General features: G+C 35.7%; 2 protein-coding genes across 3 annotated transcripts; both read left to right on the top strand.

Moving 5' to 3' along the window:
• Window positions 1–7,303: 7,303 nt before the first annotated feature.
• LOC149817048 (Thioredoxin family protein) lies at window positions 7,304–68,896 on the top strand. The gene is made up of 12 exons (XM_089987815.1): window positions 7,304–7,718; window positions 18,720–18,787; window positions 27,868–27,940; window positions 28,113–28,131; window positions 42,574–42,693; window positions 44,021–44,090; window positions 44,814–44,857; window positions 44,990–45,031; window positions 67,505–67,564; window positions 67,842–67,909; window positions 68,385–68,442; window positions 68,695–68,896. Exons 1-12 carry the CDS (start codon window positions 7,420–7,422, stop codon window positions 68,791–68,793), a joined length of 1,020 nt encoding a protein of 339 aa, XP_089843941.1. The 5' UTR covers window positions 7,304–7,419; the 3' UTR covers window positions 68,794–68,896.
• A 16,558-nt stretch (window positions 68,897–85,454) lies between these two features.
• On the top strand, window positions 85,455–95,259 carry LOC149817049 (small ribosomal subunit protein eS10z-like). Of its 2 annotated transcripts, XM_089987088.1 has the most exons (6): window positions 85,455–85,565; window positions 85,644–85,692; window positions 85,831–86,113; window positions 86,358–86,484; window positions 94,923–95,012; window positions 95,107–95,259. In XM_089987088.1, exons 1-5 carry the CDS (start codon window positions 85,563–85,565, stop codon window positions 94,998–95,000), a joined length of 540 nt encoding a protein of 179 aa, XP_089843214.1. In that variant the 5' UTR covers window positions 85,455–85,562; the 3' UTR covers window positions 95,001–95,012; window positions 95,107–95,259. The 2 variants fall into 2 exon arrangements, with proteins under 2 accessions (XP_089843214.1, XP_089843213.1); XM_089987087.1 differs by having other exon boundaries at window positions 94,923–95,111.
• The last annotated feature ends 23,167 nt before the right edge of the window (window positions 95,260–118,426 follow it).

The raw sequence follows: 118,426 nt of genomic DNA on the forward strand, positions 1-118,426 counted from the left end.
ACCACCTTCACCATCTAAGGCACGGTTGAAAGACTCAGCAAATGACTGTCTTTATATCATCCAATCCAGTGTCTATAGTGGGCATTTATTGGAGGCACCATAATGAACATCGAGCATAGGTGTTTTTGTGGCCATGCCTAGCGACGTTGCGACGCTTCCCCATTGATTTCCACTTTCCTCATGGATCTCGTGGGCATAAGTACGTTTGTTATTTTGTTACTTTAAGTGTTGCATGAGCTCCCAAACTATTGTTTCAACAAACCAATACGTTGATTTGTGTGCATCTTTCATTTCTTGAGCCATTTACACGAGCATTTTTTTGCTATCAAATTGACTTCTTGAGCTATGTCATGCACACCTTTGTTTATTTCATGCAAGGAAGCCCTGATGAATTTCATGTTTGCTATTTGAACTCCCTTCAAGTTGCTTTGTGAACTTCACAACATCGTGGGCAAGATCTTTGTCTTGCTCTGATACCACTTTGATGCAAACCCATCATTGGATTTACGAAGAAGCTATCAAACTACGATTATCTCTACTAATTATATATGATAAGCAGACAATTGAAGAAAATTATAAAAACTAAAAATTTAAAGAAAATAAAATAATTGATTCTTCTCATTCAACTATCAATCTACAGAGATCTCCTATCTATAAATAGATGAGATTTTTTATAACTTTAATTAAAATAAATTACCTAATAAGATAAACTTCTAAAAAGATAGTACTTATCTTAAAGATATGAACCAAACATAATAATATAATATCCAAATACAAAAATATCCAAAAATCTAAAATGGATCCAAATGAATATTTATGAACCCAGGTCTTTCACTCCACTCTTGCATTACAATTTTTTGCCCAAACATTTCAACATGTGCTTGCCGCAAAATGTATCTATTTTACAAATGGTACTTTCATTTTTTTTACTTTTTTTTATTATTATGTTATATATAACTATTTGTTTTCCTATTGTTAATGTAGTAACTAAAATTTATTTTTTCCTTTACCTTTCTTTCATTTGTTGGGCAGTTGGTTAAATAATATATATATATATATATATATATATATATATATTATAATGGCATTTATTTCTTTTAGTTTTTTCCTGCATGTTTTAAATTAAATATATATTAAGTTGTATAAAAAAACTATATAATTGTCTTGATTCTTTTGCATTATATGTTTTAAATTAAAATATAATACAATATGTTATAAACACATACATATTTTTATTTTTATTCATCCTAAAAATATTAATAAAACCATAATTATTTAGGCCTCACCACAATTTTTGATAGGTAAACCTATATTAGCATTCAACAAAACTGCATAGCGGCATGTGCGCACACATAATTGCCCACCCTGATCCGAAATGTGCATTAAAAGAAAAGTATGCCTATTAATGGGATTCTACTTTATTTTTTGTTCAAATGTTGCTAGAATTGCTTTCATTACAATTAAATTGATCTAAATAAGCCACAACAAGAATTAGTGATACACTCCAAAGGAGGTGCCAACGAAATAACTACACTCAAAGAGGATTAGGGTTCACACTCAAATGACAATAATTATGATGAAAATTCATTTTGTTGTTTTTTCTCATGTTTTCACCAAACAATTCTTTAAATAATATGCGTTAAAATTATAGAAATAAATCAAACACACAATATATGTCAGTATGATTTATACACTATACACTAAAATAAATCTCCACCTTTTTGTTTGGCTATAGTAAAATTTATATTTTGAAAGTGACAAATATATGTCCTTAAGCCTGAGCTCTAGGAAAAAATAAAATGGTATGAGAAGGATAAAATGAAAGGCTTGTCCAAAATTCACCTAGAAAGCCACACATGGCTAATTATTGCCAAAACCCATCAATTGGAGATCAGGATTGTCGTTATTGGGTTCATATTTTATCATTTATTCCAATATCATTGAGCATTGTGATTGAAGTTGAAGAGATGTTGTCCTTCAAATCAATCGAAGTATGGAAGTGTCAAGGAATCAATGGATCAGGTTCAACCATATCCACCATATGCAGATCCAAACTCAAGGGCACCACTTAGGTTATCCAGGACTCGTGTAGATAAGAGCCCTATAAGGACAACTAGCAAGAAGGAGAGCTCAACTCCATATGGTAAACACGTCAACCTCCTAGAGAGTCCTATTTGGACTACACTTGAAGAAGATAAGTATCATGCAAATCAGTTAAGCTCAAGAAAGTAGAAGAGGGTTCAAAATCCTATAATTAATCGAGATGTATTTATAATTGAGGGAGACTCCGTTAATGTAATTCAAGAGACCCAAGGGGCATGTAGGACTCCTCTTGAGGGAGTGTGTAACCCTATTATAAATAGTGGTGCAATGGAATCTGATCTCATTTCAATTGTTGCGAAGAAAGAGACAGAGAGAGAATTTGTTTTAGCGTGGATGTAGATCCTTCTTAGACTGAACCACGTTAAAATATTATCTTGTGTGATTGTTGAGTGTTCTCTTTCATGGTATAAGAGCAGATCATTCCTACACGAGGCGTGTGAGCATTTGTCTTCATCTATGTGGTTCTCAACAAATTCCTTCCTCTCTTTTGTTGTATTGTTCATGATGGCTGAAAACAATAACTCTACATCAAGTTCGAGTAATCTTTTTCCTTTTATTCTTGTTCCAATAAGCCCACAACACTTTTTTTCAATGAAATTGTGTACAAATAATTTTTTATTGTAGGAGTCTCAATTATCCAACTATTGAAAAGTTATAATATTTTTTTATTATGGGAGTCTCAATTTATCTCACTATTGAAAAGTTATAATTTAATGGGTTTGAGGATGGGTTAAAACCTCGTCCAGACATGTTTATAATGGAGCCTAATAAAAATGTTAGGAAAAATCTGGTATTAAAATATTATCTTGTGTGATTGTTGAGTGTTCTCTTTCATGGTATCAGAGCAGATCATTCCTACACGAGGCGTGTGAACATTTGTCTTCATCTATGTGGTTCTCAACAAATTCCTTCCTCTCTTTTGTTATATTGTTCATGATGGCTGAAAACAACAACTCTACATCAAGTTCAAGTGATCTTTTCTCTTTTATTCTTGTTCCGATAAGCCCACAACACTTATTTTCAATGAAATTGTGTACAAATAATTTTTTATTATAGGAGTCTCAATTATCCAACTATTGAAAAGTTATAATAATTTTTTTATTATGAGAGTCTCAATTTATCTCACTATTGAAAAATTATAATTTAATGGGTTTGAGGATGGGTTAAAACGTCGTCCAAACATGTTTATAATGGAGCCTAATAAAAATGTTTGGAAAAATCTGGTATTCAAGGAATGAAAAATGATGGATCAACTTTTGTTAAGTTGGATCATAGACACAATATACATCAAGTGGTGGGCTTGACCACATCATTAAGTGTGTGGAACACACTAAGAAAAACATATGCATATTCTAGGGTTCATGTTCAACAACTTATTCTAGCTATAAAATCTAAAAAAGGGGATAGATAGTATTATAAATTATTTTTATAAGGCTAAATGTATAGCCCATCAACTTTCTATGGCAAGAAAGCCAATCTCTAATAAAGATCTCAATATGCATATTCTTTCTGGCCTTCTAATGAGTATGGCTCTTTAAGAACAATTTCAAATACTCGTGAGGATCTGTTTTTCAATAATGATTTATTTGGGATGCTTCTGGCGCATGAGGCATTGATACATGAACAGAAGGATCCAGAACCTCTTATGGCCAATCTTACTTTTCGTCAAAGTAATCTTGCTCATAGTCCTGAAAATCGTGGGCATCAATTTAACTCTTCTAGAGGAAGAGGTGGAGGGCGGCAATCTGGTAGATCCAATCAGAATAGAAGAAATTTCAATAATCACATAATATGTCACTTGGGTGGTAATCATGGCCACATAACTACAAATTATTGTACTACGTGTCAAGCATGCAGAAAGTATGGACATTAAGAGTCCTGCAACTGGAGAGGGTTCAAAGTCATGTAATTAATCAAGATGTATTTGTAATTTAGTGGGACTCTTTTAATGTAAATCAAGAGACCCAAAGGGGTGTGTGGGACTCCTACTGAGAGGTGTGTAACCCTGTTATAAATAGTGGTGCAATGAAACCTCTCATGTCATCTGTATTCGCACTTAGAGCAAAAGGAGATGATGCAAGATGAACTTCATATATGCTTCACTATTGACTTTGATAAAAAAACATATCATTCTTCCCATACATGAATTGGATCTGCTTAATCTGACTCCACATACGGTACAAATTCTCAAAGATGAAGGTAAACTTCATGTGTTTCTTTTGCTTTTCCTCCCCACAAAAGCGTGCAATCAATGTCCACTGCCATGGTTTCATAATCTCAACATACTTAGTTTTATGGATAACTAACATTTTGTTGTATCCCTCCAATTTCATAGGCAATGACGATTTCTGAAAATTGTCATATATGCTAGATCCCACTACTTCTAACCAGGTTCTCTGCTTAGCCTGAACACCTCCACTTTTACTGATCCCAGCGCTGGTGCTACCACCTGAAGGTTTGCTAATACTTTTTTTTTGAGTTTTACTCGAAGAAGCTGCTGCAGGCATAGAGACCAAGTCACACTGGCTCAGCCTGTTATACTACGGTCTCTGTCCATGTCAGTGTAAAACTCTGAGGGCTTACCCCTCAACCCCGGGGAGTTGCCAAGCTTCAGCTTACGCAGGGGTTGGCACCCAAGGGATTTGAACTTAGACTGTCCATCTAACAGTCTAGGTTCCATCCCACTGCGCCAGTACTTAACAAGCTTGAACTGACTCATTTATATTTCAAAGCTATAAGTAATGGGCTTTGAATTTTAAGCTATAAGTCAAACGCTACAATGTTTACACTCTATGATATAAAATATGTGTAGAATATATATATATATATATATATATATATATATATATATTCTACACATATTTTATATCATAGAGTGTATATATTAATAATTAATGATCTGAGCCAAGATGAACACTTGTTGCTCTATTTCAACAAGCCCTTTATGAGACAAACATGACCCCAGCCACAAGCACTTTGTCGCACTTCTTGGCCCTACGCATGTATCATCATATAAAAATGTGATTGAATAGTATGATGTGTGCATATGTTGACTAGTAGTATCTAAAGGGTTAATATTTGGTGCTATTGAAGACACCAAATTATATGAAATTATTGAGCTGAAAATCATAGGTTCAAACTTTATCAACTCAATTTGACCACATAGATGTGTGTATGAAGGTTTGTTTGCTAAAGATCAAATCTTGTATCGTGTTATTTCAATCTAAAAATATGAGTTTTTGCATTATGAAATTTTAGTGCATTGTGGACAGTTAATTTTTGAAGCCCTTAAAAAACCTGCTTATGTGTCACAAATCATATGATTCAAAACTCATTTCCCACTAAACAAACATTATATATCACATCAGTATATTCTAATTTAAAAAAATAAAACCCCCATGATTTTTAGCTCAATAGTTCCATATAATTTGGCACCTACAATATCACCAAATATCCTAATCTAAAACCACAACTATATCCATATCGAGCCTGATACAAAATGAGAGATCCATATATAGACTCACTTTGCACTTTACATGGACTTTCATACCATGGTCTGTATCCTTTAAAAGGAAAAGGGTTCATGTGGATAACCAATCCTTGTCCTATCCATTTTCATGCCCAATCATCTTGATGGATCATGGATACAAAAGTGGAATAAACCCAAGTACACCCACATTCGACCCATTTTAATCCATCAAAGTTATGACTATGAGTAGGGATGTAAAACAAGCTGAATCTGGTTCAGGTGTAGGCATTACTGAATCCAGTCCAATCGATGTAAATTCATTCATATTCGGATGAGAAAATACAAAATCTAGATATGATTAACTAATCATACATAATCCTTCATGTTCAAATTCAATTTGGATTCAGATCACATTCATATGTAAAATTGCAATCAGAGTCTGAATCTAAATATTAGGTGGATGCTATTTGTGCTTGGGAAATCAATGAAACAGATTTGGTTTCGGTTAGATATCCGATCCATTGACATCTGTACCTATGTGTCTGCTTAAGGTGGAAACCAAACACACCTTGATCGGATCAAGATTTGACACAATTTATATGTCCTAAAAACTATGTCACAAAAAGAGTAAGGTAAGCTGCCTATTCCAATGTGCCTACCATGCTTATTAAGGGTTTTTTCATGTTTTTCTTACGCATGATTTTATAGGACGACTATTAGACCCGCTTTACTATATGGTACGGAATGTTGGGCTACCAAGAGACATCATATTCAAAAAATGAGTGTAGCTGAGATGCGGATGCTTAGATGGATGTGTGGAAATACAATAAAAGATAAGATTCGGAACGAAGAGATACGTAAGAAGGTAGGTGTTGCACCCATTGAAAATAAGATGCGAGAGAATCGTTTACGGTGGTTAGGACATATTCGGCGAAGGCCTAATGATGCTCCAGTTAGAAGGTTGGAGAAATGGGAAAATATATTAGTTAAAAGAGGTCGGGGTAGGCCTAGGAAGACTTGGATGGAGATGATAGGAAAGGATATGAATGCTTTGAACCTCACCGAGGACATGGCGTTGGATAGAAATGATTGGAGGAAAAGGATTCATGTGGAAGACCCAAAATGAATTTCTTTTTTGGTTCATATCGCTGACCCCAATTGTTTTGGGATGAAGGCGTAGTTGTTGTTGTTGTGAATTCTTGGGTCATTTGATTCAGACATGCAGGTAGGTTTTTATATGTTTTGAAAATTGCCGTTCTGCAATTTTTGTAAATATTTAAGCTAAAAATTTATTATTTTTTAATTAAAAAATACAATTCAAGCATAATTTTCTAGCAAATTGACCATACCAAACACAAATGCAAAAAAACACCTAGAAAACCTCCATTCGCTTGCAGTACTCTTAACTTTGGTGGACGCGCACATAAACACAAACACTAGAACACAAAATGAGGGCTGGACTTGCAAGTACAAAATGAATTTCTAAAATGAGACAGGAGGATGTAGAAATTTTTAAAATTAAATTAATAAAAAAACTTTTCCATATTTTAATGCAATACCTTTTATTGAGATATTATTAAAATAACAAAAGTTTCTTAAAATATTAATAATAGCCGTAAGATCTATGCACAACCACGCGTGTCTATTCGTGTTATTAAGGACACACGGACCAAAGGCCGTGTCCGTGTGATCTATTCTAAGAGAGGGCACGTTATCCCTTCCGTCGGAGGACAATAAAATTCCCGCATTCGAAAATTCTCGACCGACTCCACTGTGAGGGACCTCCTGTTCTCTTATCTCAACCCCTTCGGTTGGTCGTCCTCCAGCCGCCCACTCGCCGGAAATCCATGGCGTCCGCTGCCTTCTTCCAGCCTCCGGCCGTCAGGTGGCCGCTGCGCCTCCGGGCGGATCCCTCCCGTCGAAGTCGCTCGAGGATCGCTGCCGAGCTCAGAGAAACCCCTCCTGCATCGGTGAAAACCGAAGCGGAAGAAAGGAGGCCCGATTCCGCTCCCGCCGTCTCCCTTCCGCCCGGATTCAAGCCCCCTCAGCCGAAACGCTTCTCCGTCCGTCCGGACAAATTCCTCGACGTGCTCTCGGCGTCGCTCGCGCTGCCCTTCCGGCTCGGCAACGGAGCTTTCGTCTTGGGGTATGGAGAAATTTTCCCTAATTTCTTTGACCTTGTGATCAGATGCACGTCCCTGATTCTGGCCCTCGACAATTTGCTTGGTGGGAAAATCCTCACTTGAGTTTTTTGTTTGATCTTTATGTCGGTGTTTCGTTTTCTCATTTCGAAGGATGGTTTTTATGTATATTATTCTATTGTGGACTGTTACATGGTAATTGCATTGAAATTATATGCTATATTTCCACAAAGAGCTTGAATTTTTTGTTTCTTTCCAGATGGCTCCTCTGGAGCTGGACTTCTTCTAGTTTAGTAATTATAAGGTGATTGATGAATGCCACTCAATCGTGGTGTATACATTTCTGTAGTAAGTATACCACTGAATTATGGTACAATTGGTACTTAGTTAAGTGAAATCATTCGCTTGATTTGGACAAAGGGTAGGAATTGTTTGCTTTGGATTTTCTTAGTGTTATCATTGATTGATGTACGGGTCTTGTAGTTACTCTTTGGTGCTTGACGTTTGGTGACAATCATCGATAGACGGTGTCCACTGATTGGTTCTTAGGGGATCATGAAACTTTGGATGGAAGCTCAATTGTTGCTCACGCACGTGCATTCACGCATGCTTGTGTAGTATATAGAACTTCATGAGGTGGCCACTGAGTGCGTTGCTAGTAATAATAAGAGTTGAAGCTTGTTCAATCAATTCACCGCAACCTGCCTCTTTAAGGAGGAAAGAAGATGATAGAAGAGATAAATAGTAACTTAGTAACTCATTATTGCGAAAAAGAAAATGTAATAAGATAAAAAAATATGACAGAATTAATGCCATGGTGGTTTAAAGGATGTACGAGTCATCTTATGCAGGAAAAGGGTTAGTAATTGTAGCTATGGCAACTAAAATGCTGTCAAATCAATCAGTTGGACTGGTTCATGTATAAATAAGGTCATTTTCCTTGAAAAGAGATACAAGTTCAGAATTAATTTTCAATCCACTTGAGTTAGATCATTGGTTTGATCTGTATGGTACAGACAGTTTAGCATTAGCTAGTTTCTATCAGCTTGGCTTGACTTTGTTTGTTTAGCCATTTTGAATGGGCAATCATTGTGCTAAGTGCAAGCAGTATCTGATCTAGGTCAAGGTCATAGGTAGAAGGCATTAACACCACTACTTCAGTTACTGTTTCCTTCAGTTGAATTTTATATTCCAGAATTCATTCTCAATAAAGTGAAAGCAACAGTTGGAACTTGAACTTGAAATGTTCTAAAAAAGGCTAGCTTCGACAAGTCGGAGTATCTAAAAGGCAAGATGTTGGAGATAAAAAGGAACATGCATGAACGATGAGGAAGGGACTTTTATTGTACAATAGTCATAGTCATGCTTTAACTTTATTTAATAAGGAGGATTATATAATGTGTTTGGATGTTGTCATTAAGCTATGGGACACACTTGACCCAAAACCCTGCATAAGAAAAACACCTTTGAACGAAAACTACTTAAACTAACATAGCAAATTCCTATTCAATTAAGAAATCATTCAGCTAAGAAACTGCCAAAAATCTCTCATTTGACTTCAAATAAATGGTCCCAATTTGATTAAATCATTAAACTTATAAAAATAGAAATTTATCCATGATTTGAAAATCTAGTGAATCATGGCTTGGCTAGCTTAGTCTCCCTCAAGGCTCAACTACATTTTGTTAACTTCTATTTTATATGGGAAATAGTACGAATATATTTCATAAACAGAAAATTTATATGTAATTGCAACATCAAAAATCAACATTTTGAATAGCAATTCAGAGAGTAAAACTCTGTGATTTAATTGATATCTTTCAAAATACAAATCACTGGATGCAGTTTCATCATATTTATGAGTGAAAAAAACTAGTATGTCTTTTTTTTTCTAACGACGAAGAAACCCTCACCGAGAACCGGGTGTCTTAATGGGCTTGCCCCCTGTGTGAGGTAAAATCCTGGATGCGGACACGACCACCTTGCCTTATGTGCGCCATCCGCGATAAAGCTGCGGACACACCGTGTGCCAGCAGGATTTGATCCAGCGTCTTCAGCAATAAGCTAAAACCTGCTATTCATAATCTATCAAATTCCACTGTGAACTATCATAAAGTGAGGACTTGTTGCCAACTTGTGATATTAAAACAATATCAAGGTTTTCACTTTTCAGTGCCATGAATCTATAATAATAAACAATAGTGATTACATATAAAAATGTGTTTGTGTTCAAATAAACAATAGAACTTCATCTCTATCTTATAATTCTTATACCCTGTTATGAGATTTCGTATGTGTGGTTCAGCCTGCACAGGAAAGTAGAGAGAGAGAGAGAGAGAGAGAGAGAGAGAGAGAGAGAGAGAGAGAGAGAGAGAGAGAGAGAGAGAGAGAGATGCACAATCGGCTGGGGCGGCACACTTAGGCTCGACCTCCAAACCCTAACCTTTATAAAATAAAACAGGTATACAACGAGCCTTGTAATATCAGAGATATTACAAGGATGCCATTAATGAAGTTGTATTGAGCATGTGTTTCATTTAACATGCCATGCGTATGGATCTGGATCTAGATCCATACACAAACTATATTTTAACACCCTCCCTCAAGTTGTACGTGATTTTGGAGCATGTATAACTTGCTCTTCAATAGCCAAAATTGACGTCCTGTTAACCCCTTGGTAAACAGGTCTGCCACTTGATCTTCTGTTCGAACATGACGTAGTTCTATCTCCTTCATCTCGACTTTCTGCCGTATGAAATGCTGATCAATCTCAATGTGCTTCGTTCTGCTATGCTGGATAGGATTACATGCAATGTTTATTGCGCTTTGATTGTCACATATAGTTTGCGTATGGATCTGGATCCAGATCCATACGCATGGCATGTTAAATGAAACACATGCTCAATACAACTTCATTAATGGCATCCTTGTAATATCTCTGATATTACAAGGCTCGTTGTATACCTGTTTTATTTTATAAAAGTTAGGGTTTGGAGGTCGAGCCTAAGTGTGCCGCCCCAGCCGATTGTGCATCTTCTCTCTCTCTCTCTCTACTTTCCTGTGTTAAAACCCCCTGAAATATTAGGTGTAGGCAAGATACCACGTCCTCCCTGCCCAAAACGTCCGCGGCCTCTGCCTCCTTGATGCCCTCCATTCCCTCGTCCAAAACCTACAGAAGTGTCCATGATCAAAACTGAATGAGGACGAGCTGATTCATTTCCTTCTGCCCTTTGTTTCATAATCATCTCATGCTGGAGAAGTTTCGCTTGAAGGTCGTCAAAAGTGGGCAACTGCGGAAGGCATGATAAAGCTGTGGTAAGCATGTCAAAATCAGGACCCAATCCATTGAGAAGTTGTTGAACTTTATCTTTATCTGCAATAGCACTTCCAATAACCGCCAATTGATCAGTAATACTCTTCAAGCGGCCTATGTATTCCATGACTGTCATGGAGCCTTTCTTCAAACTTTGAAATTCATTTTTTAAGTACATAACTCGGGCTTCTGATATCTGAGAATATGTCTGAGACAGCTTACTGCACAGATCCGCCGCAGTGCAATCATCTGAAAGAGTAACCAACACTTCTTGAGAGAGTGTTGACGTAATATACGCAACCAAAGACTCATCCCGCTTCCTCCAAGCTGTATACTCTGGATTCTTAATAAAAATGGTAATTGTGTCACCCTTCTCATCCTTGGTTTCCTGCAAAATAAGTCGTGGTGGTATAGGAACTAAACCATCCAGATGTTCATCGAGATCCTGACTCCGTATAAAAGGAAGGATTTGCCTCTTCCAAGTCAAAAAATTAGAATGAGTAAGTTTTTCTGTAACGAGCTGACTCAAGAAATTTGCAGAGGGACCGGATGACGATGAGTAATCCATATCAATGGGATAATGAATAAGCAAACAAAACGAATGGAAATAAACAAACATGTTTGAGATCACTTAATCAATCAGGAGAACTTCAACAAGACATGTACCTGTGCTACCGATATCTGGAAATAGCCTTTTTTTTTTAGTTCAGAATCAAGATTGTAAACAGTTACAATCTGCCTGTAGACGTTGCACAGGGGACATTAAAATAGCAATACAGGAAAAATTTCTGGAATCAAAGAATTTCTGGAATCAAAGAATGAATAAAAACTGACAGACGTTAAAAGTGGAAATCAAAGAGATTGTGGAAAAAATTTCTGGAATCAAAGAATGAATAAAAACTGACAGACGTTAAGAGTGGAAATCAAAGAGATTGTTTGGAATCAGTCGTTGATGAACGAGAATAAAAAATGAGTAGCAGACGAAGGGATTGATATCACGTTAAGAATCGAGAACTAGCAGAATAAAAAAATTGTGACTACAACAAAAAAAAGGCTGCAATCAGTCGTTTATGGCTGCAGTCAGATAGGAGAATAAAAATGGGAAAATATGAGTTGCATAGAACGATTGGGAGAGGAGAATAAAAAGGGAAGACGAGCCAAAACCTGTTTCTTCAGATCTCGCTGAACACACCTCTAATAGGATTCCGCAACCCCAAGCTTTGATACCATATGAGATTTCGTATGTGTGGTTCAGCCTGCACAGGAAAGTAGAGAGAGAGAGAGAGAGAGAGAGAGAGAGAGAGAGAGATGCACAATCGGGCTGGGGCGACACACTTAGGCTCGACCTCCAAACCCTAACCTTTATAAAATAAAACAGGTATACAACGAGCCTTGTAATATCAGAGATATTACAAGGATGCCATTAATGAAGTTGTATTGAGCATGCGTTTCATTTAACATGCCATGCGTATGGATCTGGATCTAGATACATACGCAAACTATATTTTAACACCTGTGTCAATTGTGTGTAATTCATATGCTCAATAAGTGGCTGGCAGGTGACTCAGATTAATGATCATGTAAATCTTCTGTATTTTTAAACTAGAAGCAGTGTCATCAAAAACGTGCCTTGAGACGCAAAAGGCGCACCTCAAGGTGCCAGCCTGAGGCATGAGGCGCAAAAGAAATAAAAAACAGAAGAATGTTAATATCATATTTTTTACTTATTTGAGATTTTCTATTGCTTATTGGTTGTTGCTTTATAGGACATTATATTTTTCAATTATATAATTAGTTTTCCAGTTATGTAATCAGTTTTTTAGTTACTTTTATATGTTAATCTTATATTTTTTAGTACTGATTTGAGATTTTCTATTTCTTATTGGTTGTTACTTCATCAATAAAGCATTTCTTTATTTATTTGTATTTTTAGATATTTTTTATAATTATTTTAAGTTTTCAAATTTTTTTTTTGAGGCTTACGCTTTACGCCTCGAGGCTTATGCCTCACCTCAGTTTTTGGTGGAGCGCCTCGCTACGCATCAACGCTTTTCACAACACTGACTAGAAGGTATAAGAATTTGATGAATTTGGGTGGTAAGCGAGTCTCGTTGAATTCTTCTTTGAGTAATGGAATGCTACCAGTTCCAGTCCTTGTAGTCAAATATTTTCCTTTCATTCACAAATTGCTCAAGGGAATAGAATCTGGAAATTAGACTAAGGATTGTATCATATTCTTAATAAGCTTGGGCTATTTCAGTTGGCTTTTGACTCATTGAATGATGATGCTGAACGAGTGTCAACTAAAAAAAGCATAAAGGGCAGAGATATCCATGAACAAGTGGGAGTGGTCTCTCAACTTGTTGAAATAAGAAAAACATTACCTGTTGTTTCATAACCTCTTCTTCATTGAATTGATTGTTATGCTTCACCAGAAAAGGCATTGCCAAAATGTTGCAATAAATCTCACCAGTTTGTTCCTCTTCTAAAAAAAAAAGGAAAATCTTACCCAGTTTGTTACTGTGAGAAGTTTTGCCGCTATGTGCTGGTGTTTCATCTTGAATTTCAACTTTCAACACTTATCATCTGTCTGACGAACACACAACATTCATTGTGGGAGCAAATCACTATTTTTAGGTGGGTTGAACTGTTAAGAAATATGCATTGTATTATATACCTAAGTATACTAAGGTATACTTATAGGTATTTTTCTTTGTATTTCTTTTGTATTTTCTTTCTCATTGTAATTTCAAGTATACTAAATTTTACTTATTGTGATTTAGATTTTAGTAAAAGGATAGTTTAGGATAAGTATACATAATGTATACTTTTAGGGTATAATAGGGATTTTATTTTTATTATTATTGGTCATTATTTAAGATGACTAAATTTTGTAATTTTATTTATTTATTTACTTTTCTATTTGGTCAAATGAGATTGACCAACTAGCCACCGTTAGGATTTGATTTAATGGCTAGTTTGAAATTTGAATAGTCAAACGAGTTGTTGGGATTTTCTCTAACAACTAGTTTGACTAGTCAAACTAGCCATTAGGACTAGCTCTAATGGCTAGTTTGACCAATCAAACTAGCCGTTATGTCTTCCTCTATATATTGCTCATCCTTTTTGTTGTATAGGTGAGAGAGGATGGATGTATATAGTGTGTGTGTGTGCATGAGTGTTGTAGTGAGGTTGACTTGTATATTTGTGTGAATATTTTTCATTAATAAAATATTTAATTTTTTATGTCTTGTTTTTTCTTCATTGCTATGTATGGTTTATTGTATCTAGCCAAATGCATTGAGAATGCATTTGGATTTCATTTATATTTGATAAAATTGTTTTTATTCTTTTGTTTTCCTTGTGTCTCGGATTTTGTACCATTTTGTAACATGGTATCTGAGCCAAGAAACATTTTCTTGGTATGTTGTTTCTTTGGATCGTGGGATTCTTTGGTTCAAGTTCGTGCTTCATGAAGAAGTCGTGATTGATGTATGCCTTGAATTCATAGGAAATCTTGATCCAGTATGTATCTTAAATCTTTATATACATGGTTATTTTTGTTTGTGTTGTCTATCTCATGCCTTATGCATGGGAAAACACTTATTTATCATATATTTGAAACATTATTAAAATTGTTTGTTATTTTTTAAATAATTTTTTGGAACTTTATTGTTTTATGCTTGTTAATAAGCAAATGTTTAAACTCTTTGAAATCGTTTTGGTATATGTTTTCTTGGGTGTTAATTTTAAAAGGTTTAAATGTTTCTTTTTCAAACTTATTTGAGTATTGTTCTTTTCTTGGATTTAATTGCATTCATATTGGTGTTGATTTAAAATCTTATTAAATATTTTGATATGATTTTCAATATTTATTTGTTTTTGTGAAATGATTTTATGAGATATATATGTGTGTTTCTAGTTTTGAACTCTCTTTATTTAAGATGTACTTGAGTGATTTAGTATCTTTGAGCATGTATTTCTTATTGCTTTTGTGGCACTTAGATATCTTATTTGAGTACCTCATCATTATATGTGCCAAATCGTGTCTTCTTTGTGTATGACTTCAATTTCATGGATTTTTAGTTGAGAAGCTTAAAGCTAATTCTTTGTGAGCATGAGTATTTCTTAGAAACTTGCGGAATTTATATGTATGCATTCTTTTAAATTATCTCTTGTGTGTGAGGTCTTTAGTGGCCTTATTTGATAATGTATGATGTTATGAGATTTTGTTTAAGTTTTGTATTTGCATATGAATATTTTCATACGTGATTACTTTAAAGTACTTAGTGATATCATGAGATTTTAATATTAAAACATGCTTTATTCATGCATGTCATGTTTTCTTATAAAAATTGTCTTATCATGGTTGGATTTGTATTGATTATAAGGATTTAGGCACTTTTGTTTGTATCTTAACATGCATTAAATCTACAAGATCATATTGTGGTGCATGTATTCTTCATGCAAATTTTGTGCATTTGTGAGATTTATTAATATATTAAGTGTGTGCTCTCTTGCCCTTAATGGGTTGTGATCTTTTGCCCTAGTGGCCTTGTGTGCTTCCTTTACCCTTTCGTGGCTTGTGTTGTTTCCCTAGTGGCCCTAGTGGCATTATGATTATTTCCCTCTTGCATTGTCTTTCATTGCATAAGGTTTTTTGAGACTTATAAATGTCTTATTTGTGGCCTCTCATGAGGATCTTAGTGATATGCTTGTATCTTGTTTTGCATATGATTACACCTTAATTCATTTGTGGTTCCAAACTTCATTTGTTAGATTTGATTTGAATCGACTCTTGTTTATAACCTCATTTTGGAAAGTTTTTTCTGAGGTTTTCTTGTTGACGTCTTTTGGCTTTGGTTTAGTCGATCACAATGTTTTTTTTATGCATCATCTCTTTCTTTTGGCTTTTTGAGTTAAGTTGTGTGCACCTCGTTGTTGTGTAGCCAGAGATGTTTGATTGTTGAGGGTGAGTTATGTGCACCTCGTTGTTTTGTCGACTTAGATTGTAGTATGGTGTTGGCACTCGGTATGAGTGTAGTGTGGCATTCGGTTTGGCTCTAAATGATGGTGGTTTGATCTCCGGTTTTGTGAGTGTGTTATATAACTCATTTGCTTTTTTGACCTTTGTTGTTATTATGGTGGATGCTTGTATTGATCTTCATCTATGATGGTAAACTATTATTTGCTTGTAACCATGGTGGCTCCTATGAATAATATTGCAAAATTTATTGTTTTTGCTTTGCTTTGAATCTTATTTTCAAATCATTCTTCTTATCTTCTTGTTGACTTTAGTTTGCTTTCATTATAAGTTCTCTTTAACCTCTCTTTGTTTTCCCTCTCTCCTCTTATTTGAGTGACTTTTTTGTGGACAAGGGATCTTGTTTTATTTACAACCATGTGTATAGTGAGTTATGTGCATCCGTTGTAGTTGATGGTGTTGTTTACAACTTTACAACCATGTGTGTGGTGAGGTGTGTGCATCTCTTGTGGGTGTAGTTGGTGTTTATTGTTAGTTTAAATAGTTGGTATTGTTGGTGCATGAACACTGGTATGGTTATGGCTTACATTTTTTTTATCTCGTCCTATGTGCTAATACACTCGGATTTTGAGAATGTTGAGTTGGAGGTCAGTGAGGTGATTGCTTATGGTGATCAAACTATTGTTTTTATAAAACCTTGCTGGGATTTGTAAATATCTTATTATTTCTCATGATGTTAAAATTTGTTGATATGAGATTTCTAAAATCTTTTCATCTATTTTCTAATCTTTTCCGCTACCGTTTTGCCCTTTTATGAGAAATGGTTATTTTTGGAGTCTCCATTAGCATACATTATGCATTATAATATGCCTTGTTTGCATAAATTGATATATATTGAATGTATTTATTTCATATTGATATTGTTATTGTTATTGATCCTTTGAGCTTTTGCATTTCTTTGAGACTTTAAAGTCTTGCTCTTATATGATTCTTATTGACAATTTGATATAGTTGTTTAGAATTGTTGATGACTTAAATATTTGAAATGTCTATCTAAGCTATTGAAATATTGTTTGAGCATGCTTGCCTCTTGATAGCCTATATTGATATGTGATTATTTTTTGTCTCTAGTGTTTTAATATCTTGTATCTATCTTTGGAAATGTGTTGTTTTTGTGATTGGATGTTTTAGAATTACTGGAGATATGAAATTATGTTTCGTAACTCTTGTTTGAAAGGTCTATTGTATCTCTTACATGTATTTAGCTGTTGGTTCTTGTAATTGTTTTTAATTTTTTTTCTAAAATAGCTTTTCTCTTGATTGTTTAAATGATTGTAATTTATATTGTAATTTCTCATGCCTTTGGTGTGTTTGGCCATCCTCTCTTCATATATATTTAACTAATATTATATATATATTTCTTGTGTTTTTTTACTATATTTTGTGTTATAATCCTTTTGTTGTAGTTGCTGTCTTGTGTCGTTATCTCAATACAGGATCTAATCAAAGTCATGGATTGAGATAAAGCTCCTTAGAGATTTGAAAGATTGGCTTCCTAATAATGATCATGGAGTTTTTTTGGAAGATCTATTGTTGTTGGACTCACCATAAAGGTTATTGTTTGAAGCCATTGAAGATCTATTATTGTCCTTTGTATTTTGTTTGCAAATTTCGGTTGTCCACCGTAAGTTTGAGGGGGGGGGGGTCAAGAAATATGCATTGTATTATATACCTAAGTAAATATTTTTCTTTGTATTTTCTTTCTCATTGTAATTCCAAGTATACTAAAATATACTTATTGTGATTTAGATTTTAGTAAAAGGATAGTTGAGGATAAGTATACATATTGTATACTTTTAGGGTAGAATAGGGATTTTATTTTTATTATTATTAGTCTAAATTTTGTAATTTTATTTTTGGTCAAATTAGATTGACCAACTAGCCGTTGGGGTTTGTAATGACTAGTTTGACTAGTCAAACTAGCCATTAGGATTTGCTTTAATGGCTAGTTTGAATAGTCAAACTAGCTGTTGGGTTTTTCTCTAACAGCTAGTTTGACTAGTCAAATTTGCCGTTAGGACTAGCTCTCACTTCTTCCTCTATATATTTTTCATCCTTTTTGTTGTATAGGTGAGAGAGGATGTATGTATATATATATATATATATATATATATATATAGTGTGTGTGTGTGTGTGTGTGTGTGTGTGTGTGTGTGCATGAGTGTTGTAGTGAGGTTGACTTGTATATTTGTGTGAATATTTTTCATTAATAAAATATTTAATTTTTTATGTCTGGTTTTTCCTCATGTCTATGTATGTGGTGGATTTCATTTATGTTTGATAAAATTGTTGTTATTTTTTTGTTTTTCTTGTGTCTTGGACTCCCTGCCATTTTGTAACATGAGCGTGATAACTATACAAGTAGATGTGCACCATATTGATCCAAGGAGCCTCAGGTCCAAACAATGGCCGAGAAAGGCAGAATAATTTTTTCCTCCGTTAACAGGACTCTTAGTGGAACATCTTTTCATATTGACTGAATGTTGGCATGTGAAAAGTCTCGTTCTCTTTCATCTGGCTCCATCTTTGTCATGATCATAATTTATTCTGACAGGAAATTCACCCTATATCTTTTTCGAATGGACAACTCATCTCATGGCACACAGTATTGTTCCTTCTTTATTTTTATTCTATGCGCTGTGATGGCAGGTATACAGCTTCTTTTGTACCTGAAGAAGAGATCCCTCCAAATGTGTATTCGACTTTCAAAGTTGCAGGTATTTCCTGTTGATCTTTAGCATAATATGGCTGGAGTCATACAGATTTATTGAAATGTAATAGCATTCTTTATCATTTCTATTGAATTTTCCTAAACTTTGCAGTATTATCTTCTTGATGATCTAAGATGAATGATGCTGACTTTCTCAATTTAATCTAATTTCTTTCCATGCAGAATTGCTAGTTTGGATTGTATCGAGAACACCCTAATTACTGTATGTTCTATCAGTTGAATAGTAAATAAAATGAAGAGCATGCAGGGATCATATTCATATACATAATCATTATAGGTTTGCATGATATGCTGTCCTTTTAGCTTTTAGAATACTCTGCTAAGATGAAAATGATGCAGATAAACTGAATAAAAATACAACATAGTAACCTGAAGTGGTCATTTTCATCTCATCCAATCCCTATGGTTAATGATTGGTTTTTGCGGATGGCACTTTGAACTTTATATATATATATATATATAGTGGGGGAATACCCCTTATTTTGGATTCAGGTGAAAAGTATATAAATTAGGCAAGGATAGGCCTTGAGAGTGGCGTGCAGTTGATTAAATATCCAAAGAATGATAAACCAGAAAGGAAATCTGCAATGCATGAAAGAATTGGTTTATTCAAAAAAGAAACACTAGAGGAGTTTGGCGTATTTAAACAACTTAACTATAAGAGTGCTTGTACCTTTGGCAGCAGCATGCATGGGCTCCTTGTTAAGATTAGCCCTCTAATATATATATATAAACTGGAATACCCATCAAGGGCATTCCGGTCATTTTACAGTGTAATAGGCGTCAGCCCATTAAGGCCTGACTGTGTATTTTTATTTATTTTATTTTTTGTTTTTTGTAATGATGTGACCCAACGGTCACAAGCAGCCCAACAGCTAGTTGGGCTGCTCCCTTTGCCTCCTTTGTATTATAAATAGGGCTTCAAGCCCATGTACATTTTAATGCCTTTAGAGCATTTCATTCAACACAAGAATATTTGTTTTGACCCTTGTGTGGGTAGTGTGGCTTGATCAAGTGTTCTTTTTGGTTGTTTGTGTTCTTGTAAGTCCATAAGGGACATTTATTTACTTTTGTGTTATTCCATTACATGGTATCAGAGCTTTGGTGCTCTTGAGTTATTAATTCGGAAAAGCTAAGAGGATCGTGAGATTGGTGGAGCATCGGTTCGTGGGATCGTTGCATCGTTGCATAAAAAAGCGCACTATCAAAGAGCTCCTCAACAAATCTTTGGTTATCTTCCTTTTTCTCTCTCTCATTATTATTAAACTTGGTGAATGAAAGAGAAGTGGTCGTCTCCATTCCCGTGCGACTCAATGATACTAACTATGTGATGTGGGCATTCATAGTGAAACACAAAATATGAGAAAAGGGTTTATGGGGTGTGGTTGATGGTACCGAAAGAGCGCCTAAACTTATACTCTGTTAAACTATGTACATATAAATATATATCTATACATATACTTATATATATATACATATGTAAATATGTATTTTCTTTTTTCTCTTTTCTGTACACCCAAAAACCCGATAGGGGTATTTTGGTAAAATCCATGTACTTTTTACTTTTTAGGTTTTTCACTTTTCTTTCTTTTTCACTTTTCTTTCTTTTTACCTTTTCTTTTTTATTTTTCATAATGTAGGACCACAAAGGGCCCCACTCTTCTAGTCGTTGGGGCCCCAACAGTCATATTTATGACCGTTGGGGCTCCCAACGATTAGAAGGGAGCCCCTTTGTGGTCCCTCTCTCTTGCTTTTGATCCTCTATAAATAGAGGGCTTTCCCTCTTGTAATGTTATGGGTTTTTCAACCCACTTATTTTCTTCTTCAATAATATTTGTTTTTGTCGTTTAGGCACTTTACCCCTTAGTGGGTTACGTATGCACTTTAAGTGCTTGTGTTCTTGGCTCCTCGTCTAAAGAGTACTTTGCATTGTTGGGCTTCCGCTAGTTTCATTACAATACTTACCAAGATTGAAAATGAAAAGGAAGTGGCTCTTCAAGGAGAAGAGATGTCTAAGATCGTCACTGAATATGAGAAAAAATGGAAAGAGTGGAGGATGAGTCATTCCAAGATAATTTGATGGCTTATCAATAGTGTTGACATTAACAAGTGTTCTAACTTAGCAAAATTCGGCTTCGCTAGTGATGCATGAAAGTATCTTAAAGATATGCATAGTCAAGGATATTTCTTACATATGCAATGTGCAAAATAAATTGAGAACTATGACCCAAGGAGAGATGAAAAGTAGGGAATATTACAATGTTCTCTCTCTTCTTTGGGATGAATTGACTCTTCTAGAGCAAAAATGACATTGCCCCCAAGATGTAGAACTCTGTGAAAAACAAATTAGAACGAATCATTTCTATTAATTTGTTAATGGGCTTAGACCCGAATTTGAAGAGACCAAGTTGGTCATTCTTCATAGAGGAGGTCTACCTACCATAGTTGAAACTGTTGAAGAGTTAACTATAGAGGAAAATAGTTTGAAAAAACCATCCGCTTCAAAGGATGAAGAATCCGTGCTTACTATGTCAAAGCCCAAAAATCACACTAGGAGTTATAAACTTCCTGACTTTGTAAAAAATTAATGAGAATGGAAGAAATTTCAATGACTATAGAAGAAGTCAAAGTGATAAAAGAAGTGATCATGAATACAAGAAGGGTGACAAAATAATATGTTACCATTGCTTCATCAAGCCTTTTTGCCCCGAAAGAAAGAAGATCAAAGACATGATAAAAAGGTGGCTTCGGTGGGACCATCGTTTGAAAAAAATGGTGTAGACGACTCAAAATGCATCGGCTCATTATTTTTGGCTCAACTCATGGAGTCACTACAACCAATGTGGTGATCCTGGTAAGACTTCTTGGATCATTGACTCCGATGCTTTTTTTTTCTATGACTCCAAATGAGTCCATATTATCCGAATGTCATACTAACCCAAATAATTTTTATGCTTCAACCATCAATAGAACTTCTTTAAAAATTAAAAGTTTTGGGGTTTTTAAAAAACAACAAACTTTCTTTATATCAAATATTAGAGTAGTACCAAAATTAATTTAAACCTTTTATCCGTTTCTCAAATTGCGGATCATGGATGTAAAATTTTGTTTTCATCTAATGATTGTTTAATACAAGATCTCCAATCCGAGAAGCCAATTAGGCGAGGTCATAGAAGAGGAGATCTCTATGTTATGGACAATCTTGAGTTATCAAAACATACCTTTTGTAATTTTTTGAAAAAAAAAGATATAGAAAATTAGTACAAAAGACTAGGACATCCTAGTATGTCCAAATTACATTTGTTTCCATTTCTTACAAGCTATAAAAAAAGAGATTTTTTTTTTAAGAAGATTGCATCCTTGGTAAAATGAAATCTTTATCCTTTGGGCCAAGACATTTTATATCTAAAAATCCATTTGAGTTGGTACATTCGGATGTACGGGGATCGGCTCTGGTTATATCCAAGGGAGGAGTATCTTATTATGTTGTGTTTGTGGATGATTATAGTAGACATTCTTGGATATATTTTCTCAAACACAAATTCAAAGTATTTGAGTGTTTTAAAGAATTTCATTGTTATACAAAGACTCAATTTAGAACTAATATTAAAATCTTTAGAACCGATTCTGAAGGAGAATTTGTGTCAAAAGAGTTCAAAAATTATCTTAACTTACATGAGATTATTCATCAAAAATAATTTTTTTGTACTCCTCAACAAAATAGACTAGCTGAAAGGAAGCATAGACATATTGTTGAGACCACTATAACACTTCTTATATTAAGAAATGTTCTAAAAATGTTTGGGCCGAAGCCGCTCTTACGACTGTTTATTTGATAAATAGAATGCCTTCAAAAAACATTGAAAACATTTCTCCTATTGAAAAATTATTCAAAATATCTCCTGATTATAAAAGGTTGAGAGTCTTTGGTTGTAAATACTTTGTTCTTACCAACAAAAATGATAAACTTTCTCCAAAAGCAATTCCTTGTGTTTTTTCTAGGCTATGCCGAAAATCAAAAGTGATATAAATGTTATGACACTAAAAGGAACAAACCATGGTTGCCAGTCGAGGAAGCGGGAGCGGGAAGCAACGCGGGAAGCAAGGCACTTTCAAAATTTTAGGAAACAGGAAGTGTGGGACGACTTAGAAGCGAATCACGAACCGTCTCAGAAGCGAACCAGAAGTGAAAAAAGAAGAAAAAAAGAAAAGAAAGAGGAAAGCGAGGGAGAAGCGTGCTTCCCATAAAAGGAAAACGTGCTTCCCATTTATGAGAAACGTGCTTCCCAAAAAAAAGGGACACTTTTCCGTGCGTTTCGGAAGCACGACGTTTTATGCTTTCGAAACGTGTATCTGGGAAGCGCGCTTCCCCTACTGTATAGGCGCTTCTGGTAACTCTGGAACAAACTATATGTTTCAAGAAATGTTACTTTTCTTGAAAACGAAAATAGGTTTGGTAAAGAGAAAATCCAAGAGCATTATGACTATTCATTTATTTTCGACCTTGTCAATAAACATGAAATATGTGATAACATTCATGATGTGCATGAGAGTGACAACGAGGACACTCATGATGCACATGTTAATGTAAATGGAGGTCTTGATGGTATAGACTTATCTCATAATGGGATTCAAACCTATACTCGACATATCGAAATATAGATTCTCCTAGTGTTAGAAAATCTATGAGAATTTCAAAGGCTCCTAGTAGATTCGTATCCTATGATTTTTTTGAACTTAGGTATAGATTTTGTCTAATGACTATACACTCATATGTAGAACCAACATCTTACCATGATGCTAAAAATCATCAAGAATGGATTAAGGTGATGAATGATGAATTAGAAGCTTTAGAAAATACAAAAACTTGAGAAATTCAAACTTTATCTAAAGAAAAAAAAGCTATAGGATGTAGATAGGTCTATAAGATAAAAACTAAAAGTGATGGGACATTAGAAAAATATAAAGCTAGGTTAGAAGCCAAATGATATAGTCAAGAATATAAATGAGACATTTGCTCTAGTCGCTCGAATAACCACTGTTAGAACCTTTATTTCTATAGCATCAATTAAAAAATGGCTAATCTTTCAAATGGATGTAAAAAATACTTTTTTGAATGGTAATCTCAACGAGGAACTTTACATGGATCCTCCACCAGGTTTAAGTTTAGCACCTGAAAAAATTCTTTGGTTATGAAAAGCATTGTATGGTTTAAAGTAGAGTTACCAGTCGAGGAAGCGGGAACTGAAAGTGATATGGGAAGCGGAAGCAAGAATCGTGGGATGACTTAAAAGCGAATGAATAGTCTCGAAACTGGCATAGGAAGCTAACCAGACACGACCTAGGAAGCGAAAAAAGAGAAAAAAAGTAAAAATACAAAAAAAAATAAAATAAAGGGGGAAGCAAGCTTCCTCAAAATGGGAAGCATGCTTCCCCTAAATTGGGAAGTGTGCTTCCCCCAAATATTTTTTGCACTTCCCAGCGTGTTTTGGATGTGCAACGATTTGTGCTTCCGAAACGCGCTTCTCCACTACATGTGACGCTTTCTGTAACTCTGGTTTAAAGCAAACCCCCAAGTCTTTATATGATCGGTTCAGTAGTGTGATGATATAACTTTACTTCAAATCCTGTTATACTGACACTGCATTGTTTGTTAAGTCTTTTAATGCAAGAATGATAATATTATTTCTTTACGTTGATGATATGATTATTACAGGAGCTGACAAATAGGGAGTTAATCATATCAAAGATGTGCTCAAAGATAACTTTGATATGACAAATCTTGTTTTTTTACGATATTTTCTTGGAATAGAAGTGACTTACTAAGTATGCAACAACGATCATAGAATAGTCAGGACTCTCAGATGAAAAACGAGTTGATACTCAAGAGGTCATAAATGCAAAAATGAAGAAAGATGATGGAGAACCTCTAAAGGATCCAACTCTATATAGACAAATGATTGGAGCTTTGTCTTATCTTTCTATTACTCGCCTTGATATTGCTCATGTTATTCATTTTGTTAGTCAATTTCAGTATGCTCTTACTACAGTTCATATGAGTGTTGTAATGAGAATTATTAGATATATTAAAAATTATATTAATTATGGGTTATTTCTTTCATCCTTTTTTCAAGTAGAAGTTATTACATATTCTTATTCTGACTGGGGGGACCTGTGTTTTTTAGGTGATTTTCTAATTTCATGGCGATGCAAGAAGCAACAGAAGGTGTCTCTTTGTTCTACTAAAGTAGAGTACCATGCCATGGCAACAATTACGTCTGAGTTAGTATGGTTGAGATAATTGTTAGAAGATGTGGGAGTTCACACTGCAGAACCCTCAAGATTATGTTGTGACAACAAGAGCGTAGTATACATTGCATGAAGGGACCAAATACATTGAAATGGATTGTCACTACGTTCTTGAAGAATTTATGAAGAAGATCATCACGTTGCCTTATGATCCATTTGAGTATCAATTGACATATTTCTTCACTAAAGCACTCCCGTCACTTAGGTTTCACTTCCTACTTGTCAAATTATCGGCTGTTACTCCGTGAGTTTGAGGGGGGGTGTTAATATTAACCCTCTAATATATATATATATATATATATATATATATATATATATATATATATATAAACCGGAATACCCATCAAGGGTATTCCGGTCATTTTACAGTGTAGTAGGCTCATTAGGGGCTAACTGTATTTTTATTTCTTTTATTTTTTGTTTTTTATAATGATGTGATATGATTGGGCAGCTCCAACTAGCAGTTGGGCTGCTCCCTTTGCCTCCTTTGTATCATAAATAGGGCTTCAAGCCTATGTACATTTTAATGCCTTTACAGCATTTCATCCAATACAAGAATATTTGTTTTGACCCTTGTGTGGGTAGTGTGGCTTGATCAAGTGTTCTTTTTGGTTGTTTGTGTTCTTGTAAGTCCATAAGAGACATTTATTTACTTTTGTGTTATTCCATTACAGTTGAGAACAGTTGCTTGGAGGGCCTTAAGGTTTGAACACATTCCAATGGTTTCTTTGTCAATTTGGGTTTTTGGACTAACTTATTAGCCCCATTTAGCGTGATAATTAGTATTATAGGTTGTTGGGTGGCCACAATCAGGGTATATCTGATATGTCAACCATCTATCAATATCCTTGTACGAGTCCAGAATCACTAAATGAGATAAACCTTGTAATATGAATCTGATTAATCAGGTAAATCTAGTGCAAGCACTGCATGTCCTTATAATGTTGGGAACTGGATATGGTAAGTAGTTTTGTATTTTTCACGATGCTTTTGACTCACCATGTGTGCTTGTGCGTGCTTGTGTGCCTGCGTGTGCATGTTTGAAATCTATAAACACATAAACATTGAGAAGAATCTCAAATTTATAAAAGATTGTGGTGATATAATTCAGATTTTTCATGAAAATATAAATAGAAAACCCTTGGATAATCATAACATTGTATTATAACTGAAGAACCTAATGTAAACAAAGAATTCAAAATAGATTTAAGATTTAACTTTATAATAAAAGTTCTATAGAGTGAAGCAAATTCTGTGAAGTGATATATCAGAAAGAAGGAAAAAAAATAGCATGCAGATGTGGCAAAGGTGTTGATGATAAAAGGAAAATGGTGAGTCTGAATCAAAAGCACTAGCCATGAGGGTTATTTAAAGTTACAAATGCATGTGATGCAAAGTAATGAGAGCCTGTGTGAAAAGCTGCTAGCAAACAAATAGTTCATTGTAAGCAGGACCACGATGCATATACAACAACAACAACAACTACGCCTTAATCCCAAAACAATTGGGGTCGGCGATATGAACCAAAAAAGAAAATCATTCTGGGTCTTCCACATGAATCCTTCTCCTCCAATCATTTATATCCAATGCCATGTCCTCGGTGAGGTTCAAAGCATTCATATCCTTTCCTATCACCTCCATCCATGTCTTCCTAGGCCTACCCCGACCTCTTTTAACTAATATATTTTCCCATTTCTCCATCCTTCTAACTGGAGCATCATTAGTCCTTCGCCGAATATGTCCAAACCACCGTAAACGATTCTCTCTCATCTTATTTTCAATGGGTGCAACGCCTACCACGATGCATATAGTAGGAGAAAATTTCTAAGGGTCATGATGTAGTAGAGTGACATATTCTATGCCTTATTGTTTTGTTTCCCCAAGTATAGGTTCCTGTAACATGCAAAATTTGTTCATAGAGTTTGGCTGGTAGAAGTGTCCTGAGCAAGGAGTAAGAATGTTGCAATTTGCGGCAGTAAGAGGTTCATGCTGATAAGGGACACTTTTGACTTGCATCATAAATTAATTGTGCAATGTGTGAAGCATGCATTCTCTTTGAATCTCTGCTTTTGTAGAATTGAGGTTGATTAGTGCCTGTGTTGGAAGAGCTGAAACTTGTCTTATCTGCATGTGTAATTGCATGTATGTTTTCTTTCACATTAGTGAAACTTGAGACTTTTAGAATACCTGTAAATATTAAAGAAAATTTTGCCTTGTTAATAGTGAAAGCTTTAACATTGGCTATTACTTTTATTCTATTTTGTTTTAGGAAATTACTGGTGATAGAAATCACACCCTTTACGCATCTTAAGTTTTAATTCCATCATATTGTTGTTAATTTGTGATGTAACAGAATGAAAACCTCTTTGATTATGTTTTTATTTGATAATTTTGTGGTGGCTATTTGCTCTGAACTTTACATTAACTGTTTCGCATAATTCTAAAATATTATGGTACCGTATTAGTGCATCATAATGCATACGATACAGTGGTGTGCTGTGGAAACAGCTAACAGTGCATGTCTGCCATCTGTTTAATTTTGCTGTTTATTGTTGATTAACACCATAGTCTTCAGGCATCTTAATAATGGTTTAGCAAATATTGTTGCTTATTTTTGTATTTAATATGCACTAATGCTGCTTTTTTCATTTATTTATGCAAAAATTTTCTTTTCCACATATCCATGATAGATGTTATCAAAGCTGTTCGAACATATTGCTAGTAAGATATTATGCTGATGAAAAGTACATCACACAGGCTTGAAGTTCAAGGAGGATTCAAGATTAGGTCCTCGGCCTGAGAAACCTATTGAGATTTATGAGTTTGAAAGGTATGTTTTTCTGTTTTATATCACTTAATTTTGGACTTCAAGTTGACCCTAGCTTTCATTGGATGTTCAAGGGATTTCTCTACCATTAGAATTTCTAACTGATTGAAACTAAGATGCTGCTATTGCTCCTTTCTGACTGCATCATGAATGGATCTATTTGGGGACATCTCAGTTGCCCATTTTGTCGGAAGGTAATGCTACATTTTTATAGGTTCTTGATGGTGATTATTGGTTTTTACCTTGGTAATTTATTCTCTCATTGTGTGTATGTTTTCAGTCTGACAGTGGATAACTAAACAACACTCATTTGTTACTTGCCATCATATGTAAATAAATTTTTTAAATAAATTTTTTGATGTGCATAACCATGCTAGAAAACAATGTCATGAAATCACTTGCCAATTGCAGTTTAAACCATTTATTTAAGCTTGTTTGATTCCTAAATTTCTTGGGTTACCTTTGTTAAAAATATGGGTTTTATATGTGTGTGTGTGTGTGTTCTATGTAAACTGAAATACCCATCAGGGGTGGTATTTCAGTCATTTCACTCATGTAATAGGTGTCATCCTAGTAGAGGCTGTTTTTCCTTTCATTTTAATTTCTTTCTTTTTTGTTTTTTATATTTAATATGTAATATGGCAGATGGGGCAGCCCAACTAGTCATTGGGCTGCTCCCTGGAAATCAGATCACGTCACCTGAAACACTAGAGAGAAGATGAGACAAAGGGGATGCAGTGAAAATTCCTCCCCCCCCGCCCCCCCCCCCCCCCCCCCCCCCCCACACACACACACACACACAACACACACACACAATAGGGTTGTGGGTTTCCTTTTAATCAACATAATCATATTTCTATGTTACAAATATGCCCTTAATTCACATACATAAGCAACAACAATTAATAGGGGTAAAATAAACAAAATAATATAACATGCTGAAATGAAACATGCTGAGAGGTGATGTAGAGCTGTGACCTGGATCCAGTATTGGATCTGGATCCAAACTTGTCACATTGTGCATGGTAAGAATTGTAAACTTGCTCTTCAAGTACCAAAACCTTTCTTTACTTAATCCCTTTGTGAACAAATCTGCAACTTTATCTTGGGTCCCAACAAATTGCATAGAGATCTCTCCACTTTCAGTTTTGCTTCTAATGAAGTGCTGATCTATCTCTATATGCTTTGGCATTAAAAGAAAGCGTCACCCCAAGCTAACTAGCAGTTAGGTTGCTTGGTTTAGTTGCTTGCTCGATCGGAGATTGAGAGTTTGGATAAAACATCAGTCGTCTGTCAGTGAAAAGTGAGACTTTGTTCTTCCATGCTGAATAGGATTGAGGGATATTTTGATCGCACTTTGATTATCGCAAAACAAAATGAAACTTGACATTTGTTGATGTAGATCAGACAATAAATATCTAATCCAAGTAATTTCAGATGATGTTGCTATCAGATTTGATATGTGGTACAACTTCTACAGGAAACAGAGAGAGAGAGAGAGAGAGAGAGAGAGAGAGAGAGAGAGAATGGCTGGGGCGGCACTCTAATGCTCGACCTCCAAGCCCTAACCTTTATATATATATAAAACAGATATACAACTATCCTTCTAATATCAGAGATATTACAAGGATGCCATTAATGAGTAATATACAACATGTGTTACATTTAACATACCATGCGTATGGATCTGGATCTAGATCCATATGCAAGCTATATTTTAACACCCTCCCTCAAGTTATACGTGATTTTGGAGCATGTACAACTTGCTCTTCAATAGCCAAAATTGACGTCCTGTTAACCCCTTGGTAAACAAGTCTGCCACTTGTTCTTCTGTTCGAACATGACGTAGTTCTATCTCCTTCATCTCGACTTTCTGCCGTATGAAATGTTGATCAATATCAATGTGCTTCGTTCTGCTATGCTGAATAGGATTACATGCAATGTTTATTGCGCTTTGATTGTCACATAGAAGAAAAGATCGAATAATTGTCTCCCCAAGATCACTCAATAAGTGTCTAATCCATGTGGCTTCTGCCGTGCCTGCAGCCATCGATCTGTATTCAGCCTCTGTACTCGATTGTGCCACTGCCTTTTGTTTTCTGCTGCTCCAGGACACTAAATTGTGTCCAATATATACACAATATCCAGAGACAGATCATCTCTCATCTGGATCCCCTGCCCAATCTGCGTCTGTATAAGTGATGAGTTCATGTCCTCTATGCAAATTATCGTTCTTGCGATAAACAAGTTCGTCTCCTATAGTTCCTTTTAAATAGCGTAGAATGCGCTTCACAACTTCCATATGACCCTCCGTTAGAGCATGCATAAACTGGGATACCTGATTGACAGCATAAACTATATCAGGTCTGGTAAAGGTCAAGTACTGTAACATCCCCACGAGACTTCTATACATTGTAGGGTTGACACAAAGATGACCATCTTCAGAGCTCAGCCTTTGATGTAATACACTAGGAGTACTGACTGGTTTGCAATTCGTCATCCCGGCTCTTTCCAGAAGGTCAAGAGTGTATTTTTGTTGCATAAATGTCAATGTGTCTTGTTGTCTGTCAACTTCCACACCAAGAAAGTACCTCAATTCCCCTAAATCTTTCATCTTGAAAGTTTTCATTAAAAACTGCTTCACGTCTTGCAATTGATTATCTGAACTCCCAGTGATCACAATGTTATCAACATATATAAGAAGTATAACAATGTTTGCCTTTTGGTAAATAAGAGTGAGTGATCCAGAGAGCATCTTCTAAAACTATAACTCTGAATTTGCATAGAGAAACTTTCAAACCAGGAACGGGACGCCTGTTTCAACCCATACAGAGATTTTCTTAGTTTGCACACCCAGGCATTAGGATTCTTCTCGGCATAACCAGGAGGTTGCTCCATATACACATCTTCCTTTAAAGTTCCATGCAAAAATGCATTTTTAACATCCATCTGGCTAAGGCTCCAACCTCGATCGACTGCTAGGGATATGATGACACGAATAGTACCCATTTTGACTACCGGACTAAAAGTTTCATCGTAGTCTTCACCATATTGTTGTATGAATCCTCGAGCAACAAGTCGTGCCTTATATCTGTCAATGCTTCCTTCAGGCTTATACTTTGTTTTATAAACCCATTTTGAGCCAACTGCATTCTTTCCTTCTGGCCGAGGGACTATTTCCCAAGTCTGGCATTCATGAAGAGCTTTCATTTCTTCATTCATAGCTTCAGTCTAATGACGGGATTAAAGAGCTTGATTAAAACAAGTGGGTTCATCCTGTTTTGTGAGCTGAGACATAAACAACTGGAAATCAAGGGAGAAGGTCTCATAACTCACCCATCGTTGAATAGGATGCTTAATGCGTGACGGCCTTTGAGCCAGATCATTGGTGATGCTTTTCACATTCCTCGGCTCTGTATTTTTGTCTCGTCTAGTGTATATCTGCCCAGAGAAGCGTTCTACTGGGGGTGGCTCAACTGGAGATAATTCAACATGCATCTGTGAGTCATTCAACTCCTTACTCAAGCCGAGGGAAGGACAATTTGTCTGACATGTTTCTCCTGTATTAGCAAAAAGATCTGCGCTCATCCATGGACCATATACTTCTAATTCTCGAGATGGCAACGCTGCAGAGTCATTGACCTGAAAATTTCGTTCGTCAAAAACAACATTTCTGGAGGTCCTAATACGTTTTGTAGTAGGATCATAGCATCAATAACCTTTGTATTCATCTGCATACGCAACAAATCTGCACTTGACAGCCTTGTCCTGAAACTTGTTTCGCAGAGATGAATCAACATGTACATAACATACACAACCAAAACACGCAGCTCATCGTAAGAGGGATGTTGCCCGAATAAAGTATAATAGGGAGATTTTCGATCCAAAAGTGCCATAGGAAGACGATTTATGATATGAACAGATGTGTGAAAAACTTCTGTCCAGAGACTAACGGGCACATTGCTATCATGTAACATGCTCATCACGCTCTCGACAATATGCCTGTGTTTCCTCTCCGCAACCCCATTTTGTTGAGGAGTATGAGGGCAAGAAACCTGTCGACTTATTCCTTTATCCCGAAGAAAGACAATAAACTCGTTCGATGAATACTCTCCTCCACCATCACATTGTAAATGCACAATATCACAAGCAAATTTTGTTTTGACCATCGAATGGAATTCCCGAAATATTTGAAAAACTTCATGCTTGTGTTTTAAGAAATATATCCAAGTATAACGGGAATAGGAATCAATAAAGATAACATAGTAACGACTGCCAGAAAGAGAATGAATAGGTGCGGGTCCCCAAACATCAGAACAAATAATCTCAAATGGCTTTGAAGCTCTTTTATTTATAATATGAAGAGGAAGAACATGACTTTTGCAGAGTTCGCATGAAGAACATTTATTATTATTATCAGAAAATGAACATAAACTAGACTCTGGAAGGAGACCATCAGATACAAGATTTTCAACGAAACCTTGACTACAATGTCCCAAACGACTATGCCAAATATCTGGCTTATTACAATGAGATGAATTAAAAACTTTCAATGAAGGAAAAAAACAAAGTCTCTGAAGGCGAAGACACTGAAGAATGCTTGGACGACTTCAACTGGAGGACTGAGACTGAAGACGAAGACACTGAAGGAATCTCCTTGAAGACGTACATGTTTCCTTGTCGCTCCCCCTTAGCGAACGTCTCCTTCGTTCGTAGATCCTTAACATAAACAGAAGAGGGAGTAAATTCGACGGAAGAATTCATATCGTCAACAAGTTTAGCTACAAAAACAATGTTCTTTTTAATATTAGGAGCAAGAAGGACATTGAACAAGTGAAGTAAGGACTTTGACATAGGGATATGTGCATTGCCAGTATGGCTAATGGAGTGATAAGTTCCATCTCCCGTAACTATACTACCTTTTTCAAAATAAGGCAATAAGTGAGATAACTTACCCGCATTACCCGTAACATGTGTGACGGCACTTGAATCAACATACCATTCGCCTTGTTCATTTTGCTTGATCGTCATCTGTGACAATGCTGATAACAAAAGTTGTTGCACATCTGTGGACGGCACTTTTGTGTCCACAGCAGTAGCTGATTTATTCTTAATTTTGTTTATTTTTCTATTCTGTAGATTGAACCAACAATCAGCTTTCACATGTCCTCTTTTGTTACATAAGAAACAAGTGGGCACTCTCCTCTGATTCCCTGTATTAAAAACCCCTGAAATATTAGGTGTAGGCAAGATACCACGTTCTCCCTGCCCAAAACGTCTGCGGCCTCTGCCTCATTGATGCCCTCCATTCCATCGTCCAAAACCTACATAAGTGTCCATGGCCAAAACTGAATGAGGACGAGCTGATTCATTTCCTTCTGCCCTTTGCTTCATAATCATCTCATGCTGGAGAAGTTTCTCTTGGAGGTCGTCAAAAGTGGGCAAGTGAGGAAGGCATGATAAAGCTGTGGTAAACATGTCAAAATCAGGACCCAATCCATTGAGAAGTTGTTGAACTTTATCTTTATCAGCAATAACACTTCCAACAACAGCCAATTGATCAGTAATACTCTTCAAGCGGCCTATGTATTCCATGACTGTCATGGAGCCTTTCTTCAAACTTTGAAATTCATTTTTTAAGAACATAACTCGGGCTTCTGATATCTGAGAATATGTCTGAGACAACTTACTCCACAGATCCGCCGCAGTGCAATCATCTGAAAGAGTAACCAACACTTCTTGAGAGAGTGTTGACGTAATATAAGCAACCAAAGACTGATCCCACTTCCTCCAAGCTGTATACTCTGGATTCTTAATGGAAATGGTAATTGTGTCACCCTTGGTTTCCTGCAAAATGAGCCGTGGTGGTATAGGAACTAAACCATCCAAATGTTCATCGAGATCCTGACTCCGTATAAAAGGAAGGATTTGCCTCTTTCAGGTCAAAAAATTAGAATGAGTAAGTTTTTCTGTAACGAGCTGACTCAAGAAATTGGTAGAGGGACCGGAGGACGAAGACGAAGAGTAATCCATATCAGTGGAATAATGAATAAGCAAACTAGATGAATAAAAAGAAATAAACAGATTTGAGATCACTTAATCAATCAGTAAAACTGTAATAAGGCATATACCTGTACTACCAAAAGTGCTGCACAAAGAACACTAAAGCAGCAATGAAGGAAAGGAAAGGAGAACAACAGTCAGTGATGTTTAGAAAAAACAAAAACTGGTATGAAATAAAAAAGGGAACAACAGTCGGTGATGTTTAGAAAAAAAATTGGAACCAACACAGACGATAGAATGAACGAGAATAACAAAAATGAACGAGAATAAAAAGATTGAGTAACAGAAAAGAAAGAATCGATGAGTACGCTGTTCACGCTGAAAGAAAAAGAAAGGTACCAACTTTCAAAAGATGAGATTTCAGAGGATGAGGTTTTAAAAGCTATTGTTCACGATCTGTTGTTCACGTTGTTCTCGATGAACACTTTGTTCACGCTGAAACCATGGAGGAGGATCGAGCACGTTGTTCACGCTCTGCTGTTTCAGAACTTCTTCACGCACAGGATGGCTAAGGCTCTGATACCATATCAGATTTGATATGTGGTACAACTTCTACAGGAAACAGGGAGAGAGAGAGAGAGAGAGAGAGAGAGAGAGAGAGAGAGAGAGAGAGAATGGCAGGGGCGACACTCTAATGCTCGACCTCCAAGCCCTAACCTTTATATATATATAAAACAGATATACAACTATCCTTGTAATATCAGAGATATTACAAGGATGCCATTAATGAGTAATATACAGCATGTGTTACATTTAACATACCATGCGTATGGATCTGGATCCAGATCCATACGCAAGCTATATTTTAACAGTTGCTGCCATGGATTTGTATTTAGCTTTAGTACTTGACCGAACTACTGCTTTCTGCTATTTACTGCTCCATGAAACTAAGTTATTACCAATAAAAACACAATACCCAAAGATAAACCTTTTTTCATCCAGATCCCCTGCCTAATCAACATTTGAAAAGGCTATGATTGTTAAATCACGTTCTCCACAATCACTCTTCTGATAACATAACCCATCTTCAAGGGTACCTTTTAGATATCTAAGAATTCTTTTGACAGCTTCAACATGAGTCACACGGGGGCAGTGCATGAATTGATAAACTTGATTGACAACATAAGCAATGTCAAGCCGAGTAAAGATGAGGTATTGAAGCATACTTGTAGGATCGCTAAAAACATCCCCTTTGTCACGTCCAAGTAACACCAATGAGTCTTGTTTTCGATCAACCTCATCACCCAAGAAATATTTGAGTTCTCCCAAGTCTTTCATCTTGAATCTGCTATTCAACATCCCTTTGACATCATTAATATGATTTTCAGAGTTCCTTGCAATGATGATATCATCAAACATAAATAAGCAATACTCAATTTTGCAAATGAACAAAGAATGGTCTAAAGAAGACCGACGAAATCCATGTTGCTGAATTTTAACAGAACTTTCAAACCATGACCGAGAAGCCTGTTTCAGTCCATTTATAGCTTTGTTCAGTTTGCATACATAACTGGCTAGTTTTTTCTCACCATATCCCTGCGGCTGTTCCATATACATCTCCTCCTTAAGATCTCCGTGCAAGAACACATTCTTAACATCTAGTTGACTTAAATGCCATCCATAATCCATTGCTAGAGAAAGAACTAATCTGATGGTTCTCGTCTTCACCATTGGGCTGAACGTTTTATCATAATCCAGTCCATGTTCTTGAGTAAACCCCTTTGCAACCGGTCTTGCCTTGTATTGCTCTATGCTGCCATCAGGCTTGTATTAAAGACCCATTTTGATCTGACAACATTCTTTCTAACAGGTCTTTACAATATCCCATGTTTTACATTCATAGAAAGCCTGCATTTCTTTATTCATGGCCTCAATCCATCTGTTGGATTTCGAGGCTTGGTTATATGACTGTTGTTCTTATGTTAGACACAACAACTAAGAAAATTTGATGATCTATGCTGAAATTTTTATAACTTACCCATCTATCAATGGGATGTTGCACCCTTCCAGATCTTCTATTTATTTGAGTTTCTCCGGTTCGATCATTTCTAGACTCAATGTTTTTTTGTTCTGGGCTCCTTTTATATGCCTTTTCAGATTCAACATATTTGGCATCATCTTGCATCCTACGGCTATATGTAATCCCTTTAAACCTTCCTCCTATGCCATCTGATTGACCAGTTTGCTGTCCAACATTTTGCTGATCCAATTCCGTATGATCACCTTCTAATCTGACCCAATTTGAATCATTTGCTGCTGCTGCCTCAATAGGAAACATACAATCATCTAACCATGGCTGATACAACAGTTTTTTCTGCAATTGAACACTTTCTATCTTGCTGCCTTTTAAATCAAAATCAAATTAATCAAAAACAACATTTCTGGAAATACGAATGCATTTATGTTCAACATCATAACACCTATACCCTTTATAATCATCCACATATCCCACAAACTTGCAGAAATAGGCTCTTTTGTCAAATTTATTTTGCAAAGGCGACAACATGAACATGTTATGTGCACCATATGCTTTTAGAAAGCCACAATCAAGATGTTTTCCAAACAATTCATAATATGGGAATTTATATTTTAGCAGTTTCATAGGCAACATATTTATAACATGTATTGTTGTATGAAAAACTTCTGTCCAAAAGAACAAAGGATCTGATTCCGCATTCATCATGGCCAACACACTCTTATATCATGTTCACTCTGTCACAGGAGGTTTTAGTGAGCATTCTCGATGACTTTACCACTATGGAGCTATGGGCTAAGCTCGTGCAAACCTATGTACAGGTTTCAGAGGCAAAGATTATGTTTTTAAAGAAGGAATTCTTGAATCTTAAAAAGGGCTTTATGTCAATCAAGGAGTACCTTAATAAGGAAAAAAAATTACAGATCAGTTAGCCATGGTTGAATAAGAGATTCCTGATAAGGACAAGGTGCAACAGGTGATTATAATGTTTTCTACAATACCCTATCGTGTTTTGATGAGTTGCCTACCTTTGAGGCTTTGCGCCCAAAATTGCTTCAGTTTGAGATGATTTGGGAGGGATCGACTAAGCACTCATCAGCCATAGAGGATAGTCATAATGTGCTTATGTTAAATACTCAGTGGGGAAAGAGGTAGAGTAGGCATACGAGGAGGACGGAGAAGAGGTCGAGGAGGTAACCAAGGAGCTTGTGGGTTGCTTCCACTCTCTAATACTCCTCTCATTCCTTATCAAGGCAAGAAAATACCCGCGTGCTATATTTGCAAGAAACCAAGGCATGTTAAGGCAAATTGCTGGTACAAGGACGATCCCATATATATTGGAGAACATAGTTCCCAAAAATAAAAGTGCACCAAATGCAGCTGAAAAATTAAGGACAAAACCGGTGGATAAACAATTTCTATTAGCAGTGTTAGCAGGATTGAATCTAAAACAGAATGATCAAGGAGTTTAGTATATTGATTCCGGGGCGGCAAATCAGATCACCAGGAATGAAGGTAAGCTTAAAAACTTATCTCCTTATTTTGGTAGAGATAGAGTCATTACTACATCACGCCCACTAGAAAAGCTTCAATTCCCTTGTCCAATTTGATTATTCAATTGTCAAATGTCTTTCTTGTTCCAAACATTAAGAAAAATCTTGTGTCAGATTTTGAGCTTGTTGATAACACTAATTCTTGTGTTGTTTTTACTCTTTATGTTTATGTGAAGGATCTCCACTTGAAGAGGACCTTCACTGAAGCAAAAAGGTAATGCAGCATGTATCTCTTCAAGGAGAATCCATTGGGGCATATTCTTGTCCAAGATGCTGAAAAGTCACGTTGTTTGGTCAATCAATTAGAGTCAAATAAGTCAAATGTCTGGCATAATCGTTTAGCCCATTGTAATAAAGCTTTTATTGACAGGCTCGTTTCTAGTGAGTTGATTCCAACGTCCAATTTGAGTCATAAAATAGATAAAATTTGTCCTAGATGTCAAGTGTCAAAGAGTCATGTACTTCATTTCGTTTTGAATAGTGAAAGAGTTTCTAGATTGTTTGAAATCATTCATTCTGATGTATGGGGACCAGCCCCAATCAATTCTCCTTGTAGGAGCCACTATTATGTAACCTTTATTGACAATTATTCTCAATACACTTGGATATTCTTTATGAAACATAAGCATAAAGTCTTTTCAAATTTTAAAAATTTTCATGCTATAGTTCAAAATTAGTTTTCTTTATCCATTCTCAATTTCCAGTGTAATGGTGAGGGTAAGAAATCTTCAAATGATTTTATTCAATACCTTAAAGAGAATGGAATTAATAGAAGAGTATTTTTTCTCCGGCCACCTCAGCAAAATGGACTTGCTCAAAGGAAACACAGACACATTGTTGAGAGCAGAGTTACCAGTCGAGGAAGCGGGAGCGGGAAGCGAGGCACTTTCAAAAATTTAGGAAGCGGGGATGCGTGGGACTACTTAGAAGAAAATTCCGAACCGTCTCGGAAGCGACCTAGGAAGCGAACCGGAAGCGACCTAGGAAGCGAGGGGGAAGCGGAAAAAATGGGGAAGCGCGGGGGAAGCGCGCTTCTCATAAATGGGAAGCGCGTTTCCCATAAAAGGGAAGTGTGCTTCCCAAAAAAGGGGGACGCTTCCCCTCACGCTTCGGGGAAGCGCGCTTCCCCTCACGCTTCGGGGAAGCGCGCTTCCCCTTTTGCCTAGGCGCTTCCGGTAACTCTGGGTAGTATACATGGATTCTCCTTTCAGTCTTGAGATCGAGAGAGAAAAAGTTCTTCTGTTAAGGAAAGCTTTATATAGGCTTAAGCAAACCCCCAAAGCTTGGTATGATAGGTTTAACGATGTTCTGTTAAGCTTAGGTTATAAGTCATGTTATTGTTATACTTCTGTTATATGTTGATGATATTATCATCATAAGAAATGACAAAAAAGAAATTGATGAAATTAAAATTATTTTAAAAAATTATTTTGATATATCTGACCTTGGTTTTCTAAGATATTTTTTAGGTATTGAAATGTCTTATTCACCTAGAACTAGAAGATACATATTGTCTCAAGTGAAGCTGGTTGTGAATATTATTGTCAAATCTGAAATTTTTGATGATAAGAAGGTTGGCACATAGAAGTTGTAAATGCAAAACTAAGATTGGACGATGGACTCTATACCGGAAATTGATTGGATTCTTGACCTATTTCATCACCAGACCAAACAGTTTCACCATGCACCATCTACGGTGCATATGAGTATTGTTATACGAATTGTCAGATATATCAAGAATTTTATAACCAAAGGGCTATTTTTATCTTCATCTTTTTTAGATTTAATTACTTATACTAATGCAGATTAAGGTGATAATCTTAATGATAGAGTCTCAACTACTGGTCTTTATGTGTTTTTAGGATACCCTCTTATATTTTGAAGGTTTAAGAAGTAACAAAATGTCTCTCTATCATCCACCGAAGTTGAATATCAAGTCACGACAACAACTATTATGGAGATTATCTAGTTGAGGAGTCTTCTCAAAGATATGGGCTTAGTCATCTCTAGTCCTTCAAAAATGTGTTGTGACAACAAGGGTGCTATTTATATTGCAAGCAACCACCTTCCACCAATGTATCAAGCATATAGAGATGGACTACCACTATGTCCGAGAGGAATTTTTGCGAGGGATTATAAAATTGCCTTATGTGACTTCGGAATGTCACATGGCGGATTTTTTCACGAAGACCTTGCCTTCACCTCGTTTTGTATCTCTTTTTGGCAAACTTTCGGTGATCACACCGTAAGTTTGAGGGGAAGTGCTAAATAATATATATATATATATATATATATATTGTTTTATGTAAAGTGAAATACCCATCAGGGGTATTTCAGTCATTTCACTCATGTAATAGGTGTCAGCCTAGTAGAGGCTGTTTTCCTTTCATTTTAATTTCTTTCTTTTTTCTTTTTTTATATTTAATATGTAATATGGCTGTTGGTGCAGCCCAATGACTAGTTGGGCTGCCCCCACTCTCCCTTCTTTGTATTATAAATAAGGGTTTTCCCCTTTGTATTCTTCAGTGCTTTCTTAAGCGTTTTATAATCAGATTTTATATTTTTATCTTTTGTGTTGGCCCTTTGTGGCTATTGTGTGTATGTGTTGTGCTATTGAGTTTATTCCCACTTTGTGATTGTATTATCTCTTGGTGGATTAGTGCTTATGCACTTCTTTTGTATTCTTGTTAACCCTTATTGGATTTTTTATTGTATTTCTGCTTGGTTCCTTGCAACCTTCATCCTTCAACATTAGGCAATTGATCCTGAGTCCCTGAACGAGTCTCTTGAAACCGGTTGCTTCTACTTTGCAGAAAATAACAAATTAAAAATTATGTAGAAATGAAAATATTTATAGAAATGAAAAAGAAATAAAAAACATGTAAAATTTTAAATAAATCATTGACTATCAAATAGTTACTTCAAGAGTATATAAATGTTAATAAGTATTAAACTATCTAGAAAAAGTATTACGTTAAAAAGGAAAGATTTTTTTCTTAATGTCTTTTATTGATTACTTTCACTAATTACAATAAACATAAAAAGGAATTAATAGGTCCTTTTTCCATGATGTTTCTTGTTTCTTTTTCCCTCTTTTATGTCTAGTCCTACATATTCTGAATAGAAAACTAAGAAGAAAATTCATTTTTTCCCTTAGTTACGAATTGGATAGGACCTTAGTAGGCCTTATTTGTTCAACATCTCATTAAAATAAAAAAATTCAATTAAAAATTACCAAAGGTAATTATAACTTATGATATGTTACAATGCATCTCTTTTTCTATTTGAGGTGTGTATCATATGGACATGCAATACTAATATTACAGCATTGATCTAATCTAGAGCTTAAATGCGAAAATATGTTGCAATTTTGGCACTTCAAGGCTTTCTAGTCAAAAGTGCTTAGGGTGAGCTCAGTGCCAGACCCCTAAAATAGGTGATGCCTAGAGATCTTATGTTAAAAATAATAAAACATAATAAAAGTTAAAGAGAATAAAGAAGAAGAAGAGAGGGAGTGGGGTAGAGGAAGTAGAACAAGAAAGAAGAAAAACAAAAAGGAAGTGGAATAAGAAGAAGAAAAGGAGGTGGAGGGGCAAGGGAACGAGAAGAAGAGGAAGGAATAGAAGAAGAGCAAGACTGGGAAAAGAAGCAGATAGAAGTATGACACGTTAGACAAATATAATCTAAGAGAAATAAAATAAATGAAAATGATGCACACCACGAGCTTAGGTTGATCTCCTAGATGATTTGGCGAGTGCGACACAATTTCGACAGAGCTTTCGTAGGGCTGAGGCTCTGTGGGTCTTAGTCTAGTAGGGTGGACCTAGTGGGCTCAGAAGGTTGACCCAGAACTAGTTTGACTGAGCTGTATAGTTTAGGAGAGTAGGGTTGATGTAGGCTAAGGTGGGCTCTTAGTGCAGCAGGTCTTTCTTACTGCGGTCCTAGATGGCTAGAATGAGAGGGGAGTGCCTTATTTATAGAGTTCAAGATAGATCTTGAACCTTGGATCTTGTATCCAAGATCTGGGTTCATAGGATATTAGGCTTAATTATCCAGGTCTAACTACTGCACTGTAGTTGAGTTTTGATTGGCTAATGAAGTGTGATGGCAGGCCATGGTTGGTTGTGACACATGGCTTATCCTTAGAAGTTTTCTTAGGGAAGAAGGAAAATGGTTTTGGTAGGATTATTAGGCTTATCTTAAGGTTTTAGAAGACCTAAACTCGAAAATCCATTATTTAGGTAAGTTGGTTTGGGTCAAGACACATTTTTCCAGGCAAAATTGGTAAAAAATGGTAGGTTTTGGTCAACTCTTCTTGTTTTTATCATAACTCCCAAAATATAACTCATTTTAATGTGATTTTTTTGTTTGAAAAATAACAAATTTATCTCCAACTTTTATTTTAATATCAACATCCAAAAACGTAATTTGACGGGCCAAAAATGCATTTCAAGTGGGGCCCAACTGAAAATCAGGGTTTGTCTTGGACATACTTTACTGTTGTGGCCATAAATCCCTCCCAAAGCATCCAATTTGACTCAAATTTGCTTTATTTGGAAGGTAAGACATTCTAGAATATTTGACCCTTTTGATAGAAATGTCAAAAACACAATCTTAAGGGCCAAAATCATCTTGGAAGTCAATTTTTCTCTCTTTTGGACCCGAAACAACCTGTTTGAGAAATCCAATCCAAATTCCAATTTATCCATGATCCAAATAGGTCAAAATTGGGGTGTATACATCATCTTAATAAATTATTTATTCTATTATAATATTTTGTATTGTTATGGTTTTTAATTTCTCCATGTATATCAATTAAGCTGCAAAGTTTTGTTACAAAGCTATTCATCAGCTCATGTTTTTTTTTCTACTCGATATTAATATGATGCAGAAAGTTGGAGTATTCATTAGCAATTTGTGAAGCTTCTTATGCATTTCTTCACTTTATATTTTATCTGAGTATTTTATTGTTAGCTTCATGGAATGTTATTCAATTTTCTGATACTGCATTGTTGGTTCAAGCTGATGCTTTTGATTTTGAACAGGTAAGGGAAATTGTGAGTGTATTGGATCTTGATGTTTTGTATTATCCATGCCCAAGGAATGGTCCAAGCTATCGTCCTAAGGTCAAACAGATGGGTGGAAAACAGCAATTTCCTTACATGGTTAGACCTCTTCTACTGTGTTTTTAATCTAATTTCAACTTTGCAAGAAATTTGGTTTAGAACTTCATGGATTGACTGCCTTTCCATTTGTTCATCAATGGGTATTAAATCCAACATGTTTTCCAACATACCTAATGCTTGGGATGGCCATTTGGATAAAATTCCAGCTAATTGTTTATATTGGTTGTAAAGACACAGATTTGAGGAAGAAAAAGTCCGAAGGCAGAAAGTGAGATTGTATATTCGCAATCATTCTTGATACATATATATGTGTCTCTTACGATACAGATAACATAAATAAAGAAACTAATGAAAGACATGTATGCCCCTTTTATAATCCTAGACAGGGAAAGGACAAACAAATGCAAAAACAACTGTTTTCCCCTTGGATGATAAAGTGACAATTATGCTCTTAGATAAGGACACTACCATGATAACATCTCCAGCAGAAATGTTCTTAGGTATCTTGCCAATGAGCTTGAGTACTTGAGCGATCTTCTCTATTTCCCCATTTAGTGAACACCATTTTGCTCAGGTGTACAAGGGGAAATTTTTTGGTGTTGAATTCCTCTTTTTAAGAGAAACCCTTGAATTTTAAGACTTGAGAGAAAAAGAAAGTTAATTATAGAAGGATCTTAGATAATATGTGAATCATGACATTTACAACAAAGATAATCACAGTTCGTAAATACAACAATGCAGTGGTAGATAGACATGAATCCATAAAGTCATAGTTAAAAATGAACTCAAACAATGTGATGAAAATGCACAAACAGGGCCTTCAAGTGGAACCCTCTTAATAAAACATGAAAGTGAGGTGGGGGAACAAACAAAAGTGTTTGGCTTCAATGAGATAAAACAAGGGGTATGTCTTATAGTATCATGCAATACATTCACATATGATCCTCATTACTGATTCAGGGGTTGGATCTTATTGTTTGTCTTCATTGTACACCAATGAATCCCGTATTGTATCAAATGGTATGACTTTTGTCACATTGCCTCAGAATTGCTGAAAGTTCCATACTTTTCACTCCCATTTTCACTTCGTTCTGTTTTACTTAAATTTCTGCTATCCATTATCAAAACAAAGCTTGAAAAGTTTGAACTTTAATCTCTTGTTTTCTTAGTTTCTTAGCGAAGGTTTCAGTTTGTTCAAACTGATGAATTAGCTTGTAGAAATTTGAAGCTCTATTGTTAGTTTATGTATGTCTTGTATAAACTTACTGAATTTTTAAATGTTTTAATTTTTTGGATGCTTTTTCTTCCAAAACATATTTCTTGACCATTGAGTTAAGCTATTATTTCTAAATTGATTCTAGTGCAGGTGGATCCAAACACTGGTGTTGCGATGTATGAATCAGATGACATAATCAACTACTTGGTTGGAAAATATGGTTCGTTATGTGCCACCACTTCAATTTCTTTCTTAATAACATGTTTACTTTTGTGGTTGGCTGATTATTATCAGTTATTTGGCTTGAAAGTTATCTGATTCCTTCTGCAGGCGGCTGGTTATTATCAGTTGCTGGTTTTGAAGTACAATTTCCTGTTTGGTTCTTAACATTGGTTCCTCTGTATCTAGCATTTCAGAAACTCGTACCACTTGAATTTTAGAGATAGGGGTCTATCAAATGGAAGGGACAGAACTTGATACTGAAAGTGTAACTCTTGGGTGGCCCTTGAGTGATATATTCATGTATGATCCAAAAATATCTATGCGGCTATCCAATGCTTACCTTTTGAAGGAAACTTTGGCTATGGTGCAAAGTAGAATGACTGTCACATGCTTCTAAGTGTACAACATTAAGATTTTTGCAAAGAACTCAAGGAGGGACCCAAGAGGGGATGAAACATTTTCTTTCCTTTCCCTTATGCCCTTCTACACATTTATTGTGAAATCTGGCTAAGCAGACCAAAAGAACCCTGCTCTAACAAGTAAGGTGAAAACTCACTACTAATCAATTCAACTAAAAAAACTCATGTCACTCTTTAATAGAAAGAAAGAGTCCTGTTTCTCCTCTTTTCTTTATGGGACTCCTTTAGCATGAATTTAGTCCCTTAAATTTGAATGTGGTTTTTCTTTAGCATTAAGTTGTTTTTCTTGACCTTGTTCCTAGGTGATGGAACTCGCCCTTTTATGCTGTCACTTGGGCTATTAACGGTAAAATTTTGTAATCAAGTTCTACATTATGTCTCTATGCTTAAGATTGTTTTCTTTACCTTCCCACCTTTTATGCAAAGAGATGGATTTGTACCTTTTCATGAGAATTCTGACAGAGATGTTGCATTGCAGACTTTAACTGCGGGGTTTGCGATGATTGGTCGTATGGGAAAGGCAAGAACTTCAACAATTATCATTTCTTTCCATATTTTTTTTTTCAATGTTTCTTGAACTGATCATGCTATTTGGTTATTTAGTCCTTTATTCTCAGTTTCTAGAGAATTCTTAGTGCTTCCTGAGCTATAATCAATGTGAAAGCTAAGAACAATAATAACAGCATTAGCCTCAGTTTTTATGTTCCTGATGAACATCTTTATGTGTGATGTGGTTTAGGTCACCTTGTTTTCCACCTTGTGTGTTATTCAAACTGAAATCATGCATTAGGATTAGGGTTTCTCAAATGGAGCACAAAGGAGAGGTGAAGAACAACTTCATATTCAATAAAGAGGAGAGTCCCTTATATGGGTTGACTCTCACTAAGTGTGCTGCAAGACAAAATAAAAAATAAACCTGTATAGGACAAAACTACCCATGATACTGCTATAATGTACAAAAGAATACTTAAGGTGAGGAAAGACTCTTAGTAAATACATCTACAATCTGATTCTTTGAGCCCACATATTCCAAAGCAATAACTCCATCTTCATAAGCCTTCCTTGTATAGTGACAATCTATTTCAATGTGTTTGGTTCGCTCATTAATCTCTGGATTATTTGCAATATGAATAGCACTCATATTGTCACAATATAAATGAGTCTTGTCCACAATGGAGACTCTCAACTCATCCGGTAACCATCGTATCCAAATAATCTTAGCAGTGACTTGAGCTATAGCTCTATATCTATGTCACATGGGTGCGGGCACGGGTGCGGGGATTCGGCACTTCCAAAAAACCCGGGTGCGGGGGCAAAAATGTAAAAATAATATATATATATATATATATATATATATATATATAACGTAGGTTCCCCTGGCGCGGGTCGGGGTCCAGTTATCGACCCAACATGCTGCGTTCTGCTGACTGTCATGATTCAATCATGTCTGAAATTCTCTGGTTTTCACGAAAAAAAATATTAGCAAAGGTTTGATGTGGTTTGTTGGAGAGAGTCTTCACGAGGCCTACGGCTCCACTGCCACGCCACTGCTTAGGGTTCTTCAAATTTCATTTTATATACAGTTGCACACAGATGACAGCTAAAAGAAATTTATTGGATTTGACATATGGAAAAGAGAGGTCTACACAAGGCTACGACTAGAGCACCCATCTCGTCAGGAGAAAAGTGAATACTAATAGCCACCAAGGCTACCACCATCATTATCATTTATTATGGAGAGAGAAAATCCTTGACGAAGAAGGATCTGGATCGTTGAAGCCTTGAAGGATAAAGACTTCAAAAGGCTCTTGAATTTTGGTTTTAATTTTTGAGGAAGATGGATCATCATTTCCAAGTTAACAGTGTGTTTTCCAACGCTGCGAATTAATTGTTTGGAGGCAGGAATAGCATGGGAATCTGGGATGCCAACAAAGCTCGTGAGATGTTGTGGACACAAGTGCCCCTTTATAAAACAAGAGCAGCATCAAGCAGCTGTCAAAAATTTTTTTTTTTTAAATTCCGCAACCCATTTCGTAGGGCAAATTTTTTTTTTAAATAAAAAAAATGGACCGAAATGACCCTGGGTGTGGTCAACGCACCCAGGATCGGGTTGACCGCACCCGGTGACGCACCCGCATCCGCACCCGCGTCGAGTCGAGTCGACGCGGGTGCGGCACCCTGCTAGCCGAATCCCTGTGACATAGCTCTATATTAAGCTTCCTCTGTGGACAAGGCAACTCTATGTTGTTTCTTGCTTTTTCATGATATAAGGGAGCTTCCAAGAAAAATACAGAAGCCTATAGTGGAGAGACAATCCCAAATAGAGCCTCCGAAATCAGCATCACAAAAGGCTCTCAGCACTGTGACAGATGATGATGAAAATAACATACCATAATGTATAGTGTCTCTCACATATTCGATAATCTTGAGTACTGTGGTTAAATGAATTGTCCTTGGAGCACTCATAAATTGACTGAGTACATGAACTAAATAGGTAATATCTGGCCTGGATATGGTCAAGTATATGAGACTCCCAACTGGTTGTTAATATACTACAAGATTCTCTAACTCTACGTTTGTGACTCTCATCTTCAAATTTGTTTTCATTAAGAGAATTGACTCTTCTTGAATCATCTGCCAACCTTGCCTTTACCACTAAATATGTCGCATACTATCTGGGACAAATACAATTCTCTTGGAGAGTATGCTATCTCCAAACCAAGAAAATATTTCAAACGCCCTAGGTCTTTTATCTCAAAAATGCTAGACAACTTCCTCTTGCTCTCCTCAACTCTCTCCAAGTCATCTCCTGTGAGTATCATATCATCTACTTAAAGTCATGATGACTCTACTCAAATCCAGGAGATTTTACTGCTGAACTAAACTTCTCAAACTAGGCTCGTCATGCCTGTTTGAGTCTATATAGCGCTCTACGAAATTTGTAAACCCTACCCTTTGGATCTGAATATCCTTGTGGTAGTTCCATATACACCTCATCTTCCAGGTCTTCATTCAAGAAGGCATTCTTGACACCAAACTGTCATAGAATCCATTATTGTACTGCAGCGACAACAAGCAATGTACAAATAGTTGCCATATGAACTATTGAAGCAAATATTTCAGCAAAATCAATTTCAAACCGTTGACTATAACCCTTTGCTATTAATCTTTCCTTATATCTTTCAAATGACCCATCTGCCTTGGTCTTTATCTTATAAACTCACTTGCTTCCAATAATATTCTTTCCTGATGGAGGTTTTATCAATCTCCATACCTGCATCCTCTCAAGTTCACTTATTTCTTCAATCATAGCTATTTGCCACTTTCCTTTTCTTGATGCCTCTACATAAGTCTCAAGCTTAACATAAGAATGAATCAATGCTAAAAATGCACGATGTTGAGGAAAAAAAGACTCTGGATACAAAACGATGAGGAATTGAAGTTCTAGAGCTTCTACGTACCCGAGGAGGATTAAGGAAAGAATATGACAACTCAGATAAAGACTCTAAATTTTGATAGCCGGATTCAGATGACGAAGGAATATGATCGGAATCGACCTCTTCTCTTCTCTCTGGCTTTGCCTCCACTTGATCTAAGAAGGGAATTTCGATAACATTTTCATGAGTAGGTTTGTCCAAATCGACTATCTTTAGGTTGAACTTACTCCCCTTGAATCTCCACCATTTCATTCACACCCTCATTTTCATCAAAAGGAACAAAAAATGACAAGTCAGACTCATCTCATCTTTTCTCCATGTTGGCTAAAATATAACATATCCTTATGAAAGACAACATGTTGGGATACCCACACCCTTTTTTCACTAGGATCATAACATTTGTATCCCTTTTAGCTATTAGCAAAACCTCGAGGAGACAACTTATCTTTATATCTACCAGGTAGAAGAACAAAGCATATACATCAAAAAACTCTGATCATATCATAATTTGGAGTTCTTCTATACAATTTTTGAAATGGAGATATACCTTTAAGCACACTTGAGGGCATACGGTTTATCTAATAGATACTCAACTAAACTGCATTTTCCTTGTACACCTTGGGCACTTTCACCTCCAAAGCGAAAAACTCTTGCTGTTTCTAAGATATGTCTATTCTTTCTTTCAATCACTCCATTTTGCTTAGGAGTGTAGGGCTAGGATCTTTGATGAACAATATCTTTCTCCTGTGGGAACTTGTCAAATACACAACTAACATATTTACCACTAGAGTCAGTTTAAAGTGTTTTATTTTTATCTGCAAACTGATTCTCAATTATAACACAAAAGTTCTTAAAGATATCAAAAAGTTCACTTCTACTTTTTATAAAATATAACGAAATAAATCTTGTACAATCATTTATACAACAACAACAACAACTACGCCTTCATCCCAAAACAATCGGGGTCAGCGATATGAACCAACAAAGAAAATCATTATGGGTCTTCCACATGAATCCTTCTCCTCCATTCATTTCTATTCAATGCCATGTCCTCGGTGAGGTTCAAAGCATTCATATCCTTTCTTATCACCTCCATCCATGTCTTCCTAGGCCTACCCTGACCTCTTTTAACTAATATATTTTCCCATTTCACCATCCTTCTAACTGGAGCATCATTAGGCCTTCGTCGAATATGTCCAAACCACCGTAAACGATTCTCTCTCATCTTATTTTCAATGGGTGCAACGCCTACCTTCTTACGTATCTCCTCGTTCCGAATCTTATCTTTTATTGTATTTCCACACATCCATCTCAACATACGCATCTCAGCTACACTCATTTTTTGAATATGATGTCTCTTGGCAGCCCAACATTCCGTACAATCATTTATAAAAGTAATAAAATATGATGATCCTCCTTTTGACAAGACCAGCGAAGGACCCTATACATTATAATGCACAAGATCAAAATGACTTTTAGAATGGCAAGGCATAACCCTTTACCAACCTACAACTCTCAGAGTCTCTAACATGATTGGACACAATCAACTGAGGCCCACCAATACTTCCTAAAAGCACCAACTTTTGCAACCTAGAACTGAAAATATGACCCAGTCATTGGTGCCATAAACCAGACTCATCTATTACTAAAGCTCCTCATTTGATCCCGGACCTCTTCTGTTCACTCGTATCAAGCCAATCCAAGTAGTACAAGTCTCCTCTTCTATGACCAATCACAATCTTCTTTCTTAACAACCAATCCTGGTAATTTGATCAACAAAGATAAGATTCATAGCAAGGGATGAAACATGATAAACTTGAGAAAGATTAATTTTACTACTACCAGGATAAGAGTCAAAAGTAATGGAACTGATTTTTGAGATAGACATGGAAGAACCATCTGCAGTACGAAAAATGTCATTACAGGGTTGACAGTTGGTTAAGATAGGCTCATGAGTTGTCATATAGAAAGAAGCCCTTGAGTCTATTAACCAACCAGATGAGCAACTTAAGATACCTGAGAAAGCAGTAGAGAAAGCAATACCAGTTGATTGGGCAAGAAGTTGCAATTGTTGGATCTTCTCTAATAACTGAAGCTGACCACCACCTAACGATTCTGAGGCTCTCACAACTGATAGGCTGAGCATCAATATCAGTGTGATCATCCTTGGGCTTTGTGCCCTCATCATCAAAAGATGCTACATAAACTCCACCTTTCTTTTTCTTGAGCATTGCACAAAAGTTCTTTATGTGACCAAAGTTATTACAATAGTGACATTGAATAGAGCTCAAGTCACCTCTTCCTCCAACTCTTTCACTACCTCTATCACCAAATTTTTCACTTAGTTGTGGAGGTGCTGCCAGTTCATATTTTAGTCTCTGCTGCAATCAATTCAGCTAGAACATTGGTGACTAAAGGTAAGAGTGTACGATGCAGAATGACACTCCTCACTACATCAAACTCTGGTATAAGCTATATAATCAAAAGCGCTAGGTAATGCTCAGTATGTAAACCCCTAAAAAAACTAGTCGAGGACAGGGCGGGACTAGTTGGTACCCTAATTAAAATTTAAAAGAGTACAAAAAATATACATAAAAATATGTTTAATTCTTCTACTAATAAGATGTTTTCATTACAGAAATACAAAATTACACATGTTTTTACAAAATATATTAATATACATATATATAATTATATACAAATATATATATATATATATATATATATATATATATATATTTCAATTATTCATAACATATTCAGTATAATCAACAAAATATGCTTTCAACGGTTCAACCTTTCAGAGAAGCACAATAACACATACACATAAATAACGTATTACATAATTCATAGTACTAAACATGCTTTCAGGATTTTATAGAAAAAAATCATAAAAAACAAACACACATATATAAAAAAATAATCAATTAAAATTAATTGTGCATGCTTTCACTGTTTCACAGAAAAAATCCCAAAAGTAAAATAGCACACACACATATATATAATAACTAAGCATGTTTTCATGATTTCACATAACAAATCACTCAAACACACACATATATATAATTATATATATAAAAAATAACAATACATATAAGAATAATAAATGGCTAAACTGCCCTCGTGCCTAGGCGGAGGCAGCTTAGTCGCCGACTAGGCTCCTTAGTCGGAGTTGGCAAAATTGGTACCTTTTAAGGTACCCACCTAGGAATTGCAAAGCCTAGGCATTTTACTTACATCTGACTGACTAGGCGAACTAGTTGGTGCCTAGTCAGGGCTTTTGACTATATAGGGTCTAAGTGCCATAAGAAACTCAATAACCCTAGTTGTTTCTTTATATTGATCAAGAAGCCCTAAACATGTTTAACATGTGTAGATTGGTACAGTAGAGGACCGAGAGAGAGAAAAGAGAGAGAGAGGAAGAGTCGTTCACCTTAGCAAATTAGGTCTAATCTCCTGTTTAAGTAGAGATTAGCCAAAAGAATAAAATTACAGTTAGGTCCCTTATTATTTATAAAATATAAGAAACAACCTTAAGCATGGATAAAACTCTAATTAGTAGACTTATCGTAACACTCCCCCTCAAGCTGGAGCATGGATATCAATCATGCTCAGCTTGCCGCAACATTTTGAGAAACTGGGCCTGGCAAGAGGCTTTGTAAAAATATCTGCAACTTGATCCTCAGAGATTACATGCTTGGTAGAGATATGTCCAGCTTGAATCATATCTCGTATGTAGTGACAGTCAACTTCAATATGTTTTTGTCAGATTTGCTGCATAAATCAAAGACGAGAGAGAGAGAGAGAGAGAGAGAGAGAGAGAGAGAGAGAGAGAGAGAGAGAGAGAGAGAGAGAGAGAGAGATTTGTTGTTGTTGGGAATCGGCAGCTCTGTTTTCTCACACAGGCTGCGTTAATACTCTATTAACATTAATAGGGTTACAATAATGTGTACATGGATAAAAGTGCCCCTGTATTAGTAACTTATATTACATTAAAATACAAAACCTGGAACGGATATGGGTCCTTTATTGAATGGATCCATATCCAGCCCACATTCTAATATATTCTAATACCCTCCCTCAAGTTGAGCATGGGAATGAACCATGTGCAACTTGTTCTTCAGATACCAGAAACGTTGACTTGTAAGACCTTTTGTAAATAGATCAACAACTTGGTCTTCTGAAGGCACATAAACTGGTTCAATCTCTTTGTCTGCTATCTTTTGTCTGATGAAATATTGATCAATCTCGATATGCTTAGTGCGACTGTGATGAATGTAATTTGTATAACACTTTTATTATCACACATAAGTGTCCTGATTTTCCACAATAGGTACATTGGAGTTTACCTCTTCCACGACCTCTGCCTCTAACATTCATAGTATTTCCTCGTCCATAACTAGATGGAACAGCTAAAGCAGATGACTGAGATGCAAGTTGAGATTGTGGAAGAGAGATGACAAGTCTACTCAATCGATTGTATGCATCAGCAAAAGTAGGAACATCAGACCCGGTCAACATTTGGATTTTAGCAATTGTGAACTCTGATGATAGGCCTGTAAGGAATCGAGCAACCATAGTTTGTCCTTGATGATCCTTTTGTTTTGAGCAACACAGAGGTCTGTGAGCATTAAGTCTCTCAAAGGCAGCCTTAACAGAAGCATAGTACTGGGCCAAGGTCTGATCATCCTGCTGTAAATTGTATATCTCCTGTTCAACTTGAGAATACGACTCACATTCGTCTCTTGAGAATATGTATCTCGAAGATTATCCCACATCTGTTTAGCTGGATTATAATAAATTAGGCCATCTGCAATATGAGGTTCAATGCTATTCATGATTCATGACATAACAATGTCATTATCTTCTTCCCAAGTATTATATTTTTTGGTTTTATCATTTGGCTCAGATTCCAATAAAATATGCTTTCTACGATGTCCAAACACCGACATCATAAACATCCTGGACCACCTTGCATAGTTTGTTTCATTCAATTTAACGGAAGAACCATATGAGAAAGGATTAGCAAAGGCTTTGTATTTCCCAATAGCCTCAAATCAGATTTGGGAGCTTCACCCATAATGATTAAAAAAAAATAACTCAAAATCTCAACAAATGTTGTTGCTGCACAATACGCAAATCGACGACGGTGATTTGTCTTCACCACGAAACCCAGATCTGTATCAGATTGGAATCAAAAGAAAAAACTAATACGTGCTCCACAATATGCAGGTCCACACTGTAGATCTGTATCAGTTATAACAAAAAACTTTGATAACAGCGTCTGCACAACAACATAACATAGTAATGATCTGCTCCACAATACGCAGATCCACACTGCAGATCTGTATCAGATCCAAAAAAAACTTTGATAACAGCGTCTGCTCCACGCTGCTGAAAAAAACTTTGATAACAGCGTCTGCTCCACGCTGTCATTCCATCATCACTGAAACATAAACACAGATAATGCCTATCGCCCGCTTCACGACGTCTGCACAACACCCATACCTACACTCACCAGATCAGGTCGACCGAAAACCTGTAGGGTGGATGGCACTGCATTGGCGTTGTGAATCCACGTTCGCCCCAATAGAAGATTATACATTGGCGGCACATTGACAACGTGGAAAAGCACTGTGTGAACAGAGTAGTTGATAAATATTTTCAGGAAAATCTTGCTCTTTGTTGTCTGTCCATGATTATCAAATCCGTAAATGGTGATCGGATCTGGTGCATATTCTTCTTCTTTTATACCCAAAGCCTTGGCCATTATTTCAGGACAAATGTTGAGGCTACTGCCTCCATCTACAGCACATGGGGTACAATCTGTTAAAATGTAAACTGTAATATATATATATATATATTATTTAATATTATTATATTTTCTTTTATTATTTTCTTTTTCTATTTTTCTTTATTTTCTTTTTTAGCATCTAGTTCAATAGAAACTAGATATTTGATCCAGTCAAGTTCTTGTTGGAACTTGACTGTGCAAATAGTTGTTGGACTGTAGTCCAACAGCTATAATAAATGTTGTTGGACTATGGTCCAACAACTATAATAATAAATGTTGTTGGACTGTAGTCCAACAGCTATATTAAGAGACGTTGGACTTCCAACGTCTCTTTTGGAGAGCTCAAAATGAGCTCTCCTCTCTCTTCCACTTTTTTGTATATATAGGGGTGAACCCCTTCAATGTAAACCACTATGCTTCTTAAGCATTTTGTTCATGAATAAAGTATTATTTATTTTTCAAGTGTTCTTCCTTTTATACCCTTTCAAGGGTCATGCTTGTAGTGTCTCCAATAGACACTTGTTTGTGAGTTATTCGTGCATTTGTTGAAGACCATCATTTCATTACATGGTATCAGAGCTACGAAATCCTTAGATCTTGAAGTGCTTCCGGCTCGATTTCCGTGCCACATTTACAAAAGGTGTTTCATCACCTTGTTCTTGGCTCAAGAAGATTTGTTTGAAGAAAGGCGAACTTGTGCTACAAAATTTTTTGGTTTTGTATCCTCTCTTATTCCTTTGTCTACTCTTTTTCTTTTTATTTTTCTCTCTCTCTCTTATTTATTCCTCTCTTACCCTTGTAAAAGATGGATGACAATGATAAGATCACCATCATTCCTATGAAGCTAAATGATACTAACTATGTAATGTGGGCTTCGATTATGAAGCACTACATTTGGGGAAAAGGTTTATGGGGTATAGTGGATGGTTCCGATTTGGAACCTAAACTATCTCTTACCAAGAAAAATGGTGATAAAGAGGTTCCTCTAACGGAAGAAGAGAAGAGTAAGGCGTTAGCCACTTATGAAAAGAAATGAAAAGAATGAAGGATAGGGCATGCAAAAATTATGTCATGGCTCATCAATAGCATAGACATTAAAAAATGCTCTAGTCTAGCTAAGTTTGAGCATGCCGATAAGGCTTGGGAATACCTCAAAAACATGTATTCCCTTAAAGATATTGCACATGTATGCAATTTACAAGATAAAGTTCGGACAATGACTCAAAAAGATAAAACTATTCGAGAATATTATAATGAGTTGTCCGAACTTTGGGAAGAGTTGGCTCTTCTTGAGCCCAAATGGCATTGTGCCGAAGATATCGAGCTTCGCCAAAAGCAACTCGATATGGAACATTTCTATCAATTTGTGAATGGTCTAAGGCCAGAGTTTGAATCCACCAAATCGGCCATTTTACATCGTGGAAAAATTTCTTCTATTGTTGGTACTATAGAAGAGCTCACTATGGAGGAAAATAGACTTAGAAAAAGTACTCCAAAAGTTGATGATGACTCCGTTTTAGCTGTATCTAGACCGGGGAATCATACTCGTACTTACAAGCCGCCTCATTTTGGAAGGCAAAACGGCGACTTTGATAAAAGAAAAGTTATTTGTCATCATTGTCATGAACCGGGGCACTATAGGCCTCAATGTCCAAAGTTAAAAAGAAGAGAAGAAAAAAGAGTTGCATCTGTTGAATCCGAGTAAAAAGATCAAGATGCACCTGCATCTTTCTCCGGTCCAGGTAACTTTCCTTGGCTTTTAGATTCTGGTGCTTCTTTTCATATGACCCCAAATGTTAATAGTCTATCTGAATGTCTTAAAAATTACTCAAGTGTGTCAAAGGTTTTTACAGCCGATGGCACATCTCTTGAAGTAAAAGGAATAGGATGTTTTGAAAATCTTCAAAAATCCAAAAGATTTTTTATCCCAAAAGTTAGATATATCCCTAAACCTATGTCACAGGGACTCGGCAAAACAGGTGCCGCATCCGCGTCGACGCGACGCGACGCGGGATCGCGTGCGGGTGCGGCACCGGGTGCGGTCAACACGACCCTGGGTGGGGTCAACGCACCCAGGGTCATTTTTGTCCAAATTTTTGGGCGAAAAAAAAAATTCCCCCCCCCCCCCCCCCCGATGAAAAGGAGGAGGATTAGGGCAAAAAATTTTTTTTGCCCTAATCTCTCCTCTCTCTCCCCTTGAGCTCGAGCTCTCCCATCGCCGCCCCCAGCTCCGCCGCCTCCCAGACTCCTCCTCTCGGCTCCTCCTCTCGGCTCGCAGGTATGTCTCTCACTGTCTTCTTGGGTCGGCTGGGGAGGGGTCGAGCACCCCCCCCCCCCCCCTCTCTCGGTCTCTTGTTGGGTCGGCAGGGGAGGGGCTGAGCCTCCCCTGCTCCCTCATTTTTTGGCACAGGAGTTGCCGAGCCCCTCCCCCATCTACCTCTTTTTTTTGGGTCGACAGGGGAGGGGCCGAGCCCCTCAAATATATGTTTTTTCTTTTTTGGGTCGACAGGTGAGGGGCCGAGCCCCTCCCCCATCTTTTTTTTTTTTGGGTCGACAGGGGAGGGGCCGAGCCCCTCCCCCATCAGTTTTTTTTTTTTGGGTCGACAGGGGAGGGGCCGAGCCCCTCCCCCATCTTTTTTTTTTTTGGGTCGACAGGGGAGGGGCCGAGCCCCTCCCCCATCAGTTTTTTTTTTTTTCATCTGTTTTTTTTTTTTGGGTCGACAGGGGAGGGGCCGAGCCCCTCCCCCATCTTTTTTTTTTGGGGGTCGACAGGGAAGGGGCCGAGCCCCTCCCCCATCAGTTTTTTTTTTTTTTTTGGGTCGACAGGAGCCCCTCCCCCATCTGTTTTTTTTTTTTTTTGGGTCGACAGGGGAGGGGCCGAGCCCCTCCCCCATCTTTTTTTTTTTGGGGTAGACAGGGGAGGGGCCTAGCCCCTCCCCCATCAGTTTTTTTTTTTTTTTGGGTCGACAGGGGAGGGGCCGAGCCCCTCCCCCATCTATTTTTTTCTTTGGGTCGACAGGGGAGGGGCCGAGGCCCTCCCCCATCTTTTTTTTTCTTTGGGTCGACTGGGGAGGGGCCGAGCCCCTCCCCCATCTTTTTTTTTCTTTGGGTCGACAGGGGAGGGGCCGAGCCCCCCTCGCTCTCGCTCTCTTGTTGGGTTGGCAGGGGAGGGGCTGAGCCCCCCCTTCTCCCTGTATTTTCGAATTGATTTGAAAATTGTAATGTATTTTTTTTTGTGTTTTCAGGATAAAAATGACGGATAAAGGGAAAGGACTTGCTTCATCCTCATCCCAACATGTGAGTTCTGCTGCTAGTTTTGCTGATAGTTGCAGTAAGATTGATGATGTGGGGCCACTATGGGTACATGTAGATAAACTTGCAAAAACTGGAGAAGGAGGTGGTGGAAACAAAAGATTTCGATGCAAGCTCTGCGAAAAAGATTTTGTTGGGTCTTACACAAGAGTGAAGGCTCATTTGTTGAAGATACCAGGGCATGGCATTTCAGCTTGCAGAAAAGTTGATGAGGCAATGCGAAGGCAATACAAGAAAATACAAGAAGAATATGAGAAGAGAAAGGCAATGGCCGATTCTTCTGCACTCAGTGTGCCATTTGCAAGCCACCAAGAAGATGCTGAAAAAAAAAGAAAAGTCAATCTAGGAGGTAGAGGAACGATACAAGCAGCATTCAATACATATGGAAGAGAAGAATTGGATAGAAAAGTTGGGAGGTACTTTTATTCTGGTTCACTCCCATTTAATGCGGCTAGAAATCCTTATTGGAAGGATTTAGTAACATCCTTGGCAAATTGTAATTTGAGTGGTTATGTGCCTCCAAGTTCAGAAAAAATACGAACCACACTTCTTGCAGAAGAGAGGGCAAACGTGGAGAGGTTGCTAGAAATTAAAAAATATTCATGGGAGCAAAATGGAGTTTCCATTGTGTCTGATGGATGGACAGATATTCAAAGGCGTCCATTAATCAATTTCATTGCTTGTTCGCTTAGTGGCCCAATATTCTTGAAAGCAGTTGATGCATCTGGGGAATATAAAAATGCAGAGTATTTGAAGGGATTGTTTATAGAAGTGATAAAAGAAGTGGGTGATCAGAAAGTGGTACAAATCATTACAGACAACGCTCCGGTTTGTAAAAGTGCAGCGTTGAGTTTGGAGAGTGAGTACCCTCATATTTTTTGGACTTCCTGTGTAGCACACAGCTTAAATCTAGCCCTAAAGAGCATATGCAACCCCAAAGAAGAAGAAAATTCACAAGTATATGCTTTATGTTCATGGATTGAAGATTTAGAAAGAAATGTCAAAAGCATTAGGAATTTTGTTGTTAACCACCATCGTGCTAATGCTATATTTAATAGGCATTCTGATTTGAAATTGTTGAAGGTCGCTGAAACACGTTTTGCGTCCATCATTGTGATGATGAAGAGGATTAAAAGAGTGAAGAATGCTTTGATTAACATGGTGACTGATGAAAATTGGGCATTCTATCGTGTTGATGATGATATGAAGGCTCAAGAAATTAAGAAATTCATTCTTGATGATGAGTTTTGGGACATAGTGGTATACTTCCTTCAATTTACGCAACCTATTTGGGAAATGCTAAGAGAAGTTGATAAGGATGAGCCCATGCTTCACAGAGTTTATGAAATGTGGGATAATATGATTGAAAAAATACAAGTTATAGTTTTCATGCATGAAGAAAAAAATCCTGCATTGGATGATTCAGATTTTTTTAATCATATTCATTCAATTTTAGTCAGAAGATGGGATAAGAGCAACACTCCTTTGCATTGCATGGCACATTCTCTTAATCCAAAATATTATGCAAATAAGTGGCGGGCTGGTGGTATTGGTCGTGTCCCTCCAAATTTAGACCCAGAGCTATCAAGACATAGAAATATGTGTATGACAAGACTTTTTCCAGAAGCACATCTTCTACATCAAGTCACACAAGAGTTTGAAAAATTCTCATCTTCGAGATTATATGCACCGGCATTATTCGCGAGAGAAGAAGATAATATAGATCCTATCACATGGTGGTCAACATTTGGATCGGAAACACCTCTTCTGTAACGTCTTGCATTAAGATTGCTATCGCAGCCTGCTAGTTCATCTTGTTGTGAAAGAAATTGGAGCATATATTCTCAAATCCACAACATGAAGAGAAATAAACTCACCAGCAAGCGTGCAGAGGATTTAGTATATGTTCATTCAAATCTTCGATTACTTTCGCGAAGCAATGATGAATACAGGTACTAATTTGCTCTCTTAGTTATTTGATTATTTCTTAGTTTTCATTTAAATATACTTGTATTGTATTTATCATTTTCAAATTGGGTTTATAATGCAGACAAGGAACATCCAAATTTTGGGATGTAAACCCAGAAGAGTGTGACTTCGAGGGAGAACATGAATTCAACGTAACAAACATGGATTTAGCTGAGCCCAGTATTCCTTCTAATGATGCATTTGATGATGAAGAAGAAAATTATTAGCATCCATTACTTCATCAGGATATACTTTGGTATGTAATTTAGTTCTTTTATGCATACTTATTTGATTGATATTTAGGTCGATTTATGTAATTGCTTTACTTATTTGATTGATAATTTGATATTTAGGTTGATATACTGCATGCATGATGAATCATATTATGAGTTTATGACAATGTTTACTGTTAAATGTTAAACTGTTAAAACTTCAAAATTTTATATATATATATATATATATATATATATATATATATAATTTTTTTTTTTACATTTTTGCCCCTGCCGCACCCCCGCACCCGGGTTTTTTGGAAGTGCCGAATCCCCGCACCCGCACCCGCTCCCGCACCCGCACCCATGTGACAGCCCTAAACTTAATTTGAATCTCTTATCTGTCTCGCAAATATCTGATTATGGATGTAATATCTCCTTCTCTTCTCATGGTTGTTGGGTACATGATCGCCAGTCAGGGAAGCTGATTGGGGAAGGCCATAGAGAAGGAGGACTTTATTACATGGACCTTTTGGAATTACCCAAGAATGCATTTTGTTATAATATTCAGAAATTAGAATTGGATTTATGGCACAAAAGGCTTGGCCTTCCTCATATGTCTAAAATTCAATATTTTCCAAGTTTGGAAAAATTTTGTAATTCTGAACTTTTTTTTTGTAAAGACTGCATTCTTGGCAAAATGAAAAGGTTACCATTTCTTAGTAGAACTTTTGTTTCCTCACGACCACTTGAGTTAATACATTCGGATGTTTGGGGCCCCGCACCAGTTATTTCCAAAGGTGGTTATACATATTATGTCATTTTTGTTGATGACTTTTCTAGACATACTTGGATTTATTTTCTTAAACATAAATCTGATGTCTTTGCTAACTTCCAAATATTTCATAAAATGGTTAAAAATAAGTTTCAAAATGATATTTCTGTTTTTCGCACTGATTCAGGGGGAGAATTTATGTTCAATGAATTCAAAGACTATCTCAATTTACATGGTATTACATATCAAAGATCATGTCCACACACTCCACAACAGAATGGCCTAGCCGAACGCAAACATCGGCACATTATGGAAACTACTAGGACATTGCTAATTGCAAATCAAGTTCCAAAAAGTTTTTGGGCTGAAGCGGTCCTAACTGCCACCTACCTCATTAATAGGATGCCATCTTCCTCATTAAAGAATACAACTCCAATAGAAAAGCTTGTTAATTTAACTCCAGATTATTCTAGATTAAGAGTTTTTGGATGCAAATGTTTTGTTTTCACCAACAGAAATGACAAACTCTCTCCTCGTGCAATCCCATGTGCCTTTTTAGGATATGCTGATAATAAAAAAGGCTACAGGTGTTTCGATTTTCAAAATGACAAATTATATGTGTCAAGAAATGTATCTTTTTTGGAAAAAGAAAGCTTCTTTGAATTTGAAAAATCCAAGGATGTCACTGAATACTCGTTTTTAATTGATCCAACTTCAAAATCCAATGAATGTGATGTTGGATGTGACCTTGACAATGATCAAAGTCCTATTGTTGTTGAAAATAATGATAATGAAGAGCAAATCCATAGGGATGTTAGTCTACAATATTCAAGACGTAGAGAGCAAAATTTTCCATGTGCATTACAAAAATACTCTGAAGTCTCACCTAGAAGAACGTCTAGAATCTCTAAACCTCCAGAAAAATTTGTGTCTTATGAATCTTTTTCACTTACGTATAGGGCCGCCATTACATTAATACAATCATATGTTGAACCATCATCCTATTCTCAAGCCAAAAATCATATAGAATGGATAGAAGCCATGAAAATAGAATTGGATGCACTAGAAAAGGCCAATACTTGGACGATACAAGATATCCCTCCGGGTAAAAAACCTATAGGTTGTAGGTGGGTATACAAAGTCAAAACCAAAAGTGATGGGACCCTGGAAAGATATAAGGCCCGTTTAGTAGCAAAAGGATATGCCCAAGAGTATGACATCGATTATGAAGAAACATTTGCTCATGTGGCCCGTATGACCACTGTTAGAACTTTAATAGCCTTGACCTCCATTAGAACATGGCTTATCTTTCAATTAGATGTCAAAAATGCTTTCCTGAATGAGAATCTCGTTGAACAAGTATACATGGAAGCCCCACCTGGTATTAGTATCCCTAAGGGTAAAGCTCTTCGTCTAGAAAAAGCTCTTTATGGTCTTAAACAGGCTCCAAAAGCCTGGTATGACCGATTTAGTCATATTATGCTTGATATTGGTTTTCAACCTTGTTTAACTGACACTGCTTTGTTTGTTAAGAAATCTGATGCAGGCATCATTCTTCTTCTTCTCTATGTGGACCAGTGTTTTAAAACTCGCCGAGTCAACTCGTTGACTCGGCTGACTCGGCTCGGCTCGGCCCTCCAGCGAGTCAACTCGGCAAGGCAAACTCGGTTTGCCAAAACTCGGGCTTGACTCGGCCTGACTCGGCTTGACTCGGCCTAACTCGGGCGAGTTCGGGGATGTTTGAAATTTGTTTTTGAGTTTCAAATGGTAATGATATATTTACATGTATGCAGTCTACTGTTTACTGTCTGTACAATCTAGTTGAAAAATCATAGATGCAAGTTGTATCTAAGCAATCTGACCTCATATATGTGTTCAACATGGTTTATTTGCTAGGAATCACACCTTTATCATATTTTTTATGTAAAAATATGTTTTTTTGAGTCATGAAATTTTGGCATATTGTAGGCCATTGATTTATGAAGCCCTAGAGAAACTTGCTTACATGTTGACAAACTATTTGAAAAAAAAAATTGTGTTCTAATAGATTGTATGTACAATTGACTGTGTAAAAACATACATTGAAAAACTTACTCTATTGGCAAAACCAGGAGATTTTTGTATGCATTTGCTTTTGTCAAATAAAAAATGGCCTATTTTGCACTTTCAGACCTTGTTTACCTCAAAATTGGGATTGATATGAAAAATCAGATAAACTGTTGAAATGGAGAACCAGGTCTTGAGTAAGGCTAAAAGAGTCTAGTACTTTCTGCAAGCTGATGAAATGGTTTGGCAGTCGGGACTTAAACTAGCAAAATTAATGAATTTTTGCTTGTCGTGACCAACTGTTCTACATCTAATAAACTTTTAATCTTTAAACTCCCAGATTTCTGTGGCACATGACAAATTGACTGTCAAAGTGCTTGTATAGATATCAAATTCAATTATTCAAGCAAACCTCTATAGCTCTTTGCAGTTGTTTTTATATTCTTACAGACATTTGGAGACTATGTTTACTCAAAAACATGGTTTCAGACAAATTATATATTGTTTTTCTTTTAAAATCAAAAGTTAACAAAACCCGGTCCGAGTCACCGAGTTGACCCGCCGAGTCACGAGTCAATAAAGAACGAGTCGAGTTCCGAGTCACGGGTTTTAAAACCTTGATGTGGACGATATGATCATCACCGGAGGCGACAAACAGGGAGTTGTAAATATCAAATCTCTTCTTAAAACTCACTTTGAAATGACTGACTTAGGTTTATTAAGATATTTTTTAGACATTGAAGTTGCTTATTCCCCTCGGGGGTATTTGATATCTCAATCTAAATTTGCTCTTGATATCGTTTCCAGGTCTGGAATTACAGATGATAAGAAAGTAGACACTCCAGAAATTGTCAATGTTAAAATGAAAATTGATGATGGAGAACTTCTTGATGATCCTACTCCTTATAGACAGCTTGTTGGAGCTCTTTCTTATCTTTCCATTACTAGGCCAGATATAACTCATGCGGTTCATACAGCCAGTCAGTTTCAGCATGCTCCCACCTCCGTGCACATGGGAGCAATTTTGCGTATTATTAGATACTTAAAATCCTCTCTTTCACGAGGACTCTTCTTGTTTGCTTCATCTTCATTAAATTTAATTGTATATACTGATGCTGACTGGGGAGGTGATCCCAATAATAGACACTCAACTACTGGTTTTTGTGTGTTCCTAGGTGAAACCTTAATTTCGTGGAGGTGCAAGAAGCAGCAGAAAGTCTCTCTTTTCTCCACTGAAGCTGAATACAGAGCCATGGCAACCACCACTATGGAGGTTGTTTGGCTCAGACGATTGCTAACGGATATGAGAGTTAAAGCAACGCAAGCTTCAAAGATGTGCTGTGACAACAAAAGTGCGATCTACATTGCAAGCAACCGGACATTCCATGAGCGCACTAAACACATTGAGATGGACTGTCACTATGTCAGAGAGGAATACTTACATGGAACCATTGATCTGCCATATGTTACATCAGAATATCAATTAGCAGACTTCTTCACCAAGCCTCTCGCTGCTCCCAGATTTCACTTCCTCTTAGACAAACTTTCGCTCATTGTACCGTAAGTTTGAGGGGGAGTGTTAAAATGTAAACTGTAATATATATATATATATATATATATATATATATATATATATATATATATAATTTAATATTATTAGATTTTCTTTTATTATTTTCTTTTTCTATTTTTCTTTATTTTCTTTTTTAGCATCTAGTTCAATTGGAACTTGACTGTGCAAATAGCTGTTGGACTGTTGTCCAACAGCTATAATAAATGTTGTTGGACTATAGTCCAACAGCTATAATAATAAATGTTGTTGGACTGTAGTCCAACAGCTATATTAAGAGACATTGGACTTCCAACGTCTCTTTTGGAGAGGTCAAAATGAGCTCTCCTCTCTCTTCCACTTTTTTGTATATATAGGGGTGAACCCCTTCAATGTAAACCACTATGCTTCTTAAGCATTTTGTTCATGAATAAAGTATTATTTATTTTTCAAGTGTTCTTCCTTTTATACCCTTTCAAGGGTCATGCTTGTAGTGTCTCCAATAGACACTTGTTTGTGAGTTATTCGTGCATTTGTTGAAGACCACCATTTCATTACACAATCATCTCCCTGGTTCGAACCACAATGTACAAAGCATTGTTATGAAATGCATGAGGCTTGGGTAGATCTTCATCGGAGAATGTTATGTGAGCATTAGTCATGGTCTGATTAACGATCTGGGCCATGTTTTCAGGGGTGATGCCTGACTTAACCTTGATTTTTCGCAGTAAATCATCCAGGACTTGCTGATGCTTGGGAGAAGCACGCGCCAATTCAAAGATCGAGATATTTGAGAGGGCAATAATTGGTCTTTGCACTGTATCGACCTTCTCCTCTGATGTTTTGCCCTTTTCAGACACTGATTTAATAAAGCTTTTGGGGAACCATGGCATTCTTTTGGACACCTCAGGAGATATCCCAGCAGGCTCTTTTGAGACTTTCAGCTTGTTGAAAGCTGAAATGAGGTTCATCTTCTGAGTATTGGACTGCGCCTTATGTAATACTAATACCTGATGTTGAATATCAATATCACTACTAGGGCATGGCTGGATGTGATCTTATGGCTAAAATGGATGATCAGATATCATTACGGTTGAATTCTGAAGGAAGGGCTAATTCAGTATGGTCATCTTTTCATCTTCGGCACCTTCCACCAGAAGATTCTTGTTAATATAATCCTGATTAATATTCTTTAGAACGAAATAATTTTTAGTGTCGTGTCCCACTGTTGGGTGAAACTTACAAAATATGTCCTTCATTTTACCCATAACCACGACTTGTAGATCTGATTACAGATCTGAGTCATGACTTTTGTCAAACTACAGATCTATTATCAGATCTGTACCACCAAAAAAAAAAATGAACACACCTTACCCGATCTTCCACACGCGATCTACCTTCACGCAATCCACCTTCACACGATCTCGAAGTCACGAGATCCGATGACCTTCACGCAAGATTTGGCGCAGAACCAGAGGTCATGTTCCCAAGAACGTCGACTCTGATACAATGTGGATTGGTACAGTAGAGGACCGAGAGAGAGAAAAGAGAGAGAGAGGAAGAGTCGTTCACCTTATCAAATTAGGTATAATCTCCTGTATAAGTAGAGATTAGCCAAAAGAATAAAATTACAGTTAGGTCCCTTATTATCTATAAAATATAAGAAACAACCTTAAACATGGATAAAACTCTAATTAGTCGACTTATCTTAACAACATGAAATACACATTTCAGACTTTGCACATTTCTCACATTTTGTTTGGCCTTCCATGAGTGCAAGTGCATCCCAAATTTTTTGCATATCCGAATAAAATTCTTCAATTGACTTGTTTTCTTGACGCATACCCTGCAATTCTTGATTGAGTTGATATTGCCTATCGCAATGTTCTTGCTTGTAGATTTGTTTGAGATATGCCCAAGCTTCTTTGGCCTCCTGAATCTTGGAGAGGTTCATAGCTATCATATGTTCTACTTAACCTAGTATTCAAGCCTCGACCCTTGCATTATTCACAACTCATTCATCTATCGCTTTGTCAAAATGAGCATCAGTGGGCTTGGGTTTCACCTTTGAGCCATTCAAGTATCCCCCAAGCTCTTTTTCTACTATTACGGCTGTCATAAAATCTGCCCAATAAGCATAGTTCGTTTCATCTAGCTTCGCTGGGACAATATGAATTGCTTTTTTCTCCATACCTCACACAAACCCCCAACTACAGAGTATAGTGCTGCACAAGAAAACAATAGCAGCAAACCAATATCCAAAATAGTGTGTACTGCACTAACACAAACTTCAACACACTATCTTTAGTATGCCAGCATTAATACCAAAAACATATCAAGAACACGTCAAAAGAATACTTAAGGTGAGGGGGCAGCACATGATTATCATTACACTGTTTTACATAATTCTCAACATGTGTTATAAATGAACAGTCAGAATCCATGCTTCCACTTGTGCACTTTTCTAATTTCGATGTGTATTTGTAGATATTATCACGGTAGGACTCAGTGGAACCATTATTGACTATCTCCAAGGAGTTTGATGCTCAGGATGTTTATTCATTTTGCCCTAATGCCTTCCTGGACACATAAACATTCTTGCTGATTTGTTCACTGGTAGAAACCAGCATAACAAAGCTTATGTTTTCATCTGAATGACCATGGTACTTGAGGGGGCTACATGCCTCAATATCTCTCTCTCTTCCCTTGTTCCCCGTTCTTTTCTTGTCACTTAGTTGTGGTGCGTCCTGTTTTTTGGAGAAAGAGTTGGGAGGTGCTCTTATTTGTGATTTGTGTGAAACTTTTGGTTGTCTCTCTCACCATATAGTTGATATACTTGTCAGATCTTGTGGACACGTTTTTTATACTATCAAACAAAAAGTTTTCTATATTGGGAATAGGTTTTGCTTTGCTTTAAAGATCAGGGAACCAGTTTGTTTGCTGTGTGACGTCACTGCTTATGTGCAGTGTGGCACCCAGTACAGTTAAAGGGGGTCGGGTGCAGTTGATCATTTTTGGTTCATATTTTTAGGCTTGGTCAATGTTGACCAGATCCATACTTGTTGTTTTTAAATTTGTGCCACAGATATCAAAGGGGGGGCAATGATCAACACACGACCCCCTTTCTCATTCGACCATCCTCTTCAGCTGTGGCCTTGGTGACCTCCAAGGTTTTTTTATTTCATAGTTTCTCTTCTAGTTCTCTGAGGTTGTCTCTCTTCTGGTAACCAGCGCCTCCCCCCTCCCCCCCTTCTCTCTCTCTCTCTCCTGTTCAGGCCCTTTGACGTATCTGAGTTATTTAATGTGTATATGATTTTTTAAACTATAGTTATTTTAAAAGCAAACTTTAGTTATTTGCAAATTCATTTAGTGTAGCTATGATTTTTAAAGATTTGATTTGCCCAGTAATTGTTAGATTGTTTAGTTAGCCATATATCATCAAAATTGTGTTTGGTTCATAATATTAGTTTCATTTGTAGAACTATAATTGTATTTTTATGGTGTGTGTGTACACCCATGCACCCATGCTTTTTAAAATCATACCCTCTGTACCTGCACCTGTTTCCATGAAACATAGTTTCTTGGGTCAAATGTGATAGAATGATCAGTAATTTTGTGCTATCATTACTGACAGATCTTGGATTTTATCCCATAGGATGCTGCCTTCCCAGCTTGCCTCTCAAAGAGAAAATAAAATGAACAGTCAATCCAACTTGAACCACTGTTATAAACATTAATATTAGGCTAGAAAGACATATCTTTTACTTGATTCTGAATTTCAAGGGGCATGAGATCCAACACCATCTTTTCAGTATTCACTGCTATTGCTTGCTGAAATTCCTTGAATTCTATTGCTAAATGTAGGGTTGATTTCAACATTACTTCCAATTCTTTCTGCAGGGCTCTTCATATAGCCTGTCAAAAGCCCCTGCTAGACCACTTGAGTTATGGGCATATGAGGTAAGATCATAATCATATCAGCTTTTTTCATGCAAGGTTTCTCTTTTCTTATGTTGGTGTACACAACTTTCTGATACCCTTGGTGTTATTAGAATACATGAGTATAAAAGAATGTGGAGGAGCTCTAAGTACTATCCTGATTAAGCTACTAAGTAGTACTATTTTGTAGCCGTGATTAGTGATATAAAATACACAGGCAAGCATTTTGGAGGAGATAAAGGTGCTATCCTGATTAAACCACTATCTTATTTGTAGTTAAAAAAACACTTGTTTGCAGGCTTCCCCTTTTTGTAAGATCGTCCGTGAAGTTCTGGTTGAGCTGGAGTTGCCACACCTGCTTCACAGGTAATGTTCAGTTGGTTGCTCATATCTTACCGCACCTGCTATGAATTCTGTGTCCATACTACAAATCCATTAAGTTGATCTCTCCTCTTTTTGTCACTGCCCTTTTATTCTGTTAGTAACACAACTAGATCTTCTGCACATGGATGTTGTTTATGCTGTCTCTCAAAAAAAGAAAGTGTGTTATCAAGCTATAGTTCAGTCATGGAAGAACTTTTGAATATTTCTGCCTTGAACTTTTGTTTTTGCTTGAGAACAAATGCAGACCTATTTTTCAACAATCTGATAAGAGCAGTGGCCTGTATTCCTTTGAAAAATTACACTTGCATTTGAAGTATTAGTAAGTATACCATGGGAAAGGACTAAAAATACATGATGCTAACCTCATTCTGCTGTTTCTTAGTGTAATCAGCAGTTTGTTGTCATGATAAGTCTCATCTTGGTTTCATCGTGCTTCTTACTGCAATCTTCCTTGCAGCACTGCTCGTGGTAGTCCAAATCGACAGAGGTTATTTGAGAGAGCAGGACATTTTCAGGTTTCTAGTTTTTTGCTTAATGTCCTTTTCACATCTATAGTCATAGTACTCATTGTTCTTGCATGATGATTACTTGTTCATCAACCTTATTGGATGCGAACTGCTTAATTAAAGATTTCCACAAAGATACACATGAATGAAAGGCCAAATATTTTTTTAGTAGGCATTACTTTATTATGGCTGTTTGTATTTACAGACAACTTGAAGAATTTTCAGATGATGCATTTTTATCAAGTTTATCAATATGTACAGGTGCCATATTTGGAGGACCCGAATACTGGGGTAAAGATGTTCGAAAGTGCAGAAATTATAGACTATCTGAAAGCAACTTACATGCTTTCAGCATCATAGTCATCCTAAAGATGCCACATTTAATCCTTGTATGTAATATGTTTATTCTATTTATTATTTTCATCCCTCTATGCTTTGGTGCTAAGAGACATAGTTATTGGAATATGCTCTCCAGTGTTCTTTTTGTCATTTTATGTAGGTTTTAATCTATTCTTGATTATAACCAATGTTGTTAAAATGGGTTCATTAGGTGGATCGGTTTCTTAAAAAAACCTAAGAAATCGAATAGAATAATTTGTGAATCGACAACTTTTTACCATTAGATGACATGTCATCAAAAATATATATAATAAAATATTAAACAATTTTTTAACCTCTTAAAAATATTAAAATAAGTGAATTGAAAAAACACATGAATTGGCCCTTTTTGAATCGGCATTGGCTAAGGGCTGATTAGATATGAATTGGCCGATTCTTATCAATTATAACTGCATCAACATGCTGGAGATTAAAAAAGTGGAGGCTGAAGAGAAAGTGCCTGTAGCAACAACATAAAGAAAATCTTCTGCTGTCCAACTTTGATCCTTTTGACAAAGTAGCCTTCCCTTTGTCAAATTGCGAGCACAAGCTATCTTTACCAATGGTCTTCAACCTGCCCCTAATAATGCTCTTTAACATGCCCCTATTATAGTAACAATACGTTTGCTTTTTCCTGCTGTAGGAACATTCTATTTCTGTTTTAGCCTGCTATCAGAAGAGGTTCGTTCTAAACTAAAAGTCTTCAAACAATTACTCTTTGAAAACAATGGACAACCAGAATTTAACGTGGTTCAGTGTTTTAACACCTACATCCAGGGCAGAGACTTTTCTCCCTCTCACACGTATGAGAGAGGTTCCATTAAACCAATATATAGAAAATGGAGATACACATTTTCAACCCGCCAGGCTATTGCTGGTCTTAACCTGCCATTCTTAAGGTCTTCTCAGGAGCATAAAACTCTATGGGCAGTCCCTTCGATCCCAAGAGATTCTTCTGCGTCTCCTTGAGGAAGGGGGCACCAACATGGGGTCTGAAACTCAGGGTAAGGGGAGACCTCCCTATCCACAAGCCCAAGACCCTATGGATGACCCCTTGGAGTCAACTGCCTACAAGAGGTTGATAATCTACTTTACAATATAATGGGATATCATGTATTGCTGGATTGATCATACTATGGGATACCAGCATCCACACCAAACTGTTGATCATGTATTGGATTTGAGTAACTGGCGGCCCAAGCTCTCCCTTACAATTATGGTTTCTGTCAGGATTTATAAGGGCGAAGTCACCAATGATCACTGCAAGAGCCTTTACCATCACAAAAATGATGGGATCAGTTTGAATCTCTCAAAACAATGTCAATCTGCATCACCAGACAGACTTCATGAACAAGTGGTATTCACCACTCACCAAAGAAACATGGGTCATTTTAACGATTTGAATAATCCTCCTTAAGGCTTGCTGATCAACCCAAATGCAAGAGCGAGTTTTCTGCTATGAAATCTAATGGGCATTGGCTTGTTTGTCTTCTTAACATTGTGCGGGACAAAGCCAATGTTGTGACAAATCCTAACTTTGCTTTGCTTAGCCCTTGTTAATAATGCCAGCTTTGCTTAATTGGTCCATTAACCTCTTCAGCTCATTATATCATCTCTTTTTTTGCGTGTATGCAATCATCAGACGTGAAGTTGTGCATCTTGTTCTTCTTGTTTGGATCGTAAGGAGCTCGTTTTCACCAGGTATATTTAACATCATATTCTACAGTATAAAACAAATGATTGGAGTATTTGGTTTGCCAGCAATAGGTTTAGAAATAAAATCCCATTGCTTTCAGCTCTGAAATAATGTATTCTTTTATGATCCTATTACTTCCAGCTCTTGAACAATATTTCTTTTTTGTAAACAAACCCGCTTGAGCTCAGTTCATTTAGCTCGGGATCATTATAAGCTCGAATCTGCTTCGTTTGCCACAATAATGAGCCAAGCTTGATCTCTTCAACCTCGCCTCATTCCGCTCATTACCAACCCTATATCCAACCATTCATCGCTGAAGAACAGACCATGCCTCTCGCATGCATCTTATCAGACGATCTCCTTGCACTATGCCATTTCTTTAGATAAGCTGCAAGAACACCAACCCAGGTTATCTGATCAGGCTTCAAATTCATAAGGCTTCATCTTATGAACCATGTCAACGCATCTTTTACTGCCCATTTCGATGGTAAGCCACAGTTATTGGAGTCCATGACACGAAGTTTAAAGTTTCTCTCAGGCATCCTATCAAACACATGGTGTGCACCATCCACATCTCCACGTTTCACAGACAACTTTTGTAACATTCTTAGATGATATATGTGCTGCTAAAACCGTACAAATTTTGACTAAATTACAAAGAACTTCCCAACTCAACAACCCTTTACAAAGTGTGCTAACTTTTCCATGATAACTCTTTACAATGTTATCAGTATCGGTGTGTATCGGCAGAAAATCGATAAGATGTAAGCCACTATTTTTTAATGAATGTAAAAAAAAAAAATACCAAACATTATTTTATAATTTTATTTTAAAATTATTTAATGGTTTTAACACGTGTCATGTAATGATTGATACATAATAAATTTTAATTATTTTTGGTCCGATACGATTCACTTGAGTATGGGTATTCAGTGGCCAAACGATTCAAAGCCGATACCGATACTGACATTGGTTCTTAATGCATTTCAGATACCTGCCTAAAGTATGAGTTGCTCATCATAAACTTTGGGATAAACAATAAAATACTAAGGTTGTTTTTGGACATTTCATTCGACTAAACAATGAAAACGTGATTTTATGACAAAGTGTATCTTGAAACTAAAATGAAACGGTATATGGTTAAAATTAAGGGTGCAAACAGGCCAGATTTGGGACGGATCTTGTCATATCAGAATCTGAATCCCAAATGTAAACATAGATCTGAATCCATATCTGAATCTCAATCAGATCAAAGGAGCTAAGGTTGAATCAGAATAAAAAATACATGCGGTAATGCTGGATCCTAAAAAAGAAAAACAAAAACAAGCTATTTACATGTAAAAATGCAATCAGGTCAGATTTTTTATTTGGATCAACTTCTGATCCAACTTAAACTGCTGATTTGAATCCAACCCAAATAGAAAAGTAATCCGATTGAAAAGATCCGAATCTGATCTGAATTCCCATTTGGATTTTGCCTAAAGATCCATATCCGGAAATAACATGTGTGGACTCGGATCCAATATCTGACCATGTCCCATCCTTTTGCAGAAAAGGTTGGCCAGCTTTTTAGGAAAGCTATAAATTCGGCAGCTTTTGTACTTCACGGATACAAAGCGGTCATCTCCAACATCATCCCTCTCACCATATCCTCTCTAGGATCTCATTGTTGCAAATTGTTTTGATCAGATGTGACCCTATAAATTGTGATCTAGAATGTTCGTTTAGTGAAAATTGGGGTTTGAATCGCCGGATCCAACTTGTTTGTAGGATTTTTCAGTGATTCAAAAATCAATGGATGTAAAAAAATACTAAAATTTTATGATTTAAATAGTCATTTGTTTTTAGTCCAAAAAAAAAACATGATCCAACGTAGATTCCAATCAAATTGGCCATACTAAATGCATCTCTAGGGTTGGATTTGATCAAAACGACTTAAAAAAAATGGGATCCTAATAGGTACGAAAATATAGATGATTTTACCATTCCATAATCTATTCTAGCATGAGTTAATTCCCAATTCCCACATGTTTTTGCTCAAAAATGACATGTTTTACAAAATGCTCTATAATTTTTAAAATTTGCCTGATGTTCAAATTCAACAAATGTCTGGGTTTGAAAAGATATGTTTACCCTTCACATGAGCAAACCTCTTGAAGTTCGTGTGATACATCAGTATGCTATCCAAGTATCGTAAACTCTCACTAAAAGGTAGATTCACACTTTTTTTGTAGATCTCATGAAATTCACATAATTATATTTGTGAACTTCCTGTAATGGAAACCTATTGAAACTTCATAAATATTTTGCTAAATTTGCATATATAGTACGAAGTTCACATAACCATATCTGTAAACTTCTTGTAACTAAAATTTGTTTGAACTTTGCAAACTAACTTTGCATATATAGTACAAAGTTTGTATAACTAAATTTGTGAACTTTCTATAATTGAAATCTATCAGAACTTTGCAAACTAACTTCGTATATATAGTAAGAATTTTGCAAAACCAAACATGTGATCTTCCTGTAATTGAAACATGTCAAAACTTCATAAATATTCTATTAATTTGCATATATAACACGAAGTTCGCATAACTAAATATGCAAACTTTTTGTAACAGAAACATGTCGAAACTTCTCAAATATTTTACTAAATTCGCATATATAGCATGAAGTTCGCATAACTGAATTTGTGAACTTTCTGTAACTAAAAAATACTGAAACTTCACAAATATTCCACTAAATCTGTATATATAATTTGAAGTTTGCATAGATTTGTGCATATATCTTTTAAGTAACAAGCCTCAAGGGTATCAAAAAATATGAGGCAATATGTGCATATAATACATTGCGAAATTTTGTGAAGTTCGTACTTTGAAACGACTTTTGCAAATAAGGTTATTTCGAATATGCTCTTTATATGAGAATTTTCTAATAAAGTTATGATTTTTTAGAAATATCATAAATATTGGGGATAAATAAAATGAGAATTTCCTTTTTTTTGCGGAGTTTCATACGATCATTAAATGTGACCCTTTGATTGTTTAAAAACTGATTATCCACAACCCAGGGCTATTTTCACATAAACTAAGATTTTTTGTAGTCCCCAACCAGTGGTTCCCAATGTGCTTTCCCCCGACAAAAATTTTGGGCCACTATTACTGGCAACTTTTTTCAGTGAGTCATCGGTGGTAGTTCATCGTCAAGCTTTTCAGAATCATCGAAGGCGAGTTTTTTTTATAAGCATATGTTTACTACTAATTCAGTTATTTGTTTGAAACAATGGCTTGAATCACTTTTTTTTTTTAAACATTGGCATGAGTTAGTTATTTTGTGAAAGAATTGCATGATTTTTAAGTTATCTTTCCATGTTCAATAGCTTATTATATTTTTTTGTTGATTAAATCATTTGTGTGTGAGTGTCTGTTTGTCTAACTAATTCCTTAACGATTTGTATATTTTTATCTTCTAGTTTTGTTGTTTATATGTTGTGTATCTTGTATTATAAACAAGATTAGGGAATATTGTTTATTTTTGTTGTTGTTTCCTTAACAATTCAATTTTTTTCATTGTGAATAGGCTATTCTATTTGTTTTTTGCAATGTTTTTTCAGTAGCTCATGTCATGTCTTTGTTGCATACCAGTTTACCTATATGTCATATTTTGTTATTGTAGGAAATTCTGAATTTGTTTGTTATAATATGGCGATTGAGTCTCGAATGGGTCTACACCTATATCATTTGCTAGTATTGAAACACAACAAAAAATGACAAAAAAGAAAAATTATGACCTGTGTGATGTATCTTACTATGAAGTATAAAGTAGGGTTGACATGTGGGTAGAGAGAGAGAGAGAGAGAGAGAGAGAGAACTTGCTCTGTGGCCAAAAGCTTGGGTGTTCAATATTTACTACATAAAATACAACATCACTAGTCAGAAACCCATAATTATGTGCTCAAACAATAAGTATCAACTAACACCTTCAATGTTGGTCACACAGTAGCTAACACATGCAAAAAAAAGTAAAGGAGTTTGTGGTCACAATCATATCTCTCATCCTGGAAGCATCCAAGGTAGGGGGTTCAGTGGTAAAGAAGTTTGACCCATTGGTTCATTCTTTGGTTATTGCTAACTTCAAAGCCTAGATAATGGTAGCTAGAGACATAGCCACCTACAATGGCAGTGGCGAGATGAAGATGAAGAGTTTGGAGAATATAGGGGAATGATCTTTTATAAGGTCAGAGAAGGTACCTTAGTAAGAGGAGGATACAAATCTAAAGGTTAGGGTTAATGTGGACGGTCTTCATGAAGTTGAGGTTAGTGAGGGTCCTTTGGTTGGAACGAATGATCAATTAAAGGTTGAGGTTGTGGTGGAGAGTGCACTATAAGATACTCCTTAAGGAGATGTGGAGGGATCATAGAAGCATTCTCAGGAGTCCAAGGTTGATGTCCAGGTAGATGAGCCCTTGGACACGAGGAGTCTGAGGAAGAGGTCGCATCGAGAAACAAGGTTTGGTGCTCGTAGACAGGTACTTTGTGCTATTATTTTGTATATACATGTTTATAAGATGTTTGCAATTATTATCAATTTTACATTCAATCATTGATTAAATTATCATATATATATATATATATATATGTGTGTGTGTGTGTGTGTGTGTGTGTGTGTGTGTGTGTGTGTGTGTGAAACATATTTTTAAGATAACTAGTTTGATTTCTGTAATTCAATGCGTAAATGCTATATGTGTGTGTGTGAAGCATGTTTGTAAGATAACTATGCTGAGTATTGTAATTTATTGATTAATTTGAGGTATATGTTTGCAACATATTTATAAAATAACTACTTTTAACATATATATTCATTAATTTGTCACATATATATGTGTGTGCAACATATCTATAAGATAACTAATTTAAATAATTGTAATTAAGTAATTATATTTGTGTGTGTAATTTAATGATTAATTTGACTAATTTTAGTAAAATGAATTATGACTACGTGATCCACATCAAGAAGATTTAGAGAATCCAACAAGCCACATGCACTGGTTCTATTAGTTCCAAGCACACGAGTGGTTCTTAAAACTAACATAGGAAGCAAAGGACATACATGATGAGATGCATTTCCAAAATTTCTTGGAGATTACAACATGAAACATCAAACAAAGTCTCCTAGAGGTTGTTGTGCAATTCTAGAATCCAACAACCAACATATTCCAATTTAGAGATTTTGAGATGACCAATATGTTGGTTGACAAAACACGAATCAACGGATTTAAGTGCCATGGAGAGCCGGTAAGTGAACATTGATAGAGAGATTTCAAGCACATTTTAGGTGGTTGTCTACAAACAAATGATGATACATCCGAAGAAAAAAGTATCAAGTTATGATGGTTGAGGAAGAACTATGATCCCAGGATTGAGAAAAGAATGAAGGGGAAGATGTGTGTGTTGGAGAGAAGGACGGTCCTAGAGTAGTCAAGGAGGTGAAAACATTCTTGTTGTACTTCTTTGGCACATACTTATTCATTGACTCTAATGAAAAGTCGGTCCATTGATCGTACATCAAATTATTGCAAGACCTTGATCACGTCGATGAATATGCATGGACAACGTCCTCACTTGCATACCCATATACAAGATTGAATGAGGTGAGACATGGAAGGAAAAATATCACTAACATGTTGGTTGTATTGGTGATATTTTTTCTTTTATTGTACCTAAACTTTTGAGTTATTTAACCTTGCTAATATATTATATTAAGTATTAATCTATGTTAATCCTTATATTAATCATTGCAGGTTTGGATATGAGTGCACATATCTATTGGAAGGCCCTTGAGACGTGGTTGTCTTCCTGAATTTTCATGTGTTGCAATGTAGAGTTTGTTATGCAACGAAGAGGAGGGGAATGATCGAAGAGCGTTGGGTCCTCATATAAGGAGCTTGTTGCGCTGCATCGTTTCTCGCACTGACCAAGGTACATGTAAGTATTATTAAAATAATTTCTTATATTTTTATAAATAATGCGATATATGACTAATCATAAATGAAACTTCGTTTTATAGGTAAAGTGGTGCCCCCTATGAAGACACAAAGGAGGAGGAGAATCAGAACGTGGTTGTGCAAGCAAAGGACATCAAATGAGGGACATTTGGTTGCACAATATGAATAAAGTAACAAGCAAAGGACATCAAATGAGGGACATTTGGTTGCGCAATATGAATAAAGTTGAGCGCCAAATATTCAGATGAGTGATTCGATAATTTATGTTTTTTCAGCAACCACCATATCACCCTTGTGCAGTTAACATAACTGTGTTGACGCTAATAAAGGATCAGACGAAGGATTGTCCCATGATATTTCTCTTCGAACTTGAAGACTGACATGATAACGCTAAAGACATTCGCTTGTCATCCATGGTACGTGCCTACGATGACAAGGATATAGCTTCTGATAACCTGCAGTTTGCAAGCAGTTCCTCCAAAAAGAGGGGCATTGAGAAGGAAGAGGAAGTTGGGGCGAGAAGTTTGAAGCATAGAAGGCTTACAAGTGGAGCATAAAGTAAATTGACTCTTGCACTGATTAAAATCCGCATATTAAAGAAGTTGCTTGAAGCAAAGCAGTCCATTATACAGACTCAAGTTGACCTTATCGCTAACAATAATAAGGTTATTAAGGAGCTATGAGAACACTGAATGCATCCACATCAATGACTTCTATTTTGTATTGTTTTGTAAATCATTATAATTAATTAAAAATGTTTTATAAATAATTATATACCAAGTTGTAATTGAATTTATGTAACAATTCAATTAGTTTGAATGTAAATGAATAACTTTGAATTGTAAATTAATGTATATAGTTTTGTGAATAGAATTATATGTTTCAAATGTATATACATATAAATTTGATTGTTATAGATGAATTTGTTATAGGTGATTTGTGCATCTACTGCAAATTTTTAGTTATTATAAGTGAATTTTAATGTTACAATTTGAATTTTGAATTGTGTATTTGTTGTAACTAGTTTGAATTTAAATATTTCTGAATTTTAAGTGTGTATCTATTGTAAATCAGTGACCTTTTGGTAACTAAAACCTGTCGAAACTTCACAAATGTTCCACTAAATTCACATATATAACACAAAGTTCACATAACTAAATCTACAAACATTCAATTTACTAAAACTTGTCAAAACACTACAAATATTTCAATAAATTCACATATATAATACAAAGTTCATATAACTAAATATTATACTAAATTCACATATATAGTTATAAGTTGGCATAAATAAATTTATGAATTTCCTATAACTGAAACCACTCAAAACTTTGTAAATATTTTACTAAATTTACATATATAGTATAAAGTTTGAATATACAAATATGCAAACTTTCTGTTACTAAAACCTCTTAAATTTTCATAAATATTTTACTAAATTCACATATATGGTATGAAGTTTGCATAAACAAATATGTGAACTTCCTGTTATTGAAACCTTTCGAAACCTCACAAATATTCCACCAAATTCGCATATATAGTACGAAATTCGCATAAACAAATCTACAAACTTTCTGTTACTGAAACTTCTCAAAACTTCTTAAATATTTCACTAAATTTGCATATATAGTATAAAGTTATCATAAAAAAATCTGCAAACTTTCAATTACTGAAACCTCTCAAAACTTGGCAAATATTCTACTAAATTCTCATATATAATATGAAGTTCATATAGAACTGTGTAGATCTTGTTTAAGTTATTGATCCTTAAAGAGAACCCCAAATATGGGTTGATTTGTGCATATAAAATGTTGTGAGGTTATGTGAAGTTTGCACTCTAAAATGACTATCACAAATAAGGTACTAACTTCACAATGCGAATATGCTATTTATATGTAGATTTTCTAATATATTTGTAGATTTTAAAAAATATCACAAATATTGGGGATGAATAAAATGTGAATTTCTTTTTTTAGCATAGTTTGTCTGATGTTGAATATATGCAAAGTTACTCTAAAATATGTTGATTTACTATGTTTTGTGCATGTCCTTGTTACATAATATTAAACTTGAAATGAAATTAAACATATAAAATATAAAATTAAACATATAAAATATATATAACATTAAACCTGAAGCAAATATTTAAAGTATATTTATAAGAGAATTTTATTAAATTTATATACAATCTTTGACAATTATGTCAAATTTATATCTAATGTTTTACAATAGTAATCAACTATACTCTCTATAATTGTCCATGACTCAGCCTTTGATATCTTGCCGTCTGATACCTCAACGTTAGTTGTCTCCTTATTCTCCACCTTTTGTTTGGCCTTTGGACATTTTGTGTTATGTTATGTTTTTTGCTCTTAGTTTCCTCCCCAGTCTTCTGTTTGACACCCTCTAAATACATTTTCTTCCTCATGCGATTATAGAATTTAATCATACACTTTCTATAGTTTGTTGCATCATTTTGAAAAGGGTTTATTAGCAAACAACTAACTGTAAATTACATATCAAAAATATAATAAAACAAGACATATAAACACATACTTGTGTGAAGTTCAATTATGTTTTTTGCTCAAGTACTGTATATATAGTACAACAAATATACCATAATCAATCCTGTAACAATCATATACCATGTTAAAAGCATGTACATATATGGATTGAGTTAAGATACATATACAAAGTGATTACCTTTTTCTTGGCTAGACCATCCAATTAGTATAACAATAGAAGTCAAACCACTCTGTAAAAAAATAAACCTGAAACACAACATTCAACCTACCAAGTATGAGAGAGAAATACATAATATTAAAATAAGTAATATTATCATACTAGTGCTCTGATGTTCTTATATGCATTAATTGTGATCTCATCAAATTATACAACCCAAACTTCCTCACATTCATATCAATTTCTCAAAGAACCCAATGTTGGTTTTCATAGTTAATAGAAATTAAGATCTCTAACATAAATCGAAAACTAAGGTCTTTGTGCACATGAAAAAATATGTTTTATAAGTATATAAAGTTATCCAACGGATACCTTGTCATATTGAAAGAAAGAATACAACAATTGGTTGACTTCTAAGCATCCACGAGCCCCATCTGTCATCCCTTCAGTTTTGACTATTTGTTGTGAGCATTTAATGTTTACCAATTAGTTTTTTATTAGTCAGTAGAAAAACAACAAAAACATCATTTTTGATACTCGCCTTAAAATATTGGGTAAGGTAAACGGTCTTGGGAAGTTTCACTCTTGTTGTTATGTCCTCGTTGTGGCTGCATAAGAGATTATATATATTATGCATTCATGATAGATTCAAATGAGTCTACATACAAATATAACAAAGGAACTAACTAACTAACATGCAAACCTATCATTTACCTTGTTTGCCAACATAGTTTTTTCGTAAAATTCATGCGCATTCGACTCTTTTGGTTGATGCACATCTTTTTCTTTCTCATTTACATGTTTTCATCACCAATTAAAATTGAATATAAATGTATACATGTCAGTATCACTGATTGTCTACACACATGAATTGAGACATCCATTATACCTCAGGCACCATAATTGGGTCCTCACTTGGGGTGGGGGTTTAACTCTCTTTTTGCTACCATGTTTCCTTTCATGTATATAATTATTTATCGTGAAATACTTAAGATATAAATAGAATACATAAGACATTGAAGTAATTAATTAAAAAACAATAGATAAATACAAAGAAACAATTCATTAAATAACTTTTAATAAATAGATTGCAAAATACATTGAAGTAGATCATTAAAAAAATAAATAAATAACAAGAAGCAATTCATTAAACAACTCTTAACAAATAAATTACATAAGATATTTGAGTAATTCATTAAAAATAAATAAATATCAAGAAGTAATTAATTAAACAACTCTTAACAAATACACATTTCTCAAAGCATAGGTACTCATACATACTGTTATTTGTGCTTCTGCTTGTTAATGCAAACCACACCATATACTGTAAGACCCGCAATTTTCAATAAAAATTCTGAATAAAACTAAGAGGTATTTTATGCAAATTTATCATATTAATCCTGAATGCAAAACAAATGAATGTTGTAGAGCCAATTATACTTAGGATGTATATATCCTCAGGGATATATACTCAAACAGTCAAGGAACCATAACTCACTCCTTGGAAAAAAATAGAGAATTTCGTAGAACTAATCCACCTCATCTCGTCAAAACGAAGAAAATGGTATACTCACTTTTTTTGCGAAAAATATTGGTGAAACCCTAAAAATACATGGGCCCTACAAAAACAACTAGCGGGCCCTACATAAATATCTCACAAAAATATCTTGTGGGCCTCACATAAATATCTCATAGAAATATCAAGTGGGTCCTATAAGGACATGAATGTTATTATGTTACTTTGACCATAAGGTTGGATCTTTGATTATGTGCACTAACTGGATCAAAATGAGACCATACATGGATCCAAGATCTATTTTTTCTATAAATAGGATAAGACCCCCTTAGAAATCATCCCCCCTCTCTCACTCTCCTCTTTCTCTCTCTAGCTTATCTCCCCTTTTGCCTCTCTCTTAGTTCTAGCCTAGACCAAGCCCACTTGCAGTGAGCTTAGATCTGCCTAAGCCCAGTTGAGTCAAGTCAACTTGACCTACTAGATTAGCTTTTCTCTTTCTTTATTTTGGTCTTAGCCTAGGTCAAGCTCATTTGACCTATACTGAGCCTACTTGAGGTGAGCTTGGACTCATCTAACCTAGACTGAACCCAGTTGGGTCAAGACCCCTTAGCTCTGACTATTTGACCGCATCTACCTTTTCCTTGACTAGGTCCAGCCCATCTGACCCAGCCTAGCCCACTTGAGGTAGGTTTGAATCTAGTTGGACCTAAACTACGTCCAATCCATTTTTGACATAAACCTTATCATTTTGCCATGCTGACAAGTTATGCAAGAGACGCTCTTGATTATGACCATACCAGACTTAAGGACGTGTCGACCATGACCTAGGAGTGCATCAAACGTTGCATTGAGCGACCATCATTGAATCTTGGTAGGTTTGCATGATGTTTTCTCTCTTTCAAGTTATTTGGTGAAATAACAGTTGTGTGAGGTATGATTTTCCTTCTTGTATACCTTTCAAAAATAATATTCAGTCATAGTCCTTAGTTTATGCCCTCTAGGGTACCACAAACTTGTTTCGGTGTTTATGTATGTACTTTTGAGATTATTGCTTAATATTTATGATAAACTAAGTGTCATAGGGTTTTAGTCATTGATTTATGCCCTCTAGGGCACCATAAGTTTGCTTTAGTGAACATGCATATATCCTTGCGACTAATTCTCTATTTACTATATATATAATAATATATATATACTTTTCTTTATGCAATTTACTTAGTTCGATGTGTGGTTTCACTAATCGGGCCTTGCTTGCATACTTTACTTTGTCATCGAATTGTTATGTGCACAGGCTTCTGCTTTATGCAATTTACTTAGCTCGATGCGTTGTTTCACTCACCGGGTCTTGCTTACTCACTTTACTTAGCCCGATATGTGGTTTCACTCTTTGGGACTTGCTTACTCACTTTACTTAGCCCAATGCGTGGTTTTACTCATTGGGCCTTACTTACACATTTTGCTTAGCTCGATGCATGGTTTCATTCATCAGGCCTTGCTTATGCATTGTACTTTGACGTCGTGTTGTTATATGCATAGGCTTTTGCTTTTCTTAAAAATAGCTACAGTATAATAAGCGTACAAATGATAAGTGATCCATATCGCCAAAGCGATTTCAAATGCCCTACCTCGTTCGAAATATTGTTTGACAAAGAAACCCTTATTAGAAAGGTTTCAGATTTGTGCAAAACCATTTTTAGGTAAACATCAAAGTCTTCAATGTATGACCTAATTAAGGCCTAGGTTTCCAATAAACCATGGAAGATGCAAAATATTTACAATGGTGCGTATCTATCCAAACACGAATGTACCAATTTTCTTGTTAAACAAGAGAGATGCTGCCAAAATTTCTAACAAGCTGCTCTCTGAGCTAAAAAGAACGTAGTGATTTTTCAATCAATTATGGGAGATGCTGCTAAAATTTCTGACAAGATGTCCTCTAAGCAAAAAAGGAATGTCGCGCTTTTCCCATCAAATAGGGAAGGTGTTGCCGAAATTTTTAGCGAATTACTCACCTGAGCTAGTATGAATGGCTCAATGATGCCACCATTATTAGAGCCCTACTTAGATGACTCATTTCACTTCCACCTTCAAGGGCACCTTACTCATAAGGGCTGATGTGCCAAAGTAGCCATTGTGCCTTATTAGGTCAGTACTCGATGCTACTAAATAGCCTAAGCAGTCGATCTAAAGTGATCATTGTCTATGTATGCCTTTGTAAAACATGGTACTACAATAACATTTATAAGCGACGTTGTGCTGGAGTGGATTACCCACTCACAAGGGGTAAAGTGCTCGTAAAGGTCGTAGATACCAAGAGCGATGTTTGCATGCATATGAACAAAACATAAAGGTAGTCCCTGACCACACGGTAACTGGCCTGTTCTTAAAAAAACTTAGTGGGGTTGGGTTCATATTCCCTTCGTGCAGAATGCATTAGATTGCCTATGTGACACTCGATGTCTTAATAAGAAAGATTTTATCGTTGAACCCCATCAGGACTTTACGCTCATCAAAGAAGATGATGATGGTATTACCTTGAGTGACATATATAATATTATGAACCAAAGAGTTTAGGCGGTCTCCCGTCACTCAGAGGTTTGGAGGTTGAGTTATCCTTAAGATCTAGGGATTGAATACCGCTACTACAGTAGAAAGATGCTTTGAAGTGGCCTATTGGGGTTTATCCTGGTATGAAAACTGTCGTTCCACTATGGACAGGGTTATCAGGCCTCTGGGGTATTCCAAAATATATAGCATAATAAACCCTTAAATGACTTCGTTGATGTCAAAGTCAAACTTCTCCCACGTACCAAGAGGTAAACGGTTAATATCAAATCAATGTATTAGTTATAGGTACAACGATGAATGAATGTGTGTTAGTGTTACTCATGCATCACCTTGTGTAATGTGTTAATCTCGTTTCACTATTGGACCAATTGGGCAAAGTACCCAAATTGTATCTGCATGGCTAAGCTAAGCTCGAGGAAATCGTGCTTTGATTCGTATTATACCAATACACTAAGTCATGGAGACTTGAGTTACGTTGTTTCCAACTGTGGCCCCAAGTGGCTTCTCATATTTTCAAAGTATTATACTTGTTAGATTTGAAATGCTTTTCTACCCGACCAACAATGGTTTGACCTCATTTTATGGGGGATACGAGTACTGAACCTGTAGTGTGATATAGGGAGGAGGGCGACATCGAGATCTAGGGTTTCTCCGGTCTGCGTTAGACATTTCATTTATAAACCTAATTTTATTTAATACTACTTTACCAAGCACTATTGTTTGTAATAAATAACTTATTTTGGTTTGTTAAATGAAATATTTTGGTGGACAATGAATGCTTGGCCACATACCTTTGACTTGCCTAACGTCTTCTAAAATCGATGATTAACTATCATCTAAATTTCACTGTTAAAATATTTTCTAAATTTCACTGGAAAAAAAAATCCATGAATTTTAAACAAAGATTTATTCTTGAAATCTTGGGCGATACATATACATACACTTCTATGACATAACATCTTTGTGTTCTATTCTTCGTCTCTTCATCTTAGTTTATCCTGCTTTACAAATCACTTTTGGTGGATAAACAAGAATAAGCGTCGATGAAGTGACGTGTGAGGCATTATTTATCATAAAAAAAATGAATATGCACTATATGGAATTTGATACAATTCAACTGTAAAGAACTTGTTGCAGTAATCTTCTAGTAGCTTGGCCTCATACAAAATGAATGTGATCGTATATTCAAATGAAATTCTGTTAACCTGTCACTCTTCACAAGAGCATAACTTCTTGTCAAGATCAACACTATAGTTGTAAGATCAATCGTGGGCTTCGTTCCAACGCCGGTGGTAATGCATTACTTGCATACATACTTATTGTGTTTTTATCTTTAGCTCTTTTATCTTAGGCACTACAACACTTGTCATTTGCTCATCGGGTTTCTTTCTTTTATAAAAAAGTTTCGTTAGCATGAGATGAAGCCTCTCAATAAAAGAAATTAGAGACTTATTACATATGACGAGAATCCATGCATGTTGTCTACTATATTAGATATTCAACACTTATATCTTCTTACTGGAAAGTGACTATTAGCCCAATGTTTTAGATCCATGTTGGTAGTAATATAATGGTATGTGGCTTCATTTTGCACCTGAACTTTTTAAGAAAATAATTGCAGTATCGTCTTGTGGTTGCTTGGGTTGAGCTCCACCAAAGTGCACATAGTGATGAACCAATTTTTTTTAGAAAAGTTCTTTATTAAGTACTTCATGAAATATATAATCTATATGTGAGAGACAAAATACTTTAAACCTTTATCTATCTTAGATAATTGTAAATTGTAATCTCTTTGTATTCATCGAAGACAACTAATTCTTCTTTCACTTAAAAAAACATGCACATGAATCCTTCAACTCGTCCCGGTATGCTTATGCTTTATGTTTTTTAATTGCTCTTCGTTGTATGAGAATTTATTAAATAAAAACATGTTCAAATGGTTTATGTAATGCTTATTGGATTCAGGTATGATTTTTCTTATAAAAATTGGGTTGGGTCCGAATCAGTCCGAGCATCACTTAGTCGGATCCGAATTTGGACCCACTCATTTTAGCTGAAGTCCGACCCGTTTTCACCCCTTAGCCAGTGGATATGGGTTTAGATTTATCAAACAGATTGATTCAAAGATTTTAGCGGTATATATATATATATATATATATATATATATATATACACACACACACACGAGGGGCTAAGGACTTCCTTCATCTTCCTAGTTTTGCATCGTCACGGCGGCATCAGCGGTTAGGGTTTTTCTGTTCTTCCTTCTCTTCCTCCCTTGGAAGATGGTAAGCTTCTCCTTCCTCTTCTTATTCATCATCATCATCATCTCCGTTAACTGTTCTCCTTTGCTCTGTTATTTTCAGTTGATACCGAAGAAAAACAGGAATGAGGTCTACAAGTACCTCTTTCAAGGTAGTTCCTTTCCAAAACCACCTCAATTTCTTCTTCTGTTTTCCTTTTCTGTTGTTTTCCGAATTCGAGAGGTCTCGTTTTGATTTCCTCCGAAAATCTGATTCTCTGTTTCCATTTCCGACGATGTTCGGGGATCAGAGGGTGTTCTCTACGCGAAGAAGGATTTCAATCTGCAGAAGCATCCCGAGATCGACGTCCCCAACTTGCAAGTCATCAAGCTGATGCAGAGCTTCAAGTCCAAGGAGTACGTGAGGGAGACCTTCTCGTGGATGTACTACTACTGGTACCTCACCAACGATGGCATTGAGTACCTGAGGACCTACTTGAATCTGCCTTCGGAAATCGTCCCTGCGACATTGAAGAAGTCTGTGAAGCCCATCGGAAGGCCCATGGGTGGCGGTCCTGGAGGTGATAGGCCCAGGTAATTTGATTGTACACACACCTTCAATCAGATTTGTTTAGTTCTTTTCGGAGTTCAGCGATCTGCAGACGCAAGGTGTTCAATTGAAATTGTTCGTACGGGGTTAGGTTTGTTTTGGTTTTGGGCGTTTTGGGTTGTTAGTGTGGGATGTGATGGGCGTGAGTAAGTTTCTTTTATAGAGAGTTTTAGTTGCGCTATTTAGTTTATGAATTTTCCGGGTTTTGCTTATTTTGGTCTACTGCAGAGGTCCCCCGCGATTTGAAGGTGACAGGCCGAGATTTGGTGATCGGGATGGGTACCGTGGTGGCCCCCGTGGGGGTGAATTTGGCGACAAGGGTGGAGCCCCGCCTGAATTCCAGCCTTCCTTTAGGGTAATTGCATTGCCTTATTTTCTCATGTTTCCCTCGGTATGGTTCACAATGTTTTAGTTTCCTGTTAAATAATAAAAGGAAGGGGTTGAGACTTGGTTGTAATATATGAATCTAAGTTTATTCCTTGATAATTTGGTTGGTGTACAGTCTTTTAATCTAAGTTTATTCCTTAATACTTTTGTTGTTGTACAGTCCTTTCATGATTTTTTTCCTTTTCCTTATCCTTCTCTAGTAGACATGTAATTTTGATGTTAACTTATCAAATCTTCAAGTAGGTTATTCATGTGAGCTGTCAGCTTGTTTCATCAATTTCAATTCTTTTTCATGTATTTGGTGATTAAGATTATCACTGGAACATTGGTTTCATTATTTTTATTTTGGCTTCCTCTCTTTGTTCAATTTATTCACTTTAGTTTACTCAAGTTTATCATTTTTAAAATTTGAATTTATTTCTCACACAGCAATCTGACCGAATGCCGTGAATAAATTCCATATGGTTATGCTTAAAGATAGAAATTGATAGGCATGTTTAGTTTCTCTGATGCACCTTTTTCAGTTGAGCCATTTCTTTATGCATTGAAACCTTCTTGTGAAGGTAAACAACCTTTCATGTTAGTGGAAAATTGATATTTTTTATTTGTTTATATGATATTAATGCTGTTCATCTCAATTTTACCAATTGTTTTTTCCAGCCTACCAGAACATGCTTTTATTCTAGTAAGAAGATTTGCAAGAAAAAAAAGTTTGGGGATTGAAGAAGGTTAAGGAGTTGATCCCTAGGCAAAGCAACAACTAGTACAAGATACAAAAATTTAGCTTTGTGATAGTTATATGAGGGGTCTCTTGCTGGATTTCATTTCATTAGTTTATCTAAAATTACTAGACATTCAATAAAAGATATGGGATTCTTTTGAACACCAAAAAAGGCTAACTATAGGTAAGCCTCCTTTTTAATTTTCTTTCTTATTTTTTATTTAACTTTTGTTGGTTATAAAAGGATCTATGTTGTTGACAAGATACATGGTAAAAACAAAAAGGATAGATGGGGCATTGTCATTGATTGAACACTAAGACATTACTAAGACATTGTTCATTTGTTGAACGAAATGTAAGGAAATGAGGATCTTCCACGAAATCACAAATGCTTGTAATCAGTGTCTATTAAAGACGCTACAATCATAACCCACAAAAGGGGTATAAAAGGAATAACTCAAAGATAAAATAATAAACTTTTATTTCATTCACATGAAAATGCTTAAGAAGCATTAATACAAAGAGAGGGGGGAACATCCCTATTTATATACGTTGAGAGAGGGAGAGAAAGGGACTTAAGAGGACTCAAGAGAGTCGTCGGAGCTAGTCCAACAACTCTAATTGTAGTCGTTGGACTAGCTCCAATGGCTATCTCAAAACTAGTCAAAGGTTTGACTAGTTTTGAGTCTAGTTCAATATGAACTTGACAAGCCTAAAATACAAAAATAAATACAAAAATAAAATAAAAGAAGAAAAATAAATAAATATAATTATTATATATAATCTATGTAACACAGACTCTTCTAACAGGGCTCTGCACTCGCGTCGCACCCGCACTCAGGCGGGTGCGACACTTGGACACAACTTCCTTTGTGTTAGGTGAAGTTAACCACACTTAGGTTCATTTTTATCCAAAAGTAGATACAGTTAACCCTAATTAAGTCCATTTTTTGTCTATATTATATATAAATACATAAATGTATACACATACACGTAGTGTTAACTTAAAATTGTTTAAAATTATATATATATGCCCTCTCCACATCCTCGCACCCGCACCTATGTGACATAGTATATAATATAATATATAATATAATATATTATATTATATATAATTATATACACTTTTTAACACTCTCTCTCAAACTTAGGGTTCAGTAAACGAAAGTTTGTTTAAGAGAAAATGAAATCTAGGAGGAGCGAGAGGTTTGGTGAAGAAATCTGCTAATTGGTATTATGATGTAACATATAGTAGATCAATAGTTCTATGTAGATACTCCTCTCTAACAAAGTGACAATTCATTTCAATATGCCTGATGCGTTCATGAAATGTTCGGTTGCTGACAATATAGATCATACTCTTGTTGTCACAACACAAGCGTGAAGCTTGTGTTACTTTAAGTCTCATGTCAGCCAACAGTCTTATGAGTCAAACTACCTCTATTGTTGTGGTGGCCATGACTCGATACTTAGCTTCGATGGTCGAAAGAAAGACCTTCTACTGCTTGTTGCATCGCCACAAAATCAAGGATTCACCTAAAAAAACACAAAAGCCAGTGATTGAGTTCTTGTTATTAGGATTACCTCCTCAGTCAGCATCAATATAAGCAATTAAATCTAATGACGATGAAGCAGACAAGAAGAGGCCTCATGAAAGGTAAAACTTGATGTATCTAACAATACGTAAAATTGCTCCCATGTGAAAAGAAGTGAAAGCATGCCGAAACTGACTAGTAGTGTGTACAACGTGTGCAATATCAGGTCTAGTAATAAAAATATAGAAAAGTGCTCCAATAAGCTGTCTATAAGGAGTGAGATCATTAAGAGGTTCTCTATCATCGATTCTCATTTTGATGTTGACAACTTCTGGAGTATCAACTCTCTTATCATCTTTTATTCCAGACTTGAAAACAATATAAAAAACAAATTTAGATTGAGATAATAAATACCCATAAGGAGAATAAGCAACTTCAATTCCTAAGAAATATCTCAATAAACCTAAATCAGTCATTTCAAAATAATTTTTAAAAAACTTTTAAATGTTTTCAACTCCCTGTTTGTCGCCTCCGGTGATGATCATATCATCCACATAGAGAAGAAAAAGAAGAATCTCTGCATCAGAAATCTTAATAAACAAAGCATTATCAGTTAAACAATGTTCTAAATCCAATATTAGTCAAAACATGACTAAACTTATCATACCATGCTTTTGGTGCCTGTTTAAGACTATAAAAAGCTTTTTTTTTAAACAAAGAGTTTACCCTTAGGAATACTAATATCAGGTGGTGCTTCTATATAAAATTCTTCAACTAGATTTCTATTGAGCAAAGAATTCTTGACATCTATTTGAAATATGAGCCATTTTCTAATAGAGGCTAAGGTTATTAGTGTTCTGACGATGGTCATTCGGGCAACTGGGGCAAAAGTTTATTCATAGTCGATGTCGTACTCTTGGGCATACCTCTAGGCTACTAATTTGACTTTATACCTTTTAAGAGTTCCATCACTCTTGGTTTTAACTTTCTAAACTCACCGACATCCTATAGGTTTCTTGCCCAGAGGAATATCTTGAATAGTCCAAGTGTTAGCCCTTTTTAATGCTTCAAATTCTGCCTTCGTGGCTTCTACCCACTCTGTATGGCTTTTGGCTTGAGTATAAGATGAAGGTTCTACATATGAGTGTATTAATGCAATAAATGCCTTATATGTGGGTGAAAAGGATTCGTAGGACACAAATTTTTTGGGAGGTTTAGAAATTCTGGATGACCTTTTGGTTTGTACTTCAGAATATTTTTCAATGCACATGAAAAATTGAATTCTCTACATCTTGAGTATTGTAAACTAGTGTCCCTATGGGTTTGCTCTTCATTAGCAACATTATGTTCAGAATCAAGAGTACCTTGATCATCGTCTGATTCATAGTCACATTCATCAAATTTCAAAGTCAAATCTATGAAAAAGGAATATTCGGTTACTTTCTTGGTCTTTTCAAAATAAAAAAAAACTTTCCTTTTCCAAGAAGGATACATTTCTTGATAGATACACTTTTTCATTTTTAAAATCAAAACACCTATAGCCTTTTTTATTATCCGCATAACCTAAGAAGGCAAAATGAATGACACGGGGAGAGAGTTTATCATATTTGAAGGCAAAAGGAATGACAGGGGGGAGAGTTTATCATTTTTGTAAATAAAAACAAAAGATTTACATTCAAAAACTCTCAATTTAGAATAATCAGGAGATAATTTGACAAGTTTTTCAATTGGAGTTATATTTTTCAAAGAAGAAGATGACATTCAGTTAATGAGATAGGTAGCAGTTAGTGTTGTTTCTTCCCCAAACTCTTTTGGAACTTGATTTGATATTAATAAAGTCCTAGTGGTTTCCATAATGTATCGTTGTTTTCGCTCAACCAAACCATTTTGTTGTGGTCTGTGTGAACAAGATCTTTGATGTGTGATGCCATGTAAATTGAGATAGTCTTTAAATTCTTTTCACATAAAGTTTCTCCCTGAATCAATGCAAAAAATAAAAATATCATTTTGAATTTTGTTTTTAGCCATTTTGTGAAATGTTTGAAAATGCGAAAAAAACATCGAATTTATGCTTAAGTAGATCCAAGTATGCCTAGAGAAGTCATCAACAAAAATTACATAATATGCATATCCGCCTTTTGATATGACTGGTGGACCCCAAAAGGCCGAATGTATTAACTCAAGTGCTCTAGATGAAACAAAAGTTCTATTATGAAATGGTAATCTTTTCATTTTACTAAGAATACAATCTTTATAAGTAAAACTTTCATAATTACAAAATTTTTCTAAACTTGGAAAATGATGGATTTTGGATATATTAGGATGGCAAGTCTTTTGTGTCATAGATCCAACTCTAGTTTTTGAACATTATAACAAAAGAAATTATTGGGTAATTAAAAAAAATTCATATAATAGAGTCCTCATTCTCTATGGCCTTCCCCATTCAGCTTTCATGACTGGCGATCCTGTACCCAACAACCATGAGAAGAGAATGAGATGTTACATTCATAATCAAATATTTGAGAGATAGATAAAAAATTTAGATTTAGTTTGAGAATATATCAACTTTTGGAATAAATTTTTATTTTTTATTTTTGAAGGTTTTCAAAATTTCTTATTCCTTTTATTTCAAGAGATGTACCATCAACTGTGAAAACATTTGACACACTTGAGTTATTGTTAAGACATTCAGACAATCTATTGATGTTTGGAGTCATATGAAAAGAAGCACCAGAGTCAAGGAGCCAAGGAAAGTTATCGGGATCGAAAAAGGATGAGACAATGGCTCCAGTTGAGGATTCTGTTGAGGAAGAGGTTGAAGGATTTCCATTAATTGTGCCATAGATATAGGTGCATCTTGATTGGTTTGATCTTTCGATTCTTGTGATGAACCAATGGATGCCCACTTTCTTTTCTTCTCTTCTCTTTAATTTGGGACATTGAGGCCTATAATGTCTCGATTTATGGCAATGGTGGCAAATGACTTTCTTTTTGTCATAATCATTATTTTGCCTACCAAAATGAGATGGTCTATAAGCTTGCATATAATTTTCCGGTCTAGATATGGCTAGAACGGAATCTTCGTCATTCTTTGGAGTATTCTTCTTGAGCCTATTTTCCTCCATAGTTAGCTCCTCAATAGTGTCAATAATAAAGGGAACTTTTCCTCAATATAAAAGGGTCGATTTGGTTGTTTTAAATTCCACCTCAAACCATTTATGAATTGTTAAAAATGTTTCATATCGAGTTGCTTTTAGTGAATCTCGATATCTTCGGGACAATGCCACTTTGGCTCAAGAAGAGCCAACTCTTCCCAAAGTTTGGATAACTCATTATAATATTCCCTAATACTTTTATCTTTTTGAGTCAAAGTCTGAATTTTATCTTGCAAATTGCACACATGTGCAATGTCTTTAAGGGAATACATATTTCTAAGATATTCCCAAGCCTTATTGTCATGCTCGAATTTGACTAAATTGGAGCATTTCTTAATGTCAACACTATTAATTAGCCATGACATGATTTTGGCATGATCTATTCTTCATTATTTTCAGTTTTTCTCATAATTGGCTAATGCCTTATTTTTCTCTCCTTTCGTGAGAGGCACCTCTTTCTCATTTTCAATTTTTGTTAGAATTAGTTTAGGTTCCGAATCAAAATCGTCTACCCCACAACTCTTTTCCTCAAATGTGATGCTTCGTGATTGAAGCCCACATCACATAATTAGTATCATTTGATTTGACAAGCATGATGTGGACTTTATCATTGTCATCCATTTTTACAAGGGTGAAGAAGAAAGAGTGATGATAAGGGAGAAAAGAGAAAAAAAGAAAAGAAAGGATAAGAGCACAATCACAATCTTTGAGTAGCCAATGATCCTCTAAAACGTCTTGAATCATGAACAAGGAGCTGAATCAACTTTTGCTAAAGAGACACGGAAAACAAGGTGAAAACTCTTAAAGATCTAGAAGCTTCAAAGCTTTGATAGCATGTAAGAAAATGAGGATCTTTCACGAAAACACAAATGCTTGTAATTGGTGTCTATTAAAGACACTACAATCATAACCCACAAAAGGGGTATAAAAGGAATAATACAAAGATAAAATAATAAATTTTTATTTCATTCACATGAAAATGCTTAAGAAGCATTGATACAAAGAGAAGGGGGAACACCCCTATTTATATAGCATTGAGAGAGGGAGAGAAAGGGACTTAAGAGGACTCAAGAGAGTTTTGAGTTTAGTTCAATATGAACTAGACAAGCCTAAAATACAGAAATAAATACAAAAATAAAAGAAAATAAGAAAAAGTAAATAAATATAATTATTATGTATAATATAATATATAATAAACTATATTATATTATGTATAATTAAAACACTTTTTAACACGTAATAGGTCTTAGATAAAAATAGGGAAAAGGGTCAGAAAGTTAGAAGGGCAAGTAATTCAACAAAGAAAGAAAAGAAAAGAAAAGAAAAGAAAAGAAAAGAAAAGATGAAGTTGGAGAAAAGAAAAAAAATTGAAGGAAACCGGTAGAGTAAGGAAAATGAGAGAAGAAAAGGTGACAGGGCAGAAAGGGAAGAAAATCAGCCCAAAAAATATTCACCTAGTTTTAAAATTTAAGTTCATGTTCTTCCTTTTTCTTTTTCTTTTTGTTTTTCTTCTTAAGGAAACATGCTTTTATTCAAGAAGATTTGCAAGAAATAAAAGATTGAGGGATTGAAGAAGGTTAAGGAGTTGATCCCTAGTCTAAGTAACCACCAGTACAAGATAAAAAAAATAGCTTTGTGATAGCTGTACGAGGGGTCTGTTACCAGATCTCATTCAATTAGTTTATCACTTTGTCTAAAATTCTTCATGTCCTCTCAGATTTGAGAACAAACATTCAGTAAAAGATGTGTTATGCCTTTGAATAAATCCCTCATTCCTTTTCAGCCATATGTGTGACCATCATGTGAAGCTTATAATTGTAAGAGGCCTACAAATTCTGATTATCCTTGTCTACTATGCACCTTGATGACCTCTCTGTGTTTCCCAAGAGGTGAAAAGGGAGGTGACTGCATTGCACTTTAGACATGGACTCTTTTCTTAGCCATTGGCTTTGATGAAATCCTTTCTGCATTCCAAATAGTGGCCTTAATTGTGTTATCACTATCTTCGTTTGCTGATTAGTGACAGTGGAATAACTTTCATCTATGGCCTAGTTGAGTTACAACAGATTGTGTGGTTCAGAGAATAGAAAAGTTGAAGAAGAAGAAGACACTGGCACTTTTGTGCCTTGTAGTGTCTGGTTACGTCAGTTGTGGTGTAGTGTAAGTATGGAAGGATGAAAAGAAAAGCTGTTTGGGCATGGCAGATTGATGCTAAGTTATGCGTATGCTTATCGTTTTGTTAGAGCATATTTAAAATGGCAATGCAAATATTAAGTATTCCAAAACAGATATTTAGAATGACACTGCAAATATTAAGTATTTCAAAAGAGATGTTAGTCGCTTTTCATTGCCTTGGTTTCTGATGGCTGCCTCAGTTTGGATGCTCAATGCCTCAAAAAGGTCTTCACATACTATTTTTTGTGATAATCATGTGGAGAAGCCAGCTTACTTGTTTGCTGTTTTAAAAGCTGTAAGCCATGGCTTGTACCTTCATTTTACCTTATGTTGTTTCATGGCTGGAAACAGTCAGTTTGACTATGACACAGTGTAAAGCTCAAGCATAACTTAAAGAGCCTTGTATTGATTTTTAAGATATCGTAAGGTCCCAGACATGCAACATTCTGATTTTGGAAGAAGACCAACTGCTGGTTGCATATTGCCAGAACTTCAAGGCTTGACTAATATTTTCTAAGTTGTGGACCATTCATCTTGTGATGTCTTGATTAGTTTGTAAATATCTGCATCAGGGTGTAATATCAAAAGAATGAACAATGACCATCCATAAAAGCTGTTTAGCTAGGGGAATTTTAGGTTGCATACATTTAAGCACATGTTCAACCATATATGTTGGTATTATCAAGGTTCTCACGTACTGGTTGCAGTTTTTGTTTTTCTGCACTGTATGGATTCGTTGGCATGCTTATAGCCTTGGACTGATGTGTCAAAAACTAGAAGCCATTGCACCACTGATTTTGTTGCCTTTCATTTACTGTAGGGTGCGGGTGGACGACCTGGGTTTGGAAGAGGAGGTGGAGCTTATGGTGGAGGTCCTGCATCCAGTTCTCTTGCTTAGGGGAGTTCATGGGTATTGTTTTATCTTGTTTCTACTTCCAAATACTGTTGGAAATTTTTGTAGGGATTTATTTTCTCTTAAAATGTTGTTATCAATGTTATTTCAGTTCAACGGCACTTTGGTCTTATCGGCAGTTTCCTTCCAGTGCCATTCTTGATAGGTTATGGATGCTACCGATTTGAAGTTATGATTCTTAATTTTACTGCTTCTGTGCTATTCATTGAATGGAAGTGTTAGATTATGGTTTATCCATTTTGAGTTCATGTCAGTGTATCTGCCATAACCAGCACCGGGTGGTTTGTAGCTCATGGGAACCCCTGAGATTGATGGTGCAATGATCATGCTTTGTCAAACTGTCTAGACGGGGCCTCTTATGTCTTCGTCTGGCATGCCCTTGGATGTGTATGAGCTTGACCTTGTCTGAATCACCACCCCTTGTGAGCACGAGCTTGACTATTCACAAGAGTGTCCTATGCCATGTAAGAATGGGTATGCGGGCGTGTGAAGCTACCTGGTTATTCTTTTAGACAGATGATACCATGGTTGCACAGACATGATGACTATTGTTCCCTATTGGCTCGTGATTCTCAACCAACAAATAGATTGAACTACTCGTGCTATGAATAAACTGATTGCTGGTTTACTCGAAATATATAGATGTTATATATTTGCTTGTCTACTGTATGTACAATATAGTTGGAAAATCATATTTGAAAGATTGTATCCACTAAGTCTGACCTCCTGGATGTGTTTACCATGGGTTGTTTGCTGAGAATGGATCATTTTCTTTCTTGTGAGCAGATGATTTTTGAAGCCCTTGGAAAAAAACATACATGATTCAAAAGTAAACTTTTTTTCTATTAGAGAAATGTGGATCCTTCTATAAAAGGTTAAACAATAAAAGAATGGTGTTTTCCACTAGATTGCATGTATAAACGACTTCAGCAAATTTATGTCCATTCAGAAAACCCGTGGTTCATTTGGAGAAGTTGCATTTCTTTCTTCGTGAATATCACCATTAGATATGATGCTCCAGTATCCAACTATCAGTCGCCTATTTGCATCTTTTAGCAATTACCAGTTTGTTGGTGGAAAATTGCACCTTTTGGTAGCAAGGAAATATTCAGGGCAGATCACTTTACTACTTGAGGGGAAATAAAAAGAAAAGAAGCCATGATGACCTTATGGTAGTTGGTTCTTTAGATTGTTGATGTGCTCATTTTCCATCATATTGGCCAAAATCGTCTTGATGATGATGGTGCTTAAATATTGAGAAGAGACAATGATACTATCTTGTGCATCATAATGAAGCTCACGGAAGGTGCTTTTCCTGCTTGAGAGCTGCCTCCAAGTGGAGTTGGACTGTTTTCGTCGCAGATTATGGTCGAGTGATTCATCTAGCAAGAATATCAGAGAAAGAGTGAATAGGTTCCGTGGTGGCTTCGGCTTCTACATGGTGTAAACCTTGATCATATGCCATGAAAGAATATCGATTATATGTAAGACCTTGCATTTAGCTACGCTTACACAGCCGCACAGATGATGATGTCTACAGCTTCTGAGGCTCCTCCTCCAATCGCTTCTCTAAAACAAGATAAACGAACATAGTCACATCACAATTGTTGGTGTTCATACAAGGATAGTTGGTGTAATGATTTAAACCCCCATAGGGGGTGCGCGTTTGGCTACTTTAGTGCGAGGGGACCTGTGGATTAATGGTCCATACTCCTTTCTATTTACCAAATTTTCATTCTTTGTTTTTTTTTAAATGTTTGTTAATTTACCATCTTAAATGGAAGAGTACTAGATAAGAAAGGGAGATATATGTAAAGATTAGGATGAATAAATTCTTGCCATGTTTTAATAAAATAAACTAATATTTTAAGACTTCTAATTCCTCATTAAATTAGAAAAATAGTAACTCATTTTCTTGTCATAGTCGTTCTGCTTCCATTCATGATCTATGAGATATAGAGGAAGAGATGTGAAGATTAGGATAAGATAATTCTTACATTATTTTAAAAATGTTCTAATTTGTTAGTGATTAGGAAATTACAATGGCCATGTTATTCTATGATTCTATTCTATTTTGAGAGAGAGAGAACCTTGTAGAAATCAACAGCAATGAAATTTGGCAGCATTTGTTTGCAGTTTCATAGCATGTATGCATTATGCGTTGTAACAGAGCTGAATTATCCTTGCATTTGTGTCAAACCACAGGGTTTGACCCGATCCAAAATATCCAACATTCTCCCACTTGACCCATTGACATGGAAATGCACAAAATTGAGGCTCTTTATCATTATCTCGATCCAATTTACATGTGGGTTCACATACTATCTGATATTGTAAGAATGAACCATGACTCATGGAGATGAACACCTCTTTATGAAATGTCATATTTCTATGCACTACAATATATTTCATTTGTAGTGCTTTAGCATGTTAATATTACTTTTATGAATAAATTGGTCTTTAACCCATTCTATTAGTTTTTTAATATTGTTATATTGTTATTCTCTCTACCTAAATGAGAGATTCTTTATGCAGAATCAACGATATACAAAGCCATTGAGAATCAATTTAGTTTCATAAATGTAATTACATATAATGATAATGTATTTTCATACATTAGAAGGAATCATACTCATCCCCTTACATGTTCTGAATATAATCCCGGTGCTAGCCCTTTAGTAAAGGGATCTGTAGTCATTTCTTTCGTTCCAATTGTATCAATACACACTAGATTTTCAGTCATTTCTTTAACAACAAAGTACTTTAACTTCATGTGTCGATGTTCTTAAAGCACAACGATGAGTGGCCTTTTAATAACTTTTTGACCAAGTATGTTAAAGAGGAAAAAGATTGAAGGGTGAGAGGTTGTTGAGTACACATATGACATCTCATCAGAAAAAATATAGGTCAGGGGCAAAGAAAAGTTCCTTCAAGAAGAACAAGAAGAAAACCTCTTAAGAGAGTTCAAACTCTTAGGTAAAAGCGAAATTCCAGTCAGGAGGTTCTTGTATAAAGTGTTTCTTCTGCAAGAATAATGAGCATAAGAAGGTGGATTTCCTAAAGCATAAAAAATGACTCAAGAATCAAGACATTTGTGTCTTATGAGTGTAATTTAATTCATGTTCTATTTCATAATTGCTGAATTAATTCTGGTGCCACAATGCACATTACCAACTCTTTGCAAGCATTTTTGAACAAAAAAAAATCGATAGAATATGAAAAAACATCTTCTTAGGAAATAAGATAGGTTTGCATGTCAAGAATATTATAACTTGCAAAGTTGTGTTGGAGTCAGGATTCATTTTGGATTTAGTTGATACATTTTATGTTTCATCCTATACTCAAAATCTTATTTCGATTTCAAAACTTGATAGGTTTGGTTTTATTTTTAAATTTGAAAACTCCAATCTTATTTTTGTTAAAATTTTATTCCTGTAGGTTCTGCATATGTGTGTGATGGTTTGTATCATTTGAAAATTAAATTCCAAATTCGAGAATCTCACTCCATTAATAATACAATGATTGACAATAAACGCCATATAAAGGAGAATCAATCCTATTTTCTTTGGCATCAAAGGTTAGGACACATCTCCAAAGAGAGAGTCCAAAGACTTGTGAAAGAAGGAATTCTTTGATCTCTTGATTTCACAGATACAGAACCATGTATTGACTGTATAAAAGCTAAGTAGTTTAACACATATAAGAAAGATGTCAAATTCAGCAATGAAAAATTGAAGATCGTGCATACAAATGTTTATGGGCCTTTTTTCTCATGTTACACGGGTGAAAAATATTTTGTTACTTTTATAGATGATTGCTCAGGATATATGTATCTTTACTTATTATTTAAAATTTTTGAAGTCTTTCAGATTTTTAAGGACTCTAAGAAAGAAATAGAAAAACAAATTGGTGAAGTTATTAAAGTGGTTAAGTCTGATAGAGGTGGTGAATATTATGGTCGTTTCACTGAGATGGGACAAAAGGAAGGGCCATTAGCACAATTTCTAACAGAAGAAGGTATTGTACCTCAATATACCATGTCTCATAGTGCTTACCAAAATGGTGTACCTGAAAGAAGAAATCATATGCTTAAAAAAATGGTTTGAACGATGTTCAATCACTCAAACCTTCCCTTGACCTTGTAGGGTGAAGCTCTTACACTACAAAAAAAATATTAATTAGCGACAAAAAATTGTGACAAAAATAATCCATCACAAATTTGCGACGGATTAGCTAGAGAAAATTAGTTGTCCCTAAAATCAGAATTAGTTACAGAATTAGCAACGAAATTTTTTTATCTCAAAATTTGTCGCTAATTAATGACAGATTAGCGACAAAAAAATTTTGTCTCAAACTCCATCGCTAATTAATGATGAATTAGCGACAAAAAAATTATGTCTCAAACTCTATCGCAACTTCGCGATGGATGAGCGACATAATTTTTCTGTCACTAATTAGTGACGGATTTCAAGACAATTTGTTCGTCGCTATTTTTCAATGTAAAACGACCCATCTAGGGTGCAAAATTCTCTCCTTGCTCTCTCTCCCCTCTTCCGTCGATCCACCTCCATTTCTCCTCCCTCGCTCGATCCATCTCTGTCGCCTCTCATCCTTTGAGTAGATGCCAGCGACCGAAGCCGCCGACCACCCCTCTGAACACCACCACTGTCTCCTTCTTCACTGCTGCCATCGACGACCACCGATCGTTGGCCACCCCCTCTTTGATTGCCGCCATCCCCTCTTGTTCTCTCAGCGACCCCATCGGTGACCCACCACCTGTTCCTCCCGCTTTGGCAACTCGGCCGAAGTCCACCAACGACCACGTCAGTGAGCTCGCATGTACACTGCCTTCCATACCCTCGTGCCTCCCCTTGTCCCTCTTTCCAACCTGTCGGCAGGGAGTCCCGCTCCCTGCTGCTGGTCCTTTCCAGTAGGGGGCTCTGTCCTTGTTTAAGCAACAACGACAGAGGGATCCACCCCCCCATGCCTTTGTGTTTGCTCGGTGGGTAGGGGGCTCCACCCCCTGCCTTTGTTTTCGTTCGGCCGGTAGGGGGTTCAACCCCTTGCCTTTGTTCTCTTTTGGCTGGCAGGGGGACTCTGCCCCCTGCCGTTGTTGCTTCTTGGCGGGTGGGGGGGGGGGGATCTCCCGTCTTTGTTTTCATTCTGTCGGCAGGGGGTGGGGCCCCCTATCCTTGGTTCTTTCAATTGGCAGGGGACAGAGCCCCTTCACCCCCTGTCCACTTTGTTTTTTCGGCTGACAGGGGCTCTGCCTCCCTGTTGTTGTCTTTTCTCGTCGGGCAGGGAGGGCGAAGTCCCTGCCTGAGTGGTTCTTCTACTGATAGGGGGAGGGGGCTCTACCACTGTCGTGTTCTCCTTTTCGTTAGGCAGGGCGGGGAGAAGCCTTCTGCCTGTGTCTTTGTCTTTGGTCGGCAACATGTTTTCTTCTGCTTCTCCCCGTGTCTTTATCTTTGGATGACAAGAGTAATATGCATTGCAGGTACGTAGTAGAGCAAAATACGTGATGTTTAATGCTAAGCATCACATGCAGCTTAAAATGCCATGCGAAAAAAAACAAGAAAAATGCAAATACAAAAGCATGCAAATCGAGTAAATACCCGTGGTGAGTAAGTGATGCAAGCACATCACATGTTATTTACTTTCTTGGATGCAACACTTTCATGCTCACACGCTCACTTAGTTGTGAATATATAGGATTGTTTTTCTAAAGTTTGGAGATCATGCTAAGCATAATTTGAATGTATGTGAATAGAAGTTCTCTTATTTTTATAGTTCAGAGACCATGCTCGTCATGGTTGTAGTTAGCGAGATATTGAAGTGTGTTTGTTGCAGGTACATATTTGATATTGTTGTGATATAAATGATTGAATATATTGCAATGTTTGACATAACTATCCATGCTTGCATGAAGTTATTTTCTATTTGACTATACATTTTATGTGATTGTATCATGAAAACATGCTTAAAATGAATGTATCATGTGTGTAATATATATATCAAATCATTATATCCACCATCAATGCATGATAAATTAGATATTTTTTTCATCATAGCATTATTATGATTCTATTTTAACTGGTTAAGATAATATCTGTAACATCATAGGACAAAATGGCTGCAAACCGTCAATGAATGTATCGTAGGATAGTTGATAATGAGGTATCGCTTGAATATATAGATGGCATTGACAGTTTTATTGAATTTGCAATAACAAGTGTCAGTACAGTGGATCCCACCGGTCGGATCAGGTGCCCCTGCATGATGTGTAAGAACAATCGATTTGTAAAACCTTATGGTGTTAGACATCACCTATACAGGAAGGGTTTTATGAGTGGTTATCAGAATTGGATGCTTCACGATGAAGAATTTTGGAACAATTTTGATGTACGAGTGGATGTGGTGCACGATAATCCATATATGAATTTGATATTTGATGTTGTAGGACCAAAACTGGGCTCTGTTATGGGTCCTAGTGATGTTTTCTTTTAAATCGTTGTAATTTTGAAAAGATTTTTATATAAAAAACATGTGAAAACCAGACATCAAATAATAAAAACCGGTTCTCACTAGTGGATGAGACCGGGTCGAACTCAGGGAACGGGAATATTTCGTATTCAAGTACACAAATCTAAACTATTCTTTATTGCCGAATTATTGAAATGTAAAATGTTCAGAAAAGGTAAAAACAACTAACTATTACAACAAATGAATACCCTTCGCAGAGGGCGTAAAGTGCAATATTTACAAACCCAATTAAATTCCTAATTCTAAAAAAAAAACAAAAAGAAGCTTTATTCTTCGTACTTCGTGTCACGTAATCGCTTCCGCTCCACTCCTGTGCTATTCTGCACAAATCAAATGAACACGAGCAGTACCAGATATAGAAGTAAAAACAATATTAAACTAGCTAAATGCTAAGAACACTGAAATATAGCATCAAAAGAAACTAATGACAATTAAAACTATATTAAACTAATGTTAATTAACTAAGTAATTCTAAAACTAAGAGTAATATAAAAGACAACTAAGCACTTTTCACAAAATAGAGAATTCAATTAACTGACCGAATTAACAACACAGACAATTCAATCAACAACTAACACCTAATTAACACAGGAAAATGCAATATCAAAAATACAGAAACTTAACTATATACTGAAAAAAATGTAAATGAATTGAAATGTATTAAAAAAAAATAGACAATGCATGTAATGAAATAACAAGAGATTCAATAAAATGAAAAACAAACAAACATTCTTGAAGAACAAACTGCAAATAAAAAAACTATAAGGAAAATGAGTAACAATTCAACTAAACAGGAAAAAATTAAAAAAAACTAAAACAGAATTAGAAATGAAAGAGACAGGAATTAACTATATAAAAAAAAAACAAAACAGGAAAATGACTGAATTAAAAAAAACACAGAAATTTAATGCAATGAAAAGTATTGTAAAATTACTGAAAATTCAAGAAAAACAAAACATGAAATGGAAAACTGGAGAACAAGGAATCGGTTTCAAAAACTGAATTGTAAAACAGAATTTAAAACTACGATACTACAGATTATACTGAAAATACAATTGCAGATCTAAACTAAAAATTAAAACAGGAAATGAGATGATCTAAACAACTACGATGAAATCTAAAAGGCATACAAGGAAATCAAGAAATAACAACAAGAAATGAAAAATCAAAGAATGAATAAAACCAGAAAAAAAGGAATTCATGAGGCAATGGAATCAAACAAAGAATTGCTGAAATGAAAACATGAAAAAAATTGCATAACAGAAATTGAGATCGATCTAACGTATACTATAGCAAAAATGCAGCATAAACAAGCTAAAGACAACAAAGAATCTATAAAAAAAATTGAAACTCACACAGATTGCATACAGAAAAGCACAGAAAAGAAAAATGCACAATATAACAGAATTTGTTGCAGAATAAAAAAAATTGCTGAATCAAGACAAATAAAAAACCGACAGATGAGAAAAACACAAAGAAAGAAGAAATCGAATCTGATGCATATATTTTTTTATTTTTCTTTGCTGTAAACAAAAATCAAATGATCTATTTATTTATTTTTTCTGTTTTTCTGTAAACAATGGTAAACAAGAACGATTGAAAAGAAAGAAGATGAAGATGAAGGTGAAGAACTGAAGATCGGAGGAAGAAGAAGAAGAATTTGGAAAAAGAAGAAGAAGAAGAAGAAGAAGAAGATGCAGAGGATAAAGAAAACTCACCGTGAACCAGAAGGATTAGAAGAAGAAGTGGCGACCTCCACCACCACGCTGTCACCGGAATGAAGAGCTTCCACCACTGCCGCCAGCTGGAGTGTAGACAGAGAAAGAGGGAGAAGGGGAAGGTAGGGAAAAGGAGAGGTCGGTGTTAGTGGAGGAGGGTGAGAAAAGAGGGAAAGAGGAGAAAACAAGAGAGCTCAGCCATGAATGGGAGAGGCCCGATTTTTGCGTTTTTGGGGTTTTTAAAAGAGTTCAAACCGGCTGGAACCGGTTTGAAACAGATTTTTTTTCATTTTGAAAACTGCAAACCGGTTCAAGCCGGTTTTGTTTTTTTTTTCAGTTTTTTTTTAAAAAAAAACAAAAACAAAAACTATGTAAACTAGTTTATTAGAAAGTGTTCAAAAATTAAAATCAAAACTTATAATCAAAACTTATTTATAAAGAAACTAAAAAAAACTATTCTAACTATTTATCTTTATATATAATTTTTTCTTTTCTAAAAAACAAACATTTAAAATGATTTTAAAAACTATTTTCTCTATTGTTTATTTTTTTTATTTTATTTTTAATTGAAAACTAAAACTAAACTACTATGAATATAACAAAAACTAAAATATATATAAAAATGTAAAATAAACTATTTTTCATGCATTTTCTATTTTTAAATCATTTTAGCACCTTTACTCGAAAACTAACATAAAATTGGGTTTTTGAAACATTATTTCATAAAATCATGCATATTTAAATGTTAATTAACCTTGAATTATATGCATGATCACCTAGTGATGTACAAAATAAGGTAGAGAAAGAAGTAGCAAACGATGCAACTAGTAGATTTTATGACTTACTTAGAGATGATGATGCGCCACTGTGGAATAGTTGCGAAAGTCACACTATTTTGTCTGCAGTTCTTCAACTATTGAATTTGAAGTCAGAGTACAATTTGAGATAATCATGTTTTGATCGTTTGTGCTCTATTGTGAAGAGTATGTTGCCCAAAAATAAAAAAATTGCTACAAAATTTCTACCGTGCAAAGGTCAACGCTCTAGGTATGAGGTATCAAAAGATAAATGTTTGTCCAAATCACTGCATGTTGTATTTCAAAGATCATGAAAATAGAAGATCATGTCTGTCATGTGGGCATCCTCAGTTCAAGCCAAAGACAAGGGGCAATGTTAGCACGAGGTCAAAAGAAGTGACATACAAGTTATTCCGCTACTTCCCTCTCACCCCTAGATTGCAACGATTGTATATGTCTCCGAGGATAGCTAAATATATGAGATGACATGCAAATAAAGTTCGACATGATGAAGACAAGATCACACATCCTGTTGACGCGAAAACTTGAAAGCACTTTGATCATACTCATCAGACCTTTGCAATGGAAGTGAGAAATGTTAGGCTCAGTTTATGTACAGATGAATTTAATCTATTTGGGGGTAGATCAACCACATACTCGTGTTGGTCGGTATTTGTCACCCCATACATCCTTCCTCTAAGCTTGTGTATGAAGCGTCAAAATCTTTTCTTGTCTCTATTGATCCCTTGACCGATGTCTCTGGGCCAAAATCTTGATGATATTTAAGGTCATTGATTGATGAACTGAAAATACTATGGGATGACGGTGTTCTCACATACGATGCTCACAAAAAACAAAACTTTAATATGAAAGTTGTTGTTCTATGGACAATTAGTAACTTTTCTGCGTATGATATGTTATCTAGTTGGAGCACACATGGGAGGTTGACATGTTCGTACTGCATGGAGGATACAAAATCTTTTAGATTGATGTTTGGAAGGAAGCCATGTTAGTTTGATTGTCACATTCGATTTCTACCCAGTGACCATTCATTCTAACGACAAAGGAATGTGTTTCGAGCAGATAAAATAAAAAGTCTACCTACATGGTTGTTTGGCATAAAGATTTTAAGACAATTGTGATACTTTTTATATAGACTGACAGATGCCGTAGTGCGACACCCTTCCTTGGATTTGAAAATGATCATAATTGGACAAAGAAATCTATATTTTGGAAACTACAATATTGGTCAACCTTATTGATACAACATAATTTGAATGTGATGCATGTGGAGAAAATGTATTTGATAATATGTTCAATACGGTAATGAATATCAAAGGAAAAATGAAGGATAATCTGAAGGCCCGTATGGATTTAAAAGTAATATGTAAAAGACCAGAATTGAAACTCCAAGAGTACACTGGCAAAGTACTGAAACAAAAAATAAGGTACGTGCTTAGACCAATTCAAGTAAAATAGGTATGTCAGTGGTTGAGACAATTGATATTTTCAGATGGATACGTCTCTAGCATTGCTCAGGTTGTGAAGATAGATGATGAACAATTATATGGGTTGAAGAGCCATGATTGTCATGTCATCATGCAACGGTTGATTTTCCTAACATTTCATGATATGTTAGACAAACCTATATGGGGGTATTATCCAAGTTGAGTCAATTTTTTAGAATATTGTGTGCATCGAAAGTTATAGTAATTGAGGTAAAGAATTTTGAGGATTCTGTTGCTACTACTATTTGTCAGCTAGAAAAGATATTTCCGCCAATAGTTTTCGACGTTGTGGAACATGTGATCATACACTTGCCATATGAACTTAGGGTTGGTGGTCCTGTGCAATATCGGTGGATGTACCTATTTGAAAGGTATATTTTTATTTATATTTTTCTCTCTAATGCTATTAGAAATTTATTGTATTACGAGATGTATATTGTTGACAGATGCATGTTTGACCTCAAAAAAAAGGTTCGGAATAAAGCAAGAGTGGAGGGTTCAATTTGTGAGGCGTATACTTTAGAAGAGATTTCAAATTTCTCATCTATGTACTTTGAGCTTCATATTCCAACATGTTACACTTGCTCACCTCGTAATGATTATGAAGAAAAAGTTATTGTGGCTGACAAACTATCGATATTTAAATCACTTGGGAATGCCTTTGACAGTTGTCAGTCAAGACTCTTGGAAGATCGAGAGCAAGACGCAACACAAATCTATATCCTTTTTAATTGCTCAGAGATCGACCCCTACATTGAGTAAGTATACATAATATATTACATTAAGTTGTCTACGTACATGATTTGGTAATATAATTATTTGTTAAGTACAGACGATTTGATCTGGAGTTGTGAAGAGAACTTTTACATCTCACTGATTCAGAAATACTGAAAAAATGTGAAAATAAGTTTGGGGCATGGTTGAAAGAGTTGGTAAGGACGATGACATGTATTCTTTCCATGTAAACAACAATGTGTTACTTAATTGGTCATGTTTACAGTCATTGTTTATGCTTGTAGGTCCACCATAGTGATGTTAATGACCAAGGAATATATGATTTACAAAATAGTTCGACCAAAGTTGTGCAATGTTATAATGGGTACATTATAAATTATTATTGATTTCATACAAAAGACTACGGTATAAACAAGTCAACGATAAATAGTGATGTGTGTATCAAGGGTAGCAGTTACGATAAAAATGAACTTGACTACTATGGTGTTATTGAAGAAATAATGAAGTTGACTTACTTAGGCATAAATAACATGATAACTTTATTCATGTGTCATTGGTTTGATCTTACAACAACAAGAGTCAACAAAGCCTCAGGCATTGTGGAGGTGAATCACAAATCAAGGTTTGGAATATATGAATCATTCATATTAGCATCACAAGCTCAACAAGTTTACTATATTTTATATCCGAATATAAGGACGTCATATAGAAATGAATGGTGAGGGGTTTGTAAGGTGAAGTCTAAACTATATCTCGAGTATGATCAGTTACATGAAGACAAGATTGTTGAAGAGGGTGATTACTATCGATCAGATGATATGTATGACTTTTTTTATGGTCACGATGTCACACATGGTCTGCATGTCATATCTCCATTGTCCGATGGCACACATAAGAAAGAATGTGATCCAAATGATATACCAAGTGGATGGTCGCCCAATGAAGAAGAAGACAAAGAGGAGGATGAGGAATAAAAAGAATATGAAAGTCAAACAAGTGATGAAGAAGCATACTCGAGCTAGTGAAATACATCTTGTAATACATACCACATCACTTTCTCATATACACCATATATTTTAACATTATATCTTGCATATCATGTTACATTCCATGCATACTTAGCATGCACATGCACAGTTCATGCATAGTTATAAAACTGATTCATGTTGGACCTTTAAGTCTTTATATTTTATGCATATATCATGTTCATGCTAAGATCAAGAGTCATATAACTGATCTAAATAATATTTTTATTTGTTAGAATATGGTTCGCGGAAGTCACAGTAGTCGAGCACCCAGTGGTTGAGGACCAAGTGGAGGTTGTGAGACAGTATTAAGTAGATGTCTTTGTGTTATATTTAAATATAGGCATTCATTATGTTTTTTATTATATATTGATATAAAAATTATTACTTGTTAATCGTCTTTATAGGATCCCAGTTCAGTGATAGGCAGTCTCAGCCTTCGTTTTCACATAATGCTCTGATAGGTATATCATTTTAATAATTATATATTTGATTAGTTTAAGTGTGCATTGTATGAATTTCTAACTCATTGTTCTATAGATGATGTTTCTCCTGCACATGACCCACCTACATCAGTTACTCATACACATCACGAGACAATGTCAGATGTTGGGTTTTCTCAGTCTGACACACGATGACTCATTGAAATAGTGTATATCGATAGTCGATTATAAGTATTTCATTATCACTTGTCCAATACTTATCTTATAAATAGTGTATATTGATAGTCAATTGTTAATGTGTACCAATTCATATACAGCCAAAAGTTCGAACCACAAGAAGTGATTCAAGAAATTAGGAAGTTACTAGTTCAACATCTTTCGGGATCGGTCGCTCAATGGAAAAAGTACCTGAAGGAGGTGTTGGGCAGATTATGGTCATCATTCATGGTATATAAACATTTATCATAGCTAATATGTTTCATATTTAATTTTTTGTTATAGTCATGTATACTAACTTTCTGAAATTATTTGTAGACTTTGAATCACTTCGCGACTGCGAAGGAGGAGCATAATGCAAGGCTAATGTGGCAAAAGGTGGCTGCCAGTCGATTTGCCGACATGCTTCACAATATGAAGACTGCAACAATAAAAGCAGTTGGTGGGATAGATGATCCACTGCAGTGGAAGGGTCATGACCCTTCTACTATCAGGTCAGATTATTGGGATGCAATGTGCTACAAGTGGGCGAGCCATGAATTTTAAAATCGCTCAGCAAAGACTGCACAAAATTGAGCGAAGATGCTAGATGCTCATCTACACACAAGTGGTTTTAGGACTTTTGATATCCACCAGAAGAAAATGGTAATTCATTAATATATATATATAATCAATTTTATAAGTATTTCTGCATACTTTTTAATTGATTTTTTTTATCATTTAACCTTACAGGAAGCTGAAAAATGAGGTATTGTGCCTTACAAGGATGTGTTTGTTGAAACATATAAACGTAAGAGTACAAAAGAGTTCGTATCAGAAAAGGCGAGAGCGACAATGCTATGTATTTATTATATTAATAAATATTATAATATACAAGTTACCATGAATTACATTATCATAAATATTGTAATTCTTAATTATTAATTCATAATGTAATCATTACTTTGTAGGAGTCATATGAGAAGCAGATGGTAGAGTGATATGGCGATGACTCCACTCAACATCCGCCTTTTGATCTTGCATCATGGGTCACTGAAATCGATGAACCCAAAAAAGGTTGTGTGTTCGGGTTTGGAAGTATTATGAACAGCACATCAGTCGTTGCCTCTTTCAGCCAAGGCTCTCAGAGTTCTCCCGCCAGCATCAACTCCCAGCGTCTGATTGACCCTGTTATTTCTTGGGATGGTGTCCACTAGCTTCTTCAGAGCACAATGCATGACTTTTTACATGAAGTCATTCATAACCTTGTTCATAATGAGTTGTGCAATTTTTTTAGGGATAGGAGAACTTGGTTTGCCTTCAACATGAGCCCTGATGCCCGTCAGGTATAAAGTTTTATGTCATTAGTTTTATATCATTAGATTTCAATACGTATATGCATGATTGAATCACTATGAAATTTTATTGATAGCATTAGAACACATGTATGCATGATTGAATCACTATAATTTTTTTTTGACAGCCTTAGGGCACATATATGCATGATTGAATCACTATGATTTTTTTTACAGCCTTAGAACACATATATAAATGATTGAATCAATATGAATTTTTTTTGACAACCTTAGAACGCATATATGCATGATTGAATCACTATGAAATTTGTTGACTGCCTTATAACACATATATGCATGATTGAATCACTATGAAAGTTTTTTTACAACCTTAGAACACATATACGCATGATTTCATCACTATAAATTTTTTTGACAACCTTAGAACACATATATGCATGATTGAATCACTACAATTTTTTTTGACAGCATTAGAACATATATATGCATGATTGAATCACTATAATTTTTTTTGATAACCTTAGAATACATATATGCATGATTGAATCACTATGATTTTTTTTTGACAACCTTATACCACATATCTGTATGATTGAATCACTATAAATCTTATTTGACAACCTTAGAACACATATATGCATGATTGAATCACTATAAATTTTTTTGACACCTTTAGAACACATATATGCATGATTGAATCACTATAAAATTTTTATGACAGCCTTAGAACACATATATGCATGATTGAATCACTATGATTTTTTTTTTACAACCTTAGAACACATATATGCATGATTGAATCACTATGAATTTTTTTTGACAACCTTAGACCACATATATGTATGATTGAATCACTATAAATTTTTTGACACCTTTTGAACACATATATGCATAATTGAATCACTATACAATTTTTATGACAGCCTTAGAACACATATATGCATGATTGAATCACTATGGATTTTATTTGACAACCTTAGAACACATATATGCATGATTGAATCACTATAATTTTTTTTGACAACTTTAGAACACATATATGCATGATTGAATCACTATATTTTTTTTGACACCTTTTGAACACATATATGCATGATTGAATTACTATGAAGTTTTTATGACACTCTTAGAACACATATATGCATGATTGAATCACTATGTAATTTTTTTGACAACCTTAGAACACATATATGCATGATTGAATCACTATAAATTTTTTTGACACCTTTTGAACACATATATGCATGATTGAATTACTATAAAATTTTATGACACCCTTAGAACACATATATGCATTATTGAATTACTATGCAATTTTTTTGACAACCTTAGAACACATATATGCATTATTGAATCACTATATAATTTTTTTGTCAACCTTAGAACACATATAAGCATGATTTCATTACTATGAATTTTTTTTATAACCTGTGAATTATATTAATGTCCTTTACTTTATTGCTAGTCTATGTGTCATTCAACCATGTTACTTTGATTGCCTTATGTTAGGTGCATTGCATATAATTTATTTTGTTATATTTTGTTTATCAATACTAACATTTCGATTCTCTTATAGGATGCTAGAGATTATCAGCGTAGAGGAGCTGATGGAGGCATGGATGGAAGGGCAGATCCAAACAATGAAGATGATGATGCTCCAAATCTTGGCGAGGATTAGCTTCATGTGTTGAATTTGTTTCATGTACTTGTTTCAAATGAAACTCTTTGTATATGTTCACTTGTAACTATTTAGAACTTGGCGAAGATTATACTGGGTTGTTCAATTTGTTTCACTTATAACTTGTGTTAAATTTGTTTCACCTACTTTGTATATGTATTTTTTATGTGTACTTTGTTTTTTATACAGAGGTTATATAAATTGTATAACGAGAAATTTTTTCTTGATATTTATATTTCAAACAAAATTATTTTATTTTTTTTAATTTTGTGATGGATTAGCAACAGATATTATTCGTCGCTAATATTCAGCGATGAATTTTTTGAAGAAATTCAGTCACAAAATAGTGACGGTATTTGGCGATAAATAATATCCATCACCAATTTAGCGACAGATTAGGGGCAAATATTTATTTGTCTCAAAAATTGAATCAACCGATGTTTTGCGATGAAATGTAATCTGTCGCTAAATTGGTGAGGGATATTAGAGACAGACATGTATTCATCATTAAAATTTAGCGATGGATATGTATCTATCGCAAAACCAAATCAGTGCTTATTTAGTGATGGATTAACGACAGATCATGACATTCGCTAATCTGTCGTGAATTAGCGATGAAAGTAGCGACAAATCAATTTTGTTGCTAATTAGCGACCAATAAATTTTGACGAACGTTATCCATCTCTAAGCCATCGTCAATCCGTTGCTAAACAGTTCAGCAACAGATTTGCGATGGATTAGCGTCAGATAGCATTCGTCGCTAATCCACAAAATTTTTGTAGTGTTAGGACAATAATACATATTTTGAATAAGGCTCTTACGAAGGTTGTCCAAAAGACTCCTTATGAGTTATGAACTAGTAGAAAACCTTCTTTGTCATATATGCACATATGGGGATGTTCAGCTGAAGCTAAATTATATAACCCACATATAAAAGTCTTTGATCCTAGGTTGACTAGTGGATTTTTTATTAGTTATCCAAAAAGATCAAAAGGCTTCAGGTTTCATTACCCATCTTATACACCATAGCTAGTGAAAACAGATAAAGCAAGATTTCTTGAAAGTAGTTCTATTGAGATATATGCATCTCAAAGTTTTGAATTTGAGAAAATGTAGGATTCAAGTTCCATACTTGTGAAAAACAGACTCATTTTTTTCTATCATTGTCCTTTTGGATAATGTCAGAGAAAATATGAACATCAATCCCAAATAGAATAAGTTGTTGATAAGGATATACATCAACAATATGATGCAAATGTTCATTTTAAACCACCTGTAGAACCTGTATGGAGGTATGTCCTTAGAATTAAGATCTGTCATGATTGAACTAAGGGTGTCCTTGGCCTCTCTCAGAAATCTTATATTTTTAAGGTTCTTAAAACATATGGGATGCAGAATTGTTCTTCTTGTTAGGCAGCTATAGTGAAAGAGGATAAATTAAGCCTAAAGGATTGTCCTTAGGATGATAATAAAAAAAATCAAAGTGGTGCAACACAAGCGTGGTGGGCCCATAACCCAATAATCCAAATAATTTTTTTGTTTTGTAGGTAGCCTCAACCGGTTGCCATCGCCACCGACGGTCGGGGCCATTGCAGCCGACAGTGACAGCCGATTCATGGTGACCAGCCACCGTCCATCGACAACTACAACTACGGAGATCAGCCAACCCGATTGGGAAACTCGTTCCTTATTGCCTCTGTCCACCAAAACAAACACCACTATCGACGGTCGTCTTCGACGGCTGGTCCCGAAAGTGGCCTACAAACGGCCAGCCATCAGCGCCATGGGCCGACTGTTGGCGGCTGCAGCAATGGAGGTCAATATAAAAAAATTGGGTTCATGCCCCCTTGCTTTTATGCTCCTCCATCCGGCGACATTCAACCTCCGCCGTTGACCATCACCAACGGTTGTCAATCGAGAGTAGCCATCGACGTCGGTCGCTCGGTAGTGGCCAACCCTCGATGCCAGGGTCATTCGTAGCACTAGTAGACCCGATCGAGGGTGATCCTTAAAGGGGCATAAAAATTGTTGAAGCAAGGGGTATAATCGAGGAACCATGGGGCTTAAAAAAATATGGCACAAAACGGGATTCAGGCATCCCGTCGACCATTGTCGCCTTCGCAAGAGGGCAACAACAGCTATCGACCCACAGGCGATGGTGCGTCAGACAAATCCTCCCTCGTCGCCATTAGACTTTCCAAAACTGAACGAGAGTTCGATGAGAGAGAAGTTCACCGATACAAATTTCTTTGAGTATCGCATGAACGCCGACACACTCACACGCGTAGCGAATGTGAAAGTTGTAGGCCCATAACCCAATGTTGGCGTTCTTAAAACATAACAAGAAGGTTAAAAGCAAGAATACATACTGGTAGATGCCATGGATGAAATGAGTGTTGGTACAGGTGCACGACGTTCTCCTCAGCCTATCGATGCTCACGATGAGCCTTGGTCGTCAAGTTGATGGTGAGCAGGACCCTGAACCCAAATAAGAGAAAGAGGACATCTTGGTTGCTCTGATCAAGCAACCATGCTTCAATTTATAATGGGAGGAGTGTAAGGGGTTACATACATGGCATTCATGTATGTGTACCCTTCACATGCCATATTGAATGTGAACTTTTCACATTCACGTAACCCCTCCCCACTAACTCGTTTATTAGTGCCTTGTGTCAAACTGGGTCACTCAGGGTTAGACCTGATCCAAAATATCCAATAGGATAAACCACCTGATTGGTTTCCACATGGTCTGATTTTGTTGAACGTAAGATCTAGATTTGTCTCTCTTAATGGACGGGTAGGGGGTTAGACTAAACCCAGGTTTATCATCCAAAAAAATTAAAAGGCAAAGATGGTCGAGTTTCAACAAAAGTTACACCCTAAAAATGATAATCAACATGATAATTAAGAAAGAAAATTTATTTTTTATGGCCCAACCAGACATAGACGACACTAATGAGGTGATAAAATGAATACAAAAACTCCACGAAAAAAATATAACACATCACGTAATGTATAGCTATTATACCTGAACACTCCATTTTGCCTTCCTTCCTAATGTTGACATGCGTCAACACTCGGACACACCATTTAACCCTCTGTACATATAAGTTTGTATTTAATTTATAATTTATAATTTATAATTATATTTTCAGTTTATAACTTTATATTTTTGGTATATAATATTATATTCAGTTTATTTTAAAATAATTTTATATTTATGTGATATTTAATATATACAGTTGTGTCTCGATACTCATTTTTTTGAATTGTCATGTCGTACCCTCTATACCCGCCGCACACATACCCAAGTGACATAGATGTAGAGTTATACATACTCGAACCATTAACATTCTCATAGGCAAGAGGTTGAAATGATTCTAACTGTTTAAAAAAATGGAAAATGATTATACCGTATGACAAAAATGACATGCTTTAAAAAAATCCTCCATAATTTGTCAAATTTTCCAAATGAAAAATATCGTAGGTTCCCAACTTTTTTTTATGCTTTTACCCTTCCTAGGGGTGAATTTCTTATTTTCATATATTGTGATGCTAAAATAATACACTTGCAGAACTCACCAGCAAAATCACATATGATGTTACGATTTTTCAAAAAAGATTATGAAATTCCAAACAATTTGTGAAACTCATGATGAGTTTCGTGAGATCACCTACGAAAATCAAAAAATTTGTAAAATTTCAATAATTGCAAAATTTTGGATGAGTATTGCATGAAGTATTGCGAAATTTCATTTTCTTGTGAAATTTTGTACGAGCATAGTATAAAAGCAAAGCTAGGGTTTCATAGAATCTAAGGTTTTTGTGGTCTCCTACCAGTGGAAACTTATGACTTTTTTTATGGTCAAGCAACGACGACGCTTTATCGACAAAGATTTTTTTGATAAGGGCATCTTATGGTATGAGTGACATTGTAAATGAAATCTACAACTCATTCTCATCAAAGTGAACGAGAACAATAATGGGCCCTTTGTTCTAACGAACTATGATAACTGGATAGATGTGTTCTCTCCCCATCAACACAAAGTTGACGTATCTCACATTCAATGTTCAATCACATGGTATGGGTGAAGTAGAAAAAATCAAAAGAACACAGAGTGTAGTGTTTTTTCTTTATCAAAGATATGATGATATACAACATTCTTGAGGCATAAGAGATGGGGGTACCTTTGCACATACTCTGTTTTCTTTCCATCAAAGAGGCAATGAGAAGCAATATTCTGATGAAAGAATGTAATGAATGCAATGTATGAGCAACTTTATTTTGTGAATGAATGTAATAAATGCAATGTATAAGTAATTTCACTTTGTAAAAGAATAGAATGAATGCAATATATGAGAATCTTTATTTTGTGAAAGAATGAAATGAATGCAATGTATGCGCAACTTTGTTTTGTGAAAGAATGACGCTTTGTTTCTCAACTCCTTTTTTGCATCCGGATGCCCTATTTTCATAAACCCCAAATTTGAATCACCCTCCAACAAATTTTTTTGACGAATCTTCTGCAAATGGTGGAGGCGAATAAGACATTTCATAAGAAAAATGAATTTTGCAATATTGGTGCGATGCTAATAAGAAATCTTGCAATATTAGACATTCATAAATTTTTGCACGTACCTTGCAAAATTCCTTTCTAATGTTAAAAAATAAACTAAAATTCGCACGTATCTTACAAAATTCCTTTAGGATGCGAAAAATTACCAATTGCAAAATTCACACATACCTTGTGAAACTCATATTCATTCTCTATTATATATACATTATACACAATTGATTCTCATAAACAAATCAATCACCTGTTACATTCCCAACACATATCAAACAAAAGACAATATCAAACTACTTCATTCCTAATTATATATAATTTATTCTCGTAAACAAATCAATTACTTGTTATATATACAACACAAACAAATCAATCACCTATTATATAAACAATTCATTCTACTCAAAAAATAGGAATGAGACAACTTCATTGTATAGACTCTTCATCAACGTCATCAGCGTAAGTGAATCATCTGGCTTAAACTATTTATTTGCTTTCATTCCTCATTTTCTTATTCGCCTAATTACAAGTATTGAATATATAAAAGAACATATATTCCACAATATGCAAACTTAGCACTGGTTTGTTAAAGTGGTTCTACATTGTTTGCAGTGATCCTTTCATCATTAACTGTTGAGAACGGTGGAATGTTCGCCAAAGGAGTAAGCTCAATAGTTGGTGGCTAAGATAGATGCATATTGTCCACAAGATTTCCATCATTCTATTCTTGTAGATCACTTCTGATCATGTCTTGTACATCACTTCAGCTGCCACTTGATGTTTAATTATGCATCTTCCAACTTTTTATTTAACTTCGCAGACATTATCAATTCGTGTAGCTTTACTAGCAACAATGTAAATATTTCAACTATGTAAATATTTCTCCTATACATCACTACCATGTCTTGTACATCACTTCAAGTGTCACTTGATGTTTAACTATGTATCCTTAAACTTCTTATTTAACTTCGCAAACATTATCAATTCGTGTAGCTTTACTAGCAACTATGTAAATATTTCTTCTATACAACATTGATTGTCGTCGTCAAAGATATGTATCTATATATCTTCACCATCTAATTTTGGAGTGTACTTATATCAGAGAACCATTAACTCTTCTATATATTCGATTATATGAGACATTAATGCTATAAATTTTTTATAGTTGTTTTTAGAAACCAACACAACGTATCAATCAATAACAACTCTGAAAACCAACAACCGACAATAAATCACAATATGCTTCAATGCTTGTATAAAGTTAACCCCAACCACATATAACTCATTGAATGCTTCTACGCAGTCAACCCTAGCCCCAATCAATATTGATAAAACTATTGAATAGTGACAAGCAACAAACAAAAATAAGTAACTATATCCAAAATCCCTAAAGATCGTAAACTCTAAACGATAAACAAGAAAAAAAAAAGATATTGCAACCTTAATAACTAACCAGAGAAGTGGAGGGGAAGGATAACACAACCTTGCATGAGGTAGAGTGAAAAACTTTCACGAGAATCACCGGAAGGGTTGGGATTATAGAGGAAGGAGGATTATTGGGGTTACCGCTCTTTCTAAATACAAACGAGAAAAGGAAAAAAAAACTAAATGTGCATTTATATGAAGCAAAATTTCGTAAGAAAAAGGAATTTCGTAATACATGTGTGATGAGAATAAGAAATTTCGTAATATCGGTCTTTCGTAAATATTTTATAATTTCACAATATTTCATGTGATACTCATCCAAAATTTTACAATTATTATACTTTCACAAATTTTATGTGATCGCACGAAACTCGTCATGAGTTTCACAAATTGTTTAGAATTTTGTCATTTTTTTTAAATAGCAACCTCATATGCGATTTTGCTGACGAGTTTCGTGCAGTGGCGTAGCTAGGATTCATGTGAGTGGGGGAGGGGGCAAACAGGGGTGTAAAAAAAAATGGTTTGATAGTCGGGGGTTCAGGGGCAGCGCCCCTGAATTTTTTTTTTTGAGATAAAATAAAAAATGGCTACAATTATTAATAAAAATCTATTTCATATGGACAAATCAAACTATTTGCTGCAGTCATGGCTGGGCTAGGACTGGGCTAAAAAAATGGATAAAAATCTATTTCATATGGAATCAGGGCTGGGCTAGGACTGGGCTTTTACACAAAGAAAAAAAAACTGTTTTGGCCCCCCTAGCTCCGCCTATGGTTCCGTGGGTGTATTATCAGGGGTGGGCATCTGTCCGGTCCGGCCCACTAAACGGCCCCAGTTCGGGCCTGCCCATTGGAAAAAACCTGGCCTACAACTAGCCCCGTTAGCCCATGGGCCTAATCGGGCTGGGCCTGGTCTATTATATAATATATATTATATATAATATAATGTATATTATTTATATAATGTATTTTATTATATATTATGTTTGATACCTGAGGTGTGTGTCTCTTGCCGCAAGGCCAAAGCCTGTGGGACACTGCCCCTGATGGGCAGGTGGGGGAAGAATCCCTGGAGTTTTACACCGTGGTCCTAAAAAAACGCGGCCGCGGTCAATGTGGCACCAACTCTCGACCTGTAATTGGACATCCAAACAAAAATGGTGGTTTCTCCGTATTATAAAGAAGACAAAAAAAAATGATAGTGGGTTACTATTTACGTGTGCCTTTGGAAGGAAGTATTCCAAAAAATATGAGGTTCAGATAATAGGGGTGATCTCTAGAACAATAAAAAATTTAAAAGAAGAAAAAGTGAAAATAGCATGTTGGGATTGAAAGGAACTCCCATTATCTAAACAACATAGTGGGTTTACTATTTACGTGTTTACGTTGCATGAACGTCATCAACTAGGGATGTCAATGGATCGGATTGTATTCGAATCTGAAACCAGATTCAGCATGAGC

Source organism: Nuphar pumila, chromosome 14, assembly GCF_984573655.1.
Source record: "Nuphar pumila chromosome 14, dmNupPumi1.hap1.1, whole genome shotgun sequence".
NCBI lineage: Eukaryota > Viridiplantae > Streptophyta > Magnoliopsida > Nymphaeales > Nymphaeaceae > Nuphar > Nuphar pumila.

Bases quoted from the DNA above. Each gene is read 5' to 3' on its own strand.
- LOC149817048 (XM_089987815.1), top strand. From the start codon at position 7,420: ATGGCGTCCGCTGCCTTCTTCCAGCCTCCGGCCGTCAGGTGGCCGCTG. The intron at 44,091-44,813 runs GTTCGTTATGTG...CCTTGTTCCTAG, and splicing joins CTACTTGGTTGGAAAATATG to GTGATGGAACTCGCCCTTTT. The intron at 45,032-67,504 runs GCAAGAACTTCA...TTCTTTCTGCAG, and splicing joins TGATTGGTCGTATGGGAAAG to GGCTCTTCATATAGCCTGTC.
- LOC149817049 (XM_089987088.1), top strand. The intron at 85,693-85,830 runs GTAGTTCCTTTC...TTCGGGGATCAG, and splicing joins CTACAAGTACCTCTTTCAAG to AGGGTGTTCTCTACGCGAAG. The intron at 86,485-94,922 runs GTAATTGCATTG...CATTTACTGTAG, and splicing joins AATTCCAGCCTTCCTTTAGG to GGTGCGGGTGGACGACCTGG.